This window comes from Rattus norvegicus, chromosome 14, assembly GCF_021556685.1.
Source record: "Rattus norvegicus strain SHRSP/BbbUtx chromosome 14, alternate assembly SHRSP_T2T, whole genome shotgun sequence".
NCBI classification, from domain to species: Eukaryota; Metazoa; Chordata; class Mammalia; order Rodentia; family Muridae; genus Rattus; species Rattus norvegicus.
Genome location: NC_141547.1, coordinates 22,558,711 through 22,702,889, shown reverse-complemented (window position 1 = coordinate 22,702,889; position 144,179 = coordinate 22,558,711). Strand labels below are relative to the sequence as shown.

Sequence of the window (144,179 nt, the reverse complement as noted above, 5' to 3'; positions counted from 1 at the left end):
GGGGTATCAAATTGTTCTGACTGCAAATGGATTTGTGAGGTATGGATGAAAATTCACAATTTGTGATACTTCAGTTTGGTTTGGGTTTTTTGGTATTGTTTGGTTTGGTTTGGTTTGGTTTTGATGTTTGCATGTTTATGACAGGATCTCACCACAGAATCGTAATTGGCCTGAAATTCATGATAAATTCAAACTGGCCTCAAAGTCATGGGAATTTTTATTTGTTGATTTCTACCTTGATTTCTTTGTAAAATCCCTTTGAATCCATAAACACTTGCTTCATAACAAATTATCTCAAAAATGTGTGGCATACATATAGCCACTACTGTCACTCATGTTCTTAGGAGTCACCCAGATATGCTTCTGGTCCTGGACAGAATGACTGGATGGGGAGTTGGGTATAAGGTGATCTTTCCAGGTCTAGGAGATAGCATGTTGTGGCGATTATTTGACCCCCTGTGTCTCATCATCTAACAGGCTAATCCAGATCTTTTATGCATGATATAGTCACCAGGCCCTGAGGAACAGCATGAAAGGCACGAAACCTTAGCAAGCACTTGCCAATCAGTTTCTATCTTATCCACTAACATCTTCTTGACCTAAATAAAATGAATCAACGTGACCTGAGGATTAGGGAAGTAAACAACAGAAGGAATCATTATAGAAGTAAATTATTGAGGTCATTTCTTCAACAGAAGAGTACTCTCATTGGGGATTTGGCTCAGTGGTAGAGCGCTTGCCTAGCAAGCGCAAGGCCCTGGGTTCGGTCCCCATCTCCAAAAAAAAAAAAAAAAAAAAAAAAAAAAGAAGAGTACTCTCAAGTTTTGTTTACTTAGAGATCATCAATAAACACTTGGAAGCCCAGGGAAAAAGTTCACCCAGTAAAATGTGCTTGCTACCAAATTTGGCACTATGAGTCCCATCCCTAGACCTAGAAGTAGTCAAGGACCTACTCCTTCAAGCTGTCCCCTAGCCTCCATAAGCACATCCCATGGCATTTTCATGTAATAATGTGTGCACACACAAAGGGGAATGAAATATGACTTCTAAAAGATGGAAAAGTCGATTTTCCTATAGAACAATAGTTCTCAAAAATAATGCAGTCAGGGTTAAATATATCAAAAGCTGTAAACGTGTTCTATTTTATATTTCCACTGAGTGTCTGATTAGCTTTAAATTATAGAGCATGCTGAGAAATAGGCTTGAAACAAATAGACTGATTATACCACATGTGACCTTTTGGTTGGAAGCTCTGATCTGTGGGAAAATGTTATTTTTATCACTCCAGTTGGGAAAGCGTGGCATTTCTTCTGCTGTAGTTGTTTTTCACTGAAATAAATTGTTCCTCGGTTAATTATACTTTTCAGTTTCCGAGAGAAACCCATGCATCTCAGTATCTGATTCGTTCATATCTCTGTGTCTTGCACATTCTCTTTATTTGTCAACTTTTCTTCCTCATGATATGATCTCAGAACAAAGAAATCCCTTTAAAAATGACAAAGGGGACAGAAGAATTGTCTTAGCTCAGGCCATCATAAGAGAATATCGTAGACCGAGGAGTAAAGGGGGAGGGGAGCTTAAAAATCAGAAATGTATTTTCTCACAGATCGGGAGCCTAGGAATCGAAAGACCAAGATCCTACCTAGTTTGATTTGTGGGGAGGATTGTTTTCCTCGCCTCCAGCCAGTCAATTTCTCACTCTGTGCCTACAATGGATAGAGATGGAACCACATCATATCTCTTCTTTAAAGTACCTAAAGTATATTGTGTTGTCACAGGGCAGCCCCAGAATTACAACCTCCCTCCCTGGATTCATATGCTGAGGACATCAGCTTCAATCTGACTGTTTCTGAAGATGTGGTCTATAAGGTTAGGGGTGCGATGAGGGAACCAACAGAATGCAGTCCATAGTTAGACTTTTGAAATGTGAAGAATATAAATGCTTAAATCTTTATAGACCTAACCAATTCAGGTGAGGCTGGCTTTCTCTGACTACTGTGTGGCGCTTCTTCAATTCTCCGTGCGTCATTGACTAAACACAATACAGGTGAAAGAAGCAAACGAAGTAAAAATGAGAAATATTCTCTGAGGCATGTGTGATGGGATTCACTGTTTAGTAGGCATGACCTGAAAGAGTAACTAGAAAATCTTGTCAAAAAAACATGTGAAGACTACATAGGTCTATGCTGCTTACAATGAATAAAAACACAGGTACATTCACTGAAGTATTTTCTATGAAACTTTCTGTTGCTGAAAAATTAATATAAGTGGTTTCTTTTACCCACACCGGATCCAGCATTGTCTTCATCACAGCAAAGCATCTCACCCACTTTGGTCCATCCCATATCACACTACCTATAGCTACTCTTTGACCTGGCAACAATCTCTCTACCCATCTAGTTCCCAAGGCAGGTCGCCACCATGTCAGACATACATATCCCAATTCCGTACGTAGCAGCCCAGTCTCTCTAGCCACCACACACTCTCTTGAACTCAATTAAATCGCCACATGAAAAGACACACAACACAATAACCTGTGATCCAATTGATATAATTGCCCACCTAGACACACAAAGCCCTGTACACATCCATCCCTTAAGAATATTCCTAACAACCTGTAAATGTGCAGAGAGGAATCTTAACATCAGCCTCCATGTTCTCTCAGCTGCTTCTCCTCCTCCCTCTCCGGTCTCCTCTCCTCTCTAAAACTTTTCACCAGCCTATCTTTCCTTCTCATTCAATGACAGGCCTCATTCTAACTTGTACCTGCCTCCACCTGAATAATGACAACATCCTACAAGTTCCTCCTGATTTTCTTAAAATAATTATGGTTTTACAAAAAACAAAAAAAGTGACTAAATGGCAAACATAAATTTGACTCATACACATCTTTTAAAAAATATCTTGTATTATTCAAAGTTGTTTAAAAGTCTGAAAAGTAAAGGTTTGATTTTTATAAGTAGTCGTTTCTGAACAACATAGAATACACTTAACTAAAAACGAGTAAAGACATTTTCCATTCCAATGAAGGACTATTTACAAAATTGTTATTAGCAAATATTTTAAGAATTATTCAAGTTCCTGTCTTTGTTAACCCCCTACTTTCTATGACCACAGAAGAGTCTGAGTATAGTCTTTATTTTACTATTGCTCTTGGAAGCTCTAACTTGTGGAATTTCAAAAGGTCATTGAAAACCTAAGAATAATCCATCCAATGTAAGAAAACACCAAAAGCCATTATATTCATTGACTCTATATTATCATAAAGAAATAGCTTCATTTAAACTACTTGGCAATGTAGCTTAGACAATGTGTTCTTACAGTTTCCTTTAAATGCATCCTGTCAATTTAGACCACTGTCTAGGAAGTAATATTAGTCAAAGTTGATACATGGGCACCACATACTGGATAAACAATTAGACATTATTCTCCCACAGTTCTATAGATGGGGAGCCCTAAGATCAATGTGCTGGCTCATTCGGTTCTTTGAGGACATGTTCTTAGTTCTCAGATGGCTCTCTTCTCTTTGTATGCTTGAGCCAAAGGGAAGAAGAAAGCAAGACAGGGAGTAGGATACCCCAAGCAGAAGGAACTAGGTCCCGTTGATATTACTGTGCCTCAAGATAGATTCTAGAGTAAGAAAGAAACTTGCTCACCACAGCAAAGAGAGCCAGAGGCCAGACAAAATTCACATTCATGGGGATTGTCAGACTTAACTCTGGGCGACCTGCTGAGGCATCACAGCATTCTAAGAAAAAATTAAATGACTATTTTGGACATATTGCTAAAATTCTTTTTAAAAATAATAAAGCTTAAACCTATAAACCAAATAAAATGATATTATTTTTTAATTCAACCTGATCATCTGTCTTGGGGTAGAGTGTCATTCAAATTTGATTGCAAATTTGGCCTCATTTCTACTTCACAGTATTTGGTGTTACTATTCTTGTTTATATTGTTTTCCTAGTATTCTCTCTCTCTCTCTCTCTCTCTCTCTCTCTCTCTCTCTCTCTGTCTCTCTCATTTTATCTTGGTCTTATCTAGTCTCAACTGATTTTTCTGTTTTTTTTCATTTTTAATTATGCTTTCTGATTTTATTCCTTTATCTAATATCTCTAAAACACACATAGTTTCAGCATGTTGATATGACTTTGCTATTCATAAACTAATTGTCTTTCATGGGTTTTGAATCACGCAGTGATCTTAGAACATTTAATTTCAATAACCATGCTCTTTCACAGTTTGTGTAGCACTATTACTTAAGGTTTTTTTTCTTGCTGAAGTTTCCCTTTCACAAATCAGAATGTGTTATCCCACAGTTAGCAGCTACTTGAAAATTTTATCATTAAGTTCTCAGACTTCTGACCTCTCTACTGTGGCCATTTTCTTTCTTGAAGGAGATTATATGTTCCTTTAACTAAAATCTATTTGAAATTTCATATTTTCTTCACACAAAAAGTATTTTTCTCATACTCTGAAGACAATGAATTGTTCAGTACAATATCTTGGTTAACAGATATTTTCTTTCACATTCTAACTGAATTGATATATAATATATCATATTTCTAAATTAAAGCAAAAATGATTCAAGTAGTATTACTTTGTCCACAAAATAAAATTGCTTGAATGATCAAATATACACATAGATACATGTGTGTTTCTGTGTGTGTGTGTATATATGTGTGTGTGTGTATGTATATATATATATATTTAAGAGAATGTGTACATATATAGATGAGAGATAGAGAGATAGATGATAAATGTTACAGATGATAGATAGATAGATGATAAATGTTATAGATGATAGATAGATAGATAGATAGATAGATAGATAGATAGATAGATAGATAGATATAATATGCTAGCATGGGTGTTGCTGTAATTGTTGTTCTTGAAATGTAAATACAGTCTAGTCTAGAATTCACCCAGGCTGGCCTGTGTCTGGCAGCAATTTTTCTGTTACAGTTTTCTCAGGAATGATGTACTTACAGGTGTGAACCATCAAAAACATATTTTGGTTATATTCATGTAAAAATGTATGGAATTAGTGCTATAAGGGGAAAGGGAGTATTTCAGATGATTGTAGCTTTTTCCTAAAGTTTTCAGTATATGGGTACTGTCTTAGTCAGGGTTTCTACTGCTGCCCAAATTATCATGACCTAGAAGCAAGTTGGGGAGGAGTTTATAAAACTTACACTTCTACATTGCTGTTCATCACCAAAGGAAGTCAGGACAGGAGCTCACACAAGGCAGGAACCTGGAAGCAGGACCTGATGCAGAGGCCATGGAGGGGTGCTGCTTACTGCCTTGCTTCCCCTGGCTTGCTCAGCTTGCCTTCTTACAGAACCCAGGACTACCAGCCCAGTGATGGAACCCTCCCCCATCAATCACTAATTGAGAAAATGTCTTACAGCTGGATCTCAGGGAGACATTTCCTCAACAGAGGCTCCTTTTCTGTAATAACTCCAGCTTATGTCAAGTTGACACACAAAACCCGCAGTACAGGTACTCTCCACTTTCTATTTTAGTAAACTCAGAAAATCATAAAAGTAAATGAACAGGGCTATAGCTTAAAGGTGAAGCACTTTTCTAGCAGAGAGAAGACGCCAGATTCAAGAGTTTCTCAGTACCACAAATAAGTCAGTCATCAAAAATTCACCAGGGATTTCATCAGCAAAAACACATGACATATTAGCTAATAATAAATAACCAAACAATTAATTACATGCAAAAAATCAACATTAACTCTTCTACTTTTAGAAATACACTTTCAGCTTTCTGTTTGTTAAAAATTAGAAGATGCAGATCGTCCAGATTTTATTATTTTCCCTAAATTCCGTCTATGCCTCGAAAGCATGCCCACCTGTCTACACGTCCCCACATAAGTGTTTGTCACATCAAAAAATCTCATATGCAAGAATCAACATCTTCATAATGCAATACAGGGAGTCAGTGAAGCTTTGCTTTTGAACAACCCTATGCTTGACTGTCTGACAAAGCACCGTCCACATCTCCCATCAGTTTGGATAACAAAACAAGGAATAAACCACAGGAGAACTTAACCCTGCACGTTTGCTCAGAACAAGCCGTAAAGAAAAGGTACCTATAAAAGGAAGTCTATATAACTGAATTTCATGGGAAACAAGAATATATTCTTTTTATGAGAAATTCTTGTGCCTTGTAGCCTGGTTGTGAGGCACCACCGCATTTCAACTCTCTGAATTCATTTTTCCAGGAATAAAAATAAAAAAGATGGATGGCTCTCTGAAATAACAAAATTCAAATGGCTAGCAGATTGAGCCCTGATACCTTTGCTCCTGTTTCTGAAAAATTTGCAATGCAAATACCCGTTCAAGATTCCTTTGGCTACACTAACGTTTACGCGTGTTGTGCCAAATAAAAGAGCTATTTGTGTGTGTTTAAAGGAAAGTATTCCTCCCTCTGTATGTGCACACCTGGGCTCGTGTCCCTTGAGAAGATGCCTCAACAGCTCCAGTATAACAAGACAATAACAGCAACATAATAGAGATTTATAGTGATTGTCCAGAAGTCAACAGGGGATGGCTCACACAGTAAGCGGAACCATAACAAGTGTCAGTTTTTTCAAGCAGAAAACAAAAGCAGAGCCGTTTGATGCAAGCTAATGTTTGAACCACAAAGCCACACTGAATCTGCAGGCTAATCATGGTATGCCTTCCTCCTTACATAAAAATACTGACGGGGAAAAATGCATAAAATATTAAACTGCAAACTCTACAAACCCAAATTACCTGGGAAACATTCATTTTTGTAATGAAATTACCAATGATGGAGTTTTTTATATTGCAAAAGATGCTCCTTAAGGGGATCAAACTAGGTTGCAGATGCGTTTTTCACAATAGTAAGGAAAGCATACCTCCACACTTAGAAGTCTGGTTTTGAATTTTATTCAATTAGCAGGTAAGATAGCAAATTCAATATGGCATACACTTATATCCATAGGATGGCTCTGAATGGCAGCTGCCCCCTTTGCTTGGTATAGTAACATTCCCCGTACTCCTATAATCTTTTTTTTTTAATTTATTTATTTTTATATATAAATACACTACAGCTGTCTTCAGACACACCAGAAGAGGGCATCAGATCCCATTACAGATGGTTGTGAGCCACCATGTGGTTGCTGGGATTTGAACTCAGGACCTCTGGAAGAGCAGTCAGGTGCTCTTAACCACTGAGCCATCTCTCCAGCCCCGTACTCCTATAATCTTTCTTCTCCCATTCTTTACTAATTTGTGAAGTCGTTGCTTGCCTGGCCTCTGCCAGCATCTCAGTCTGGATCTTCAATGCCAGTTGAATATTTCTTATCTCTGACTTTATCATCGAGGACTTACTTGGAGAAAAGCCTGAAAACATAGAAGATTGTAATCATTATGATGCAAGAAACCTGAAGCTTAGAAATCTTAAAATGACTACTTAGAAGTTAGGAAACTCATCAGTGATAGGGGCCCATGCCTTTAATCTCAGCCTTCAGGAGGCAAAAGCACATGGATCTTTTGAGTTCAAAGATAGTCTAGCCTACAGAGTTCCAAGACAGCCAGAGCTACACAAAGAAACCCCATCTCAAGAAAGCAAACAAAAAAGAAGAAATGTCCTTGACTTTTGCTAGTAAGGCTGGCAAAGACTTTTGCTAGTAAGATTGTCAAACTACGTCTCCTACCCTGTCTGTAAGATGTGCTGGGGAAATCCTTGGCTCAGAACTTGTGGGAATGGTCAAGCAATGACTATTCTAACCTGATATCTATCCCTACGACACAAGAGGAAACCCATGGCTGACAATGGCTGGATCACCAAGATCTGGAAGCTGGATGGCCCTATGGTAGAACCAAAGACAAATGGCAAAAACAATCGATGAAATGATTCTGAATATTCTTTTATAACCATCGATCAGTGCATAATCCAACTGTCATCAGAGAGGCTTCCTTAAAGAGCTGATGGGATCAGAGGCCAAACATTAGGCAGATCTCAGGGAACCCAGCTGAAGAGGACGAGAAAGAATAGCAGGAGCCGGAATGATTAAGGACAGCAGGAGAACATGATCCACAGAATCAACTAAACAGGACTCCTAGGCGCTCACAGAGATTGGAGTGGCAATCACGGAGCCTGAATGCTTCTGTGTCAGGTCTTCTGTATATGTGGTTCTTTAGTTGCTGTTTTTGTAGAACTCCTAATGGTAGGAATAGTGTTGATTGACTCTTTTGCCTGCTCCTTGGACCCTTTTTCTCCTACCAGGTATGACCTCCAGCCTTGCTATGAGTGTATGTGCCCAATTTTATTGAACTTGCTATGCCTGGTTCAGTTGATATCCTCGGGAGTCCTGCTCTTTTTTGAAGAGAAACAGAAGATCAGTGGATCAGGAGGGTGTTGAGAGAAGAGGGAGAAGAGTCTACAGTTGAGATATAATGTTTGAAAGAAGAATAAACTTAAAAGGAAAAGAAAGGCAAAATGCCTTTGAAGGGAAACTACAAGATAGATAAGTCAGCTTCACTCTCCTAAGATACAGAGACTGTCTTTAAAACACAATGGTATAAACAGTATAACAGGAAGTAGGCAGCCCACACTACCCTAGATTTACCCATAATAATCTCTGTTTTCTCATTGCTACAGCAACTGGGTATTATAGTGACAAAGCTCTTTCCAATTCTTGGTTTCTAGATAAATCTCAAAATAAGAGGACTCTTCTTCCTAGTCCTTCTGATCTCTAGAGGAAATATATTTAGGAAAAAAATGCATTCATGTCTACCTTCCAGTTATTTAGTAGCCCTTGAAAGTGGCAAGATATTTCTATGGGTATTTTCTAAGAAGATAAGTATATTTCCCCATCTAACACAATATAATATATTTATGGTCTAAAAGACTGTCCCCAACATGTCTGAATGCCTGAGGTGTCTATGATGAATTATAGACATTCTAAAGGTGGCTCTCTGACAACCAGGATGATGGTTATTGCTTATTGACTTTCTACTAGGGTTTCTGCTAAGCATTTCACATGCATTATCTTATTTAATTCCTGGTGCTATTTTACAAACACAGGAGTCATTCATTCCTAATTCTCCCTTCCTGATTCCTCTCAAATGTCTTTGCCAGAAAAAAGTTTAATCACTGAGTCTTAGCAATGGGGAAACACAATATTATCCTGTGAAAGGTCATCTTATAGCATAGAACAGCTAAACATAAAATGTTAGTGAGTGCTTGTGGATCCTAAAAACTCCTATCAGTCTATCCTATCACTAATCAATGTCTCACAGACTCTAGCCATCCACATTCCTGTCAATACAAACCATTTTCTTCTGGCTTTGTCTACACAAAAAATAATTGCAAAAATAATTGTAAATGCTGACTTAAAACTAAAAAAATTCTCTCATTTCTACATGTCTGTATTCATAGTCAATAATTCATGACAAGATCACTGGGGGTCATGAGGAAAGAGTTAAAAATCAATGCTTTAATGAACTTAGTGTTTCTCTCTAATGTCACTGAAAATATGAAAAGTGTAGCCTTATTTTCATTATCAAACTTTTCTCAGCAGGGTCATATAGCAAGACTTTGAGACTTTGCATCAAATGTCCTCACTCTGTTTACTGGGTTGTGTCACAGAAACACAGAAGCAGCAGCATGTAAGTGAGTGCATGCAGCTGTGCTCCAAAGGAATTTACAATCATTTAAATATTACGTCATATCATCATTTTTAATTTAATTCATATAAGTGCTAAAATTATAAATTCAATGGCCATAAAATATGAGTATGTAAGAGCTATAGTTATTCCATAACCTATAGTTTGGCAGCCCTGAAATATAAAATTGTGATCAAAACACTTACTTACTTGTCAATTTATTAATGTTAACCTACGTACAATGACTTACGTATTGCCATAATATACCCACAATGAACACATGTTATATTATTAGTGGTTTTCTAAAAGATAATAAATATTTCCTTTTGTTCAAGCTACACTTCTTTATAATTTTTAAATTCACATGTATTAGCTAGGGATCTATAATTCTAATAAAATTAGAAAATTAAATCTAAGATATTTCACTCTATTTTATTATACTAAAGATTGTGTTACTAAGAAACAGTCATAGTTCCAGGTTAGGTAAAATAATACGATTTTTACATTAGTCTGTGCAATTCATTTCTCAAAAGTGTTCAGTACTTATAGCACCCCCCAAGAAAGAAGAAAGAACCTCAGATTTTCATAAAGAGTTCAAATCATCAAGAAATGTCACAGTCCATAGTTAACTATATTTCCTGCTTTAAATAAGACTTATAATCAACTGTGTGCTATTATATGTCTCCATAATACTATAAACACTCTTCAGATTATTGGCAGATGCCTTTGTATACCAGAGAAGCTAAATTAGCTGGTATCATTTCAGTACTTTTGGGATATGCACAATCAGCAATGAGTGGTAGAAGTTTCCTATGATAAATTTCAATCAGCACCAATTTTATAATAATTAAAATTGGGGAAATGATAGATGATGTCATTGTATTTTAATTTGAAGATAAGAAGGAAGAAACTCATTGCTCTTAAACTTGTAAGAATACACCCAAACGAGGCATAGTTTAGCTGCCTTCAGTCAATTAGTGAACACTCAAATAATCTAAACATCCAATGACAAATGGTGAAACTAATTCAAAAAGACTGAGTGCTGCCTCAGACAAAGAAATGTATTTAACAGGCAGTATATATATATATATATATATATATATATATATATATATATATATACATATATGTATATATGTATATATATATACACACACACAAACACATACATACATATATATGTCGCATCCCAAAATATTCATACAAAATTGTTCCAACTTTTGCATCCATGTTTCCTTTCCAAGAGAGGTTCTGATGGGGGCATTGTCCGCACTATTGGTCCATGTAAAACTGACATCAAAATTTGTGCCTTTCTAAGACAGAATTAATTGTAAGATTTGTTCAATTTGTTCAAAAAGAAAAATAAGAGAATTCTTCGTACATAAAGATTTCCAGTGTAAATTGTTTAATTCAATAAACATAGAATAAAATTCTAAATATTTCTTTCCAAACTGTGCTCCTCAAATCCTCTAAATAACATGTTTTCTTCTCGAACACCTGCCTCAAATTATTTTTAATGACTTTTACTGAACACCATAGTATATATTTGATTACTTGTAACTGAATCTTAATAATAATAAAAAAATCAGCCTATTCTTTTCTATGTATTAGGTTCCCAACTGATGTGTGTTTTTGCACCTATGGATTTTCTTTAAGACTATCTGTAAATACATAAGGAAATAACAAAAGGCATGCATAGAAGAAGGCAATGGAATTGGTTATAACCATTAATAGTTAAGATACCAAGAGGGACTTCAAAACTCACCATTATTGAAGCTTATAGCACAGGGAGTGAATGTTTAACATGTGCCTAGATACAGGAGAAAGCAATTTGAACTTGGGTAGACCTAAATCTTCAAAGAATTAAAAAAAATAATCATTTATGTCTCTATTGAATAATTAGTCACATTTGTATTCCGTGATTCATGGAGAAGATAATATGTATTGGGATGCCAGCTTTAAAACCGTCAGTAGGGGTCAGAAGAGATGGGTAAGCTCTGCTTTCTATCCACAAAATGGTTCCATTTTGGTAACTACAGGTATGGTTACATATAAAATCTGTCTTAGCAAACCTGAGATTGTTCCTTCCTTCTCTGTAATTTTGCATTAAGGATTTTAGTTACTACAGTAAGTCTCAAGAGATACAAAACATGCCACATAAGTGTCCCTTTGCCTTTAGCCTGTCCCGTCCTAGACATCCCCCTCAGGGTAATCACCAGTTAGTATGTAGCATGCTGCAACATTTACCACACGTGTCTCTTCTGTCCCTTACAAGGTTGTAACTTTTCTGAAGAAGTGTCTAACCTCTTTCACCTGTGGATCTACTTAACAAAGTGAGATGAGAACACAGCAGGTGTCCAAAAATCTCATTTCATATTAATAAGGAAATGCATAGACTCATAGATGTGACTGTATACAATCTTGGCACGATCATCTTGTCTGTCTTTTCGCCAAACATATCCATGTGAAATACCTTCAAACAACTGGCTCTCTGTTGTATTGATAACATTAAGAAAAGTACCCAGGGGGCTGGAGAGATGGCTGAGTGGTTAAGAGAAAAATACCCAGAGGTCCTGAGTTCAAATCCCAGCAACCACATGGTGGCTCATAACCATCTGTAATGAGATCAGATGCCCTATTCTGGTGTGTGTGAAGACAGCTACAGTGTACTTACATATAATAAATAAAATAAAATTTAAAAAAAGAAAGAAAGAAGAGCACCCAGGCTAAGAGAAAATGTATTTAGAAGGAAAAGGCAGGTGGGTCATTGAGCTGGAGAAAAGAGTAACCTCCTGGTGTTGCTTGGAACCCAAACTCTTGTCAATATTATTCACTCCTATTTACTCCATGCACCTGAGCATGTGCTGAGGCTCCCTGATGACATGTTAAAGCCACGTAATAGACAACTTTCTAAATCTCAGGTGTAGATGTGATGTGTCTCTCAGAACAACGTGATTAACTTTGATGGAAACAGTGAATGTTCAACCCTGGAGCCATGTCCACTTTCCATTCCTATGAGAATATTTGGAAGAAAGGAAAAAAAGAGCCCAGGAGCCTTTTAAGCGTCCTTATTTTTCTCTGTCACATCATTAAAGGTTCAATGAATCTCCAATTAAGTCTCCCTGGCTGCTGTCACCAATTTGATTGATAGATGTCCTTGGCTCACCCTCCACAGGACATGCCAGTACAACAGGCCCCCACCTGCCATCATCAATTATCGCTCTCTTGTCATGAGTGCCCTCGCTTGTCAATTTATTTGCCACAAATCCAGTGAAGCTCTCTAATCAGGAAAAAGAAAAGAAAAAAGTCTTCTTTACTCGTAGTGGTAAGATAGGGAAAAAAAAATCATCTTAACAAACCACATACCATTTCATCTTCCAGAACAGTTTGTCTTAGGGTGTTTTAAAATCTTCTCCTTATCAGTCACCAACCTAGCTGGCAATTGGGATCCCAAGGGCTAACTTATACTTGTGTGCCTTTAACTAATTGAAAGGAAGAAGAAAAATTGGGAAGCATTGCACATAGACACACGTGTGCACATGCATGCATATGCAAGAACACATGCATGCTGGCGCTCACACACGTGCGTGCATGTACACACAGATACACATACATACATACTGCACAGACACACACACACACACACACACACACAAATAGAGAGGGGGAGGGGGAGGGGAGGGAGAGAGAGAGAGGAAAAGAGAGCTCTGAGACTTCCAGAATCCAAGAATTTTGCCAGGGTGAAAAGAGGGGGGAATTTTATATTTCATTGGGAAATTAATACTAACAAGCACTGATTAGCAGTGTTTCAGAAAGCTAACTTGATTTGGTACCTGTTGTTAATAAACCCAGCAAACATGGTAAATTTTACTTGGTTTCTATATAACCTGTTTAATGTTTAAACAAGGGATGACTGTGGTTCTCACTGACTGATTACCTATACAGGCCACTGAACTCTTCAGTCTATTGATAGAAAAGTACAGTTTCCTCCAGAGTGCTACTATCTACTCCTGCACCTGACCATGAATCACTCTGCATAAACCCTGGAGAAGCTCAGGTGCGCCCAACAGAACCTTGAGGAATACATTGATTCTATCCCGAAGCCTATTAGATAATGACCTTTGCCCTTGTAACCAAAGTGACAACAAAAATTGCCAACTCTTATGCAACTCATGTCTAAGAAAGGTGACTTGTTTTTTCTCAAAGCACCTCAGAAAGCTGTCATGTTTTTATGTGTTTGGAGGTTTTCTTTTGTTCCCCTTTTCTTTTCCCATTTGGACACAAAGGAAAGTGGGCAGGGAGGGGAGCGAACATTCCACGGGGTAAGGGAAACTACCATCTTATGCACACGGAGGTGGAGGGAGCCATGTCTCAGACATGAATGATGGTCTCCTGAGCCCATCTATCTTACCAGTTAGGGAAGGTGTTTTTTCACCCCATCTAAACACTCATTCCGAAGTGATAAATTTTGTCCGAGCAGGCATATGATGAGCAGAGGAAGAAGGGGGATGCCCTTGTCCTGCTGTTATCAGATCCCAGCAAACACAGAAGCATCTATAATGTCAACACATGTGTGTCCTAGTGCTAACTGCCCACAGAGTGTGTAGCTAATAAGCTGGGACGTATAGAACAATAGTCTACCATCGGATCGGCACGGTATGTGACAGTATTAATGTATCAGTACCTAGGCAAGAGGTTCTCTCCTCTAAAGAGCGACAATGGCTAATTAAGTCTGTCACACTTGTCTTCACCTTTCATTTTTCTATTATCGACAAAGCTGGTGACTTTTCAACATTTTAAAACATTTCTATCTTAATAGCTATTTTAAAACATCCTAATTTTAAGAAAAAGGATGTAATAAAATTACTTAGAGCTGAAACCAAATTGTGAACTTCCTTAAATATTTATTGCTGAATTTTTTTCACAGTAGCCAATATTCCAACCCGACTTGTTAAGTTATGAAATTAGGTCAGGAACAGATGACCAGAAAGTCCTTAGTGATTGCAGGCCTGACCCATAAAGCTCATATTTCATTCCTCTTGTAGAAATCTCTGGCCAACAGAGGTAAATGGATCCGTGTTTCAATCGAAGCCTAATCTAGGTAATTTAGCTGTACACTCACCAATAATAGAATTACTCAGTTCACGAAATCTCGGAAGTCAAGAAATGGAATAAAATTTTCTTATCAGAACACATTTAGGTTCCCACTCATGTATTCCAAGAATTGAGTTTCTAGTTCATATTTTAAAAATTCTAAGGTGTCTACCTTTCTGGGGGCACTCCTTGACATTTGACTGGTTTTTTGTTTTGAATATTAATAACAATATATGTCGTTGGTGATAACTGTATCATGTTGCCTATTCTTACTATATTTTAAATATTAAGGCTTCTTAACCCATGATCTTTTTTCTCTAAGTCTTTTGCTTGTAACACAAAACTAAATAATAAGTTGTAATGGTTTCATAGCTGTCAGTTATTGAAATTATTGTATAGCTATTTCCTCTGAATACAAACATTCAATCTGGAAGATGAGGAAGCTTCATTAGACCCAAAAGCAAAACAAAACTTCCAAGGATCAGAAAGTGCCTAAGATTAACATGGCCCCTCCCTAATATTATCTAAGCAGTAAAGATGGCTGTGGAGTAGAGAGGTTCGGGACTGCAGATCTGTCTAGAAGTTGTGCAGAGAGCAGCCATGCTGAGCTTTCCTGAGTCAAAACCAAGGTTGGGTGGTGAACGGGAGACGGGTGTTAGGATGAAGCCTTTCAGCTACCCAAGCGCCCATAGGTAACCCTTCACCCATTGTTCTGAAAGTGACATCCAAGAAACTCACTCTCCCAGAGGTAGATTTGTGTGGAGTCATATCTGTGGTCTGTTATTGAATTACTATTGGAGTAAATAAAAATTAGTTCATCTCATCCTTAAAAAGAGAGCCAGCTGACATAGACACAGCGATGCCACTGTTTCTCTCCCGTTAACAAGTTTGTAATCACCATGACCCTCTGTTCATCTGTGATTCCTCTGTGTTTAATATATAGTATCTTTAGTATAGTCCACAACAGAAGAGAGTGAGCTCTTCTGTAAAATTCACTGAAAATTAATAAGTAGTCTTGTAAGTGACTGTCAGGATTCTACTTAATCCACTGGTAATTCTACTCAAACCTTTTTTAACTTGCCCAGAAATTGTAGCATTTTATCTTGGCATTCCACAGAAGAATCATCTTAACATTCAAGGGCTGTCTGGCTGCCTTTTTGTTTTTGAAAAAGACCATCTATTCTTGCAAAGATACTTCAATTGTTTTAGTTACAAAAAGAAATCCTCAAGCCTTGTGTAGACAAGCAGTCTTGAACACATATGTAAGAACTAGTAACACATGAATTACCTAGACACCTTACTAAACACATATTCGTATCACTAAATCGGGACAGTATGGGAATTTTTGCATTGCTGACAAGTTCCCATGTTAGAATGACGCTGCTGGCCCGTGGAGACACTATCAGATGTGACCTACTGGAAAAACAATACAATGTCTCACTGCTTTACAGAAATCCCAGCAGCCCCTTGCTGACTTTCTAGATTGAAGTTTCACACCTTATGTTTCATCTTAATTCCAAACAAAACAGAGTAAGCATATTCTTAATGGAGCATGAAACAAAACTGTAAACATCCTTAAATATTTATTGCTGAATATTGCATAGTAGCCAGTATTCCAATCTAGTTATTAAATCATAAAATTACATCAAGGATGGATGATCATGGAGTTGTCTGGGCTTAGTAATTATGGATTGGTAAGATACACTAAGATTCCTCCAAGTGTCAGTAAAATAGTAGTTGCTAAGTCTAAAATATCCACCCCACCCCCCCAAAAAGTGCAGGTAGATTTAAATTTATCTTTTTTATTCTTTTCTCTTAAAAAAAAGTCTCTCAAATATCATTATATGCAATAATCTTCTGCAGATTTATTAAATGGGGAATTACGAAGCCCCAACCCCCAGTATGGATTTCAGAGGGAGAAGGTCACACCTCAGAACCACAATTTTATCAAAGTCTTCTGACGACTATTGCACAGTTAGTAAACAGACTGAGAAACACCACTACACAGTCATCAAACACCCTTAGGCTGCCTGGGAGTGGTGAGACAGTGAGACACATGCCTTTAATCCTAGAACTCCGGAAACAGATGCAGTTGCATTTCTGTGAGTTCAAGGCTGGACTGGTCTTCAAAGAGAGTTCCAGGCCAGCTAGAGCCACATAGTAAGACAAGGGAGAGAGAGAGAGAGAGAGAGAGAGAGAGAGAGAGAGAGAGAGAGAGAGAGAGAGAGAGAGAGAGAGGAGGAAGAAGAGGAGGAGGGAAGGAAGAAAGGCAGGAAGGCAGGAAGGAAGGAAGGAAGGAAGGAAGGAAGGAAGGAAGGAAGGAAGGAAGGAAGGAAGGAAGGAAAAACACCATCAGCTTACTGGAAAGACATTTAACATTTTTTGGCACTAAATTTTTTAATTGTCACATAATAATTTTGCATATATACGAGGTAACGTGAGAATTTAGTATCTCTGTGTGTGCACAGGTACATGTGCCCAGGTATGCACAGGTATGTACATGTGTGGAGGCCATAGGTGCCTGTGCAAACAGGTATTATTAAGCATGTGTGGAGGCCCCAGGTCCCTCTGTGTATGAATATGTATGTGTGCACAAGAGCAGGTCTGAGCATGTGTGGGGGCCAGTGGTGTTTATGTGTGCGTGTGGAGGCCGGAAGTCAGTCTTGACTGTTGCTCTGAAGCAACAAGATCTCTCACTGGGACCTGGGGCTCACTGAGCAGTCTAGACTGTCTGACCAGCAAGTTTCAGGGATCTGCCTGTCTCTGTCCCCAGCACTTGGATTGGACACACACACAAACCCACACTGGCTTTTTATTTGAGAGCTGGAGATCAAACTCAGATTCCTAGCTCATAAAACAAACATTTTCTATCTGTTTTCTCCAGGGGAATATTCAAAATCCCCTCCATTAGTTAATAATAATAATAAACACTCAGTTAATTGTTGTAAATCATTGTCATGTTACTGTGCTAAAGGACACAGCATTGTCTCTAATACACAGCTGCATCTCTATAGCCACTAACCAACGATCTACCCCCCTCTTTCTGAAAGGCATTTTAATTTGAATTGAAACTGATTCAATCACATCATTTTTGCTTTGTAAGATTTAGAACTTCATTGCCTATCCTAAGGAAATACTTAGTCCTGGAGAATTCCTTCGTTAGTGTGAGTTTTAAAAAAAATAGTCATTAATGTGCATTTAACTGCCATGGATTAGAAATATCATTCTCCTTCTTAAAGGCAGCAGGGCTGCTGGAGAGGACAATCAACACTTTATTTGGCCTAGTAACTGAGTGGTAACGGTTGTTACTGTTTTAAGCCTCAGATTTTGTTGCTGTTACAGGCAAGCTCATAAGGACAAATAAGCTGACGGCACTACAGGGCTGTTCTAAAACTCTTGCTTTAATTAGAAACCTGTAGTCAGAGTTTGCGCTGAAGGATAAACAGCATTTCTAGGCTGGATGGTTTCAACTTGTAATTTCTTCTAATTTGATTTTGGGGAGAAGTATGCACACAAAGGCTCAAATGATGCCAGTGACATCCCTCAGTTTGTCAAATGAGACCTGGGTGCAATAAACAGAGGCAATGTATATTTATGTTGTGCGACAACATTGTAAGTAAAACAGAGACATAACTGGGGACTTGGACCACAGGGAAAGTCAAGAAATAAAGTTGGGGGTAGTTGTACTATAACTACAGTAATAATTCTAACTTCCAGAACTCAATGAATAAAAAATAATCAGAAAGAATTGAAAGGAGCATTTGGACTGTGGCCCTTTTGTCCCATCTGCATGACTTTAGATACCCTAGAACCCAGGTTTTACAAAAATCCACTGATTACAACATAAAAACACAGCGCTTACTTCAAAAAAAGCTAAGACCTGCGCTACTCTGGAACCAAATAAGGAACAAGGGCCAAGGAACAGATTCAAGTTATGCCAAATTCTGTGTCCCACTATGGCAACAGTCTGATGAAGTTTTCATAGTGACAGAACAAAGTCATAAACTAAGGTGTCTTTCGAGTGTACCGGAGGAAGCATTGGGTAGACAGATTGAAGCCAGTTGAGGAAACAATCTACTATAGGCTTCAGATGTCGACTAACAACAATTCAGGAGATGTTTCCTCCTGGCTGGTAGAACCTAAGAGATTAATTAATTAAGAGATTAAGTTAATATATGACAAAGCATTCTTTCATTAGTCACATAGATGTTAGGACAAAAATAGGGATGGACAAGAAGATAAAGATACCAAGATAAATTGTAATTAAACTCTAAGCCTGCAACATTCCAGGTCCCCCATAATCTATAAAGTCCCAAACAGAATATGAACCCAAGGTACAGAGCTCAGCTATTTTGCTTTTTCCCAGTGTTAGGAATACATGTCCCAAATTTGTCCCAAATTGGGAATTTGCTCTCTCGGCCTCAGTCCCAAAATATAGACCTAAGGAGTGTGCCAGAACTTGACAGCATGTGGCCTGTAGCATGTGTAAGAAATTAGCCTTTGTTGCGCAAATCCATTGAGATGGTATTGTTGGCACGATCTGATAACAGTGATATTGGCTAATTCGGCACGCTATCCAAACAAAGTCATTTTCAGTGTCCTATTTGTACCGAACTTGCCTTCTCTTCTTGGTATTCTTCCTACGGCTAGGATTCTACTTGTTATTCATTTCCAACTGTGTTAGCTCTTATCTAGCCTTCTGCCATAACTAGTAAACCCTCCTGATCTCTCTAGACTATAATAAGTGCCCTCCAGAAAGTTCCCTAGCAACCAGGCTATCCTCCCTCCATGTATAGCATTCTGAATCGCAAATGCATGTTTGTTGGTATGAATCCCTCTTGAGGCTGCTTGCTTCATAGTTGTAGGAATCATAGGGACTGCATCTGGCATGTGTCTATTGCTCCCTCACTACAAAGTCTAGTGCCTGGTTCATAATAAACTGACAGTGTAATTTACAAAGAGGATAAATGAACAAGAAACAAGCACATACGACGAGCGCTGTGACGCTAGAAATACTAAGCATGTAGACTTCAGACTCCGAGTCCGAAACTCAATTCCTTTTTCTGTGTATTTCTATAAAACTATTTAACTTGTGGGTTTCAACGCAAATGAAAGTGGAAATCCTCTCTTGTCCAAAATAATTTAAGAGCTTCTATATTTTTATTGAAAATATTTTTCAGACGACATTTTTTATTATGTTTCCCCTCTCCCAATTTTCCCCAGGTCTTCACCTCCCTACCTTCACCTCATGTTCTTGTTCTCCCCATGACCCCTCGTAACTTTCAAAAAATAAAATTTGACATACACATAAAACAAAATCGATATACATAAGAACTTGCCAAGACTGTAGCAACATGCACAGGTTCTAGGCCAGCGGGTACCAGCACTGAGAGTGTGCAGTATAATCAAACAAGCTATTTGAAATTGATACCTGCTGGCAAAGAGACGATCAGTTTTCTTCAATACCGTGCCACTAAGCATTATCAACTACACTTCAGGGCCAGGCCCATGCCCGGGGGTAGTTAGCAAACCCAAAAGGAACTCTATGTTGTTTTGGCACTTTCTTTTTTGCCCTATTCAAATATCTGTATTTTAATGGACATTCAAGCAAACATTGGAAACCGTGAGACTGCCCGCATAGGTTGGATTATCATGAAGCCAGCCCTGTTTCTTAGCTGTAGAAACTTAACCGAGTAAGCTAAGCAATCTGTGTTTCTGTCTTCTTGTGCAGAAATGGGATTACGGGAACATTAGCTCTGTGTCCTTTTCCAGGAGTGGACTTGGCAAGACGAAACTAGAGCTGGAGCCAGTACCTTGAAGGAGACAAAGTTGCAGCTTTTAGGGACCCAACTCTTCCCTCTTAACTGTGGTTATCAGTCCTTAGGCCTCTCTGTCTGAGGGATCCTACGTTCTCTTTGCCAGCATTGTCAGACTTAGCTCTCCTGCTGACCTTAGCTGTTTTCCTTCCTGCAAATAATACAGATGATGCTATACTTCTTAATAAGCTTGCTTGGCGTAAGTCTTCAGCTTATGCAACACCCCCTGATTCCAGCTATGCCTTTTATCTCCTTTATTCTCTTGTCTCTTTCACTTCTCATCCCCAATCTCAACTGTTGGGGGATGGAGAGATGCCTCAACTATTAAGAGTATTTGCTGTTCTTTCAGAGGTCATTGGTTCATTTCCCAGCATCCAGGTAGCAGCTCACTAACTTCCTGTAATTCCAATCCCAGGTTATCCAACACTCTCTTTCTGGCCTCTGTGTTGGGTAATAGCTTCGGGTTATGAGGAATTGAGTCAGGCTGTACTGGGCAATAGTCCCTAGCCATAAAGAACAGTTTAGCCCCATGCTGATCTTTTTGTCCCTCCTATAACAATAAGCCAAGGTATGGAAAACAAACCAACCTGCTTCCAGTCAAATCACAAGAAAGGAACAGTAAATAACTTCCTGGTGGCCATCTTTGCATGCATGTATGAACGCATACCTGTCCCCCAGCCTCTCTACACATGCTCTCATTTCATCCTGTGAGAGGTTTGGAGCCCCTGGCTCCACCAATAAAGCAGACTCAGCCTACTGAGCTCAAGTCTGTCTGCTTCTCTGCCTCATTTTTCTCACCATGGGTCCTGGATACACACATGGCAGACAGACATATATGCAAATGAAACAGTCATAAAATAATTTTATATAAAATCAGATTAAATTGAATTACTGTGAGTATCTAAAAGAAAACAGATATAAAAACATTATAACATTAAAATCTATGCAAGTCCTGATACTATGTAGAAGGCGTTGTGGAAGCCGAACACAAATGTTGATTATTTCAGGTTTTGCTGAAGGTTTCCTTCGGGCTACAGGAGTTTGTCCAGGCTGACTTATATAGATCAATGTCTCTAAATTGGAGGTGACTTTGCCGCTCTGAGACATTTGACACTGTCTGGAGACACTTTGGTTGTCACAGCTGGGGGCATTCTTGGCATCTAGTGGATCCGGAAAGGATGCTGCTGATGCCGCACAGTGGGCAGATCGCTCCACCCCCAGGCCAAGAATTAACAGGTCAAAATGTCAATACCTCCAAGGTTGAAAAGCCCAGATCTACATTGATTCCTGTGCTTTCAAGGACAAATCACTGAATTCTTTTTTTCAGCTTCTTGGGTTCCATATCCATAAAAGGTAGCTAATAACACCTGGGCCTTGGTACTTTGCAAGGATGTTGTAAAGATAAATTTAGGAAGAAAGATCCCAGCTCTCGGAGGGGAAAGGGTACTATTATAACCTGAGGTGTTATTATCAAGCTGTGCCGACACTTTCGCTCTCAGGAAGCCAAATGTTCTACTTGGAAATGATAATTTCCTCTACTAAATGAGCATTTTATTTCCCAGAGGGACTCATTTTGTTCACCTTTTGCCATCATTGGATTGGGCCCATTACAGCTGTTGTTCTTCCTTTATGTGAAATTTCATAGCATGCATCAACAACGGAGCCTCTCCTGGAGGAATGTGCACTCTACAGCAACAGCCGCACACATGTAGCAGACTGTAAACAATTCGTAACCCAACTGGCCTGTATATTTATAGACACAGTCTTCAAACTCAGACGTTTCACCTCATTCAATAAATAATAATAATATTCTTATGAGTCGAGGTACGCCACAGGCGACAACGTGAGATAACAGATCAATGGAAAAGCATAACGTTCATCTGTTATCTATAAAGTGAAAGACTTAAAGGCTAATTGGAGTGGGGAAGGGAGCACGGAAGAGAACAAGGGGAAGTCAGGTAGGGAAAATAAGGAAGGAAATCATTGAGGACCACAAATTAATTCAACCCACATTAATTCAAACACCTTAAATGTGTAATTAATCAATAACTTGTGCATGAAAATTGCCCCGCTTGCAGAAAATTAAAACGGAACAGTGTTATTGTGACGAGAAGGAGCTAATGTCAGTGCGTGCGACCCCAGATGTTCAAAGCAGTTGCTTCCCGATAAAATCTGCGTTCCCAAAATCACACCCGGACAGAAAGCAATGATTCGGGAAGGATTTCCCTAGCATGCGTGTCGTGTCAGTGTTTGACAGCTGCATGGTGCCACAGAGGCAGGCACACCGTCCTGGGCGCTGAACGGAAAAGTGGGGGTGACAAGGCAGAACATGAATCGATTTATCCGATTCTGCCAGTGCCTGCCTGGGGGAATGCGTGCAGGTGAGACATCTTGCTGCGGCTTTTCCTGTGGTCAGAAGAGTTGGACGGGGTTGACAAAGAAAGAGCAGTGATGATAGTGAGTGTGGAGGAAGAGGCTAAACGTCGCCAGACTAGGGAACAGGCTCTGCATTCTACTTTCTAGTGTTGGCGAAGCTCATTTCGGATGTTGCAGGGACTAATGTGTGGCAAGGGAAACAGAAGCACTAAAGAACGAACACATGGTTTCTAATTTCCATCTCTCTAGATATTGACCCAGTCACTGGATAGCTGCATGTTGGTTTCCTCTTCTGTGAAATGAAGCTAATGGTCCTTCTATAATAGAACTATTGCAAAGACTTAAAGAGCTGGTGACTAGAAAATCTCATTATGCTGAATGTTTGGTTGCAATTCAATGAATGCATATTTATCTGTTTATAGGAAAACAATTTTTCCGTGCTTAGCATTGGCAAACTTTCTGGGAAACCTCATTTCAAATCTTCCTCACAGACTCTGAGCAGTTGAGTCTCTCTTCTATCACACTTTCCTGTGGCTTCCTCCATGACTCCATTAAAGGTACAATCCTTCACTCTGGTTGGTGGAATACCCATCTGTGGTGGATTCTGTCATTATCTTCTATCCCAGATTCCTGTCTGGGATCACCCTTTATCCATACTGAAACAAAAAAGCAGGTGGGTGTGACTGAATATTGTCAGTTGTTTACGTCAGTAATATTTTTTGACAGATCCTTCCTATATAGCTCATGCTAGTCTCATATTCTTCATCCTCCTGCCTCAGCCTCCCTGAGTACAGGCATTGCAGATTTGTACCCCTTTGTCTGACTTAGGTGCACTTTTATGTGACTTAATTACTCAGCATGGTTCAGAGAAAGATAAAAGTAAGATTCAAGATGTCCTTTCTCATCATAGATTTCTTCTGTGTATACTGCAGAATCCAAGGCTTAGGAACAGATTGGTTAGCGGTGAGAATAAGGAAAAAATTAAATTGGAGATACTGAATGAATTTAGTCTTCCCTCCCTTGACATGTGAGACAAGGGCAGCCTCGAACTCTTGATCCCCCTGCCTCAATCTGTTGAATGCTAAGTTTAAAAGCAAACACCACCATACCTAGATGACCCTTTTCTTATGAAATAGCACTTTAAATTCCTTAGTAACTTTTAGGTTTATCACCCTGAATACTGACTCACTCTCCCTACACTCACTAATTAATGGCAGCTTATTCTGCAAAGCTTTGCGAATAAATGCACTCCGAAACAAGAGAGTGCCTGTTACTTTTCCAAACAACTGAGGTCACCGCTTTTGTCCCACCAAATAAACTAAATTGCTATGTGGCATTAAAAGTCTAAGTGGCTGAATAGATGATATCCTAGCTTATCCCTGTAGACTGAAAAACACCCATCAGGACCAGCAAAGGAGTTCATCTCTATCCTCACTAGACATTTATTTTATGTTAGATTGGTTTTGTTGTTGTTGTTCTTGTTGTCATTTGAATGACAGAGAAACATCCCTCCCACCCAGCAGTGCCAGCCTGTACCAGTCTCTCGGCTGCCCACAACAGACTGTTGTTGTTTTTGATGGTTCGATTCTATTATTAGACTTCAATCTTCAGAAACCATAAAAACATATAGAAAGAATGCACTGTCAGTCTTGCATGTGGATTCTGATCAACCGCCCTGTGATAGTCTTACTTTGGAGCCTCCTTGCTTTCCTTCCTCTGTGATCAGATACAGAAAGGGACAAAAAGCAAACTCATTAGCAGCAATTAACCCCTAGACAGATCCGAAAAACCATCCCATTCGATTTTTGCCTACTGTTCGAAAGAATTCAGTCAGAATGTGTAATGCCGAAAAGGGCTAAACAGGTGACTACCAACTGATGTGAGACTGCTACAAAGAAGGACCCTCAGACTTGATCCAAGGCTTACTTCAGTTGTTTTGAAAATGCCTCCCTCATCCATTGTTAATAAAAGTGATGCTTCAGTGACTTTCCTGGATCGGCTGTCAAATGACAAGATTAAAAGGCACAGATTGCATGGTTATAAAGAAGAGTTGGTGTTTTTATCTGTCTGCCTTGTCACATTGATCATAAATGACCAAGTCATCTGTGACTAATGCTGGACAAGACAGAATCAGGGTCAGGCAGGTCCTCCCGCTATCAGGCGATGCTTAGAGTTTGTTCACCTGGCTTCACGAGAGATAACAACGGCCTCCCCTTCCAGCTTCACCCATCTTACTCACAGCAAGAAGACGGATAGGTGCTTACAAAGTTCCCAGTCCAATCAGCAGAGCCTAAGCCAAGTGGACAGATGGTGGTTTTTGCTGCAGGGGAAGCTAATGGCCACATGTGATGGTGAGCTCATCCTCTTGCCTTTCGGGAGAGGAGACAGAGATATTGAATTAGCTTTGCAAAGGATCCTCTTTCAGCTTAATCAACATTTGCAGAAGGAGAAATTAGATTGTACAGTCTGTAAATGAGGCTAGCCACCTCTACGGCCAGACGTTGCTGCTTCTGCTCACCGTAGAGAATGGAATCTATTTGTACAGCCAGGTCATGCGTGAGTGACTATTTACCAGTGATGATAGTTCACTTCCAACTCTTGGCATGTTTGCCTCTAGAAAGAAAAACAGGTCAGAAACCTAAAATTCAGACTGTAAGATCTCCCAAATTCAAGCCCAGACTAAACAAGCCTGAAGACAAAAACAGCTTCTTCATTGGCTGTCCTGGAAATTCTTGACTGTTAAGGGCTGCAGAATCTTAAAATGTGTTAGAACTGCCACATTCGTTGCCTTTATAAGCAAAGAATGCCAGTCTTGAAGCTCTACTATTGTTTAGCTCACAGCTTTACAGCAGAGTATCAATGTAAGTCCTTATGCCAAACCTGCCTTTGTTCAATTCCATGTCGTCCAATAGCTTGTTGAGGGAAATACTCAATGCTGGTTACAGGAGTTTGAATGAAGCCTAGCAAACCTGTAGTTACCTTTAGACAATGCTAAAAATAAAATTAATGACACCCAATAACAGCAGCTCTGTGTGCTTTATGAAATGATGCTTCTTCTCTGTATTAAGTGAAAAGGATTGAATCTATTTGAGGTCTCTGAAAGATTAAGTTTTCAGAAGTGAATTTTTTATTTCAAGTACATACTGCGCACAGTCAGGATTTAATAATGCATGCTGCGTGAGTGGCAGAATTGTTTGGCTCTGTTTGAGGCATATTTTATTTAAACACAATATAACTGAGTCACATGGTACTGAACCCGGATATTTACATTTTCAGGGTTCTGACTTTTAAAATGAAGAAGCATGTTTTCTTTTCTGCAGAGGGATAACCATCTTTTACTGCTGGAAATTTAAAATTTGAATCAAAATTACATCTGTATCTCTGCTTTTTAGTTGTCCGTATTTACAGATTACAGCCTGGGATGCAGGAATCCTGGACAGCACATCATGAGCAGTGTTCAGGGGACCAGTTCACCCAGCCTTCATTTTTTCCTTCAGGTCTAGCCTACTCTATTCTTTCACACCACATTCAAAGGGATGCATGCAAATGAATATTTGTACTGAAGAATATGGTTAAAAACTTAAGAGTTGTCATTGGAACAAGGAGTATATAAGTTTCTGATCCCAGAACATGTGAACTGTGCTACATAATAGGCAGAAAGGATTTTGAGGATAGGACATCATTCCAGCAATAAAAAATCCCACTTAGACTCTAGAGTATGCAATATAAATTGCACCACGGTATAAAAATGCAAGACTGTACCCATGACACTCAGAAAGTCATACCAAACTAAAGCCATACTTCATGTTTTAAATAGTCATCAAGTAAAATTAAAATTGGTACATTCAAATAAGCTAGAAAATCTTCGTCTCGTAGAATCATTTCTTTTCCAAATGTAGAGAAGGTGAAATTTTAAGAAACACTACTACATACTTTAAAAGATTAGTTTAAAACTATTAGTTAACAACATGTGTACATCAAGCCTCTGTGTTAAAGAAAATAAGTTGACTCTATTTTTACTAGGCAGATAGATTTCTGCCTTTTCATCTGTTTACTAATCACATTTGCTTATTGTTTTTCATTGTGCATGAAGGGACGTCGAAGACTGAAATATAACCTTACACCATCATTATCACATGCCATCCCACCCCTTGTTAATAATTACCATTGTCTTCACAGGAGGCTGACATTATTGAATAGCTTCAGCGCCAATAGATTGTCTTATAAAATTCCAGTAAGTTAAAAAAATAATTATTAGCATTACTGTAAAAGAGAGGACAGTGATGAAAAATATATAACTCTTATTCCACAGAAATGTTTTATGGACAGTGCTGGAGAGAAGGAGGGATTGGCATGGACCATGGAGACTTCGGATTGCTTTACAATGAAGTGAGCAGAGTACATAGAACCTACCATCCAATCTTTCCCGGGGAGACCAATTTTGATGAGAAGGGTTTACATATAGGACAGTGGTTAAAAAACGGAGACCCTTAGTATAACCACAAATAACAGGTACTAGAAATACTTGCTATAGAGAAGTCCTCGGACCTCACAGGCTCTGAGCCCAGATTGTGTCATTGCCAGAAAATCCAGACTGTTTCATAACCCATACTATTGAAAGCCTCACTTGATTGTTACCTAATTCACTCGAGCTCCTGTTTACAACACTTCCTTAAAACTCCATCCATTTGCAAACTGGTACAACCATTCTGGAAATCAGTCTGGAGGATCCTCAGAAAATTGGACATTGAACTGCCTGAGGATCCAGCTATACCTCTCTTGGGCATATACCCAAAAGATGCCCCAACATATAAAAAAGACACGTGCTCCACTATGTTCATTGCAGCCTTATTTATAATAGCCAGAAGCTGGAAAGAACCCAGATGCCCTTCAACAGAGGAATGGATACAGAAAATGTGGTACATCTACACAATGGAATATTACTCAGCTATCAAAAACAACGACTTTATGAAATTCGTAGGCAAATGGTTGGAACTGGAAAACATCATCCTGAGTGAGCTAACCCAATCACAGAAAGACATACATGGTATTCACTCATTGATAAGTGGCTATTAGCCCAAATGCTTGAATTACCCTAGATGCCTAGAACAAATGAAACTCAAGACGGATGATCAAAATGTGAAGGCTTCACTCCTTCTTTAAAAGGGGAACAAGAATACCCTTGGCAGGGAAGAGAGAGGCAAAGATTAAAACAGAGACTGAAGGAACACCCATTCAGAGTCTGCCCCACATGTGGCCCATACATATACAGCCACCCAATTAGACAAGATGGATGAAGCAAAGAAGTGCAGACCGACAGGAGCCGGATGTAGATCGCTCCTGAGAGACACAGCCAGAATACAGCAAATATAGAGGCGAATGCCAGCAGCAAACCACTGAACTGAGAATAGGTCCCCCGTTGAAGGAATCAGAGAAAGAACTGGAAGAGCTTGAAGGGGCTCGAGACCCCAAAAGTACAACGATGTCAAGCAACCAGAGCTTCCAGGGACTAAGCCACTACCTAAATACTATACATGGACTGACCCTGGACTCTGACCCCATAGTTAGCAATGAATATCCTAGTAAGAGCACCAGTGGAAGGGGAAGCCCTGGGTCCTGCTAAGACTGAACCCCCAGTGAACTAGTCTATGGGGGGAGGGCGGCAATGGGGGGAGGGTTGGGAGGGGAACATCCATAAGGAAGGGGAGGGGGGAGGGGGATGTTTGCCCGGATACCGGGAAAGGGAATAACACTCGAAATGTATATAAGAAATACTCAAGTTAATAAAAAAAAAAAAAAAAAAAAAAAAAAAAAAAAAAAACTCCATCCATATGGAGCGTCTGGAAGTTGTCAAGTTCAGCACCCGCCTTCCTGCATACCCACAATGCATCCCGAGAAGTCCACTCTAAGCTACCATTACTGAAGATTCCTAGGGAAATACCTACCTGGGCTGAGTGACCTGAACAACTTGGTTCCTGGAGCCCCTGCCAAGACCACTACACTAGTAAGTGAATTCTCTGGTCCTACTGGGGCTGGCTGATCCCATCAAGGGAAAACTTCACTGTGTTCATCCAGAAATAGTAGAGAAGCCTGACCCAATTACAGCTCAGAGACTAGCAAGCAACTTATACCAACAGCCATGCCCAGACCTACTAAAAAACCTCCCATCCTAGGAGCCGCATCCTAGCTAGTGGGATAAGCTCACAAAACCCTGAAGCATAGGCTACTGCAACAACTACAGTTATTACAGAGATTAATGATACTAATTAACTGAAGACATTCTAAGTATTAGCACAGTGCTAGCCTAGAACCAAAGCATGGCCTACTCAACCATCAACCTGAAACCTACCTCGGGAAAAAGTTGGCACAGGTTAGATGATGAATTTACAAAGTAGTCCTCCCTTAGTGCACTCTGTTGTAAAGACATTTATGACTTAATGGGAACTGCAAAATAGCACGCTTAGGACTCTCAAAGCACTGAGGAGAGAATGCCCAGCATAGCCTATAATAATTGAACAAATGGCAGAAAAAAGAAGACTTCTGCAACAGTTTAAGACAATAATACAACAATGGGACATTTCAAGGGCAAAGACAACAAAATGAGAAACATGAAAAATTCAGAGTAGAAACTATAGCTATATATAGCCTGAGTAAATACACGTTTAACATTCTCAACCCTCAACCCAAAAATATTCACTTTCCCTTTAGAAAACAGCATAATTGGAAGCGATGTTTCTTTTTTTTTTTTTTTTTTTTTTTGGTTCTTTTTTTTCGGAGCTGGGGACCGAACCCAGGGCCTTGCGCTTCCTAGGCAAGGGCTCTACCACTGAGCTAAATCCCCAACCCGGAAGCGATGTTTCTAACTCCCTTGCAATGCTAACTCCAAACAATTGGAGAGTTCTTTGACTTGATTTGTGGACCTTACATATCTAATTGACACATTAATAAGGAGACACTGAAAAAGGACTAAGGATGCTGGAAAACACAGTGACTGCAGATCCCTGTACATCACACATTACACATTGCTATATAAATTATTCCTTCTGATATTTGAGAACCCAGAATTAAATACAAAGTCCTAACAAATGGATTAAACTTGAAGTTAAAGCTTGACTGTCAGCAGGCACAGAAACCCAGAAAAACTTTACATATTGTAAGCACGAATCTTAGGTCAGCATAAGGGATATAAGGTCTTTCCTGGAGCTTGTCATACATAAAGTGTCATGTGACTCTGGCATTGACAGCATTAAGTCTACAAGCTTAAGAAAGTTAGACTTTAAGTGCAAAGAATGGCAGAGCGAGGTAACAAGGAACAAACATAGCAACTTCTTCCATGGAAACAACTGGAAATAAGCAGAGAGTGTCTTACCTGAATGCTCAAATAAAATAAACTTGAAATATATAACAGTTTAAGTTATATGTTTCTAAACATATATGATGATGGTTGACCAATTGCAGGGCTCAGACCAACCCTTTTCTATTGTGTCAAAATGTCTGGGCACCATAGTAACACATCCATGCAATGTATGCTGCATAATTGGGACTCTTCTATACAGACTGCCATTCCCAAATGATATTCAAGTACCTCCCCTAAATGTGGCTTCCAGCCACACAGGAAGGAGTAAAATCACTCACCATCTACTCATGGAAATTCATTTTCAATTATCTTAAAGTGCTTTTACCCTGTAACATCGTTTTTGACGGCAAGTGAAATCAGAATGCCGGGATTGTTTTAAAAGTGAATGTATCACTCATCAAAAGCAATTCTGATGTAATCAGCATTGACTTTCTAGGAAGACATTTTACTCATTTAAAAAACCGGCTTCATGTCCCATTGCCAACACTTCAGCAGGATACACACAATTTGAGAATGACAAAACCAGCCATCAGAAAATCTCCTTTTGAATACTTGTTCCACAGGCTGCTACTCACTGAGTTACTAAAAGGAAGGCTAAAAAGTACAATTACCATGACTTATGGAAAGAGGCTTCTGAGACCACTGAGCATGTGCTAATTTAATTAGTTCACTGAATATACGTGAATGTGTTTCTCTTTATCTGATCTTTGTCATAAAGAGACTTAATAACATTACAAAAATAGGAGTCATAAAAAATATTTGGGGAACAAAATGGAAATGAAGGATAGTATCTGCTTTCTTTTAAAGGGGGTTTTGATAAGGACACAAATACAGATTTAGAGAACTATTAAAACTCTAGCTACAAAGGAAATGAAAAACTCGCATTGTCTGTGTTCCATCACCTCCTCCGCTGCCCATCTCATAATACCCTTATTGCAACTGACATGGGGCGATGAATGCAGAAATGTCAGACAAAAAGGACCATGTAAAGATAAAAGGCTATAGGGTACAGAAAAAAATCCACAGAACAAAGGCCAGACTGCATGTTACTTTTGTTCCCGTTTTGTTTCTGAAAGCTGCCTAGGTAATAGCTAAAAGCCAGAATTCCATGGAGAGTGGAGCAATCCACAAAGGATCCTGCTGTGTCTAAAAAATTATCATACAGAAAAAGATGGATAAATCTACTACTAAAACTGTGCTCAGAGCTCCCCCCTCTTTCTATCTCTATCTACCTACCAACCAACCTATGTATCTTTCTACTTATCTATCTATCCATTTCTTTCTTTGTTTCTTTGTATCTTTGTTTCTTTCTTTCTCTCTTTCTTTCTCTCTTTCTTTCTTTCTTTCTTCCTTTCTTTCTTTCTCTAAACATCAGCCCCAAATTCACATTCTGAATAGCTTCAAAAAATGTTGAGGGAGTTTGTCAGTGAGGAGTTACCCCCAACATTTCCTATAATATCAGTGGCAAAATTGGACAACTTGAGTGTCAAGTTCAGCAGGAGCCTTCTCATGCAGAAATACAGACTGAGCTGAGTTGAGAACCATTGAGTAGCAGCAAGAAAAACTGCTTCCCTGCGTGATAGTCTCTCTCTCCTTTCCAAGAACAAAAGAAACAAACAAAGGTGTTTACTGAAATCTACCAAGAAAACCACATCCTAAATGAATTCACTCTGTCAAGGCATTACTAGTACATCCTACATACATGTCTTTTTGTCACCTGTAGGTTAAGTTTTAGTGACACCACATTTCACAGAGAAGAGTCTCCTCACTAAGGAACCCTAAACACCATGGTCACTGATTTGTAAGTTCTCTGCTCCTCACGGTTACTCAACTGAGCCAAGATACAAATGTTGACTTGCCTTCGTTCTCTCATTTTATTCCGCCTTTCACGAAAATGACCTTATCTAATTAAAATTTTCAATTATCTATATAAAAATCCCCAATACATTTAGAACATCTTTAAGAAAAAGTTTATAATTTATAATAACAAGCACAGAGTTTTCCTCAAGAGACTTATCATCCGATGTTAGTTGAACTACAGAGTCATCATCTCTGAATGATGGAGAGGATTTGAAAAGTTCTAGAGAACACCTAAAACTTAGAGAGGGAAAAAAAAGGCAAAGAGAAAATGGAATGAACCACTTGGTCAGAGTGAAAGTGAAAGTGAAATTGATAAACTCATAACCACTACTGAGTCCATCCTAGGAAAAACTCCACTGAACTTAAACATGTTCCAATGGATGTAAACCAAAACACATAGACCAGCCCCCTTATTCTTCACCAATCCTTCAAAATGCCATAATGTCATAACCAAATGAAAGCCAGGGAGAAGGAGATGGAATTTTACAGGGAAAAAAATCTGAGACTGTCTGTGTCTTATATTGATAGCAAACCACATATAATTATGGGTCTTAGTTAGTTATAAACTGAACAGATGGATAAAAATAGGTTGTAATAACTGCAAGCAAAGAACCAGACTATAAAGTCTTAGCTCACATAGGTCATTCCATTTTCTCTTTGACTTTCTGTGGTTTTTGTTTGCAGGTTATTTTTTTTTCTTTGCTTATTTGCTTTGTTTTGTTTTGTTCTCTAAATCTTTTATGTGTTCCCTGGAACCTTCCAAATCTTCTCCACTTTTCAGAGATGACTACTCTTTAGTTCAGTTAATGATGGACACTAAATATCTTGAGGAAAATTCTGCACTTGTAATTATGTGCACTTAAAAAATGGGAACAAAAAGAATTAATCACTGTAAATTTTGCTTTTAGTTCCTCAGATGGAGGGATGAGATGAGAGACATACCCAAGCTGTGTAAATGCATTGCTTTGGGCTGAGCCCAGAGCATTTCTTTCTCTTTTCTATCTATCTCTAGACCTAAGACTAGAATTTTCTAGCCTCTGTACCTTCTAGCCTTTCAAGCTGACTGATTCAGTCTGACTTTTTTCAGCTTCTCACTGAATTGTTCTGGATGACCTCATACTAATTTTGGCAAAGTCTATGGCTGAGAAACCCACATGCCCTAGGGCAGTATCTACCACTGTTGTTCGGATAAATGAGCCAGCTTCCTTGGAAATATCCATGTTTATACTGAGAGACTTGTCTGGTGCTCACAACCTTGATTGAAGAAGCTTTGTCTGCAGTTCATGTGGAGACTCCTAATTAGTCAAAGCACTAAGAGTACTCAGCCCTAAAGGAGACATCTGTATCCACCTTCTCCTAGGCAGAGGGACAGTTTCTTTTTCCTCATCGGGGCAGCCATTGATAAGCAAATAAACTAACCATGTCAAGTGTGTAACCCTAATTAAACTGAATGGGGAAAAAAATACCAAATATGCAAGTAGGAGGAAGACATATTAGGAAAAATGAGCATCAGAGGGAGTAGGAGGGACTTAAAACAGAGGTATGAGGAGCAAATATGATCATATACATTGTGTGTGTGTGTGTGTGTGTGTGTGTGTGTGTGTGTGTGTGTGTGTGTACAAACTGTCAGATGTTAAACCCGAAAAATAAATAACTAGGGAAAGTGAACAGTAAATGCAATAACTAAAACAAAATTAGTCAAGTAAAAAATTCAGAATATAAAATATGTTTTTAAAACCAAACAATAAAAAGTAATGAAAAGAAAGTCAATAAAATATTAAAAAGAGCAAAGAAAAATAATACAATAATTCTCTATTAAGATTCATTGAGAACGAAGAGAAACGAACATGTGGGCGTGAAAACCAGTGAGATTATGGGAAATGGCTCAGTCAGTGTTTGCTGTACAAGCATGAGGGCTGGGGTGTGGCTCCCCATATCTGTAAAAGCTGAACATACTTGCATGTATGTGGAATTCCAACACATGAAGGAGACAGAGAAGGCTCCCTAGCAGTTACTGGCTAACCAGTCTCAATAACAGTTGAATACCACACTGAAGGAAAGGCTCTACCCCAACACAGTGGAGAGTCTTGACAACATCAGGCCTACACACACACACACACTCACACACACACACACACACACACACACATAAATGCACATTCTAAAGCATGCACACTCAAATATGCACATGTACACACAAACACATGCACACACACTCGAACTCCTTTGGAGACGTTTCTATTTAACTGCATGCCAGTAAGTAGCAAAGCAGCATCACGAACACTTCACAGGGGACCTCGCAGGGGCAATGACACAAAATAAATAAATATTCAAATAAGAAGTCAAGATGCTATTTGAAAAATATATAACTGCATAAAAATAAAAATAGATGGCTCAAATTAAGAATGTAACAATATGAAGAATAACATCATCCAAAAATTCAGCAGTTTACCTCTAAGAAGCTTCACATGCAGTATAAATACTAGTCAAACGATTGGTAAAATCTATAGAGTATGTGAAGCAGCTTATTAAATTCACTATGGAGAAACATGTGAACATCACTTAATGGGATTTAATAGAAATTCAAAAATACCATTTAGATATAGTGATATGCCAAACACAGAATGAATGAGTGACTATATGATAACATATATATATATATATGTGTGTGTGTGTGTGTGTTATATATACACATAAATTTACTTGTATAAGTTACTGAGCTTCTTCATCCTAGACCCTTGTCTGGCTTGTGCTGTTATATTAATGAAACTGAAAATAATACAACTTATTACAGGCATTTAACAACAAATGCAAATTTTTCTAAGGTCTTGAGCTGAATTATCAGAGGACCACAATGTTGCAGTTTGCAGGTTACATGCTACTAAGACTTTGTAATATGACAGTTCCAATTTGAAATCTTTTAAATTCTTATGTAAAAATGAATTCTTAAAATATGACTATCCTAAAAGAGAAAGTCAGATGATGGAGAGCAATTCAATTAGATATTAAAATTTTACAAAGCTATAGTAATCGAGGCAATATTTTAAAAGAAAATGACATGGGATTTAGAAATAAACGTTTATACACATGTGTACAATACACATTATATTCTGCTGTGACTCACAAATATAATAATAGATAGTACAATATATTTGCGATATTAGAAAAGATTGTAGGTCTATAGGGTAGATTAGTGGAATCATTTGGGGAAGGATGACTTGGAAAAAGCTGCTAAGCCTAAACATGTGCAGGCTCGATACTCTTAACTTTAATCTCTTAGAGAAATTTTACATAGAAATATAAGGAATATATAAGTACATTGACTATAGTATTGATTTAGTCGCAAAGAATTTGAAGCATCTTCAAAATAAAACAATAGGTGAAATTAGGTGTTGCTAAGGGTTGCTAAGTGCTGAAATTTTGTATACTGTTGGTAATGGTCTTTGTTGTCAATTGAGGGATTCCTATGATATTACTAATCACACATTTCCTTCTGCATAAGCATTTCCAGAGACATCATACATATGTGGCAGCCCCTGAACGGGGAATAGTTATCTTCAGTATATGCTGGCTGAGGGTTCTGAGGGAAAAGTAGAAAGAACAGTCTAAACACATGAGAGCTGAGTTCTTCCTGAATAACTGTCTCTTGCTGCCTACACTGTAGACATCAGATCTACCTTCTTCAGCCCTCCAACTGAGCTCACATGAGTGGCTCCCCAGAGAAATTTTAGGCCTTCAGCCTCTCCCTAAGCCTTCATAACTGGTATTTCCTGAGCAGCTATCACTTTCTCCGGTTCTCCAGCATGTAGACAGAAATTGTCTTGAATCAAGTAGGCCAGTCGAACAAATCCCCCTTTACAAGCATTATGTTCTCTGTTCTCTGAAACAAGCATAGTCAGGTCTTTGAAGAAGCCTTGTGAATGAGAGGAGAATGAGAAGCTCGCCAAAATACCACAGAAAACAGCTTTGGTAACTATAAAATAAGAGTAAACTATTCATGTTTAACATTATGATATGTAGTATGATTAACACTACTGTTAACAGTTTGTTAACAGTAATGAAGAAGACCACTATGAAAATCTTGAGTGCTTGAGTAATGTTTTACCAATAAAAATGTTAAACTTAAAGATGTCAAATTCATAGTGGAGTGACATCCTGCAAGACGGAGGTGGAAAAAGGAGCCAATGATGTTAGTAGATATCAGTTCCCCATTAGCCTCCATACACAAGTAGTAAACTGAAATATTGAGAGAAGCTCTGTATTTGCAAAGACCTGTAGAACCCAACACAAGACTGTTGCCTAGACATCTGACATTTCATACTCAACCACAGTACATGTTTACTAAATTATTTTGTTGACCTTAAGAGACAGCAAGGACAGAGAATGTCTTATATTCACAATCATGAAATATTTAAAACAGTATCACATATACAAACTACCCCTCATAGGCAGAGAGGTTAAAGGACTTGCTTGAGAGCATAGAGTTGAGAGTTCGTGGAAAATAAGCCTTTGAGTTACCCATAATCGAAAGTAATTAAGATGAGGTTGAATGATTAAACTTATAGCAATATTAACAAAAGTAGAATATGCAATGCAGAATATTTAAGTGACTATATTAAACAATGAGACAAATACAGATATGATATTACAGAGGGGAAGACAGAAGTAAGTCTCTATAGAATTAAAGAAATACTGAAAATTATGAAAATAAAATGTTATCCATAGTAGGTAGCTCCATTCTCTCTCTACTATAGATGTTCTGATATCCATACTAATTCTTAAACACTAAATCCACCTCCACAGGTCTGTATTGGGGCGGGGGACTTCATTATGATAGACACATCACATTTAAATCATGACTCACAGCTTTGAGGTTACCAAGTAACTTCATTGTTCTTATTGGCAGTAATTGGCAACTACTCAGTTACCAACTATTAAGAGTTACAAAGGTCAGGATGTAGCTAATAGTGTGGTATTCTTTCTCAACTTCCCAAATATTAAGATTTATTAGTACATGACCACCATACGAGAGTGAGCAGGAGATTTAACTCTCAATGTAGGCAGCCTCTAGGATAGCATTTCCATCCTCTGGACAAAACACAGAACACTTTATTCTCACCCTCACTCTGCCCAAGGCTAAGACAGAAATGGGATGATTATTGTTCTCCTAGAAAGAGACATGTATATAACCACAGGCCAACAAAATCATTAGCCATCCATTCAATACTCGACCAATGATTGATGTGCAAAGGAAATCTTCGGTCGCCTGGGACCGTCCAAATGGCTCCTGACAGTAACAGCTTTACTGTGGTCAGTCATAGCTATCAGTGTTGCTGTATGTCCACGAGAGAGAGAGAGAGAGAGAGAGAGAGAGAGAGAGAGAGAGAGAGAGAGAGATATCCTATATGTGGGTTTGAAATATTAGTCAGCCTTATATATTTAACATGCTTTTAACATGCTCTACATGGAGTACATTAGAGTGAGAATTTAGATTTAACTTCTGTGTCCATAAAAGAATTTGATCTAACTGAACATTATTAAATTTTATTATTATTATTATTATTATTATTATTATTATTATATTGTTTATATAATGTTAAAGTGATTTTCATTTGCTTCCTTTGTTCTATTTGCCTTCTTATTTCAGTACTCTATGACCCAAATTTTAGAAAAATTGTTTGATTCTGAGAGAATATTAAACTATAAGATTCCTAGGGTATCTCCCTAAATGAATAATTCTTCTAATGTGAGAAATAATTAAATACGCTATAATTTTAGAGGTAAGAAGTAGCATCATTCATAAGAACTCTCCCTCTCTCTCTCTCTCTCTCTCTCTCTCTCTCTCTCTCTCTCTCTCTCTCTCCAAAATGACATGAAAGTAATAGAAAAATTGATGGATTCGTGGATGGCAATTTTGATGTTGCTTGGTTTGAAGTAGAAGAACTAAACATGATGGATCAGTAGGCAATACCACAGTTGTTCCTTAACTGAATGCAAGGTGTTCTCTAAAAAGAGGCATCCAGTGCATCTGGAAAGGGGAACGTGCTATTTCCTCTTAAAATCACACTGACGCAAGGACTGCGATTTAAAACTCATCTCTACCCTTTCCCCCAAAGAAGAAAATATTAGCACTTTCAGGAGACACAGAACCCAGGCATCATATCGATGTAAACACCGAGCATGAAAATTAAATGTTAGACCAAAGATTTGGAAAAAGAGCTGAAAAGTCTAAAAATAGCACTAAAAGTTGTAGAGAAATGTCTTATAAACATCAAGTAGAAACAAATTCCAGGTATTAGTGGAATTTTATATTACAATTTTTCTTTTTTCCAATATGGGAGCTATTGCAGGTAGAACAGATGTTTGGTCTTTAAAATGAACAGAGATGTTCTACAAACAAATAAGTTAATGCAGAACTCAATACTTCTTACGTTAAATACACATAAACTCAATATACTCATATATTATGAGAGGCGTTTGTAATTCTGTAATTTGCATAATGAAATCATATAATTCAAAGCATTCTGAAGCAGGCAATGAAAAGTAATTGTAAATCTCTACTATTGTCAGCCATGGCACAAATAAATGATGGAACATAAAAAAGAGAGAAGGAGTCATTCTGGCTAACTCGAGAGAAAAGAACTATTATTTCAACTCTAGTGGCACTAGTGGAGTTTCAAAAGATTGTGTTCCTTAATTGCAGTATGCAAATTAATCAGGAAATGAATGCCTATTTTTACTTTCACTTAGACTGGCTGCTTGAATCACAGGTACGCAGTAGGAGGCTGGAGTACTCCCTGCCTCACTAGTTTTCCCTATTCCAGCTGTCCTGGTTTAAATAAGATGACCCCATACTCTTAGGCATCTGAATACTAGGTCCCCAGTTGGTGTTACTTTGGTGGAAGAAATATGTCTCTGAGAGCAGGCTTTGAGGTTTCAAAAGCCATATCCTGGTTTTTTAGTTCCTTGGTCTGTGGTGTGTGTGTGTGTGTGCGTGTGTGTGTGTGTGTGTGTGTGTGTGTGTGTATGTGTGTGTATCTGTGTATGTATGTGTATGTGTGTGTATCTGTATGTGTGTGTCTGTATGTGTGTCTATTTGTGTTTCCCTCTCCCTCCTACCATTTCTCCATTTCTCCATTTCTCCATTTCTCCACCTCTCTCTCTCTCTCTCTCTCTCTCTCTCTCTCTCTCTCTCTCTCTCTCTCTCTCTCTCTCTTCCCCGCCTCTCTCTCCAAATAAACTCTTGAAAGTAACACTTTCCAATCAGTCATCAGTCTGATGCAGCTCAGTGTTCTACTCCACTCCTTTAATAGATTATTTTCTTATCTACTCATTGGCAAGTTCATACCCTTTGACCATTTAATATTCTATCATCATCTTCATTTCTTCTAAAGAATTCACTTTGATTCTAAAACATTAATCTTTTCTTGTCTTTGCTCCTAAATATTCTCTCCCAAGCATTTGCCTAGCTCCTCTGAATCCTCTATTGGCCAAAAATCTTTACGCATAAGCAAACATAGCTATTAGTCTCCTTGGAATTTAGACTTTGGGGATTCCATCTAACAGTCCTACCCCTCTGCTATATCATAGCGTATCCACTCTGTTTCCTTATCGTAGTGGTACATAACCTATAAGGAAGAGGGGGTGGAGTCTATGGTTGGAATAGTGAAATATGCAGGAGATTGGCTTTTCTCCTTGTGTAAATGCAGACTTTCCAGGGTCATATGTTAATCTGACCCTTCCTCTCACTTTCCAGTCAACATTCATCATGGACTGTACCCTGCAAAAGCCAAACTAGAGATTTCAGTGAGATACAAAGCTTGTGCAAAGGCGATGAATAGCCCGCATCCCCTTCTCTCATGCACAACCCAACTATGACTTACATTTTCAGAAATAGCTCTTAGAATATTTGTATTGATTCCTTGGACTTTCCATATATGTAGACAGTGTCTATTGACCATATTTAGTCCTAGCTCCCCCTTCAAGCTTCCTTTGGGATACCCTCAACACATTTTGTTCTCAACTTCATGTCATCTTTTTATTTAATTTTATATTTTTAGCACATTAAATCCAATCAATGCTGCCTCTGTATGTGTAGGGGTAGCGTCAACTGCTGGGGCAGGTGACCACAGCTTCTGTGAGAACAAGATGAGGGAGATGCTAGGAGATACATATTTAAGCAGAGATAGAAGAGAGATGGGGGAGTGATGGAAGTTGGCAGTGTGTTAACCATAGTTAAGTGTACATAGCAAAGCCTTATGAAAACACACTAATTCATTAGCTAATGTAAGATAGCTTTAAAGGAGTTTGAAGAGAATTATCTGCATGGGTGAACAAAAACACTCATGGAAGACACAGATGCAATACCAGGCTTAGATTATCTCCAAACAAGTTATTGATTAGGAAAGCCTCATAGGCATCCAAAAGAAAACGGACTATTGCCATTACTTTGGTTACACACCTAAACAAGATGGTAAGACCTTATAGCTGAAGACATCATACTCTTGCAAGACCAAGAGGAACCAATCTTAAACAGACCAGGAAACTCTCCCTTGCTTACTGACTTTCATAATTCTAGAAGATTCTACACAGGCACCTTCTTCTGGGTCTGTCTGGGAGACAAAAATGAAAGAAGGAAAGAAGGAAAGAAGGAAAGAAGGAAAGAAGGAAAGAAGGAAAGAAAGAAAGAAAGAAAGAAAGAAAGAAAGAAAGAAAGAAAGAAAGAAGGAAGGAAAGAAAGAAAGAGAGAGAGAGAAAGAAAGAGAAAAGAAAGACAGGAAGGAAGGAGAGAAGGAAGAAAAGAGGGAGGGAGGAGGGAGGGGGAAACAAGGTGGTAGGGGGAAATGGAAAGGAAAAGAAAGGAGACAAGAAGAGAAGAAAAAAGAACAAAAGAAAACAAAGAAAAGCAATCAGCAGATTTACTCAGGGCTGGACCTTGCATGCTACAATACTGACCTGCCAGACAGGATGTGCCTGTGTCTGTGGAACAATAATGGAAAAATTATTAACGGTGATAACCAAGAACTATATTTTATGGAATATCGGTTACCACCTTCCTAGTTCATTCCTCAAATTCGTTTGCCTTTTAAAACTTCCAACTGTCTTCATCAGAAGGGTTTCCCCTCATGAAATAGCAATTTGTCCGGCCTCTAGCTCAGGAATTCCTGAAGCCTTAAATATTTTCTGGCAGAGATGCAGCTCAAGTTGTTCCACAGGTACAACACTGCTCTCCTTGAGGTAAGTTGTAAGACTGTTTTAAAGTAACAGGGAAAAACAGTGTTCACTGTTCTTAGTTGTAAATTGGTAATCAAATCTCATGCTTAGGAAATAAAGTCATTACTGCAGGATTTAGAAAACAGAGCCTACTTCATCCACAAACAGCCCTGTCTAAGTCACTGGTGGATTTGTGTATAAGTGTGTGCATGTTTTTAAGTATGATTGATGTGGGTTTATGAGACAGAAAGCAGTATGTATATTAATAGAGACATCAGTATGACAAAAGAAAAGTTTTGGTACCATTCAGTCAAAAAAAGCCTAGATTTCATATGATTTCATTCTATTTGGGAATAATAAATCCTAGATTTTTTCATTGTTCATTCATATCTTTTTTTCTCACTATAAAATAATCTCTCTTGGGACTGTACTAAGTTCACAATTGTCAGCCAACATTCATAAAAAGATGGCTTCTAGACTTCTCACAAAGCACTTATTTCTCCTTTTAGTGAATTGGATATATTTGACAGTTTGGGGGCAACTCTAACATTTTTCACTGTATTGACACTTCATAGAAAACTCTTTTTTTAAAAAAAAATGTCATCTGCTCACCTCCCATTCTCCCTCTCACTTGGGATGGGCAGAATGGCTGATATGGATGATAAAAAGAAGGGCCAATCAACCACCAAACACCTGCTGACCTGAGGCTATTATCACCAATACTCACAAGCACATTTGTAGAGTGTGCTTCAAGAAGTGTGATCCTTGGGCACTCAAAGATATCTGGAAAGTTGTCATAAGGAAGATGTGTTCATTGATGTATCCTGACCTGAGTGTTCCTTAGGAATGCCCCCACACAGTATCCTGTATAGATGTCTAGATAACATAATTAGTATGACATTTCTCCAAACAAGTTCCATACATTGGTAACCTGTGAAACTGTTACTGACACAAATTTACAGTCAGTATAGATGAAAACTGAATACTATCAGAGTTATATATAAAACTTCCCAAAAGCCACCACTGCCACCATTTTCTTATACTGTAAACCAACATTGAATGCTAGTGCAGCTACATACAGAATCACTTAACACCTCTCTCTCTCTCTCTCTCTCTCTCTCTCTCTCTCTCTCTCTCTCTCTCTCTCTTTCCCTCTTTCTCGTTGTTTTGGTTTTTGTTGATGGAGTTCTATTTGAGCTGTAACCTGCAAGTTGTCAATGTCTTTCCTCATACAATTACCTACTACAGAAGTGCATGAAGATACAACGGAATCAGATTTATGTATTAAAGCTCGGATAGGTTTTCTTTAGTGTGGAAAGAGAACAGGTGGTGTGGTTGTTTGAGTGAGAATGGCCCCCATCAGCTCATGTATCCCAATGTTTAGTTATCAGGAAGTGGCACTGCTTTAGAAAGATTACAGTGATTAGGAGCTGTGGCCTTGTTGGAGGTAGTGTGTCCGTGGGGGTGGGGGTGGACTTTGAGACTTCAAAAGCCCATCCCAGACCCAGTCTCTTTCCCTCTCCCTTCCCCTCCCCCTTTCTTTCTCCCTCCCCTTCCCCCCTCCTTCCCTCTCCCTCTTTGATGCTTGAAGATCAGAATGTGGCTCTCACCTACTTACTGTTCCACACCAGGCTTGCTACCATGCTCTTTGCCATGATGATAATGGACTGACACTATGAGCAAGGCCCCATTAAATACTTTTTTTTAATAAGAGACGGTAATCACAGCAAAAGAACAGTGACTAAAGCAGATGAAAACAGTGTACATTGATGTATATCATCAGTACTAGGCTGTAAATTCCTTAAAGACCAGGGCCACACACTATTCATTTTCTACACACTCAGTGCCTGACCAGTGACATAAAAAGTCAATAAACTAATCTGCTAGTAACTTCAGCTAGTGGCATTAATAACAATCTCTGATTGATGGTTACTAATAAAGAGAGTTTGAGTCCCAGGAACATGTTACTTATTGTAAACTAGAAATCATGTAATTACTCACGATATTAATAAATATAATGATATTAATGAAATCATGTAATTAATTATGTGGCTCCTCCCCTTGGTATCGTTCTAATGTGAAAGAGGAAAGTTAACTGTCAAAAGCACAAGAAAATAAAATATACGACATGAAATGCAAGATATATTTAAGAGAAAAGTTGTAACAAGTATTTTCACAAGGTACTCATGTTTTCTTGTTGATTTAGTTTTAAAACAACTATGAGAGTTTCTTCATAAATTCATTGGCATTATTTACCAAAATACAATTCTGACCAGAATTAAAACTTCACAGCAATTAGTTCTGTTTTGTTGGCATTTGCAAGGTAGTGCCTTTTTAATTGCTATTAAAAATGCCAGTCACATTCAGTAAAATGTGAACGACATTGTAAATCAGATGAAACAGAAATAACATAGAACACACAGAAGACCATTCACAAATAATCAGAATAGAGTACAATATAATATACAAAAATTTCACTCCTTCACTCACCAAGGACAACCTGCAGAGTGGAATCTAGATGATAGAATACCAAATGCTCCTTTCCTATCTAAAAGATACAGAAGTATAATAGATAAGTATATGGATAGATAATAGGTAAATAGATAGATGATAAGTAATGTCCTCATAATTCCACATACCTATACAATTTATATGTAAATAGACTTAATTTATTAAATGTTATTCATTTATTTATTAAAATAAATTTTATTTATTTCCGGTATAAATATTCTAGTTCGGTGACAGTTAGGTAAGTTCAATTCAGACGACTGGTGGGGGAAAATACTAACTTGTCAATCTTTGCTGGTGAGCATTATAAAATTGTTAAAGGCAGCAACCAAGAATCCAAAATGTCTGGCTTATCTGTCTTCTAAGAAATTAGACAAAATAAATGCGTATTCTAAACAAGCAAATGATTACTAAGGAACGTCTCTCCTCTCTCTCTCTCTCTCTCTCTCTCTCTCTCTCTCTCTCTCTCTCTCTCTCTCTCTCTCTCTCTCCCCTCACTTCAGTAATTTAAAAATAAAACTAACATAGTTTTTGACAAGCAGAGAGGAAAGTCCCGGGTTAGCGCACACATGGTTGGGAAAGCAAAAGTCCTCACGTCATAAGCAATGGCTTTCTCTGTCTTCTACCTCATCTCAGAAAATTCCACCCAGAGAAATTTGGTCCAATCTGACACTTTAATATTTAGAATTCATTGGATAAATAATATTCTCTTTCCAGATACCACATAATAGTTCCTGAAAAAAATAGAGAATAGTAAATCATTTTTCAGTATATTATAGATTTATAAATTGATGTAGTCAAGGTAATGGCCTTGCCTCCTTCATAATGTTCTTATTGATATTTTTGTGCAAAAAGAGTATTTGAGGGGCTAGAGAGATGGCTCAGTAGTTAAGATCAATTATTTCTCTTGCAGAAGACCCAAGTTCCATTCTCAGCACCCATCTCATGTCTTATAACTCTCTACAACTCCAGTTCCAGGGATCCAGCCCTCTCCCGCCTCAGTGGCCACCATGGAATGCAGTGCTCTTACACACATGCAGACAAAACAATCATATACATAACATTATATTTATGTAAGTTTTAAAAACCTTTGAGATGACTCTGTTAAGATATGAATTCCATTAAGGAATACTTTGGATGGTATGTTAGCAGATTTTTTTAAGTCTAACTCTATCCTTATGTTGTAAGTTCTTTAAGATAAGAGCGTTTTTCCAGCCAGGTTTGTAAAACTCACATGTCCCTCTTTTCTTTGCCCTGGCTTTGTAGTTGTCCAGTCACAGAGCCTGACTCACTCATTACACCTTTCAGGGACTGTCCCAGTGTCTCTCTGCAATCTCACAAATCACTGAAATAAACGCCCAAGGCATCCAAATAGCTTTTACTGTATGCTGCCTAGTCTATCTGGCAGCGGCATGGAATCCTTGAGTCTACTAAGCATTGGTTGTTTTATAAAGATATTGTAGTCTGTATGCTCATGAAAGGTATGAATCCCAGAACTTAAGTCTATCCTTTCATAGGTTGGGAGTTAGGTTGAAGTATGTCTTCATAATAAAAGTGTAAGTTTGTATACTGCCATCACAATTAGGACATTAAAACGAGTACTGGCTGTGGTCCAGTTTTTCATCTTTCTATAGTTAACTGTAAATGTTTATTGAATGTCTGCTCTATTCACACTTTTCTTTATTTCTTCTTTATTGAGTTGGTTCCATGAGTAAAAGTTTTATAGGATGAAACAGAAGCTTCTGGTTGTGTCATGTGATACAGGGTCACATGGTGTCTTACTGAGGCAGACTCATGTGATGTTTTTTCTGTGGCAAGACCTGTGAGAGGACACAGGATGCTTGGAGAAAGTATAAATAGGACTCAATGGACAGTGACAGGTTGCTTGCAAAGCTAGCTGTGCCGTTCTTCAGTGGACTCGTTTCTTCGCTGATCTTCACTTCTTGAGAGAGGCAAGGCAGAGAACTCTGGGCATTTCACATGGTCTAGTCTAGTCATTCCCACTGATTTCTGAGGATTTGGCAGACGCTGTTTCTGGTGGATTGTGCTGTCACTGCTGATTTGATTCATGTTGTATCCTCACATTACTGAACTGGACTGTTGGTATCTTAAACAGAGATTAGAATTGCCCCCAAAGAACTACTTCTAAACGGGTCCGCATCCCCTTGTCTATTTTTTGTCTTTCTCCCCTACTATTAGACAGTGGACTAGAAGGGAAGTTGAAACATTTGAGAACCCTTATTAAAGTAGGTTTTGAAAAATCTAAGCCTACAGGGGGTGAGCCAAATACTTCATATCTTAACAGATTCAGCTCAAAGATTTAAAAACTTATCATGTAAGTATAACACTTTATATATGGTTGATTTGTCTGCATGTACACAAGAGCACTGCATGCCTGGGACCCATTGTTAGCAGGAAGAGGGTCCTAGGTCCCCGGAACTGCAGTTATAGAAATTTGTAAGGTGGGTGCTGGGAACCAAACTTGGGTCTTCTGCAAGAGGCAACAACTGATCTTAACCACTGAACCATTTCTCCACATAACCTTTAATTAACCAATCAGTTACTGAATTTTCTTCTACGCAGCATAAACAGACAAAAGAGATTTCTATCTCAGAACACTCTTCTTTACAGAGGAAGCATTTTTCAAAATAAATACTAAAGCAAGTTTGTTTTCTTAAGGGATAGAAAATAGCCACCAGGGTTGGGGATTTAGCTCAGTGGTAGAGCACTTGCCTAGCAAGCGCAAGGCCCTGGGTTCAGTCCCCAGCTTCGGAAAAAAGAAAAAAAAAAAAGAAAATAGCCACCAACGAATAAGTATAAACCACTTAAAAGTTACAGCAAGGTTCATAATGAAATTTACACACTCTCCTACCAGATATACCTTATCTCTCTGGGGATTTTCTTTCTGAAAATTAAAAAAGATTAATAATGGTAAAAGGGGGTAGTAAAAAACTTAAAAATTAAAAAAATAATAGTAAAAGAAAATGTATTAAAGAAAGTTACAGTATCAGGCTCACTATGTGAGCAGCTGAGAAGTTACTGGCTGTCAATGTCATTTCAGTCACATTGCGTATACACACTCTCTCTACCTTATACTGATTGGAAGGGTTTTCTAATTTCAGCCGCCAGTTAGTCTGCTCACTCAGGCATCCACCTTCCCGACGAGAGTCCTTCCTTATTCCAAGGTCACCATCCCTGCCTCCTATTTGGCTGTGAAATATCCAGGTGTTCTGGATTATTAAAACACACACACACACACACACACACACACACACACACACACACACACACACACACACAGAGAGAGAGCTTACCTGACTTGAAAAAGATTATTATTCATTCTTCATGGTGTGTTACATCCCACAATAAGGTACTTGTACGGTGAACCATTTTCATTTTTTAATTAGGATGTCCTCTGATTTCCCCTTTTGCTCTTGCAGATGGAAAAAAATTGATCAAGGAATGTTTTGTGCACTCAGAAACAATTAAAATGTGATTCTTGTAGTGCCTTTATCTAAAGGTAAGGATCTAGACTTGCTGGTTAGTTGCTAAGATTATCAAAGGCAAATTCTCACTCTAAATGTAAAATGTGCCCGGTAAACCTTATTATTCATGAAGCCAAAATGGTGAATTTTTAGGAAGGAGGTGCATTCCTTGGTTCTGGTTTTAAGTATCTAGTATCAACTTAACAGGGTGTCCATTATCAATGAGTGATTATGATAAGTGCTGCCTTGGAAGCCAGCAAATCCTAGGAAATAATTGGATTTTCTAAATCCAGACTGACTTTTGCTTTGGTTCTGGCACTTGCAACAAGAAAGGACAGCTGTCCTGGACACCCACCAAGCAAATACTATTAAGCTCATTTCCACCAACCTTTTGGCTATGATCAAGTGAAGTATCAGTTTAATCCATTCTATTTCCTCTGTCAAGAGACTTCCTCTGCCTTGCCCTGCTACTTAGAGAGGTTATGGGGTTGGATTTGGCAAGCCAGAAACATCTTTTCCATCTTGAACAGCACTGCATTTTATTTACAATCCCTGGAAATGGCGTGATAATGGTAAAGACAGTAACACCTCGGGTGGATGGCACTTCAACCCTAGGACGTCCAGGAGTGGGACTGATATTTATCTCGTTGATCCTCACCACGTGCTTGGTGAGGAAGCCATGTGGCATTATCCCCAATTTAAAAAAGATGTGAGGCTAAAGTGGGTAGTAAGCCTGGGATCACTCAGGAAGCTGCTTTGGAGGATATAATAGAGCCAAGACGTCTCAACGTCAATGTGATGCTGTGATCAAAATAAATAACACTCTGCTAAAATCGCCCTCATTGTGAGATTTTTGATAAAAACTATGAAACTGTGAAATATCACGATTTGGTAATTGCTTGAGATTGCTGAGGAAGCATAAACCAATGGGAGCAAACAATGAGGGGGAAAATTAGGGATGTGGCTGAACGCCACCCTCAAATGATCTAGAAGTGCATTTTATTTGCATGTATTTACCCTGTTTTGGATGAAGTCCCAACTGAATGGAGCAGGAGAGGTGTATCAGTAACTTATGGATTTTTTTTTCGTGCATGTCTCAAAAGAAAGCACAGACCACTCTGCACACATAAGGCCACATTTCCCCAAGCACATTGGTGCTAATTGTTCAAGCATCAAGATTCTTGCGTCTTTAAAATTGACTTGGAATGAAACATGTGCTTTTCCATATCTCGGTGTTCTAGTTCTGTTCAGCGCTGCTCTACTGTTGTTATGCACTTTTACTCATAATTAAAATTGCCTCTTGTTTATGTCTCATTTCCCCCTAATAGATTGTGTGTAAATTGAGGATAGCAGGGATGACAACCTCAAGCTCTTTGTTTCTCCCTTGTCAGTTGAGTAAAAGGCCTTCCTACCGAGCTGAATCTCCTTCCACTGCCTCCCTGGCAGTGCTGCCCAGCAATCAATCTTCCCCACACTGTGGAGACTCCAGACTCACAGCCACAAACCACCACAGCTGAGCCTCTGCCGTGCAAGACATCAGTCATAATAACCTCTGCCTTGGCTTTGTTACAGGAACCACTTCGCTTCCCATGCCTACGCTTGCATGGTGGCCCTCTACACTTACATTGTAGGATCACACACTACCACGTCACTTGCCTGGGTCACTGGGTCAACAAGCAGGTAGCCTGTATGACACAAACATAGGCACAAAGCTCAACGTGTATTTTTATTATCTCTTCCAATGTTTACTTAATCCAAATCAAGAGTAACTCACTGTGTGCTCTTCTCTCTCCCATGAATGAAGAATAAGAGAAAGAAGAGAAATGAACAACCAAGGTTTTGACAAAACCAAACATGGAGACACTACAACTCCATATACTTTAATTGTTACAATATACATAAATGTATATGTAAATATACATACCTAATATGACCTGCTCAATCCATATAATGTTCTTTGTATGTGTATTCAAGGCTAGCCATTTGATATTGGGTAACGAATCAATATGTCCCTCCCTGGGGAAGACACAATCTCAGCATTCATAAGTTCCATTAATCTTTTAATCATTAGAATTAATTTGATATTTTGGGGTTTTTTTCTTTATAAGTAGCCACTAGAAAACTTAGTGTTAAACACATAGTGTAGAGTTGATCTTTGAGTGGTGATTACAGCTCTATAACCCTACTTCTACAGTGTCCAAGCAATTACACCCATTTCACCATTTCACGCTCACCTAGATTCTTGAGGAACTGTCTTTCTCTAAAGATGCAGAAGACAATGGCTCTAGTCAAATGGTTTACTTACTATCACACAGTTCTTTTACACTTGTACCTGTTTCTCACCATCGCCCATGTTGACCGACTGATGCTGGCCGATTGATATGAATGGTCACTTCTCAGTCATCGACCCAATTACAGATGGTGGAGAGATTCAGGCAGATGATGGGCAAACACAATTTTGGTTGTCTTCAAGACAACTTCCAAATTGGGGCCAGTCAAGAACATGGCAATTACATGCTGAACATTACCATGCTCACAGAGTAACTGAAGCTTAGCACAGATACAGGCTTTAAAACCACGCAAAGCACTGGGTCCAAACCATGGACCAAAATGATGGATACAATTAGTCATTGCATGCTTTACAAGGGACTTGCCCAAGAAACTCAAAGTCCTGGGCAACCGTTCTTTCTCAGAATAATGAGAAGAATCTGAATATACATTCTGAACATGAATATCTGCTCCACTAGACAATCCTTCCATCTACTTTGGAAAAAAATAACTTTTTCTCTGAAACTATAAATGACAAGAGAAAGGCTGATAAATGACACTTCATAAATCAGACCATTCTAAAAGAAAAACTTGTCATGAAAATTCCTTGTGTAAATAATCTAATGATGTTACTGGTCAGTGTTAACAAGATCAAAAACATTCCTGGAACTTTTCCCCAACTACGAAATTTCCTGTGACTCATTGTATTTCTGCTAGAGAATGTTCTCTCTCTCTCTCTCTCTCTCTCTCTCTCTCTCTCTCTCTCTCCCCCTCCCCCGCACACACACAGACAGACACACATACACTTATTTTTCTGGCTTGTAATCTGTATTACAACAAACAAATTTCTATGGAATGAATGAATATATGAATGAAAAATCAGATTTTATACCATTGCATATAATACTACTGAATGAGATTCTCTTTAATATTGCTCTCTCTGTCCAGACCTGTACAAAGAAAAGAAAAGAACTCGGTACTTTTGAGTGCAGTAAAATCACTTCTTTCTTGAGTAATCTAGCCAGGGATATCTGGTGTTGTGCTCCCTCCCCCAGGACCCTGCTTGTAACTGTCAATTAAAATGTAAGTCAAACATAGTTAAGATGCATGTTCTCTCAAGCTATTTATATTCTCATAAGAAACTCCTGAAGTACGTAAAGATTCATGAGTCTTGGGAATGAACATTTAATGGGATGAATTTCAGACTAGGCAGTTATTTGACTGAAACGATGAACACAGAGCATACAAGATCTTCCTCAAATGGTGCCATTGTGGCTATTACCCCATTCACAATACAGAGTCGTTCCCTGGGCCCCACTTCACTATGAATTTATATAGATGTTTTAACCCTCTAATCCATTTCCTTCGTTCCTCCCATCAATGATTTTTATGATTTTTATTATACTTTTATTTATTTATTGGAAGAAAATCGCATGCCAGGAAGTCAGAGGACAAATGGGAAGTCGGTTCTTTCCTTTCACCATGTGGTTTCCTGGGATGAAACTCAGGTCATCGGGCGTGGCAGAAAGAGCCTTTTCTACTGAGCCATCTCCTAGATTCTATCAACACGATTTTGTGGTATATGCCTCGTATTTATTGCCGTGACAGACACAAGTAAACAAGTGCTCTTTGGGTGTTTGTTAAAAGCGCTATGTAAAAATAAGGACTAGTCGTGGTAGGTGAACATTGCACCCTTCAAAAGATAATGGCCAACACAGAAAACAAATGCCCAGCCCTGTCTCCTCTCTGAGAGCTTTACAAACATCCCTGACCTGAGGCTTGAATCTTTCAGCTGTCTTTGAAGCTACTGATGCTGCTTGTTTAGCTCCTGCAGCTTCCTCCAGCTGCTGTCACATCTGTCTGGGATCACAGCAAGCTTGACTGCTTTAATGTCTGTTCTGGTAACACATGCTGGAGCCTGGCACCTCAACTCTTCTCTCAGCTCAGATCCTCATCATCGCTATCCAGGCTGACCTCAGTTCTAACCAGCAGCTCTTGTGTGGACCCCTTGTAGGAGGCAGACCTCAGGCACTAGACAGCCCCGAACTACTCCCTACGGTGCTGGGAAGAGGTGATGAAATGCTAAAGTCAGTCATATTTTATCAAAGCCTTTGATCTCGGGTTTGATCTTGGCCAAGATCCATGATACGAACAGGTCTCTGCTCTCATGGCAACTGGAGCTCACTAACTTGATTGCTTTTTTCACATCAAGCCTCCTGTTGCTTATACATTAATACCACATAACACAAAGCAACAGGTCAAAGTAAAAATAGGCATTTTGTACTAGAGGGCATTTTTTTCAGTCGCCCTATTGGCTCAATCGAGAGCCCTACACATCCGTAAGCATTTTCTTTGTACTGGCCTGAAGGGCATCATTACATCATTTTTTATAGGTTCCCTTTGAGCTTAGTATACGTGTATTTTATGGAAGCCAAGGGAATAAAGAATAACTGCATGTGCACTGGCTATTAACTTCATTAAACAGCATTCAATATTATGAGGATAAATGAGTAATTGAGCCCGGTTTCAACAAGAAATTATTCCAGACGTCCATGTCTTACTACATGTCAAATAGGTCTTGTAAGACAAATGGTTTGGCTTGCAAAAGTAGTTAAAAGAGTTGTGAGGAGAGAATTCTGGAAACCTAAAAGTAGTAGAAGAGAAAATCAGACCCATTGAATGAAACTAGGAATACAAAGTTCATTCAGTACTCAGACACCTAACTTGGGTAGGAATCGTGAACTTGACTCTTCAGAAAATAGGAAAGCCATGTAAGATTGAAAGTAAGAACGGGAGTGCTGGGAAGAGAACCAATCACTTGGGTGTGGCAGGTGTGCAAAATGGAGCAGATGAACTGCTGGCAGGCAAAGGGTCGTGATGACAACAATTACTCAGGAAAAGTCTACTAGGGCAGCAGTGGAGAGTGAGAGAGAAAGCTGCAAATTTAAAGCGAAGCAATGAGACATAGCAATCTACCGGAAGAGGAAAGGACAGAGAAGTACAAAGCTACTGCAGGGGTTCACATCTGATGTCAAAGGGAAGGGCTGAAGAGGAAGCTATCAGCCCCTGGAAAAAGCTATTGAGGAGATAATTACAGTGGGAAGAACATGTACAAGGAAAACATAATCACATCTTCTCCTGACTTCAAACATCAGTCAGCCCAACCATCACCAGGCAGGCTTTAAAAAGACCAAAACTCAAGGACTCTGCAGTCTCATATACATGAGAAAAATTGTCAAAGACTAATTTAACAAATCCAAATGAACACTATTGGGGAATGGAGTCAGGCAAAAGATTAAGTTAAAGACTTTTTTGGTTTTGTGTGTTTTGGTTTCTCTTTACAGTAATAAATAAGCTATAAATAATAGCTCATTTATTTAGGAAGAGGAATGTCAGGGCGTGATAAGCAGGCCCTCTCTAAGAGCTGAGTAACCTATGATGTGATGTCAGATCAGCGACTAACCACTCACAGCCCTCCTGGTCTCCCAGTGTAACTCACTTGTCTCCTGTCTTCCTAAGTAGCATTGCTTCTCGGGCTTTACTCTTGCTGATTGCGTTTCAGACCCAGGACAAGGGACTGAGATACATATTTTACTTACCAAAGCAGACCTGGCCTCCAGGTTCTCCCAGCACCCCTCAGTCGCTACCTGGCATAATACCATGTCCTCTACCCTGACTTTTCCAGCCCATTCTCTGGGGTGCCATTCTCCCAGAGGCTCTCTCCTCTATAATACAGACATTTTGGTCTCTTTCGTCCTTTTTTGCTTCTCTCTGCATGTGCACTCTCTCTCTCATTCACATGGGACAGCTATTCCTGTCATCCACCTGGCTAGAACCAATCACTTCATCTTCACCGATCACAGCCAGCATCATTTCTGAAGGTTCCATTGCCAGGTCCTGTGAGTACTAAATATTGTGACTCACACATCCTCAAATCAAAGCTTTGTTTAAATATATCAATTCTCCTGAGCCATCAAATAAGAGCCTCAGTTAAAAACTTCCAGGAGATAGATAGGTAGATAGATAGATAGATAGATAGATAGATAGATAGATAGATAGATAGATAGATAGATAGATAGAGAAACATAGATAGATAGATAGATAGATAGATAGATAGATACATACATACATACATACATACATAGATACATACACATAGATACATAGATATAGATAGATAGATAGATAGATAGATAGATAGATAGATAGATAGAGATACATAGATAGATAGATAGATAGATAGATAGATAGATAGAGATACATAGATAGATAGATAGATAGATAGATAGATACATACATACATACATACATACATACACAGATACATAGATAGATAGATAGATACATACATACATACATACATACATACATACACAGATACATAGATAGATAGATAGATAGATAGATAGATAGATAGATAGATAGATAGATAGATAGATAGATAGTATATAACAATAGTATAAGCAGATTTGTTATTTGCTAATCAAGGACCAAAAACAGCAAATGCAGAATATTGGCCATATTTGTTCATAACATAGTAGACTTAATAAAATCAGAACTCAAAGTTGTTTTGAGTTCTCACTGACTAGATTGGAGACCAGAGGTACTTTTTTGCTTTCGCTGTTTGTTTGTGCTTCTCTGAATTGAGTTTTAATGAGACCACTCTGCCTCCTGGAAATACTTTCCCTACTTATTACACGCTCAGTGGTAAAACATGTATTCATCAGAACCACAGCTGAGATGCATTTGAGGAATATATTTAAAGACATTATTGCAGCCTTTGTTTGCAAGACTCGCACATAAAGCCTGGGCATGAGGTGGGTGTGTGCCATATCGAGAATTACTTTGTCTTTCCAGAGTTCAAATAACATCGCTGCATAATGGCCCACTTCTGTGATCTGTTCTCAGTCTCTTCGCAAGATACTGAAAATAAATAAAATCTAATTAGAACAAAAAGATCAAGCAAGACGTAGGCTCAGCATTTCAGGTCAGCGATGATTCAGCTTTATAATTATTTTAAACCTTGAGAGTAATTTGTCTTTATTTTATTATAATAACTTAGCCACTAATTATTGTCTATTGGCCATTTTCCACCTGTCTAAAATCTTATCATAAGTAAAGAGTGTTTTCTAATGAAATCTATTCTTAAATGTCTGGACTCCAAACTAAAATAATTTGAAATAGATAACATATAAAATAAAATAACATTTGAAATAGAACTATTTTATTTCATAAATGAAGCTTGAAGGTCTCAGTGGCCAACTCCCACGCACACCATGGAACAAATCAAAAATATTTTCAAAATCCTTCATGGTTTCTTTTCTGGTTTTCCTAGTGAATAGCAAACATAAAGGCATATCACCTTCACTCTAATGATCTGCCTGTCTATATCAGTCATCAAAGACTAAGAAGGACATGGTTTATGCTTACTGTATCACATGCATTACATGTGATGGGCATTTAATTTGAATTAAAGTGTGAACCTCACAATACTCTTATTTATGAAAAATTAATGATGCCACTTCAGCTAATTGTATTTTGTCTTCATCTTTGACATTAAAGGTCAAACAACCTTCCTCCACTAATCAGTGTTTATTTTCACATTTATCACAGTTCTCTAAACTGTTGATGTTACAAGCAGCAATAACTTCATAAATGACAGAAATAAATTGAAACAAGCTGAACAGCTAAGTTCAAGCCAGAGCCATCAATTCACAGCTTTTTCTAGGAGGAGGAGGAGGAGGAAGGAAGGAAGGAAGGAAGGAAGGAAGGAAGGAAGGAAGGAAGGAAGGAAGGGGGAAGAAGGAAGAAAGAAGAAGGAAGAGGAGGAAGAAGGAAGAAGGAAGAAGGAAGGAGAAGAAGAAGAAGAAGGAGGAGGAGGAGGAGGAGGAGGAGGAGGAGGAGGAGGAGGAGGAGAAGGAGAAGGAGAAGGAGAAGGAGAAGGAGAAGGAGAAGGAGAAGGAGAAGGAGAAGGAGAAGGAGAAGGAGAAGGAGAAGGAGAAGGAGAAGAAGAAGAAGAAGAAGAAGAAGAAGAAGAAGAAGAAGAAGAAGAAGAAGAAGAACTGTCATAGTTCAAACCTTTCCCATGAATAATAGGTTTTACAATAAGAATAAAATGTAATAAATGTATAGCCTCACATAAATATAGTCAGCTGATCTACATCGAAGAAGCAAAGAGAAAACAATGAAGAAAACAAATGGTTCCAGAAGAACTGGATGACCACATATAAGGAAACAAATTGTGTGTTTGTGTGTGTGTGTGTGTGTGTGTGTGTGTATGTGTATGTTACAATTTAAATTATTTACAAAAGAAAACTCAAGTAGGTCATAGACCTTCCTGTAAAAGGTTAAATTATATATTGAAAGAAAAAGTCAAGATGGCCTTCGCTACAACAATGGCATTCAAGATATATTACCAAGAGTTAACTTTCATGTAAACTTTGGATGTCTGGTGATTATATGATATAGTCTATCAGTTGAGATAAATACACCATTCAGATATAGAACGATGACAAATAAGTTCTTCGTATGTGAGGGTAGGAAAGATCTTAAAAATCCCTGGACATTTTCCTGTTTTCTTTGAGCCTACACTACTCTGAAGCTTAAGTCTTTTTGCAGCAGTAAATCTACATTTAAAAATATAAAATTAAAATATTTAAAGCATCCCTTCTTTTAATGACAGCACAAACATACACCTTTACTTCTATAATAGATAGAAATTAAAGAGCATATGGAACTGTCACTTACTCTGCATTCGATAATCCCCAGGTTTGTTGAGGATTTAGTGCAACCAGGACATTTACATGTCGCTTAAAAAACTGGGTAGCAGTATAGCCACTTTAGAAAAAGTCACATTTGTTTATAGTTTCCACAAAACAGACTAATCCCACTCTTCAAAATTAAAACATGTCTACTGTCTGTTGCCATAATGTGACCAAGCTCCTTATGTTTCCCTCATCACCAAGAACAGGAGCCAGCGCCATCTTCTCTGCTTTTCCCTTTTCTGCCATGACGGATGGTACCCTCAGAATTGTGAGACAAAATGAATCCTTCCTTCCTTATGTTGCTTCTACAAATTATTCGGTCTTGGTGGTGACAAAAAAAAAAAAAAACCTGAAAGGAAAAATGGTTTTTCAAAATGAAGAAATGGGTTTGTTGCTGTGATCTACCTGAGCCTGTGGTTTACATGTCTTTAGAACTGGTCTGCAGAAGAAATAGGGCAGATCGTGGACCTGTGACTAGAGAACTCCTAGAATACTGCAGTCATAGTTCCATTGGGCGTTCTGGTAGTAGTCCAGAAAACCCGACTGCCAATAGAAATATGGATAGTGACACAAGTTGTTAGGTTTCAGAAGAGAATAAAGGGTATGCTATTCATGCTACACTCAGGCCAAGAATCTGGCTATATATACTCTTCCTTTGTCCTCAGTTTTTAATGAGGCTAAATTTGCATGCACTAATTCACTTAGTGGAGGAAAATTAAAGTCCATACAACATTCAGCCTATGGACGGCTACTGCTTCCTGCATTTATTGAATTTCATAGTGAGAATTCAAATCAACAAGTGAAGCAAAAATTTTTGGAAAATATACAGTTTGGCAAAGAAAGAAGCAAGTTTATGCTAAGGCAGGTGCAGACAAAGGAGCTGTCATTGTTAGGGATTAGTGCAGTGAGAGGGAGTTAGAGCACTCTGAAACAGGACAATAGGCTTTGTTCCTGTGTAAGAATGCAAAACTCATTTGAAGAATTTCATTTAAAAGAGACTGCATCAAAAAGGGTGAGTGGACAGAAATGCCACACTAAGGTTCATGCTTGAACAGGACCACATGAGGAAATGCTTTTGCCAAATCCAGATGCCCAGACAATTGCAGGACCATTGCATCTGTGGGAAAAGGGTTCCAGGCTACCAGTTCAGATAGTAACAGAACTTGGTATCATCTTTATATTGTTGATTTTGATAAAATGCAATTTGTAAAACTTATAAAGATCATGGAGGTTTAAAACCAAGATTCTAGACAAAGAGTCAACGAGGCTAGACAATATGTAACAAGCAGGAAAGACCTTGAAGAGAGACTCTAAAGAACAAATGTTTCAAGGGTAGCCTACATTTTGAATGGAGAGTCAGAGAATATGGCTCGCCAACCAAGGAAATTTTCATGCACTGAGTAAGATGCCCCAATTTGGAAAACATGTTTCTGTAGGCTATAGAGTGTAGAGGTAGGACTATCCAATCCCTTCAGAACCAGATGGTACTATCATGTGTCCTAGATGCTATGCATGGAGTTGCAGCATTTGAAACTCAGTCTTAATGAATTTCTCCTTGCTATTGTGCTATTTTTATGTATTGATATCCTCTACTACTATACACTATAAGTATGAATTTGGGCGTTTGATTTCACAAATGCTCACAGTTTAAGAGTTTCCCTCGAGTCTTAGACTAAAATTTGGGCTTTTGGACAATAAGGGGACTGTGAAAAGTAGGAGAACTTTTGAAGTCATATTACATTCACTTTGCATTATGATGAGGGCCAGTTATGGTTTGAATGTGCAGTGTGCTTGATCCCAGATAATTGTAACATTAACGGGAGGTTTTAGAACCTATGACATATATACATGACATAGCTACTTGGGGCAGGTTTGAACATTATAGCCCAACCCCACCTCTGAGTCCATCCCTTTGCTTGCTGTCTAACTTCATAAGATCAGCTGCTTTGTACTCCTGCCCATGAACAAGAACCAGCCCTACCACTCCTGCCAACTAGACTGAGCCTTCTGAAATGTGAGCCAAAATAAGTCCTTCCCTAAAGTAGCTCCATTCCATACTGGTCATAGAGATGAGAAAAGCAAGAAAGAGGCAGCCTTTTGGAATATAATGAAAAGACAAGAAACTGACTGTAAAAGACCTTTCTAGGAAGATAGAAGTGTTATAGGTCTTAGTTATATGACAAGTATATAATTGTCTTCTCTCTTTTTAAAAAATGATCATGTATTGTGATTAAATGTATGAAGACACTGGGTGTAAATCACCCCTAAATGAAGCTGATAAAAAGGGTTTTGAGGTTAATTAATTTATGTGACTTAAAGACAAGCCAAGGCTACACAGTAATACCTTGTTTAAATGAATATTTAAGTATTTACTTAGAAAGGAAAATATATAGACAAAATAATATATCTAGTCTCACAGGAAAAAAAAAGCCTCAATCTACTTTTCTAGAAAGGAATAAAGCCTAAATTTTCCTAACTTAAATCAAGATCAAAGAAATAAGTATTAATCATATTTTTCCATATACATAGATTAGAAGTGGAAAAGCACAGTCCTAGTGATGGACAAAAAAGAGTGGATCTGCTACAAAAATAGCCAACTACTTTTGATGGGTGAGCAGTCAAAGAGTCAAAGAGTAAAATTAATCATTGTTTGTATGTAACTAAAGTTCTACGGTCTTACAAGGCTTATCTGAAAGCAAAGTATACAGTGAAAATGAAAATGCAGATCTCTGATGAGAATGAAATATTTATTAGTTTAATCATCACTTCATGGCATGAACTCTGTTGGCGAAGAACTGAGAAGGAGAGCTCATTACCACTGACCATCATATCAAGTCCACCAATTAACCAGGCATCTCTAAAGCACATAAAAGGAAATCCTCAGTCCACTTGTAGTTAAACGTTATTAAGGTGATAATGATGGGCATGCTAATTGTCCATAACAAGAGGAGCCCAGGACACTCTTTGTTCAGGATCCAGCATCTCATTACCCGGAATTCACAGACTTCTATAAAAAGCAGTCAGAAGAGCTGAGGGCTAATGTGATTAATTCATATGAAAAGGTCAAAAGAACTTCAAAGACAATGCACAATTAATTCTCATTAATCTAGTGTCAAAATATTCAAGCTCAGAGCTTTGCAGAAGTTGGGGCAAAAGTAGACTTTGACATATCCTAGGCATGAACCTATTTGCCCTAAGTGACACAAGGTATGATTGTGTATAGAGGTAGTGTACAGCACATAATTTAGAGAAAGAATCATAAATAATGTGCACTGGTGTGTTTATTCATCAATTTTATGCAAACACAAAGCACTTTGGTTGAAAAATGATTCAATATCTCTAAAACTGACCAATGACACGACACAATGCTGAGGTCACACATGTCCAAGAAGAAAATATTCTCCAAATAATTAAAGCATGCATTGCTTCTACCAAGGAACTAGAGTTGGATTTACAGTTCAATGATGACTAGGTGAAAAAATTTAAACAAATATAAGATAGTGTTTAATGTATGCAAGGCTAATTTACCTGAACTGGTTGGCTGACGTTGAATCCTCTTCCCTTAACCAGACTACTTGGTTGAGCCTAAGTGGGAAAGGATGCATTTAGTGGGTGGTGTAATACCCAAGGGGGGGCTTTCCTGTCTCTGAGTATAAGGGGAGAGAGTAATGGGGGTAGGAATTTGTAAGGGTGGGACTAAAAGGAGAGGAGGGATGAGGGGGCAGAACCTGGATGTAAATTTAATTGATTAATTAATTAGTTAAAGAGTTGGGTTACCATTAGGCATTGATGCTTGTTCTCTTCTGTTAAGGTCCTTGTCTTATCTTGGGCCTTGATAATGAGATACAATGTCTACTTGAAGGTTTCATACCATGTCATTACCTATTCAAATATTACAATGAATAACAGCATCTTTAAACAACAACAAAAAATCCTCCTGAAAACATGTGTGCCAAAGGATTTGGTGGAACAATATATTATTTTCTACTCTGAAGTTAGATATGCAATTGAATAATTGAGGTGTTACACACTAATTCCTAGAAAGGAATAACAGTGTGACTATTATTTTTTAGAATTTGAATGAAACAGTAGACATTCTATTTCCACATTGAGCAATCAGTTTATTCTTTCAGGTCTACTACATGTCTGGCACTGCATAGGCACTGGGGATGTTAGACTAAGGAGAAGTTGTTCTTGGCTACTTGAGAGGCCAGAAGCTATGGTGAAAGACAAGGGCTTACATTTATTTAAATGAATTCTCTGAGACATTCTCCGACTTAGGTAATTTCTCTGAATACCTGGAATAGCTCATGCAGTTAAACCTGCGAGAAATATAAAATCAATAAAATCTCTGAAGGAAACGAAAGTTGCATGATGTGATTTAATATGTGGGGTAGCTGAAAAGCATGTTAATTAATGGTCCATTTGATTGTTTTCCTGCTTTATTACAGAATAAATGCCCTTGACTGTTTATTTTCTATAGTAGGGAGTTCTTTGAAACGGATATCAGTTGTTCATTAGCATGCCTTGGAGAACAAATATTTTGAGTGAAACATTTCTACAAAAATATAATAAAAGTGATTCAAGAAATAAAAATTTTAATTGATTCCTAGTCTCTCTACAATATAGCAAAAACAAGAGGCACATCTCAGAGCCATGAGGATTTTGCTAAAGGGGATAGGAAGGTGGCAAAATTAAACAAAGCAAAAAAAATTATAATAAATCAAAATAAAATAATGACAAAGACAAGAAGGGGCTCATACAATTGTAAGCAGCTGAGAAAATTAGGTCTGATTTCAATTCACATTCAGCAACATTTACAGAGTTGTTCTATGTCCGAAGGAAATACTGAAATAAATAAGTTGCTTTGCTCCCCATGGCTGAGCAATTTTATAGGGATTTTTTTCTTCTCGTTCTAATTTCTCTAAGTCAAGATGCATAAGAATGTCCAACTTTAAATAAGCCCAGTTCTCCCCCACACATTACCAAATGGTTTGTGAGTTGCTAAGAGGCTTAAAAGAAATTAAAACATTCACAAAAGTCCTCCCTTCCTAAGTCACTCTGGCATAGGGACTGTGATTTGCTTTTGCCTTCTCAAGGCTACACCTCTCTGAGATGTTTGTGCATTTGTCTCATGAGTGGGAAGAATCTTATTGTGCCACCCACCATGCACACACTTGATAATCACTGTTAATTGCCTACAACTGAGATGAGTAGACTGTTCTCTGAGTACAGCATGGGCACTTAACTCTCTGGCACTACGGCTTCCTGTGTGCCCAGTTCCACTAATGCATCATTTGTCCTGGAAATTAAAAGTCCCAGCATCAATCACATAAACCAGACTCAGTGGGCAGACATGTTTACCTTCCTCTTCACCTTCAGAGGAGAGGCAGCAGGCAGGAACGTTTCGCCAGAGGGAGAGGAGCGTTCTTGGAAAGCCAAAAGTCTTCTCTTCCCTAGTAAGCGAAAACGGGATTCTCAGGAAGGCAAAACACTGGGGCGGAGAAGAGAGTGAGAGGCACAAACCTCACTATCACCTTTCGGTTTTTCAGAATCTCTCCCAGCATGCCACAGCACTACAGGAAAACTTAAGCACACCATCTGAAGAGTGCTGAAGTGGCAGAGTTTCTTCCTAAGTGCCCCTGAAGGCTGCCTCTGAAGTGGTCGCTATCATCCACAAGAAGACAAAAGCCCCAGGCTCCCAGAGAGTGGCTGTTGGCAGCATAAGGCCTATAACCAGTCATCACACCTACAAACCTTCTTCTAGGGTGCAGAAGGGATTCAGTCAGATGTGGTTCACATTTCTTTAGTGTCTTAGCTTATATGTCCTGCAGGAACTCTAGAAGAGGAAAGCAGTTCCTTGGAGTTTGTTTAGCTCTCTTGCTTACAGTGAATGGACCACCTTATTCTTACATCCCAAGTCTTCCTACCTTTCACCTCTCTTGATGACTCTTTATCACTCTGAAGGCCTTTTGAAAAGCTTGTTCTTGCACTGCTCAATGGCAAACTTTATCCTGAACTACCAAAATGGGTGCTAGGACTCTCATAATTGGGGTGGCAGACGCAGCTGACACTTGTAGACAATGAACAGGATCTAGATCATCGCTGAATTAAGTTACTAAGAGAAGCCATCCAGTGCTGAAATGAATTGCTCTTGCTGAAGGCAGGCCAGGATGAGAAGTCCACGATGGAGCTTAGTGATCAAACTGTTTTCACTACTTTCCTGTTGCTATAAACAAATGCCAGGCAAAATCGAGGTAATGGATGTAGTTTGGCCTACAGCTGGAAAGACACAGTGCATCATAGTAGGGAAAGCATGGCAGAAAGAGCATGTGGCAGTTGGCTATGGTATGTCCACAAGCCAGGAATCAGAGAATAGATAAGGAGCAAGCATAGGCTGTATAGACCTGCCTCCAGTGACCTATTTCTTCAAGTCAGGTTCCCCTCCTAAAGGTTCTAGAACTTTCTAAAGCAGTGCCATTGGCCGAAAAACCAAATGTTCAAACATCTGATTCTATGGAGGACATTTCCTATTCAATCCACAATACTGACTTACAGAAGTTTTGTTGAAGCTGGACTCAGCAGGCCACAGAGAGAGCCTGAGGTCAAGTTCAAGTTCAAAGAAAGTTTAAGAATTGTCTATTTCACAATGATTCACTCATTAGGATTTTCCAGTAATTTGGGAGGTTCCTAAGCCAAAATCCAGGTAGAAGGGAAGGAAATCTCACTCAAACTGGCTGCACCTTCAGCTTACAAATATGTTACTTAATTTGATAAGCTACATGTATGCATTTCTTCCTGCATTAACATCACTTGCTGTATGCCAACATTTCTATACCAAGGTCCATGTTCTTGCTTGGGACTATCTGCATTCCAAATGTGTTTCTTTCATGATCTAAGCACCATGGTCTGTACCTATCTCTCCACAACTATTCAGTTATCATTTTATATCGATTTGTAAATAGTTCTCCATTCTATTTACTCTCTGTACCTTGGACCTAAAATATTGCTGTCCCTTCTTGATGTTTTTGTTTTGTTTAGCTAATGTGAAAGTTTTATGGATCCTCCGTGTACATATCCTTCCTCTATCTCTAGGATGTGATTCTTCTGTTTTCCTGAATCAGAATATCTGAGGGCTTGGAAATTCTGGCTGCTTTTATATGGTCAGGGAGGTTATAGAAATAATAGAAATCCTTCCTAAAGTAAGAGCATGGGGTCTTAAAGTTCTTGTAGACAATAGATTTTTACAAGAGTTCTGCTTCCCCTTTTCAGCTTAAAAAATATCACTCTGGTATTTCAAAAACTGGCATTTCCAATTACATGCTAAAATACTATTGCATAATAAGATTTTTAGTTATCATAGAATATCCTCACTTTTATATTTTTATTCCTTTCATCCTCAAGATGCTAATATCTCATTCTGTTCTTTTTAACACTTCAAGCCCATTGAACTTATTCAAATAGCATTACACTACATATCTAATCCTCATCATTTTCTCAAAAACATTAGACATTTGATTCATCCATAATCATGTGTGCATGTGTGTGTGTGAGTGTGTGTGTGTGTGTGTATTCCATGCTTTCTAACCGTAATATATCATGCTCTTGATAACATCATATAAGAATGATGTTTAACTATTTTAGGTGGCAAAAAAGAGCCAGGTATCATCTTTATAAAAGACTTTCTATAAGAACACTGAAAATATATATTTTAGTACTTTGCATATATGCTACTCCTCATTCCTCTGAGATAGGCTACCCAGAACCATACTTGGAAGGATCTTGGCAAAGTTGTGGTGGCACACACCTTTGACCCCAGCACTCCAAAGGCAGAGGCAGATGAATCTCTGAATTTGAGGCCAGCCTGGTCTACAGAGTGAGTTCCTGGACGACCAGAGCCACACAATGAAACCATGTCTCAAAAAATCAAAACCAAGAAGAGGAAGAAGAAGAAGAGGAGGAGGAGGAGGTAAAAGGAGGGGGAAGAGGGAGAGGAGGGGGAGGGGAAAGGGAGGAGGAGAAGGAGAGGAAGAGGAAGAAGAGGAAGAAGAGGAAGAAGAGGAAGAAGAAGAGGAGGAGGAGGGGGAGGGGAGGAGGGGAGGGAGAGGATGGGGAGGACAGGGGGAGGGGAGGGGAGAGGAGGAGGGAGGGGAGGGGTGAGGAGGAGGGAGGGGAGGGGGGAGGAGGAGGAAAGAAGCAACAGAGGCAGAGCAGCAGCAGCTGGGAGTCTCCCCAAAGTTAACCTTAGATGACTGGCTTTATAATGCGGTGAGTACCCATCCCCCTAATCATATTACCTTCTAAAGATAAGCACACACTTGCAAAAAGTCAGTCTCCCTGGAGTTCTTTCTAGCTGTTTGGTTTTAACTCCCCGGTTTGTTTGGCTTTTTTGCTTTTATTTTTTGTTTTTTAGCCTAGGTACCAAGTTTGAGTAAAATTTTCTCAAAAATGCCTCAACTCTTCATAAACTATATTATCGAAAATAGTGTTATATAAGCATTAACCTAGATATTTAATTTTATCAAATATTTTTCCTGTTTTCCACGTTATAACCAAATAAAGAATTTTAGCCAATGTTTCCCTTGGATCCATTTTAAAGGTCACATAGGTTTCAGCCTCTCTTATAACTGTGCAGGAAATTTTATCAAAGTATTCCCAACGTCAACCAAACTTGCATTATCTTATTGTTCCAGATAGCTCTTGGTCTTAATGTAATACACCACTATGTCTTCACTGTTACTGGTTTATTAGATTTGATATATCTTATTAAAGAATGACCAATAACCCTCCTGTTTTATTATTCTCCATGTCTTGGCATTAAGGTTAAATTACTTTTTGAAATAAATTTTCTCAAATTCTCTGGTGTCTTTCTGTGGTTTTTGAATACCACTTTATTTGTAGCTGTTGCCCTTTCTTCTTGAGTGGTTTTGCTCCGCCGATCTTGCTAGGTATCTCTCATGCCAATAGTTTTCTCACTTTGATAGTTAATGGTTTTACCCATCGTCTGCCTTAGTGTTCCCTAACATCATTTACACCCCTGATTATTTTCTTTATTTTTCTTCTTTTGTTTTTTAACTAATCATCTTTGCCTGGCTTCTTGAGAAAAAAATGCATATCACATCTTTATTTCTGCTGATAGCATGAAAAACGCTCTGAGCCATAAATTTCTGCATTGCATGAATTTTGCTAGGCGATACATTATAAGCACGACAACGTGTTTTTTAATGCCTTGCATACCTTAAAGGTCAGTGACTATTTAATGTATTTCCTCCATGATTATTTGTGTTCCTAAATACTCTAAGCTCAGTGTATAAAGTAATACAACGGCAAATACTTAAGAATGTCTATCCATGACTTATTATTGCTTAAGTCAGCATTTTAAGATTGCACTGAGACTGCATTAAGTCTATGTGAAATCATAATCTGGGGTGCTTTCCCTCTACAAACTGAAAAGGTGATAATTCTATAAGTCAATCAAATTAGCATCGAACATTACCTTTCCTTTTCTCAGAGGAACCACAGATAAGATACAACGGCCCCTTCCACCTCCAAAACCCTTGGCTAACACACAATGTTCTGGTTAGCTTTCACACGGGCACTAGACACACCCCTGAGCATTTATCTGGTTGATGTCAAAGGCTTTCTCAGGCAGATTCCTAGTCCGTAAAACTGATTTTTGCTCAAAGTGTGTATTCTTTACCACAAACCAGGAAGGAAAGGGAATTTGAACTCACTTCTGAGTGAGATTTTTCCTGCTTCATTAAAGAAGTCTTCTAGAAAAAAAGAAATGCTGCGTGATGGCGATTTCCTCTTTAATTCTAAATGTGGAGATTTGATTGGCTGCATCTTATAAAACTTTCCAATTTCCAAAAAAAAAAAAAATCTTGAATTGAAAAGCTTTTCTGCAATTTACGTGGTCCCCGTAGCATAAAGACTATTTCAAATCTTTCAAACTGCTTTAAAACAGTTTCATTTTCTCTTGTCTTTCCCATTTCAGCACTTCTTAAATGAGTCCACTCTACAGAAAGGGAACACAGAGAAAAGAACATCGGAATTAGAATAGAGCAAAGACAATGAGAAAGTACGCCCAGATGTCACAGTCAAAACATTTGGAGGAACATTAGTGTCCTCAATAAATAACGCAATCCAGGAAATCAGCATAGACATTTTAGTTATTTAAAGCACATTGTCCTAATAAGTGTTCCTGGGGTGATATGGGAGGAAGGTTGTTCTCAAGATATTTTCTTCATGTGTGAACATCTATATTTCCCTTTCTTACTTATCATTTGAATGCATGTTGTTGTTGCTGCTCATTTGTTTGCTTGCTTGTAAATCAAACCTGTCAATTTAGATATCAATTATATTATAGCCTGTTGGAGTGATGCAAAGTCAATAAATCACTATACAATTTCCCACAAAAGTAAGTAAAATAAAAAAATGGTTCATTTTTATATATGATATAGATATAGATATATACTATAATGGTAATACAGGAAAAGTATGAGACACTTTAAAAAATACTTCTTTGTACTCTCCCCTAACCAACATCAATTATCCCAAAAATTTACTTGTAGAACCTCTTTAAACTGTAGCTATAACTTCATAGAAATAACATGTGCCAAGGTTATAGCTCTGTTGATAAAGCAACCATTTAGTATGCACAAGACCCTAGGTTCCAGCCCCAGTACTACATAACCTAGACTTCATTGTGCATTCTTGTCAGTCCAGCACTGGAGTATAGGCCAGAGGATCAGAAGTTCAAGGTCATCCTGAGATGTAGTAAGTTGGAAGCTGACCTAGTAGTCTACCTAACACAGTTTCAAAAAAAGAAAGAAAGTAAAGAAAAGAAAAGGAGAAATGGAGTTGGGAGAAATGTCCATATCGGACCAGGTGCAATGCTTAGTCCATCAAAAGGGTTCAGGACCTAATTTTGCACATGGGCTTTTCAAAGGGGTTTGTCATGGTTTTCTGAGACAGACAGATAGATTCCTAGATCTAGCTGACCAGACATCAGTCTATTCTAATATCACTGGGTTCTGTGAGAGATGCTATCCCAACAGCTATGCCAGAGAATGTTAGAGGAAGTCACCTGAGGTTAGCCTCTGGCCTCTAAACATGTATAAAATCACGCGCGCGCATGCGCGCGCGCACGTGCACACACACATACACACACACACACACACACACACACACGAAGTCATTCATGAAATAATTTGAACTAATTATTTCTTAGGGATGGAGTAAAATCGTGGTAGATAGATAGATAGATGATAGATAGATAGATAGATAGATAGATAGATAGATAGATAGATAGAGATAGAGATAGAGATAGAGATATAGTATTTTTTAAGCCTGCTTGTATAACGGGATTTGAAACTGCTGATTATGGCTTTGAAAGGGCTTTAAATGCTATTCTGCAACCCAACTATAAATCTGATGATCTGATGCTTGAGCCAATCCACACACTCTATCAAGTTTTCTTCCACACAACCAAAATTCCCCTTGAGAGTGAACTCATTTTCCAAGCCAATATCTCGAACCTCACAGTTCCGAAGCTGGCCTTAGGAAAACTTGTATTGTATCTTACAATTCCGAAAGAGTCCCCTCCTCTTCATATAAAATAGACTTTCAAGTCACTCGAGGAGATTCCCCTCTGAAGCACCCTTTCCAGGTCCTACATTATAACTTCCTCAGCTCCTTGGTCACTGATCGCCCTATTAACATGTAGTTTGAATCTGTTTTTAAATCCTTAAACACGTATGGTGCTTCATATCTTTAAGTCCAGCTTGTAGGAAAATAAAGCTAGAAGATTACAAGTTCAAGATCAGCCCATTCTAGTGAGAGAGATCCTGCCTCAAAATACAAACAAGCAAATAAAGAGATGCCTATAATAGATGACTTTTTCAGATGAAACCTGTAAGTTGAGATCTAAACTATATTTCTTCCTCTCCACATTCATTTCAATGAATGTATAGTACCATTTTATTAGCATTATTCTCTGTGGCAGTTATGTAACATTAAGAGCTCATATTCAACTTGATTCCTAAGTTGATTGTCCATTTTCCACAAATTGATCCTTGCTTGTGGCCTTTCATTCCAGAGAAAGAACTTAGAGAATGTTGGAAATATGTGTCCTGTTACAGTCAAGCTGCTGTAACCAATTATCAATTTTTATTTTGATTGTCACAATTTGGTAATTGTTCCTCTCTTTAATCAGAAGATCTTGAAAGTCATTCACTTCATCAACAGAAGTGTCTCAGAGGAGCAAGACAAAGACTGAGCTCTGTCATTGAAAAAAGAGCTGCTCTCTCACAGATCTAACCAATAGGATCATTGATTTAAGAGGACTGATGGGTGCCCTTTGAGCATGTTTCTTCTACCAGCATTTAATGAGTTCACATACAGTAGATTCCAATCTACTTCCATTTTTAAAAGACAGACAAAGAACTTCTTTCGAAGCTTTTGGTCCAGAAATTCTGAGTTTCCATATTATCCCCAACATCTTTTCTGTGGAAAAATAACAAGTTAGGGGACCTTATTTGGTCCACCAATCTTTAATGATTTTTTTGTAAACACCATTTTTTCCATTGACAGTATACCAAACTATCCTGTAGAGTAAATGATGACAATTATCCCAAGAAGATCAGGGACTTTTTCCTAGGTTTCTCTCAATGCATCTGACAGAACATGCTAGGTTTCATTACAGTCAAACAGGGCTAGCTATGTGAAGTGTTTTGAAAATGAATAAATAAAAAGCCTTTACTTATTTTTATCATTAAGACTATTGCCATTGAAAGGATTTTATATTATAAGTACGGTTCATCTAAGATAGACCTCATGGTTCCAGTCTCCTCCTGTCTTGAGTACGTACACTGTGACTTGTTTCTGCCTTACCGAATATAAGGTCAAGAAGCATATGCAATTACAAGTACACGCTGACATTAAGTAAAAATAGAATGCTGTTCTTGTGGAGAAAACCTCTTTTTTCCGGCTTTTGAGAAAGTGAGAAGTCATGTTGAGAAGACAAGAATGGCAAGAACTTAAAGCAGCCTCGAAGCAATGGACAGAAAGAAGTGAGACTCTTGGGCCATGGAGCCTTAGAAACCGAATGCAAACAATAACATGGGCTGGAAAGAAACCTGTCACAGCCAAGTCTCCAATGACACCGTAGGCTCCTTAAGCCTTGGAAAGATAATGAGCAAAGTCATACCTAAACTCTGAACCACAGAGACGGCATACTAACTGTGTCCAGGAAGCTTTGTACCTATGTCTGTGTTGTTGATCTGAAACTTAACTATTTAGAAAGAGGAAGAAAAGAGATGAGGAGGATAGAAAGAAGTGCCCACTAACATATAAGTAACCAGTTTTAATATAAGACTTAAAACTATAATGATGCAACTGTGTATTTATTATTGTCCTGGAACTAATGGAAAGACAGGCCAATGCCTAATTCTAGCAAAGGAACCTCCCTGGTAAGAGATCGTGATACAGATTATATGTGGATTGTAAGCTACATAAAAATTTTCTACAACTTCCTTTCAATTTTTCTGTGAAGTAAGACTACCTTAAATTAATGAAAGAGAAAAAACAAGAACAAGAACTGGAAGAGAGGCCAGACCCAGGACAAGTCATCTGGACATTTGTTTCTCCAGCAACCAGGTTCTTACATGCCTTGTCTTGGAAAATCCCTGTGATCAGACTGCAGCAGTGAAAGCAGAGGGATCTCAGGCACGTCTGGCAGTCCACTGAAGACACACGGAAGGTAATATTCCTGTTGGTATAATTTTTTCTCCAGTTCACAAAATGGATTAAGCATTATATTTAAGCAGCAGTTGGTAGAAATCATTTATTCTCTTCTTAGTAATACCACGTGGATTGAAAGTAAAGACAGATATCAAATTTAAGATTATAACCTCATACCTCCACAAGGACTGCCCAATGAATAATATACTTTAAATGAACAGAAAGGGCAGAAAAAATTCAGATTCTAAAACTGTCCTTGGAGGGTGCTTCAGGTCTGAATTATTCCCAACCAATTGTACATTCAGTGTCTGCAGTTCCCTGAAGACCACTTCTGCAAGGAGTGTTGAAGCACGCCGATCAGTATTCCACTGACAGACACACATAGCCACACTTTTTGCCATTTTTGTTCACATTTATCTTAAGAATCTTGGTCTCCTAAGGGCTATCTCTGACCTTTTGGTCTTGATTCCAGAAGCACCTTTCTTATCTGAGATTATAGATTTTGAGTGCATGCAGGTCATCCCTGCTTATCATATAATATCCTTGCCTCTGGCGTGCACCTGCCTTTCTTGTAAAACAATCTTTTCTGTACCTTCTCTTAGGTCCTTTTTACATGGCCCCAGTCTCAAATACATCCATGCCATGCATGCTAACTTCCTCTCCCTACCACAACTCCTAGCTTTGAATGGACAGTCCCGGAAAACTCCTTTCCTATCCTAAAATGAGAGCCTCAGAGTTACTGGGGCAGGGGGAATCTGTTCTATCAGTGTCTGTTGCTGAAGATACTCATTCTTCAACTAATCTTTCTGCTATCTGTTCCCCCGGCTACCCTGAAAGAGATAAGCTCTTCTGTGAACAGCCAGGGCAATCTGTGACCCCCACCCTGGCTACCGATAAGCTGAGCTATATTTCTACTAATTAAATTGGGTCCCTGCAATTGAAGAACCAATGTCTGAGCCCTAGCTACCTTCTGAACTTGTAACTGCTGATTCTCTTCAAATCTACCCAACAACTGGTCTTCAAATGAAATTTCTCCTGTAGGATTCTGTCTTCTACCTTCATCCATAAAATTATGTGCACCTCTGTGTTTGATGAAAGAAAGTCAAGTTTGTCTAAGAATATTCCAATGTGGCGTCACCTTTGCTCAGCCTTTCTAGTTGTCCTTTAACGAGCTATTTGGAAAAAAATGTTTGTCGCTCTCTTCTAATGTTAAAGGAAAGAAGAGACTTCTTTCTGCTAACCATGGCTTTACAAGTGGTTAGTTTCTTATTAAAAAGAAGTGGAGAACAGTCATAGAGAATGTATTTTAGTGTGTTCCAGGGGCTGGTCAGATGGTTCAGTGGTTAAGGGCACTGGCTGCTCTTCCAGAATACATAGGTTCGATTCCCAGCACCCACATAGCAGCTCATAAATATCTGCAATTTCAGTTCCAGGGGACCAAGTACTCTCTGCTGACTTCCACTTGGGCACACACATATTTCATAGGCATACATACAGGCAAAATGCCTACAAATGGAAGATAAAGTAAATGAACAAATACAAAATAGAGTAGCGTGTCCGGTGAAGTATATTTTTAAAACTTAAGGAAAGGTAAGAAACTCAAATAAGATGCACTTCCTTCTTTTGTGGGAGCTTCATTGTTCTTATTTTTGTTGTTTTGCTTTATTTCTTGTTGACTTGATTTAGGTTGAGCTTTTAGCTTTTGTTTCTTCATATATGTAGAGCCAGCTACATATATGTAGACCTTGCTAGTCTCAGACCCATAATCCTCCTGCCTCGGCCCCTCGAATGTTGGGATTACAGATATGTTCTACAATGCTGTATTCAGGGTTTTCATTTTAAAGAAAGTCATTGAATATGTCAGAGCTTCCTCATTTAGAACCGTGACACACTCGAAGTCTAAGTTTAGTGATAGAAAATGTCATAGGCCAACACGACAACAACAGGTGTTTTGACAGCTAGGATGCCCGTTGACCCAGCCATCTGCTGAAAATGCCATGCCACAAGTATAATCAGAACATGAGAATTTGCACCCTTCCCTCTCCTTCTCTGGCCTTCAAGTGAGCCAAAAGACACCTCCCTGGTCTCATTCCCATCCAGACAAAACCATTGCTTCTTGTTGAATGTAGAAAGCATGGGAAAAGTTGGAGATCTACGCCGTAATAGCAAACAAATCCAATTATGGAGCAGCGATTTTAATGTGCTTCCAAGATTGAAGCCGCTCACCAAACCTCAGACAGTAAAGATCCAAGGAGCGTATTTACTTATTTATGCCATCCCTCCCTCCAAATAGGATTTGAGGCAGCTCACTGAGCATGTTAATAATGTGTATTCTCAAGCCCCTAGTTATTGTGTTCTGCTGTTGGAGATATCATTACCCTGCTTGCTCTTAGGGAAAAAAATCTCACTTTTTGGCAGGTGGTTTGTTTATTTGTAGAATTTTCTGAAATTAAGAAAGAACCTTCTTGTATTCCCACAGGATACATGGAATAGAGAGGAAAAAAAAATACTCCAAATGCTGGAGTAGAACTATCCTTGGAGGAAGGGGAGGAAGAGCAGATAATTCTAGCATATGAAGGGTACTGTGAATATCAGTGGCTAGAAACAGCCAGGGGAGGTTGTGGTCTGCAAATGGGATGCAGAATTATTGAACAAGTATGCTACTGATGATGATGTAGGTCTGTTAGATTGTATTTTCTGATTTTTAAAAATTATTTATGTATGTGAATGTGAGTTAACATCAGCAACACTCCATTTTCTCCTACTGTGTGGATTTCGGGATGAACAAGTCAGGTCATCATATTTTGTGACATCTCACTGCCCTGGGCTTCCCCACCACCACCCATCCAACCCCTCGGTACTTATGACTAACACACTGTGGAGTTTAGAAACCTCTAATGTTTCAAACAAAATGTATTCAATTTTTCTGAGGTCTGGACTCAAGTCAAAGAGTATCAAAGAGGCACTCTGAGGGCTCAGTGGGCATGGGTACCATCTTGGGTATGTAATTTATAAAGTGATCGCAGATCCCTAAGAGACCTGAGCTGTGACACTATTGCTCGCCTCACATAGAGAGGAGAACTGACAGAGTAAAAGGAAGCTATGTGACAGATAAACTGAAGGCAGAACGAGCATCTTTTTTGGACTGCAAAGTTTTCCGTTTGTGATGGAGAGAAACCCCTCATACTGTGCTTAGCATTTGAGGCACAGGACTAATGCTGGTGCTTGCCCACGTGACAGCAAAGAAAGGCCCATCCGGTAGATATTGATTGAGTTTCTACTGTGTGCCAGGCATTACGAATCAACATAGGATAAATTCTAAATTTAAATTACAATTAGAATGTAAATCAGCTTTAATCTATGAAAATGAAATTAGGCCAGCAGGGAGGCCATAAAATGAACCTATTAAAATACATCCCAGAACAGGGGGAGAAGCAGGAAAAACGAGGTGAAGGGACAACGAGATAATGCAATTTTAAAACGGGCTCCCGCTCTCCTAAAATACTTTTAAGATTTTACTGCAAAATTACACAGTCATCAGGAATATGCCATTCTTAAAGAGACTTTTCTCACTTGGGTCAGTGCATAAATAATAATACGCGTTTAAAAATGTATGACTATTCATTAAACCATTGACCACTTCCAGCCTATTGAGTACATAAGTATTTTAAAAATTACTTTAATACATATTTACCCAATAGACCAGAAAAGCTCCTTTGGTACATGATGTACATTTTAAAAGCTGCCTGCATAAGAAGTTATCGGATCTGAGCCAGAGTGTGTTGCCAACTACATAATATGCATTTTAAAGAACAACCTAATTATGTGCTTACCCAAGAGAACAAAGTTAATACCAAGGGTCAATAATTACTACCTTCCCTTACTACCTTTTACTCTTTTCTGCCAAATAAACTAGAATTGGAGGAGGGAATTTGTATACGCCCTTTTATCTATGTCCTCTTGACAGCTGGGAACTGGATGTTTTCTTGCCCAGGCTTCAAAAACAAAGGCAGAAAGACAAAAAGAAGGTGGAAGAGGGGGAGAAGGAAAGAAGGAAGAAGAGAGGGGGAAAAGGGAAAGGAAGGGGGAGGGGCTGTATGGGGAAGAAAGGGTTGGAAAGTGAAAGCAAATGAAGTGGAAGTCTTTGGTTTCTTTAATGACTCAGTGGTGTCCTGTGATGTTTTTCTGGAAGCTGTCTTGTGAGTGGGCAGGTGATGCTTTGATGAAAACAGACACTTGAGAGGGCATGGGATGCTTAGAAAGAATATAAATGGGATCCTACCAACAGTGAAAGGATGTTCTTGCATTGCTATGCCATGCATCACTTCGCTGGTCTTTGTTGGTCTTCGCTTCATAGAGAGAAATACACCAGAGAACTTCTCGTGGTACTCCAGCTGATTCAGCAGAGCCTTGCTGTTTCCACTGGATCATGCCGCCATTACTGAGTCTTGCTGTTGAACTAGAACGCTGGTATCCTGGCAACAAAGAGTGGAATCGCCTCCAAAGAAAAATACTTCTAAATAAATTTACACACCTTTTTCCTATTAACCTTCTTTTCCCCCTACCTCTGGTCGGTTGGTTAAAAGGAAGGTTGAAGAATTTAAGAGCCCTAAATAAAGTAGGTCTTGAAAAGATCTAAGCCTACAAACAAAGAAGATGAAAAGGATGAAACAAGTGAGATGGAAATTAAGTTCCTGGTTCCTAGCACGTACAGCTTGCCCTTGCCTTCACTCTTCTGTTTACTAGTAGCTTAATTCTTAACCCCCAAATTCAAGAATTGTGCAATCTGCTCTGCCTCCTTTATAGAAATAGGGATAATTCCTGGAATGGTGGCATAGGCTTAGATGCTCTGCGCTAGGAGGCTGAAGTAAGAAGCCCGGATAATTTTGATGATAGCTTTTGTTTTCTACTTAACGAAATTCAGACTTATGTGGGAAACGAACCTCCCGAGCCTCTGGGCGATTATGCTGACTTCATCCGCTGATATGAGAAGACCCATCTTAACCATAGGGGGCACCATTTCCAGTGTTAAATGAAGAAAGGAAGCAGAGCTTGAACACACTAATGCATGCATTGCTCTCTTCTGACTATGGCTACAAGGTAAGGTAAAAGCTGGTGAATGCCAGGGTGGGGAGGTGGGAGGAAGTGGGTGGATGGGTCAGGGAGAACCTTCAAAGAAGCAGGGGGAGGGGGATGGAATAGGGTGTTTCTGGAGTGGAAATCAGAAAAAGGGATAACATTTGAAATATAAATAAAGAAAATATCCAATTAATAAAAAAAAAAAGACCCTGCTGTCTGTACTGTACCTTGAGCTGTGAGCTTAAATAAGCCCCTTCTCCCTTAAGTTGCTTTTCTCAGAGTATTTTATCAAAACAACAGGAAAATGAACTATGTTTATGTTCAAGACCTTGTGATACATAGGAAGACCCTGTCTCAAAAACAAAACAAAAGAAAACAACAATGAAAAATGTAAACACCTGTCCCCTTTCTTCATGGCAAGATACAGGAAGACAGGTTTTTTTTTTTTTTTTTTTGGCATGTGCACAAACCACAAAGGTCCTGATTATTTTAGCTACTGAGTCTGTCCATTAACAAGATTCCAGGGATTTCTCAGCAGAATTATCTCCTGTTCACACAAATAAAAAGTAAAAGCTGAAATTTCAGTAGGTGGATTGACTCAATAATTTCTCACAATATCAAAACCGACACGCCACCTGAGAGGAGTAACTGATAGAGCAAGAGAGTAGCTGTGACTGTCCCTCTTTAGCCGTGACTTAGCCCCTCATTCCAGGAGCTATGTATCTATCTGTTCAGCTCTAATAAACACAGTCCAGTGGGAATATCGTTTAGCCTTACGTGCCAGATGCCAGCTCCATCAGTTGCCAGCTGTGGTAATATGTCTGTGAATACAGATGCCTCCCACATGTAATACTCCGTGTTATTCTCTATCATCCCCCAACAGTGCTCGTGTGCTTAATGGTGTTGCTTATTTTATTTAAAACATTTGCTTCCCACCAATCCGACAAGACGAATTAAGATTTATTATGATTTGATCATTAATAACAGAATCAAGGGAAAACATAAGGATGCTCTAGAACCCCCTCTGCTTTCTACACATGGCAAATCCACACACTTGTGCATGCTACACGCATGCACACAGAGAGAGAAATGTATCTAACAGATAAACTAAACATACATACTAGAGGGAAGCTGAAAAGCCTCTATGTCCTTAATGTTAGTCACTTTTATAGGTTTCTGAGAAATAGGCTACTTGAGGTATAAAAACTTTTATTTTTCTTTTACTGATAACTTTAGAGCTAAAATTTTTGTTCTTATCAAATTAATTTTGAGACTGATTGGGTTACGTTAACCAAAAGAAACACATCTGATGATTTTTTCTGTCCCTGCCAAGTTGCTATTGTGACAGACTCTTATTTTCCTATATTCCCTAAAACACGTTTAATAATTACATTCTCAATTTGGAAATAGGACAACAGATAAGAGAGAACATTTAAGCATTTATCTTTTGAGTCTAGGCAAAACTTTTGCAATTCCACCCATATACCTGAAAATTTCATGATTTCACTTTCTTCTATTCTTCCTTTCTTCCCTTCTTAGTCGTATTCTGCTGTGTGTGTACAATATTTTCATCATCTGTTCATATGTTGAAGGGCATGTACAGTCTTTCTCTTCTCAGGTCACATAAATGAAGCAGCTATGAACATCACTGAGCATGTATTTGTGGAGTTAAGTATTTTGGGCATATGCTAAGAATGATAGAGCTTATAGCTGGCTCATATGCTAGGTTTTTTGGACATGTTTTGTTCTTTCCATGCTGATTTGCAAAGTGGCTGTACCACTGTGCATTCCTGCCAACAGTAAATGGGTATTCTTTCTCTACAACATGGTTTTAAAAAAATGTGGCAGTTATTTTGTTGATCTTAGCCTTTGACTTGCCTGAGATGAAATCTCAAGTTATTTTATTTTGCATTTCCTTGATTACTAAGAATGATGAACACTTTTTTATAACATTTTAACCCATCTTATTTCTTTTATGGAGAACTCTCTGTTTAGATATCTGGCCCATTTAAAAAAAAAACTTAGATTTGTGGTTTTGGTTGTTGGCTGGTTTGTTCATTCATTTGTTTGTTTGTTTGTTTGTTTGTTTGTTTGTTTAACTTGAGCTCTTTGGATACTCCTGAAGTATAGCTGGCAAAGAAAACAAAAACAATGGATTTCTTCTTCACTTGACTGATCTTTTTTCTTAGTTGTACAGAAGAGTTTTAGTTTTATGAGGTCTTGGGTGTAGATTTTGGCCTTAATTCCTTGCCTAATAGAATTCTGTTCAGAAAGTCATTTCCTATACTTATGTACCAACTGTTTCCTTTAAGCAGTTTTAGTGTTTTCAGGTTTTATATTGATGTCAGGTTCCAAATCCTCAAACATGAGTATGCAACACAGAATAACCACACACTAAAAAAGAATGAGATAAGGAAAGAAAGAAAGAAGGAAGGAAGGAAGGAAGGAAGGAAGGAAGGAAGGAAGGAAGGAAGGAAAGAAAGAGAGAGGGGGAGAAAGAAAGAAAGAAAGAAAGGGAAGAAAAAAGAAAAGAAAGAAAAAAGAAAAGAAAATGTATAAAGGGACCAATGGGGAGAATAGCAAGATAAAGGTGATAGGAAGTGGAAAATAAAATAACTGGGAGTGGGGTTCCAACTGGGAAGGAAGAAGGAGGTCAATAGAGAAGGAGGAGAAACATAGCAATCAAGTTTTTGATAAAGCCTCAAGAAATCATGTTATTTTATAATTGCCTAAAATTGTACAGAATAAATTTGTGTATGTATGTACACACACATACACATATATGATATATATATATAGAGAGAGAGATGATAGATAGATAGATAGATAGATAGATAGATAGATAGATAGATAGATGAGAGAGAGAGAGAAATGATATATAGATAGATAGATGGATAATTAAAGAAAGTTAACCCACTTGGGCTGAAAGTGCTTCTAAGACCACAGAGTAACAAAAACCCCAGTATAAGACATGAAATGCCTCCTCTAATAGGGTTCCTCGGGGTAGGTTAAGTGATTTCCAAAGCAATATTGATTATTATTGATTTAGCCTATGGTGCTTCTCAAGGTTGGGTACCACAGAAATGCTGAAATCACACACACTTAGGGAACAAGACTTGGAGAATTTGCACTGGGTCTGACCTAAAAGCTTCTTTTTTGTGGTCTGTGGGTTATGGTTCAAAAAATTCTATACAAGTTGCCAAGGGAGGGAAACAATGAAACAGTCCATGACAGCTGCAGTATCTTTGAACTACCAAAATTACCAGCCTGGCAGGATATGCATGAAGTGGCAAGGAGTGGCATACACACACCACTAGTAACTTATAGCTCTCTAAGTGAACTTAAGCACCACTCAAAGCTAGCTAGTTTTTTCAGGGCTAGTGAAATTGAGACCTAAGGGAAAATCTACTGCCATTTTGCTAGCCCAGCATAATTGCTTGCTACATTCTAAACCTTATCATTATACCCACAGATAAACATAACTGCCAGTCATCATCAAATAAGCTTCACTTTCCAGCCAATGAGGAGTACCACAGAAAACCACAACAGGACACAAGACAGAGATCAATGGATTCTGGGGAGTTTAACCTAATGAGTAAATCTACATCACAGTTCCTGCATCTATGGCTCAGGGGACATCACAGAAGATGGACCAGACAAAAGAGTTAGAACTGAAGGGGTCCCTGCAGGTTTCCAGGAGGAAGTTGACCACAAAGAATTGAAAAGAAAACCTTGATTCAAATTGACTATTTCAACATGAATCAAGACTTCTAAAGAATCTAATCTCAAGCAGTCTATGTGTTAGGACAAATTCAAACATACTAAAGTTAGAGGAAACATTTCCTGGCATAACATAATCCCCAAATAAAGTAATTATAAGACTCAGAGTATATGTCATTTCTTCTAAGGAGATGGGTTCTAGAGACAGGATGCCTGTACTAGCTTAAGGGTCTAGGAAATGGTCTGGCCTGGTCTCAGTTGTATTGATAGTTTAGTCATTTGAGCTATTAGCCATCTCTGATCCTGGTTGTGGGAACCTGGGGGATCCTTTGGCTATACAGATAACATAAGGATCATTTAGACTATTAGGTATCTCTAGTCCTAGTTGTGAAAGGTTGGGGAGACCCTGACTGTAAAGGTCATTTAGATTGGTAGTTACCTCTGGTCCTGGTTGTAGGAGCTGGATATGGCCTGACCCAACAGATAATGCAGATCATCAGCTGTTCATCACTTCCAATTCCCAGCTTTCTGGATGGAAAAAAAAAAACAAAAACAAAAACAAAACAAGTGTTTGACATCTTTCCCATTGGAAAGACAATCCTGTGTCTTAACATTCCTGGTTTCTCCAGAGAGCTGTAGGTGCGAGAACTTTCATGCTATGCTCCCAACACAGAATACTAAGAAACCTGCTGTGAAATAGTCCTTTCTAGAAACGTCTGTAAAACAAGACCAGAACAAGGGCAGTATCTATCAATGGACACAGTAATGTGAACAGGGGAAATTTAGACAAAGAACTAAAGAAAACTATTGACTACTGGGAGAATTAGCCTTCTTATTGGTTGTCCAGTGAAAGGGTGGTAAACCTTGAAACCATAGGCATACAAACAATAAAAATAGATTCAGCAAGTACTATTTATATTTTTTGTGCATACACATACAGTGTGTGTGTGTGTGTGTGTGTGTGTGTGTGTGTGTACGGTGTGTATATGTGTTGTGTGTGTATGTGTGTGCATGGTGTGTGTGTGTGTGTGTGTGTGTGTGTGTAACAAATATAAGCAAAGAAAAAGAAACTATCAACTTGAGGGGTGTATTGGGGGCAGAGAGTTCAAAAGAGGGTAACTAGAAGGGGCTGGAAGGAGGAGAGAGGGAAAGAAGATGTAATTCTAATTTTAAAACATCAAAAAACTAATAAAAGAAATGGATTGGGTTTCTGGCATAAAACAAGACTTGTAAACTAAAAACAGAAAGAAAGAAAAAACACAAGAAAAAAAAAAGGATTAGATCCGGTTATGTTGTGAGCTTGCGGAAATCCCTATGCTCACATTCAAATTCCCCTCTTGCCATCTCTGCACAGGCTAACCCATCACATAAAATAGAATGCACCTTTTAAATTTGATCAAACTGATCGGTCTGATTTTAAACGAGACTTCAAGGTAAAGAGCGGAGGAAGATGCAAAGTTCAATATCTGTCTGGCTACGGAGTCTACGGACAAATGACCTATTGACTAACTCATTGGCAATTCTCATCAATAGTTCCAAATTCCACATAACCCCAAGGGACTCTGCATCTGCCTGTTTCTGTTTTGTTTAGCACAGTAGATGGAGCAGGGTTGTGAAACTTGGTTTGCTAAGTGGTGAGTGGCTATAAAATCAACTGCTATTAAGTAGTAGAACGGTACAATAATTTGTTGGTTTGCAAATTAGTGCGATCCATCAAGGAAATTCAAATGTCATAGGATTCTGTTCAATTATGGGTACAGCCACCTGCTTCAGAGGCTCCATAAACTTCCATTCATGACTTCTAAAACTACACCTGATCTTTTTTTCTGTATAACACCTATTACCATCTATTCACTGTTTCCCATCCATATTCCCAGACTTTCTCAGAAACTGAATCAGTCAAAACCTAGTCGGGGAAGAAAGGAGAACAAAGAAAATTCTGAGTTTTTATTGGAGGCAAGGGAGTTGAAGATGACGCATACTGAGGGAATTTTCTTCCTAAGATTTCTAGAAGCACCACTTGTGCATTTCTTCCTACTGCCAGAATCTATAACACTGACAACTGGAATTGCCTTAACCATGATGGTACAATTCATCTTTCCAACCCTTTCTCTATATTTGTACACCTTTAATAATTGATTTTCTTATGAATAGATAGTATGGTAAATTTTACATGTTAGCTGCCTTGAATTGGAAGCCCCATGAAAAGGTGGGGAGAAAATAATGATACAAGAGCTGTTCAATATGTGATATAGTCAAGAAACTGTACAGGAGTTAAAGAAATTGAAAACACAAACAAAGGGAAAGAGAATTTGGGGGAGGGGTCTCCAGATTCCAAAACATTGGAGAGTTGTTAAAAACTCGACAACAAAAATTCTGGCAGTCTTAAATGAGAAGGGCTCTAGTCTGAGGATTATAACCCTGTACCATGGGTTAGGACTTAGCCAGCAAAGTGAGGGTATTAAAGGGAATGACCTCTAAGGGTCAATCCATCTAAAAAGAAAATTCTCATTACTGAAAAGGGCCTACTAGCTCCCTCCCAGTCTGGAGTTTCTTCTTTTGCACCAATTTCCCCGTGAATTTTCTCCAATTTCCAGGTCTAATCCTGGGTAAATATTTTCTCTCCTGAGACAGTCAAACTGCCTGGTAATTAATGTAGTGTAGTTGACTAATAATAAAGATGTTCACAGATAATGGTTAAATGAATGACCCTTGCCACAAGTAATAGCATTTTAAACATAAATGGATTCCCAAAGACCAAAGCATTATGAACTAAAAGATTGAAATTATAATGATGAAATGAGAGGAAGTAGATTTAATCTTTAATGCATAAGTAATAGTCTACCCTGCTCATCATAAACGTGTCCCAGATGATTTGTCTGGAGTGAGAAGTTCAAGGTAGAAAGAGCTAAAGCAAAGCCACAGTATCATCATTATTAGTGTAGCCTGAAAGCAGACTCAGCCTTAAGTGCTTTTGCAGCTAAACGCTTGGCAGCTTCAATGGGGCAGGTTACAGTCTTGTCCAATCGTCAGTGTTCTCAGCTAAAACATCTCACCGTTATTTTAAAGACTAAAGGAAACAGAATATCTGTCATGCTGTACGCATGTGACAATGCTTCCTATCATTATTAGCCTTAACTCTTTTCTGAAGAATCAGCAATGACCCCAAATCTCATGACCTGATGCTATTACTCCTCCTGAGTTAAGAGCTGTTAAAGGCTTTATTCTTCTATAAAATGAATTTACAAGGTGAGATCCCTAGTGATAAAGTAGCAACACGGTGTTTAGCCTAAAATTTTTAGTCTGATTATTTTGTAGTTGCATTTGCTCAATTAAGTGGTAGGATGCTGCTTTTCATCTTTTCTCCTCTTGGTGATTTGTACCCCCCACATCAATGACGAGAGATTTCCCTAAGTCATTAAAGTCCCCAGTTTATTCAGAAAATTGCTAAATGCTGGAAATAGATTTAATAAAATGGAAAAAGATTGAGCCTATGCTATGACTCAAATAAGAACATAAGAGAATCCAAACCAAAAACCTTCTAGATGTTTCCACTTCATTAGCCCTGGTTTAGTTATTCTATACATCATTATGATAGCACTACTTTACTGTTTTAATGTTCCATTCAAAACTATATGCTTTATTTTTAGAAGTTTTTAAAACCACATCTTTGAAGAAATACTAATTATAGGACAATGGCATCGTGAGAGTTCACTTTACCACCAAAAGTCACAAATCCCTGAAAGAATCGCAGAAATCCCTGAAAGAATTCCAGTAAAACACAATCAAACAGTTGAAGGAATTAAAAATGGAAATAGAAGCAATCAAGAAAGAACACATGGAAACAACCCTGGATATAGAAAACCAAAAGAAGAGACAAGGAGCTGTAGATACAAGCTTCACCAACAGAATACAAGAGATGGAAGAGAGAATCTCAGGAGCAGAAGATTCCATAGAAATCATTGACTCAACTGTCAAAGATAATGTAAAGCGGAAAAAGCTACTGGTCCAAAACATACAGGAAATCCAGGACTCAATGAGAAGATCAAACCTAAGGATAATAGGTATAGAAGAGAGTGAAGATTCCCAGCTCAAAGGACCAGTAAATATCTTCAACAAAATCATAGAAGAAAACTTCCCTAACCTAAAAAAAGAGATACCCATAGACATACAAGAAGCCTACAGAACTCCAAATAGATTGGACCAGAAAAAAAACACCTCCCGTCACATAATTGTCAAAACACCAAACGCACAAAATAAAGAAAGAATATTAAAAGCAGTAAGGGAAAAAGGTCAAGTAACATATAAAGGCAGACCTATCAGAATCACACCAGACTTCTCGCCAGAAACTATGAAGGCCAGAAGATCCTGGACTGATGTCATACAGACCCTAAGAGAACACAAATGCCAGCCCAGGTTACTGTATCCTGCAAAACTCTCAATTAACATAGATGGAGAAACCAAGATATTCCATGACAAAACCAAATTTACACAATATCTTTCTACAAATCCAGCACTACAAAGGATAATAAATGGTAAAGCCCAACATAAGGAGGCAAGCTATACCCTAGAAGAAGCAAGAAACTAATCGTCTTGGCAACAAAACAAAAAGAGTGAAAGCACACAATCATAACCTCACATCCAAATATGAATATAACGGGAAGCAATAATCACTATTCCTTAATATCTCTCAACATCAATGGCCTCAACTCCCCAATAAAAAGACATAGATTAACAAACTGGATACGCAACGAGGACCCTGCATTCTGCTGCCTACAGGAAACACACCTCAGAGACAAAGACAGACACTACCTCAGAGTGAAAGGCTGGAAAACAACTTTCCAAGCAAATGGTCAGAAGAAGCAAGCTGGAGTAGCCATTCTAATATCAAATAAAATCAATTCTCAACTAAAAGTCATCAAAAAAGATAAGGAAGGACACTTCATATTCATCAAAGGAAAAATCCACCAAGATGAACTCTCAATCCTAAATATCTATGCCCCAAATACAAGGGCACCTACATACGTAAAAGAAACCTTACTAAAGCTCAAAACACACATTGCACCTCACACAATAATAGTGGGAGATTTCAACACCCCACTCTCATCAATGGACACATCATGGAAACAGAAATTAAACAGTGATGTCGAAGACTAAGAGAAGTCATGAGCCAAATGGACTTAACGGATATTTATAGAACATTCTATTCTAAAGCAAAAGGATATACCTTCCTCTCAGCTCCTCATGGTACTTTCTCCAAAACTGACCATATAATTGGTCAAAAAACGGGCCTCAACAGGTACAGAAAGATAGAGATAATCCCATGCGTGCTATCGGACCACCACGGCCTAAAACTGGTCTTCAATAACAATAAGGGAAGAATGCCCACATATACGTGGAAACTGAACAATGCTCTACTCAATGATAACCTGGTCAAGGAAGAAATAAAGAAAGAAATTAAAAACTTTTTAGAATTTAATGAAAATGAAGATACAACATACTCAAACTTATGGGACACAATGAAAGCTGTGCTAAGAGGAAAACTCATAGCGCTGAGTGCCTGCAGAAAGAAACAGGAAAGAGCATGTCAGCAGCTTGACAGCACACCTAAAAGCTCTAGAACAAAAAGAAGCAAATACACCCAGGAGGAGTAGAAGGCAGGAAATAATCAAACTCAGAGCTGAAATCAACCAAGTAGAAACAAAAAGGACCATAGAAAGAATCAACAGAACCAAAAGTTGGTTCTTTGAGAAAATCAACAAGATAGATAAACCCTTAGCCAGACTAACGAGAGGACACAGGGAGTGCGTCCAAATTAACAAAATCAGAAACGAAAAGGGAGACATAACTACAGATTCAGAGGAAATTCAAAAAATCATCAGATCTTACTATAAAAACCTATATTCAACAAAACTTGAAAATCTTCAGGAAATGGACAATTTCCTAGACAGATACCAGGTATCGAAGTTAAATCAGGAACAGATAAACCAGTTAAACAACCCCATAACTCCTAAGGAAATAGAAGTAGTCATTAAAGGTCTCCGAACCAAAAAGAGCCCAGGTCCAGACGAGTTTAGTGCAGAATTCTATCAAACCTTCATAGAAGACCTCATACCAATATTATCCAAACTATTCCACAAAATTGAAACAGATGGATCACTACCGTATACCTTCTACGAAGCCACAATTACTCTTATACCTAAACCACACAAAGACACAACAGAGAAAGAGAACTTCAGACCAATTTCCCTTATGAATATCGACGCAAAAATACTCAACAAAATTCTGGCAAACCGAATCCAAGAGCACATCAAAACAATCATCCACCATGATCAAGTAGGCTTCATCCCAGGCATGCAGGGATGGTTTAATATACGGAAAACCATCAACGTGATCCATTATGTAAACAAACTGAAAGAACAAAACCACATGATCATTTCATTAGATGCTGAGAAAGCATTTGACAAAATTCAACACCCCTTCATGATAAAAGTCCTGGAAAGAATAGGAATTCAAGGCCCATATCTAAACATAGTAAAAGCCATATACAACAAACCAGTTGCTAACATTAAACTAAATGGAGAGAAACTTGAAGCAATCCCACTAAAATCAGGGACTAGACAAGGCTGCCCACTCTCTCCCTACTTATTCAATATAGTTCTTGAAGTTCTAGCCAGAGCAATCAGACAACAAAAGGAGATCAAGGGGATACAGATCGGAAAAGAAGAGGTCAAAATATCACTATTTGCAGATGACATGATAGTATATTTAAGTGATCCCAAAAGTTCCACCAGAGAACTACTAAAGCTGATAAACAACTTCAGCAAAGTGGCTGGGTATAAAATTAACTCAAATAAATCAGTTGCCTTCCTCTATACAAAAGAGAAACAAGCCGAGAAAGAAATTAGGGAAACGACACTCTTCATAATAGACCCAAATAATATAAAGTACCTCGGTGTGACTTTAACCAAGCAAGTAAAAGATCTGTACAATAATAACTTCAAGACACTGAGGAAAGAAATTGAAGAAGACCTCAGAAGATGGAAAGATCTCCCATGCTCATGGATTGGCAGGATTAATTTAGTAAAAATGGCCATTTTACCAAAAGCAATCTACAGATTCAATGCAATCCCCATCAAAATACCAATCCAATTCTTCAAAGAGTTAGACAGAACAATTTGCAAATTCATCTGGAATAACAAAAAACCCAGGATAGCTAGAGCTATCCTCAACAATAAAAGGACTTCAGGGGGAATCACTATCCCTGAACTCAAGCAGTATTACAGAGCAATAGTGATAAAAACTGCATGGTTATGGTACAGAGACAGACAGATAGACCAATGGAATAGAATTGAAGACCCAGAAATGAACCCACACACCTATGGTCACTTGATTTTTGACAAAGGAGCCAAAACCATCCAATGGAAAAAAGATAGCACTTTCAGCAAATGGTGCTGGTTCAACTGGAGGGCAACATGTAGAAGAATGCACATCGATCCATCCTTATCACCCTGTACAAAGCTTAAGTCCAAGTGGATCAAGGACCTCCACATCAAACCAGACACACTCAAACTAATAGAAGAAAAACTAGGGAAGCATCTGGAACACATGGGCACTGGAAAAAATTTCCTGAACAAAACACCAATGGCTTATGCTCTAAGATCAAGAATCGACAAATGGGATCTCATAAAACTGCAAAGCTTCTGTAAGGCAAAGGACACTGTGGTTAGGACAAAACAGCAACCAACAGATTGGGAAAAGATCTTTACCAATCCTACAACAGATAGAGGCCTTATATCCAAAATATACAAAGAACTCAAGAAGTTAGACCGCAGCGAAACAAATAACCCTATTAAAAAATGGGGTTCAGAGCTAAACAAAGAATTCACAGCTGAGGAATGCCGAATGGCTGAGAAACACCTAAAGAAATGTTCAACATCTTTAGTCATAAGGGAAGTGCAAATCAAAACAACCCTGAGATTTCACCTCACACCAGTGCGATTGGCTAAGATCAAAAACTCAGGTGACAGCAGATGCTGGCGAGGATGTGGAGAAAGAGGAACACTCCTCCATTGTTGGTGGGATTGCAGACTGGTAAAACCATTCTGGAAATCAGTCTGGAGGTTCCTCAGAAAATTGGACATTGAACTGCCTGAGGATCCAGCTATACCTCTCTTGGGCATATACCCAAAAGATGCCTCAACATATAAAAGAGACACGTGCTCCACTATGTTCATCGCAGCCTTATTTATAATAGCCAGAAACTGGAAAGAACCCAGATGCCCTTCAACAGAGGAATGGATATAGAAAATGTGGTACATCTACACAATGGAATATTACTCAGCTATCAAAAACAACGAGTTTATGAAATTCGTAGGCAAATGGTTGGAACTGGAAAATATCATCCTGAGTGAGCTAACCCAATCACAGAAAGACATACATGGTATGCACTCATTGATAAGTGGCTATTAGCCCAAATGCTTGAATTACCCTAGATCCCTAGAACAAACGAAACTCAAGACAGATGATCAAAATGTGAAGGCTTCACTCCTTCTTTAAATGAGGAAAAAGAATACCCTTGGCAGGGAAGGGAGAGGCAAAGATTAAAACAGAGACTGAAGGAACACCCATTCAGAGCCTGCCCCACATGTGGCCCATACATATACAGCCACCCAATTAGACAAGATGGATGAAGCAAAGAAGTGCAGACCGACAGGAGCCGGATGTAGATCACTCCTGAGAGACACAGCCAGAATACAGCAAATACAGAGGCGAATGCCAGCAGCAAACCACTGAACTGAGAATAGGACCCCCGTTGAAGGAATCAGAGAAAGAACTGGAAGAGCTTGAAGGGGCTCGAGACCCCAAAAGTACAACAATGTCAAGCAACCAGAGCTTCCAGGGACTAAGCCACTACCCAAAGACTATACATGGACTGACCCTGGACTCTGACCCCATAGGTAGCAATGAATATCCTAGTAAGAGCACCAGTGGAAGGGGAAGCCCTGGGTCCTGCTAAGACTGAACCCCCAGTGAACTAGACTATTGGGGGAGGGCGGCAATGGGGGGAGGGTTGGGAGGGGAACACCCGTAAGGAAGGGGAGGTGGGAGGGGAATGTTTGCCCGGAAACCGGGAAAGGGAATAACACTCGACATGTATATAAGAAATACTCAAGTTAATAAAAAAAAAAATAATGACTCCATAAACTTCACAGGCAAACTTAAAAATATCATCCTGAGTGAGGTAACCCAGTCACAAAATAACACACATGGTATGAGCTCACTGATAAGTGGATATTAGCCAAAAAGAAGCTCTGCATACCTATGATACAACTCATAAACCATATAAAACCCAAGAAGAAAGAAGATCACACCAACATGTGGATGCTACGGTCCTACTCAGAAGGGGGAAGAAAATAATCTCAGGAAGCAGAGAGAGAGGGATATGGGGGAAAGAGAGAAGAGGGAAAAGGGGGGCTTTGTTGGAGGAAGTGCATCACTGTGTGGGTGGGCTTTGAGGTCCCATGCTCAAGCTCCACATGGTGCAAAAGTGTCTCCTCCTGGGTTGCCTTTCTAGCAAGATATAGAACTCTCAGCTCCTTCAGCAACATTTCTGCCTGCTTGCTACCATGTTTCCTGCCATGATGATAAAGGACTGAACCTCTGAAACTATAAGCCAGCCCCAATTAAAAGTCTTTGAGTTGTTTTTGTCATGGCATCGCTTCACAACAATGTAAACCCTAACTAAGATAGTATGTCACCAAGTTTCAAGGCTTTAGATGATACCTATCATTTCCAAATTCATTATTCAGTCAGAACCTAGCCTGTTAACTTGCAAATTACTACTCACTGTCTCCACAGGCATGGCAAACATAGCATGCTCCAACTAAACTCCAAAACCTAACCTGCATACATGCTATGGTTGTTTAGCCTGGGTTATTTCTGGTACTTCTAACAGTAAGAGTAGGGGTGTCTCTGACTTTATCTTGAGACCCTTTTAGTTGTACTGGGTTGCCTCACCCAGTTGGGAATATGAATACTTGTGCCTAGTTTTATTGTATCATATTATGTCATATTTGGTCAATATCCCTAGGAATCTTGATCTTTCTTAAAAGGAAAAGGAAGAGGAGTGGGTCTGAGGAAGAGAGGAGGAACTGGAAGGAGTAGATGAAAGGGAAACTTCAGTCAGGATGTATTGTGTAAAAGAAAAATAAAAACATTAAAAAACAACATCATCAGATCCAGGATAGCCTAGGCTATAGAGCAAAACTACCACAAAAGAATTAAATATATATTTTTGGTTTTGAGCCTAGCCTTTAACAGCTGAGCCACATGGGATCCATCCCACATGGAGTCACCAAACCCAGTCACTATTGGGGATGCCAAGAGGTGCATGCTGACAGGAGCCTGATATAGCTATCTCTTGAGCCTAGCAAATACAGAGTCAATGCTCGCAGCCAACCACTAGACTGAGAAAGGGGTCCCCAATGGAGGAGTCAGAGAAAGGACTGAGGTAACTGAGGGGTTTACAATCCCATAGAAAGAACAACAAATCAACTAACCAGACACCCCTAAACCAACCAAAGGGTACACATGGAGCAATCCATGACTCCAGCCACATATGTAACAGAGAATGGGCCTTGTTGGGTGTCAATGTGAGGAGAGGCCCTCTGTCCTGTGAAGACTCATACAGGGTTGCCTCACCCAGCTGGGAATATGAATACTTGTGCCTAGTCTTATTGTATCATATTATGTCATATTTGGTCAATATCCCTAAGAATCTTGATCTTTCCTAAAAGGAAAAGGAATAGGAATGAATCTGAGGAAGAGAGGAGAACTGGAAGGGGAACGCCAGGGTCGGGAGGCAGGAGGGAGTTGGTAGGTTGGGTGGGGGAGCACCCTCATGGAGGCAGGGGTGGAAGGATGGGATGGGGGAGGGGGTTCTGGAGGGGAAACTGGGAAAGGGGATAACATTTGAAATGTAAGTAAAGAAAATATCCAATAAAAGAAAAGAAAAAAGAATGAAATCTATAAATATAGAACCCTCAGCTCTAACTATCACCTTCTCATGCTTTGAGTGTCTTAATAAGATCCCATTATGCACCGTGTATAAGATACCAATCCCTGTTCAGAAAGTAAGCAAGAATCTTGTCTTTATTCTCTGCCATCTCCAGTGTATAAAATAAAGCAATTTTAAAACTATTAAGTTCTTAGATATTTATGAAATAGTCAATAGAATCACAGTGGTGGGATAATAATAAACTATAATACTATGCATCGAGAAGTTTTCGTAGCTTTTTGCCTATAGCTTTATATTTATATAATTAACAAGTTTGATCTATATAGTGAACCTAAGAAATAGATTACAATATTTCCACACTTTCTAGACAACTAAATTAAAACCCAGAAATAAATGATGAGTTTTAGAACATGCTACATCAAAATATGACTCCTTAGTATGTGAGAAAATCTAATGAAGAGGGACATTCACTCCCTGCCAACACCCCTATCCCCAATACAGGCCATAAAACTCAGAAAGAGTTGTATGACCTGACGTAGGCCATGACACAGGCTGATAAAAGCAAACTGGCCTATTACCTATAAGGCCATACATATACGTATAACGAGAGGTACCAAATTTATATGGAGAGAAGAATGTATCTGCCTTTAAATACACAGGGATACAGAGCAAAGCTTGAACAGTAGACCTTGCTAAGGCCCCTCATTGTATTACCAATCCTTTTTTTTCTTTGTCCATCCCCACCTCTCCACAGCTATAACCTTTATCAAGTGACATAAACACACACAGGCTTCTTCATCCCTTCGTCTATTTTAGACAAATCTGTATGGTTTTCTCTTTAAAATATGTTTTTTGTGATGTATATCTCAACCATGAACTTAATGGTGAAAATAAAATTCTATAAATTATTGAATGCCTTCAACATTGCACTGAGTATAGTGTACACCCAAATTTCTATTTATCCTCCGCAGGATCTGTCTCTTCTGTGATAGTTAAGAGAAATAAAATCCTCTTTTGGAGATTGGGACAAGAATTGTAACTCAAATACACAATGTCTAAAAATTATTGTGGTGTGGACTTCACATGTTCATTAATAGTCTGTAATTCAAAGGTTTGGTTCATCTTACTGTAGCACCATTAAGAAATGGAGGAGCATTTGGTAGGTGAGACCCAGCTGAAGAAGGCTAGATCCTAGGTATATGTGCTGAAGAAAGTTATTACGAACACAACTCCTGCTCTCATTCCAGCCTCTGAGAAGTATACCATTGTGTTCACGATAAGTCCCCTCCCAAGATGCACTGCCTCGGACATGGTCCAAAAGCTGTGGGGCCAGGACAAGGATTGAAACTCTGAGTGGCAGTCATTCCCTTGATCTCCTGGGTTATGAGCAGACCTTACAGAAACCACAGACTGGTACAAGGCACTGTTTCTAATTGTGGCGTGTCAGTTCATGGAGGCAATGATTATGTCGTGACTGCTGAACACCTCGAGTGAAGTTTGACTCAAAAAATAGGAAAACGTCTAAATCAAATGCTCTACTACACAGTCTTCCCATCAGAGTTTTGATTGGCAGCATCATATCTTCAAAGACTTACCTGGCAGGGGAAGGACCACGATTACAACGTTGGTTTTGCCAGGGTAAGACTTATCCATTGCACACCAGGTACAATGAACCCTGGGATTTCCCCAAATGTGGGGAAAACTGCATAGTTTTGTGGTCATGGGGGACAGCGATTGTGTTCTCCCCTGATTAAAAAAAAATTAAATAAATAAAAGAGACCTTCACCACTGCACAGATGGAAATTAATCTTTTCTGTCTATGGGAAGAAATAATTTGAGCTTGCTTCTATTGTTGGCTTCTCAGCTTAGCAGTTGAATTGTGCAAGCCTGTTTCAATGACCCTGTGGTCTTAACAATGTGCACATATTTGTTTTCCAAGTCAAAGGGGGAAGGCACTAGAAGCCACTCAATATTTGCTTTATTTGTCCAAGATTCTAACCTCCTCATTTAAGCTGTGGAACTTCACTATGGAGAAATCTTTAAACCCCAGGCCTGCTGACTGGTATAAGCTCTGCATGGGTACCACAGAGGAACCAGCAATTAGGCTCCATACAGTGACTCTCGAATGAAGAGGGTAGATTGATGTCCCCATTTGTGTTCCATTGCCCCAAAATACTCTCACAGCATGAGTAGCTGTGTGAGAGCTCTACTAAATTCGTATTCAGGAAAACAAGCTAAAAGGTCAACATGCATATATATTTATAATGGCATTGGTATTTGCTAATCGATGAGGAGAATGTTTCTTCGTTTAAAGTAACTTTGCAAAATTTTCTGCTGAGAGCCTGCAGTCAGCCCTGGAAAACCCTTACAAATTGCACTTCAATATTTTCTCAGATACTTAAGACAAAGACCATTCAAACCGCTCGTCTATTGACTTTACAATTTCCATGCTAAGTTTAGGAAGCCACACCTAAGTACTAAGTTTTCATACCAATTAAGGAGGGAAAATGATCTATGGTATAACTAGTGTAAAAAAATTTAAAGAATATTTGTTTTGAAATGGATATTGTGATAGAAATTTCCCACTTTTGCAAATACTGTTTAGTTATAGAGTATGGATGAAGCATGGCAGCTTCATAGGTGACAGTAATTATCGACCACCCTTAACAAAAGCAGTTCTTTCTGCAAACACTTGTATGTAAAATTGTTCTTTACTTCCAACATCCATGTCTATAAACCTGGAACTTACGTTTCTCTTATCTGTTTAGACTTAATACATTGTTTGCCTGACTCACAAAACAGCTAGAAAAGCACATCATCATCTTCTCAGCAAACCTCTGCTTTGTCCTTTACACTACCTCAGCAGTTCTCAACATTCCTAATGATGTGACCCTTTAACATAGCTCCTCCTGTTGTGGGGACCCCCCAACCATAAAATTATTTTGGTGCTACTTCATAACTGTGATTTTGCTACTGTCATGAACCATAATGTAAATATCCGATAAACAGGGTATCTGATACACAACCCTCAAAGAAGTTTCAGCCCACAGGTTAAGAACTGCTGCACTATGTCGTCTCATAGGGCCGCTTTTCACGAATCCACATCTTACCAGCCAACTGTCTCCTATCACCAAGCACAGCGCATACACCTGATAAACATTCCAGACCATGCACTTTCTCTCACTCGCTTCACACCACTGCTGTCTGCTGCTCTCATTTCACCGCCTCTCCTTCAGCAACCCACTCTCAGAGCCCCTTTTGGAGAGTCTTTGCAAGGAGTGCATTTCCAGTTTCTTGAGTTCTCACAACATAGAATATAATCTCTTTTTTTTTTTTTTTTTTTTTGGTTCTTTTTTTCGGAGCTGGGGACCGAACCCAGGGCCTTGCGCTTCCTAGGTAAGCGCTCTACCACTGAGAATATAATCTCTTAATGTCATTAGTCAAATAATCCAAACCATACAGCCGCTTCCAGGAATGTCTTACAACCCCCAAATCTCCTCACAAACTCAGCCACTCCCTCCCCTAGCCTCAGCCTCTGCTCATTTATTTTTTCCACAAAGAGCACTCTTAGCACTCACTCTTGCCTGTTCCTTATAAACAGTTATTAGTAAATACCAGCTGGATTAAATTTGGTTTTATTCTTTCCTAATTAGGTTTTTAGTTACTTGGGGTTGTTAATGCATTTCTCGGTTTAAAATGGGGTTCAGTTTCAGAGACGAGTGCCTTGGGAAAGTATTGGTGTGGTAATGCGCAACATATTAAGTTAGCAAAGGGGAAAGAAAACAAGAATGCATGAGAAAGATTTAAAGGGGCTATCACAGCACCCAGTTAACACAAAGCTATATATAGGGAAGCTGTCTAGAGCACCAGTCCAAGATCATTAAACAAATATAACAAGAAAGTATACGGCTAACTTGCATACATCATGTGCAAAATGTGAATTGCCAGGGGTGAGGAATGGTGGACAGGATAATGAAATACAGCAGGCGACTGCTGAGTAAGGGCTAAAGAGCTCAGGAACAGTGTTGTTAAGAAACCATTGGGCCATTAGTACAACTATCCTGTCGGTGATTAAGTTCAAAAATTTGTCACTTCATAGACATTTTTGGTTTAGTTAGTAGAAGTCTCTTGCAGTGAGGAATGATGCCTTAATGCTCCGTATACAGTTGAGATGATTTTAATAATTTCAATTAATTATTCTGACTTATTTCAAGACATAGTTCCCATCTCTTAGACTGATAAAAAAATCATAATAAAACAAAAAAATTCTAAGAATTTAAGTGATTACAACAATGAGCTGTGTACATCTTAATTATGACCCTATATGGAAGCAGATGGGCAGTGTATTTAAAGGCACAGGTTGTGCTCTTAAAATTGCAGGTGCCAATCATTGACCTGACATTCGTTGGCCTTGAGCCTTTGGTATCCTTAGTGTCTTTATGGGACTCTCTTTGCTCCTATGTAAGATATTCCTAGGCCACACAGTTATTTTGTACCTTATGTAATGCAATATGTATAAATTAGTGGTTATTCAAGTTAAATTGTTAATACCAATGTGAGAGACATTTTAAGACTAACCTGGGCTTTTGAGTAAAGGTACTAACACACACACACACACACACACACACACACACACACACACAGTGGACAATATTGGAATCCATCAGGAAACTGACCACAAGAAAAAACTTCCTGCCTTTTATTTTTTTAATCTCTTCTACTTTCTAAACTAGCAGGCAAAGGTATTATCCAAAGTGACGAAGCCAGTCATCTAGGAATGTAGCCAAGTGCAGAAAACGAAGCACATGGTGTGCCATTAATCACACCATGGTTTTGCCATTAATCACACATGGGTTTGCAGAGTAGAATGCAATATTATGAATTACTCATTAACTATTAACAGCAGAATGAATTAAGGGAATTGTCCATAATATCTAACATTTTCATTACAGCATAATGCGAAATAATGTCTCTAAATTCTGCTTCTGGAACAAACCAGTGTCCAATTGTAGCATAGTTACTTTTAAAAGCAGAAATGGTTTTCACCTTTTAAAAATCAAATAAGGGTGGGAGTGCAGACTGGTAAAACCATTCTGGAAATCAGTCTGGAGGTTCCTCAGAAAATTGGACATTGAACTGCCTGAGGATCCAGCTATACCTCTCTTGGGCATATACCCAAAAGATGCCTCAACATATAAAAGAGACACGTGCTCCACTATGTTCATCGCAGCCTTATTTATAATAGCCAGAAACTGGAAAGAACCCAGATGCCCTTCAACAGAGGAATGGATACAGAAAATGTGGTACATCTACACAATGGAATATTACTCAGCTATCAAAAACAACGAGTTTATGAAATACGTAGGCAAATGGTTGGAACTGGAAAATATCATCCTGAGTGAGCTAACCCAATCACAGAAAGACATACATGGTATGCACTCATTGATAAGTGGCTATTAGCCCAAATGCTTGAATTACCCTAGATCCCTAGAACAAACGAAACTCAAGACAGATGATCAAAATGTGAAGGCTTCACTCCTTCTTTAAATGAGGAAAAAGAATACCCTTGGCAGGGAAGGGAGAGGCAAAGATTAAAACAGAGACTGAAGGAACACCCATTCAGAGCCTGCCCCACATGTGGCCCATACATATACAGCCACCCAATTAGACAAGATGGATGAAGCAAAGAAGTGCAGACCAACAGGAGCCGGATGTAGATCGCTCCTGAGAGACACAGCCAGAATACAGCAAATACAGAGGCGAATACCAGCAGCAAACCACTGAACTGAGAATAGGTCCCCCGTTGAAGGAATCAGAGAAAGAACTGGAAGAGCTTGAAGGGGCTCGAGACCCCAAAAGTACAACAATGTCAAGCAACCAGAGCTTCCAGGGACTAAGCCACTACCTAAAGACTATACATGGACTGACCCTGGACTCTGACCCCATAGGTAGCAATGAATATCCTAGTAAGAGCACCAGTGGAAGGGGAAGCCCTGGGTCCTGCTAAGACTGAACCCCCAGTGAACTAGACTATGGGGGGAGGGCGGCAATGGGGGGAGGGTTGGGAGGGGAACACCCATAAGGAAGGGGAAGGGGGAGGGGGATGTTTGTCCGGAAACGGGAAAGGGAATAACACTTGAAATGTATATAAGAAATACTCAAGTTAATAAAAAAAAAAAAGAAATACTCAAGTTAATAAAAAAAAGGAATAGACAAAATTTATAAAATTAAAAAAAAATCAAATAAGACAATGCTAATATATCCCAGACTACCCCTTAAACCTTTTTTCCTGAGTCTCATCTAAGAGATCTAAAAGTACCCTTTTAAAAACAAAAAAGATGCTTCTACAACTCCTCTAGCTATAATGAACCTAACGTGGAAACTCAATATTACGCATAATAAACAAGCGTACCAGGCCAAGCGTGATGCACATCACGGCAAAAGCCCCGTGGCATCAAAAATAATGATGGAATACCACATACTTGACTGGGGTGCAGCAGCAGCTGTCGGAGCAGCATGGTGTAAAAATGTGAGCCACAGAAAACTTGTTTAAGTGTAGTCAACAGGCCCACTGTGCTCCGAGGAGCTGTGGCGGGCGCTTCAGATAGCATCCTTAATTATTATTTAAATGAAGGCAAGGTGATTAATGATATCCTTTCTCAATTTTTAAGTACCAAACATGAAGCCAACCCCACATAAATTCCTCTACCTAGAAGACTGCGCAGCACTCTCTCATTATAATACATTTCCATAAATCACACAGGAGGGCATGGGGAAAGCAGCAGTGTCTTGCTCTAATCTTCATAGTCTCACTCTATTTTTGTATCTCTCTGATACTTAGCCTACTCTCTAAAGTCCTTCTAATTAAAAGCGACTGTCGTAAATGTTTAACGACCTAACTTATTCTTCAAAACTCAATGCAGTGTCCATAGGCTACCGCGTTGCCTAGTAAAGAGTATTTGGCAAATAAACAATTGTGTAAGAGTGGTAGGAGATAAGAAAGGAGAAAATGAAGAAAGGCAAACTATGGTTCATATCACATATACTATGTGTGATTGATATGAAAGTTCACTGAAGGACATGAGATAGCTGCTGCCACATGATTCCCCAGTGAGATATGAAAGACCCAGCTGTTCTCCAACCAGGTCAGGGACAGAGCTATAACTGAATCCCAAGTATCCTCTCTCAAGACCTCAGTGGCCCCCGGGTGGAAACTTATGCTACTCACTATCAGATCCTTTCCAACAGTCTCACTGGTTTGAGGTGGCATGAGGGGAAGACAATAGTTGTTGATTCTAATCATTTCCCTTTAATTATTGGTTTTAAATTTAAAAACATCTAAGCAAGATGCTGCTCGATGGATTCCCACCATTAGACTCTTGTACTTTAAGGAACATTCTGTGCATACAGTCTTCGTGTTCTCGGATGAGAACCACTTCTATATTTCAGTGAGGGCTTGAATTATCTGCCTGTATCCTTGGCTTCACCATTCCTCCATCCTCATAAACGTTACTCCCAACCAACATGTCTCCTTAATGTGTTGAACTCATTGGGTGACTAATGTGAGTTACAGAGTGGTAGAATAAAGTGGATACAGAAAAAAGAGACTGAGTGTCACAAGTCATTTGCCTCCGTCATTCCTAATGGCTTTTAAAACAATGAAATTATTTTTGATCAATGCATATTGAAAGTTTGTACAGTTTAGAAGCCATTTCATTTTCACATACTCTATATTTTAACATTTAACAGTGTGACAGCCACAAAAATGGCACACTGTCAAGTTGAAAATCACTTTAAAATTTCTGAGGTACTAAACTAAGTGTAGGGTAGGCCATATGCAATTATCTTCAGAATTGCAGGGCAATGTAGGACCTCAAGGACTTAGATGACAATATCATGATCATATGACCCATATAACTTTCACATTACTTTTCTTAAAGTACAAACTTTTTATGAAATGTATTTCATTCAAACCAAAAATTTGAAAATAAAGTTGTTTCTTTAGAAATAATCACAGCTTTTAATCTAATTCCTTAGTATCTAGCTGTCCACCATGATTCAAGCCTTTATTTTCCTGTGTCTTTCTTCAAACTGAAATGACCTTAGTTTCTCAATTTTTTTTTAAGAACTGGAATCACTGAGGGTCACTGGAAATGGTACAAAATGCATTGTTATAGGAAAAAGGAAGCGATACAAGGACCCTCAAGAATACTAGGAGAAGTGAATGTGATTGTTGGGGGGAGGGTGGTAATGGGGGGAGGATGAGGAGGGGAAGCCCATATAGAAGGGGAGGGGGAGGGGTTAGGGGGATGTTGGCACGGAAACCGGGAAGGGGAATAATAATCGAAAAGCAAATAAGAAATACTCAAGTTAATAAAGATAAAAAAAAAAGAATACTAGGAGAAAGACCAATGTGTCCAGATAATGAGCCAGACACATATAAAATTTTCAAAGATTAAATAAAAATATTAACATGAATAGGTCTATTAAAAATAAAAAAGAGGATCCCGGCCCGCAGCAGCTCTCTGCTCCCAGACCCGGTGAGAGAGAGACCCAACCGCCTGGTCAGGTGGGCACTCCTGAGGCTGCAGAGCGGAAGAGACCACCAACACTGCTCACCCCTGCCCACATCCCTGGCCCGAGAAGGAAACTGTATTAGGCCTCTGGGCTCCCGTGGGGGAGGGCCCAGGAGCGGCAGGACCCCTGCCTGAGACACCGCCGGACCCTGAAGGAAACAGACCGGATAAACAGTTCTCTGCACCCAAATCCCGTGGGAGGGAGAGCTAAACCTTCAGAGAGGCAGACAGGCCTGGGAAACCAGAAGAGACTGCTCCCTGCACACACATCTCGGGCGCCAGAGGAAAAAGCCAAAGACCATCTGGAACCCTGGTGCACTGAAGCTCCCGGAAGGGGCGGCACAGGTCTTCCTGGTTGCTGCCGCTGCAGAGAGCCCCTGCACAGCACCCCACGAGCAAACCTGAGCCTCGGGACCACAGGTAAGACCAAATTTTCTGCTGCAAGAAAGCTGCCTGGTGAACGCAAGACACAGGCCCACAGGAACAGCTGAAGACCTGTAGAGAGGAAAAACTACACGCCCGAAAGCAGAACACTCTGTCCCCATAACTGACTGAAAGAGAGGAAAACAGGTATACAGCACTCCTGACACACAGGCTTATAGGACAGTCTAGCCACTGTCAGAAATAGCAGAACAAAGTAACACTAGAGATAATCTGATGGCGAGAGGCAAGCGCAGGAACCCAAGCAACAGAAACCAAGACTACATGCCATCATCGGAGCCCAATTCTCCCACCAAAACAAACATGGAATATCCAAACACACCAGAAAAGCAAGATCTAGTTTCAAAATCATATTTGATCATGATGCTGGAGGACTTCAGGAAAGACCTGAACACACTTAGGGAAGCACAGGAAAACATTAATAAACAAGTAAAAGCCTACAGAGAGGAATCGCAAAAATCCCTGAAAGAATTCCAGGAAAACACAATCAAACAGTTGAAGGAATTAAAAATGGAAATAGAAGCAATCAAGAAAGAACACATGGAAACAACCCTGGATATAGAAAACCAAAAGAAGAGACAAGGAGCTGTAGATACAAGCTTCACCAACAGAATACAAGAGATGGAAGAGAGAATCTCAGGAGCAGAAGATTCCATAGAAATCATTGACTCAACTGTCAAAGATAATGTAAAGCGGAAAAAGCTACTGGTCCAAAACATACAGGAAATCCAGGACTCAATGAGAAGATCAAACCTAAGGATAATAGGTATAGAAGAGAGTGAAGACTCCCAGCTCAAAGGACCAGTAAATATCTTCAACAAAATCATAGAAGAAAACTTCCCTAACCTAAAAAAAGAGATACCCATAGACATACAGGAAGCCTACAGAACTCCAAATAGATTGGACCAGAAAAGAAACACCTCCCGTCACATAATTGTCAAAACACCAAACGCACAAAATAAAGAAAGAATATTAAAAGCAGTAAGGGAAAAAGGTCAAGTAACATATAAAGGGAGACCTATCAGAATCACACCAGACTTCTCGCCAGAAACTATGAAGGCCAGAAGATCCTGGACTGATGTTATACAGACCCTAAGAGAACACAAATGCCAGCCCAGATTACTGTATCCAGCAAAACTCTCAATTAACATTGATGGAGAAACCAAGATATTCCATGACAAAACCAAATTTACACAATATCTTTCTACAAATCCAGCACTACAAAGGATAATAAATGGTAAAGCCCAACATAAGGAGGCAAGCTATACCCTAGAAGAAGCAAGAAACTAATCGTCTTGGCAACAAAACAAAGAGAATGAAAGCACACAAACATAACCTCACATCAAATATGAATATAACGGGAAGCAATAATCACTATTCCTTAATATCTCTCAATATCAATGGCCTCAACTCCCCAATAAAAAGACATAGATTAACAAACTGGATACGCAACGAGGACCCTGCATTCTGCTGCCTACAGGAAACACACCTCAGAGACAAAGACAGACATTACCTCAGAGTGAAAGGCTGGAAAACAACTTTCCAAGCAAATGGTCAGAAGAAGCAAGCTGGAGTAGCCATTCTAATATCAAATAAAATCAATTTCCAACTAAAAGTCATCAAAAAAGATAAGGAAGGACACTTCATATTCATCAAAGGAAAAATCAACCAAGATGAACTCTCAATCCTAAATATCTATGCCCCAAATACAAGGGCACCTACATATGTAAAAGAAACCTTACTAAAGCTCAAAACACACATTGCACCTCACACAATAATAGTGGGAGATTTCAACACCCCACTCTCATCAATGGACAGATCATGGAAACAGAAGTTAAACAGTGATGTAGACAGACTAAGAGAAGTCATGAGCCAAATGGACTTAACGGATATTTATAGAACATTCTATCCTAAAGCAAAAGGATATACCTTCTTCTCAGCTCCTCATGGTACTTTCTCCAAAATTGACCATATAATTGGTCAAAAAACGGGCCTCAACAGGTACAGAAAGATAGAAATAATCCCATGCGTGCTATCGGACCACCACGGCCTAAAACTGGTCTTCAATAACAATAAGGGAAGAATGCCCACATATACGTGGAAATTGAACAATGCTCTACTCAATGATAACCTGGTCAAGGAAGAAATAAAGAAAGAAATTAAAAACTTTTTAGAATTTAATGAAAATGAAGATACAACATACCCAAACTTATGGGACACAATGAAAGCTGTGCTAAGAGGAAAACTCATAGCGCTGAGTGCCTGCAGAAAGAAACAGGAAAGAGCATATGTCAGCAGCTTGACAGCAAACCTAAAAGCTCTAGAACAAAAAGAAGCAAATACACCCAGGAGGAGTAGAAGGCAGGAAATAATCAAACTCAGAGCTGAAATCAACCAAGTAGAAACAAAAAGGACCATAGAAAGAATCAACAGAACCAAAAGTGGGTTCTTTGAGAAAATCAACAAGATAGATAAACCCTTAGCCAGACTAACGAGAGGACACAGAGAGTGTGTCCAAATTAACAAAATCAGAAATGAAAAGGGAGACATAACTACAGATTCAGAGGAAATTCAAAAAATCATCAGATCTTACTATAAAAACCTATATTCAACAAAATTTGAAAATCTTCAGGAAATGGACAATTTCCTAGACAGATACCAGGTATCGAAGTTAAATCAGGAACAGATAAACCAGTTAAACAACCCCATAACTCCTAAGGAAATAGAAGCAGTCATTAAAGGTCTCCCAACCAAAAAGAGCCCAGGTCCAGACGGGTTTAGTGCAGAATTCTATCAAACCTTCATAGAAGACCTCATACCAATATTATCCAAACTATTCCACAAAATTGAACCAGATGGAGCCCTACCGAATTCCTTCTACGAAGCCACAATTACTCTTATACCTAAACCACACAAAGACACAACAAAGAAAGAGAACTTCAGACCAATTTCCCTTATGAATATCGACGCAAAAATACTCAATAAAATTCTGGCAAACCGAATTCAAGAGCACATCAAAACAATCATCCACCAGGATCAAGTAGGCTTCATCCCAGGCATGCAGGGATGGTTTAATATACGGAAAACCATCAACGTGATCCATTATATAAACAAACTGAAAGAACAGAACCACATGATCATTTCATTAGATGCTGAGAAAGCATTTGACAAAATTCAACACCCCTTCATGATAAAAGTCCTGGAAAGAATAGGAATTCAAGGCCCATACCTAAACACAGTAAAAGCCATATACAGCAAACCTGTTGCTAACATTAAACTAAATGGAGAGAAACTTGAAGCAATCCCACTAAAATCAGGGACTAGACAAGGCTGCCCACTCTCTCCCTACTTACTCAATATAGTTCTTGAAGTTCTAGCCAGAACAATCAGACAACAAAAGGAGATCGAAGGGATACAGATCGGAAAAGAAGAGGTCAAAATATCACTATTTGCAGATGACATGATAGTATATTTAAGTGATCCCAAAAGTTCCACCAACTAACTACTAAAGCTGATAAACAACTTCAGCAAAGTGGCTGGGTATAAAATTAACTCAAATAAATCAGTTGCCTTCCTCTATACAAAAGAGAAACAAGCCGAGAAAGAAATTAGGGAAACGACACCCTTCATAATAGACCCAAATAATATAAAGTACCTCGGTGTGACTTTAACCAAGCAAGTAAAATATCTGTACAATAAGAACTTCAAGACACTGAGGAAAGAAATTGAAGAAGACCTCAGAAGATGGAAAGATCTCCCATGCTCATGGATTGGCAGGATTAATATGGTAAAAATGGCCATTTTACCAAAAGCAATCTACAGATTCAATGCAATCCCCATCAAAATACCAATCCAATTCTTCAAAGAGTTAGACAGAACAATTTGCAAATTCATCTGGAATAACAAAAAACCCAGGATAGCTAAAGCTATCCTCAACAATAAAAGGACTTCAGGGGGAATCACTATCCCTGAACTCAAGCAGTATTACAGAGCAATAGTGATAAAAACTGCATGGTATTGGTACAGAGACAGACAGATAGACCAATGGAATAGAATTGAAGACCCAGAAATGAACCCACACACCTATGGTCACTTGATTTTTGACAAAGGAGCCAAAACCATCCAATGGAAAAAAGATAGTATTTTCAGCAAATGGTGCTGGTTCAACTGGAGGGCAACATGTAGAAGAATGCAGATCGATCCATCCTTATCACCCTGTACAAAGCTTAAGTCCAAGTGGATCAAGGACCTCCACATCAAACCAGACACACTCAAACTAATAGAAGAAAACTAGGGAAGCATCTGGAACACATGGGCACTGGAAAAAATTTCCTGAACAAAACACCAATGGCTTATGCTCTAAGATCAAGAATCGACAAATGGGATCTCATAAAACTGCAAAGCTTCTGTAAGGCAAAGGACACTGTGGTTAGGACAAAACGGCAACCAACAGATTGGGAAAAGATCTTTACCAATCCTACAACAGATAGAGGCCTTATTTCCAAAATATACAAAGAACTCAAGAAGTTAGACCGCAGGGAAACAAATAACCCTATTAAAAAATGGGGTTCAGAGCTAAACAAAGAATTCACAGCTGAGGAATGCCGAATGGCTGAGAAACACCTAAAGAAATGTTCAACATCTTTAGTCATAAGGGAAATGCAAATCAAAACAACCCTGAGATTTCACCTCACACCAGTGCGATTGGCTAAGATCAAAAACTCAGGTGACAGCAGATGCTGGCGAGGATGTGGAGAAAGAGGAACACTCCTCCATTGTTGGTGGGATTGCAGACTGGTAAAACCATTCTGGAAATCAGTCTGGAGGTTCCTCAGAAAATTGGACATTGAACTGCCTGATGATCCAGCTATACCTCTCTTGGGCATATACCCAAAAGATGCCTCAACATATAAAAGAGACACGTGCTCCACTATGTTCATCGCAGCCTTATTTATAATAGCCAGAAGCTGGAAAGAACCCAGATGCCCTTCAACAGAGGAATGGATACAGAAAATGTGGTACATCTACACAATGGAATATTACTCAGCTATCAAAAACAACGAGTTTATGAAATTCGTAGGCAAATGGTTGGAACTGGAAAATATCATCCTGAGTGAGCTAACCCAATCACAGAAAGACATACATGGTATGCACTCATTGATAAGTGGCTATTAGCCCAAATGCTTGAATTACCCTAGATCCCTAGAACAAACGAAACTCAAGACGGATGATCAAAATGTGAATGCTTCACTCCTTCTTTAAACGAGGAAAAAGAATACCCTTGGCAGGGAAGGGAGAGGCAAAGATTAAAACAGAGACTGAAGGAACACCCATTCAGAGCCTGCCCCACATGTGGCCCATACATATACAGCCACCCAATTAGACAAGATGGATGAAGCAAAGAAGTGCAGACCGACAGGAGCCGGATGTAGATCGCTCCTGAGAGACACAGCCAGAATACAGCAAATATAGAGGCGAATGCCAGCAGCAAACCACTGAACTGAGAATAGGTCCCCTATTGAAGGAATCAGAGAAAGAACTGGAAGAGCTTGAAGGGGCTCGAGACCCCAAAAGTACAACAATGCCAAGCAACCAGAGCTTCCAGGGACTAAGCCACTACCTAAAGACTATACATGGACTGACCCTGGACTCTGACCCCATAGGTAGCAATGAATATCCTAGTAAGAGCACCAGTGGAAGGGGAAGCCCTGGGTCCTGCTAAGACTGAACCCCCAGTGAACTAGTCTATGGGGGGAGGGCGGCAATGGGGGGAGGGTTGGGAGGGGAACACCCATAAGGAAGGGGAGGGGGGAGGGGGATGTTTGCCCGGAAACCGGGAAAGGGAATAACACTCGAAATGTATATAAGAAATACTCAAGTTAATAAAAAAAAATAAATAAATAAAAAAAAAAATAAAAAAAAAATAAAAAAGAGAAATGTTGGTTATGAATGAGAGTATGGCAACTAAAAGACTGAATCTGAAAATAATAAAATATTCAAAATAAAGTAATATTAGCATATGATAAAATGTAGGTGCAAAAAAGAGTTAGAAAAAATAAAGACATGGAAAACGGCAATAAGAAACACGGCGAAGGCACTGGACTCATCACTGCTTTGAGCAGGAATCATCATCTCTAATCTTCTCAGGACAGTGTTTGCTGGGAGCTGTCTATCCTCACACCCAGCACAACACCAATACTTGAAAGGTCGGAGCCTTCGATCAAAGTTAGAATTATGAATGGCTCATCCTATCAGTCCTACACCATTATTCTTAAGCCAATATCCTAAAATAGTCTCCGACTTACAGTGCTCCAACTGATATCTTTTAAAAACTTGTGTGTGGGTAAGAAAGGAACACACAGTGAATATGACACGTACTCTAAAATGTATCTTTCAGTCTTTTTCCTGGTTGCTGGTGTATAGTCCTGGTCTTAGGATAGCAAAGAGTCACAGTTTTCTATCAGCTATGCCAACCTGAGGTTAAACAGCAATTGCTCTACAGCGTACCATGTTGCTAAGCTATGGTATTTAGTAAGTTTTATCAAGTAGTTTCCCTACAAAAGTTGTATTGGTTTATAACTGCATCAAAAGTCAAGGAAAAAGCTAGAATGACAGCTCATAAATTAAAAGATCTTACAGAGGACCAAGGTTCAATTCCCAACACCCACATAGTAGCCCCCAACTATCTGTTCTCCAGTTAGAGTGGATATGAAGCTCTCTTCTTGCCTCTGCAAGCACAAGGAATGTAAATGGTGCATAAACATATATGTAGTCAAAATACCTAAGCATGTTAAGAAAGAAGAAAGAGAAAAATACAGTCAAGAAATGTGTGTGTAATTTTCTAGCCATTCATATTCCCCATAGTTCATTTTCATTCTAATAATTTCTCGCCAGTTGTGAGTCATTTTCTTCTCAACAACACAGTGTTAAGCTGTTACTTGGAAAACACTGAGGCCGGGGTTGGGGATTTAGCTCAGTGGTAGAGCGCTTGCCTAGGAAGCGCAAGGCCCTGGGTTCGGTCCCCAGCTCCGAGAAAAAAAAAAAAGGCATGGGAAAACACTGAGGCCTAGGTCCTATTTGATTCAGTAGCTATCCCTGACCAACAGGCATGTCTTACTGAGCGATCTGAAAAGCAGTGGGTTCGTGTTTCAGAGTTTGGTCTCTAGATCAGTCATCATCTCTTCTCTTTGAGCGGAATCATTTAAGAATTCTGCCCTTTGATGACACTAACCTCAGGATGTTTTTTTTTCTTTTATGTCCACTGCAATCAACTTGGATGCCTTTACCATTCATGGGGAGGATCAGTTCAGCAGCCTATCAATTAATTACTCTACTCTGTCTCTTCAGTTGTCTCCTCAGTTCTTCAGCCCTACATTCTCTAGGAGAAGTACATATGTGCATCACCAGGATAGCTTCCCTCTGAAATATAGCATTCACTCATATCACTTCCTGCACATGGGATCTTATCCTCCAATTGTATCAAATCACTCATTACATTTGATACCAAATCTGTGACCTCATCAGATCCCACAGGCTTTCTATCATTCTACTTTATATTTTCTAACACAATGATTATGAAGACTGATTTAACTATAAATTTGGGTTCATTGGAAAAAATGGATCTCTCCAGTACTCACTGGACATATTAATTGTGCTTAACTTACTTCACTCTTCACAAAGGTTCCCTTTCACTCTGATATTTAAACTTGACTTGTTTTTGCCTTCCTTTTTCATAGAAATTATAAAAATCTCTTTGAATTCTCAACCACAAAACCTGCAAACCAGAAGTATCAATGTCTGTTTTTGTCTTTTCTTTGCTTCTCTGTCTTCTCTTCCCTTTAAAGTATTTTCAAAGTCTTCCAAATTTTCGGTTATTATTTATCTCTCTTAATTCATCTCTTATAGTCCAGTCAATAAAATCATCTCTCACAACACCACCAAAAACACTTTTATCATGTTTGGCAATGACTTACATGATGATAATGCCGTTATCTTATATCCATTCTCTTTTTCTCCACATCTAATAAACCATACTTTTTATCTTTGACTTCTGTTACCTCATATATTCTTAAATTTTAACTCATGTTCCTGTATGGGAAATTTCAGGAGAATTTCTAAAAACTTCTACCTCCAGTTCTTGAGCTGTCATCACACATTTAGATCTCATTATTTGTTCACTCTTCTCTTCTTATGCTGCACACTCTCCCTGAGTGATTGCATATACAAACCGTAGCCTCGACTATCTCATAGACTGTATGTTAATAATTAGCAAATGCTTATCCACAGAACAGGCATCACTCCTGGACTTCTAATAAAACTGATCTATACATTACTACAAATGTAGCTATCTCACAGCAATATCCTCTTTTTAATTAATTCTTAGAGAATTTTATACCACTTTTTGTGATACTCACCTTCTTTTCCAATGTCTTCCTGATCCATGTTTCCTTCCCTATCTCTGCCAAATGTGGTGCCCACTTTTTTTTAACCTGTCAAGTCAAATTTATGTTATCCATATACTCTGGAGTGTATGGACATCTACTTGAACATAGTTGATCTAGCAAGGGTCACATACATACAGAAAACTAATGTTTCCTTCCTCAGAAGCTCTCAATTGTCCATAGCTCCTCAGTGAGAGCTAAGACTTCATGTGCACTCTCTGTCTCTATGCTGAGATTTTGACTGGCTCAAGCTAGTAAAGAACTTGTACATGCTCTGTGAGTCCAAATGTGGAGCTTCCCTATTGTGTCTGGAAAATAGGATTTTTTTTCTTAGTTATTCACTGTCTCTGGGTCTTGCACCAGGGGCTCTTTCTACAATGGTTTGTAATGGTTCCTGATGCTTATGAGGATGAGTATAATATAGATATATCATTAAGGCTGAGCAGTCTGTAGTCTCTCACTGTGAGACCGTAAAAGGCAGATTGGTACCCTATTGAACTTAGGCTTTAAAGCCCCGGAATCCCTGAAGTGGTGGTAGGCCCTTAGCCTGATTCCCAGGTACCAGGCCACTGTCACTAGCCAAAGCCTATCATAGATTTGTGGCTATCAGTAACGCAAGGGTAACACCCCAAGCCCTTCCACATGTAGAGGACATGGCCTGTGGTCATGTAGGCTCAAGACAGATTTCCTTTTCAGTGAGGTACCTAAAGGCCTAGAGGGGTTAGCCAGTAAGTTTTCTTTCCCAGACATTCCTCCCTGCAAAAGGTATTTAACCTCAGGCCCACCCTGAGAAGTGGAGTATGGTTTTACACATCCACTTTCTGCCATGACAATAAATGTCTTAAAACCATGAACTGTCACTTTTCAACAGAGGTCTACAAAACCACCTTCTAGTCTCCGGTAGAAGGTCACTCTTCACTCCCAGCTATGACCACCACCAAGCTCAAGACACCCTGCAGCCTTCAAGCCAAGGACTCCCCCTCGGGACCAGCCACAGCTCCCCTCTTGCCCACTTCTCCCTGGGCCAGGCTAGATCCAGACCCCAGGACCCCACTATGTTCTCAGCTCTGTTCACAGCATCCAGCTTCACCTGGGTGTCTGAGAGCCTGAGAATCGGACAGCCCTGGCCTCCTTGCAAGCCCAAGGACCCCCCTGCATCAGCTCCGGAGTTCTGCGCCTCAGAATTCACTTCTCCACCCCTGGGGTGGTATCCTACATTCAGTGCCAAAAAAATTCAGAAGAGATTTGTATAAATGGAGTGGAGAGTGTTACCAATAGGAAATAGAAAGCAGAGCAAATGAAACCAAGCACCTATTAACTTCAAGACAGTAAAATGATAACAATACTAAATCTAATCACTAAATACTTCTTGAATCAGATATTAATAATAAAACATGAATGCTGAAATAGGCAAAATGTTATCATGGGTTTTAAGAATAAGAGGCTAAGGGCTGGGGATTTAGCTCAGTGGTAGAGCACTTACCTAGGAAGCGCAAGGCCCTGGGTTCGGTCCCCAGCTCCGAAAAAAAAAGAAAAAAAAAAAAGAATAAGAGGCTAAACACTCATCAATAATATATAAGTTAACCTATGGAGAAACAGCAGTCTTAGAACAGGGTATTGTTGGAAGAGTAATCAACTGAAAGGATATAGACAAGACTATTTCAACTTAGTACAAATTGAAAGAAGAGAAGACATTAATTTAAAGCAGCCTGCTGTCATTATTTTACTAATGTACTATTATTAAGGTTCTAATAAATACTAATAAGAGTGTTCAAATATCCATATCATAATGTCACCTTGATATTGGAATCATGATGTTCAGTAAGACATTGGCTAGTAGGACATTTTAAATGCTAAAAAGGCAGGAATGGGTTGAAAACCAGGAAATGTAGCACATTGGTGCATATGAACTAAGAGGAAGAGGTTAGTCAAAAAAGCTAGGGCACAGAAAACAAAAAAAGAGTTCACACAGGAAACAGCTGCCACACATTGCTAGGGTGGATCGCATTCATAATTTGCTTTTGGATATAGTAATTTAAATGGATTATGGAACAAGACTTCAGCTAAATACATGACAGGCTGATGAGAAGACATTTAGAGCCTACTAATAATAACGATAACACCCTAGGCCATGGTAAATGTCAACTTATTTTCTGCGTGTGTTCTGAAAGTATCAAGGTGAGAGATTAACTAGGGTTACCATATAAAATGCAAATGCCCCTCCAATTTGAATTTCAAATAAATAATGAACTTTAATACATTGGTGCCCCAAATAGTGCATAAAACTTGACTATAATAAAAATGTCATTGTTTATATGAAATTTAAATTTTACTTGGAATTCTATACTTTTATTTGCTGAAATCTAGCAAGCTAAAAATAAGGTATCAGTTAAAACCAAACACAAAATTAAATGCTCTGATTAAAAATAATAAACTATTAGGCCAGCTCACATCAACTAGAAGAAAGATACCCAGTGCCTGCCCTCATCATTCTAGTCTGAGAAGGCCAGAAGAAAGACACCCTAGCACCTGTTGTGGGTGCCACTATGTTGAATGAATGTGTGATGGAGTGATGGGAAAGATAGAGTACACAGTGGAAAGAGGGAAGAAAAGGCAAAGCCAAGGGTTCATACACCGTGGGAAACCATAGAACTGGAGAGTCAGCAGCAGTGGGGAGCAGGCAGATTTGAGAGAGCTATGGTGAGGTCCTGGCCCAGGCCAGGATCATGTCAACCCAAGGGTCATGTCTAGATCCATGGACCTGCTATAGCTGGGGTCTGTGCTGATGTCTGTGACCAGAGTTACCACCAAAAGCCAAGTAGATGTTGGAGGTCTAAACTGCCATCAGCGTCCATGTGGGTATCTGAATGTTATGTTGCCGCAGGTGGACTCGCTGGTCTAAGTGGACTATGCTGCTACCTGAGGCCAAGGAGGCCAATGCTGCTGCTGGGGGCCATCTCTAGGATCATGGTCCTATAATCCAGGGTCTATGTTGATGTCCCAGACCTCTGTTACTACCAAAGGTCATGCAGATGTCCCTCATCTGGGCTGCTGCCTGAAGCACAGACTTTTTTTTTCTCTTTATTAACTTGAGTATTTCTTATTTACATTTCGATTGTTATTCCCTTTCCCGGTTTCCAGGCCAACATCCCCCTAGCCCCTCCCCCTCCCCTTCTCTATGGGTGTTCCCCTCCCCATCCTCTCCCCATTACCGCCCTCCCCACAACAATCACGTTCACTGGGGGTTCAGTCTTAGCAGGACAAAGGTCTTCCCCTTCCACTGGTGCTCTTACTAAGATGTTCATTGCTACCTATGAGGTCAGAGTCCAGGGTCAGTCCATGTATAGTCTTTGGGTAGTGGCTTAGTCCCTTGAAGCTCTGGTTGGTTGGCATTGTTGTTCATATGGGGTCTCGAGCCCCTTCAAGTTCTTCCAGTCCTTTCTCTGATTCCGAAGCACAGACTTTACCCCTTACTGGTTACCACACTCTGGTGAGCTGGCTGTATTCCTTGCATGGGCATCACAGTAGGGCTGATGGTGAGGGGGCATGTCCCAAGGACATGAGCATGGGGAAGCAGACCCCGCTCCTTGTCTGCCATTGAGTGGTGTAGATGAGACAGAACTACCTCACCCCTCACTCCTGGCCACCTGCTGCAAGTGGGAGAGCTAGCCCTGAGGTCCATGAGAGGCGGAAAGCTGGCCCTGTTTCTCACCGACTGCAGCATTCTGAAGAGCAGGTCCTGTAGCTCACCTGGGCAGCACAGTAGGACTGGCCCTGGTGGCAAAGGCACAGATGAGCTAACTCTGAGGACATGAGAGCAGGAGACCTGACCTTGTGGGCACAGGGGAGCAGGAAGACTGACCACCTAAGCTATGTCCCAGCGCCAGATCGAAGGCTTTGAGTTAGCCCACCCCAACAGCTACCCCATCTGTCATCTGTGGGATCATGTGAAAGGCCAGTCCTGCACATCTAAAGCTTCAGGATGTCCATGCCACAGGGCGACAACAGGATATTCTAGAAGAGCGCTTTTAATGATCCAGTACTGATAGTGTAATAGAGGCCTTGAAATAACCAATGACTCATTGCAATGAACATTCCAAAGTGAAGATACGTGCACAGATGGGATACTGTGTGACATACTGTGACACACTACAACTTCCTTGAGAAGATTTTGTTGTTGTTGTTGTTGTTATTGTTGCTGTTTTTGTCATCGTCATTGTTGTTGCTGTTGCTGCTGCTGTTGTTTATTCTGTCTTATTTTACCTTAGGGAAGAGGTTGCAAGGGTGGAGGGCAGATATAAAGGGTGAGAAAGATGAGTGGAATTGGGATACATGAGTTGAGAATCTCAGAGAGTCAATAAAAAGTGTTTTAAAATACATTATTACTAATAATAACCTCTCTAGGACAATTAGTGCCAACACTATGTACACAGGTAATGAGCCATCCAATGGAGCATAAGAAACCTACCTTTGGCCACATCCTCAAAGAAAAGTGACTCTAGGGGCAGCCATCAACTTCCCATGGATCCACAGGAAGGGTAGTATCTCGGGAATCCCTTATATACACACCCCATGTTGGAATTCTGACTAGCTTGATCTTGGACAGGTCCTTTGAATTGATGTGTAATTCTTACTAATAATAATAATAATAATAATAATAATAATAATAATAATAAAATTTTAAAACACAAACATGAAGTTGGGGGAAAATAGGTTGGTGGTCCCTGGAGGCTGTTGGAAAGAGATAGGGTGGAGGTACATATAATCAAAACATGTTCATACATATGTGAAAATTTTAAGGAATATTATTACAACTTAGATAAGAAACTATAACAAAAATGAATAAGTAATAAATTAAATAAAATCTATTTAAAAATAAGTAAAATAAATAATAAATTATAAATTTATACTATAAATTATAATTCATTTAAGAACTTGGAAGTAGAGGAACAAAGGTTCCAATTTTAAAATCAAAATATAATAGATCTCCTTGCTATTTTTAAGTAAAACAAAATGCTTCCAAAAAACAAAGATATTAGCTTTCCAAACTAGATAACCATCAAAAGATCACTCTCCTATCCCACATTTAAAGAAACCAAGGGTCTCCTCAGACACATCCATGTGCCTCATCAAGGGATCTTAGAAGATGAAAGGGTCCTGTTTTCAAGTAAGCTAAATTGTAAAGCTGGGACAGGCAAGCTGTAATCGGCCTGCTTTGTCAGTAAAGAAAGCTTTATTGGAAAACTTACAAATCCCCAACTCTTTATTTATTGTCTTTGGGAGTCTTTGTACTGCTGTGGCAGAGATGAGTGATTACCATAAAGACCCCATGGCCCACAAAACCAACCATATCTACTACCAGGACTTCAGGGGGAAAGGCTGCTAGTCTTAAGAGTCCTCTTTGGCTGGCAGGTTTGAGCAAGATCAGGCAAGTAGATTTTCTGAAACTTCTGTCCTATACTATCAAGTAACAGTGTGAATTCTCATCAGAATGACATGAGACCAGACCTTGGCTGGACATTTAGTAGATGTTTTTGAAGCTTCATTTTTTTTATAGATTGACTTATGTATATGATTACACTGTAGCTGTCTTCTGACACACCAGAAGAGGGCATCGGATCCCATTGCACATGGTTGTGAGCCACCATGTGGTTGCTGAGAATTAAACTCAGGACCTCTGGAAGAGCAGTCAGTGCTGTAACCACTGAGCCATCTGTCCAGCCCCTTTCGAAGCTTTTTAGTGTTGTGTTTTCATGACCCCCCTTTTTGTCCCATAAAGCTTTGTTGTTTGTGTGTTTGGATTGGTTAGTTTATGGGGGTTTGGGGGGATTTTTTTTGGTTTGGTTTTTGGCTTTTTGACTCTATAGGTCTCTGGTTTATATATTATAGTTTCCAGTTTTGTGTCTTTATGAGATTTCTCTGTGTAGGGATATATGTGTCTCTGCATCTAAATATTTCTTAGGCATTTTTTTTGTTTTTTTTTTTCTGTTGTTTGTTTTGTCCTGTTCAAGTTTGCTTTTACTTTATCTTCTTTGTGATGCCTATTTGTTTTCTAACGAGAAAGAGAGAGAAGGGGTGTGAACTGGAGTGGGTGGGGAGGTGAGGAGGCCTGAGGGGAGGGAAAAGCGCAATCAAAGAGTATTACAAAAATAAAGTGTATTTTCAATTAAAAAAACAAAAAATAAGACAAAAATATTTTCTGGCTGAAGATGGTTAATTTTGATCATCTTTCTTTAAACAGTTAATAATAATAATAATAATAATAATAATAATAACAACAAAGTAAATTCTTTTTTAAATACCAGGATTTTCTTCAGACAATAAGCAATCTGGTCAAATGTATTCTCTTCCCATCTTCAGTTGGCTCTGTCTGGGGAAGATAAAATAAAGATAAGGTTTAGATAACCTTTGCAAATTAAACAGGTTTCAATAACAGCAAACATCCTGTTATATCAAATTTATATTTTAACTGTTTCATTACTTACACTTTTCTGAAATGCAACCTTAGAACTTAAAGTTATAAAGCTGTGTATAGGCTAAAAATTACTCATTAAGAAAACAAGTTTAAGAAGTCTGTTCATTAAAATGTCACAGGTAATAAAATCTGTCTTCTACCAAGTAGCACAGATGTAGATGCTTTCTAAATTTTCCTATACAATAAAAATAGATTTCTTTTTTTTCATGCAGTTATCTCAGCTTACTTTCTCATTAAAATGTAAAAGATATTGAAAGAGAACTGGTAGCTTTTAAATTCACTTCCTTAGTTAATATGGTTTTGTATCACTTCAAATTGTTTTCCTCTTTTTCTTTTATTTTTTGTGGGAATTTGGCTTAGTATCTGGACTCAAATTTGCTACATGGCCAAGAGGATGGACTGAAATTCCTGATAGTGATGCATCCATTTCCCTGGTGCTAAAATTACAGACATCCATTTCACCCACCTTTAATTTATTCTATGTAGAAAAAAAAACTAGATGAAACGTTTCTTCTTTTGGACAAAATAAATATAATCCTCAAAAGGGAAATATAAAGGGCTCAGAAGAAGGCTTGGCTGCTAGTGGGCTTGTCATTCTAGCAGAACCCACATGAAGTCAGACGCAGCCGCACTACTGGTAGTCATGTGCCTGAAGGTAGACACTGGTGGATCCCTGCAGCTCGTTGTCCGGCTAGCCCTGCCAAATCATGGCTGCGGGTCAGTGAGAGACCCTGGTTTATAAAGTGAGGGGAGGGTGAGAGAGAGACCCAACCGCCTGGTCAGGTGGGCACTCCTGAGGCTGCACAGCGGAAGAGACCACCAACACTGCTCACCCCTGCCCACATCCCTGGCCCAAGAGGAAACTGTATAAGGCCTCTGGGCTCCCGTGGGGGAGGGCCCAGGAGCGGCAGGACCCCTGTGCCTGAGAGACCGCCGGAATCTGAAAGAAACAGACCTGATAAACAGTTCTCTGCACCCAAATCCCGTGGGAGGGAGAGCTGAACCTTCAGAGAGGCAGACAAGCCTGGGAAACCAGAAGAGACTACTCTCTGCACACACATCTCGGACGCCAGAGGAAAAAGCCAAAGACCATCTGGAACCCTGGTGCACTGAAGCTCCCGGAAGGGGCAGCACAGGTCTTCCTGGTTGCTGCCGCTGCAGAGAGCCCCTGGGCAGCACCCCACGAGCGAACCTGAGCCTTGGGACCACAGGTAAGACCAAATTTTCTGCTGCAAGAAAGCTGCCTGGTGAACTCAAGACACAGGCCCACAGGAACAGCTGAAGACCTGTAGAGAGGAAAAACTACACGCCCGAAAGCAGAACACTCTGTCCCCATAACTGACTGAAAGAGAGGAAAACAGGTCTACAGCACTCCTGACACACAGGCTTATAGGACAGTCTAGCCACTGTCAGAAATAGCAGAACAAAGTAACACTAGAGATAATCTGATGGCGAGAGGCAAGCACAGGAACACAAGCAACAGAAACCAAGACTACATGGCACCATCGGAGCCCAATTCTCCCATCAAAACAAACATGGAATATCCAAACACACCAGAAAAGCAAGATCTAGTTTCAAAATCATTTTTGATCATGATGCTGGAGGACTTCAAGAAAGACGTGAAGAACTCCCTTAGAGAACAAGTAGAAGCCTACAGAGAGGAATCGCAAAAATGCCTGAAAGAATTCCAGGAAAACATAAATAAACAAGTAGAAGCCCATAGAGAGGAGACACAAAAATCCCTGAAAGAATTCCAGGAAAACATAAATAAACAAGTAGAAGCCCATAGAGAGGACACACAAAAATCCTGAAAGAATTCCAGGAAAACACAATCAAACAGTTGAAGGAATTAAAAATGGAAATAGAAGCAATCAAGAAAGAACACATGGAAACAACCCTGGATATAGAAAACCAAAAGAAGAGACAAGGAGCTGTAGATACAAGCTTCACCAACAGAATACAAGAGATGGAAGAGAGAATCTCAGGAGCAGAAGATTCCATAGAAATCATTGACTCACCTGTCAAAGATAATGTAAAGCAGAAAAAGCTACTGGTCCAAAACATACAGGAAATCCAGGACTCAATGAGAAGATCAAACCTAAGGATAATAGGTATAGAAGAGAGTGAAGACTCCCAGCTCAAAGGACCAGTAAATATCTTCAACAAAATCATAGAAGAAAACTTCCCTAACCTAAAAAAAGAGATACCCATAGACATACAAGAAGCCTACAGAACTCCAAATAGATTGGACCAGAAAAGAAACACCTCCCGCCACATAATTGTCAAAACACCAAACACACAAAATAAAGAAAGAATATTAAAAGCAGTAAGGGAAGAAGGTCAAGAAACATATAAAGGCAGACCTATCAGAATCACACAAGACTTCTCGCCAGAAACTATGAAGGCCAGAAGATCCTGGACTGATGTCAGACAGACCCTAAGAAAACACAAATGCCAACCCAGGTTACTGTATCCAGCAAAACTCTCAATTAACATTGATGGAGAAACCAAGATATTCAATGACAAAACCAAATTTACACAATATCTTTCTACAAATCCAGCACTACAAAGGATCATAAATGGTAAAGCCCAACATAAGGAGGCAAGCTATACCCTAGAAAAAGCAAGAAACTAATCGTCTTGGCAACAAAACAAAGAGAATGAAAGCACACAAACATAACCTCACATCCAAATATGAATATAATGGGAAGCAATAATCACTATTCCTTAATATCTCTCAATATCAATGGCCTCAACTCCCCAATAAAAAGACATAGATTAACAAACTGGATACGCAATGAGGACCCTGCATTCTGCTGCCTACAGGAAACACACCTCGGAGACAAACACAGACACTACCTCAGAGTGAAAGGCTGGAAAACAACTTTCCAAGCAAATGGTCAGAAGAAGCAAGCTGGAGAAGCCATTCTAATATCAAATGAAATCAATTTCCAACTAAAAGTCATCAAAAAAGATAAGGAAGGACACTTCATATTCATCAAAGGAAAAATCCACCAAGATGAACTCTCAATCCTAAATATCTATGCCCCAAATACAAGGGCACCTACATACGTAAAAGAAACCTTACTAAAGCTCAAAACACACATTGCACCTCACACAATAATAGTGGGAGATTTCAACACCCCACTCTCATCAATGGACAGATCATGGAAACAGAAATTAAACAGTGATGTCGACAGACTAAGAGAAGTCATGAGCCAAATGGACTTAACGGATATTTATAGAACATTCTATCCTAAAGCAAAAGGATATACCTTCTTCTCAGCTCCTCATGGTACTTTCTCCAAAATTGACCATATAATTGGTCAAAAAAACGGGCCTCAACAGGTACAGAAAGATAGAAATAATCCCATGCGTGCTAACAGACCACCACGGCCTAAAACTGGTCTTCAATAAACAATAAGGGAAGAATGCCCACATATACATGGAAATTAAACAATGCTCTACTCAATGATAACCTGGTCAAGGAAGAAATAAAGAAAGAAATTAAAAACGTTTTAGAATTTAATGAAAATGAAGGTACAACATACCCAAATTTATGGGACACAATGAAAGCTGTGCTAAGAGGAAAACTCATAGCGCTGAGTGCCTGCAGAAAGAAACAGGAAAGAGCATATGTCAGCAGCTTGACAGCACACCTAAAAGCTCTAGAACAAAAAGAAGCAAATACACCCAGGAGGAGTAGAAGGCGGGAAATAATCAAACTCAGAGCTGAAATCAACCAAGTAGAAACAAAAAGGACCATAGAAAGAATCAACAGAACCAAAAGTTGGTTCTTTGAGAAAATCAACAAGATAGATAAACCCTTAGCCAGACTAACGAGAGGACACAGAGAGTGCGTCCAAATTAACAAAATCAGAAATGAAAAGGGAGACATAACTACAGATTCAGAGGAAATTCAAAAAATCATCAGATCTTATTATAAAAACCTATATTCAACAAAACTTGAAAATCTTCAGGAAATGGACAATTTCCTAGACAGATACCAGGTATCGAAGTTAAATCAGGAACAGATAAACCAGTTAAACAACCCCATAACTCCTAAGGAAATAGAAGCAGTCATTAAAGGTCTCCCAACCAAAAAGAGCCCAGGTCCAGACGGGTTTAGTGCAGAATTCTATCAAACCTTCATAGAAGACCTCATACCAATATTATCCAAACTATTCCACAAAATTGAAACAGGTGGAGCACTACCGAATTCCTTCTACGAAGCCACAATTACTCTTATACCTAAACCACACAAAGACACAACAAAGAAAGAGAACTTCAGACCAATTTCCCTTATGAATATCGACGCAAAAATACTCAATAAAATTCTGGCAAACCGAATTCAAGAGCACATCAAAACAATCATCCACCAGGATCAAGTAGGCTTCATCCCAGGCATGCAGGGATGGTTTAATATACGGAAAACCATCAACGTGATCCATCATATAAACAAACTGAAAGAACAGAACCACATGATCATTTCATTAGATGCTGAGAAAGCATTTGACAAAATTCAACACCCCTTCATGATAAAAGTCCTGGAAAGAATAGGAATTCAAGGCCCATACCTAAACATAGTAAAAGCCATATACAGCAACATTGATAACATTAAACTAAATGGAGAGAAACTTGAAGCAATCCCACTAAAATCAGGGACTAGACAAGGCTGCCCACTCTCTCCCTACTTATTCAATATAGTTCTTGAAGTTCTAGCCAGAGCAATCAGACAACAAAAGGAGATCAAGGGGTTACAGATCGGAAAAGAAGAGGTCAAAATATCACCATTTGCAGATGACATGATAGTATATTTAAGTGATCCCAAAAGTTCCACCAGAGAACTACTAAAGCTGATAAACAACTTCAGCAAAGTGGCTGGGTATAAAATGAACTCAAATAAATCAGTTGCCTTCCTCTATACAAAAGAGAAACAAGCCGAGACAGAAATTAGGGAAACGACACCCTTCATAATAGACCCAAATAATATAAAGTACCTCGGTGTGACTTTAACCAAGCAAGTAAAATATCTGTACAATAAGAACTTCAAGACACTGAGGAAAGAAATTGAAGAAGACCTCAGAAGATGGAAAGATCTCCCATGCTCATGGATTGGCAGGATTAATATAGTAAAAATGGCCATTTTACCAAAAGCAATCTACAGATTCACTGCAATCCCCATCAAAATACCAATCCAATTCTTCAAAGAGTTAGACAGAACAATTTGCAAATTCATCTGGAATAACAAAAAACCCAGGATAGCTAGAGCTATCCTCAACAATAAAAGGACTTCAGGGGGAATCACTATCCCTGAACTCAAGCAGTATTACAGAGCAATAGTGATAAAAACTGCATGGTATTGGTACAGAGACAGACAGATAGACCAATGGAATAGAATTGAAGACCCAGAAATGAACCCACACACCTATGGTCACTTGATTTTTGACAAAGGAACCAAAACCATCCAATGGAAAAAAGATAGCATTTTCAGCAAATGGTGCTGGTTCAACTGGAGGGCAACATGTAGAAGAATGCAGATCAATCCATCCTTATCACCCTGTACAAAGCTTAAGTCCAAGTGGATCAAGGACCTCCACATCAAACCAGACACACTCAAACTAATAGAAGAAAAACTAGGGAAGCATCTGGAACACATGGGCACTGGAAAAAATTTCCTGAACAAAACACCAATGGCTTATGCTCTAAGATCAAGAATCAACAAATGGGATCTCATAAAATTGCAAAGCTTCTGTAAGGCAAAGGACACTGTGGTTAGGACAAAACGGCAACCAACAGATTGGGAAAAGATCTTTACCAATCCTACAACAGATAGAGGCCTTATATCCAAAATATACAAAGAACTCAAGAAGTTAGACCGCAGGGAAACAAATAACCCTATTAAAAATGGGGTTCAGAGCTAAACAAAGAATTCACAGCTGAGGAATGCCGAATGGCTGAGAAACACCTAAAGAAATGTTCATCATCTTTAGTCATAAGGGAAATGCAAATCAAAACAACCCTGAGATTTCACCTCACACCAGTGAGAATGGCTAAGATCAAAAACTCAGGTGACAGCAGATGCTGGCGAGGATGTGGAGAAAGAGGAACACTCCTCCATTGTTGGTGGGATTGCATACTGGTACAACCATCTGGAAATCAGTCTGGAGGTTCCTCAGAAAATTGGACATTGAACTGCCTGAGGATCCAGCTATACCTCTCTTGGGCATATACCCAAAAGATTCCTCAACATACAAAAGAGACACGTGCTCCACTATGTTCATCGCAGCCTTATTTATAATAGCCAGAAACTGGAAAGAACCCAGATCCCCTTCAACAGAGGAATGGATACAGAAAATGTGGTACATCTACACAATGGAATATTACTCAGCTATCAAAAACAACGAGTTTATGAAATTCGTAGGCAAATGGTTGGAACTGGAAAATATCATCCTGAGTGAGCTAACCCAATCACAGAAAGACATACATGGTATGCACCCATTGATAAGTGGCTATTAGCCCAAATGCTTGAATTACCCTAGATCCCTAGAACAAAAGAAACTCAAGACGGATGATCAAAATGTGAATGCTTCACTCCTTCTTTAAATGAGGAAAAAGAATACCCTTGGCAGGGAAGGGAGAGGCAAAGATTAAAACAGAGACTGAAGGAACACCCATTCAGAGCCTGCCCCACATGTGGCCCATACATATACAGCCACCCAATTAGACAAGATGGATGAAGCAAAGAAGTGCAGACCGACAGGAGCCGGATGTAGATCGCTCCTGAGAGACACAGCCAGAATACAGCAAATACAGAGGCGAATGCCAGCAGCAAACCACTGAACTGAGAATAGGTCCCCCGTTGAAGGAATCAGAGAAAGAACTGGAAGAGCTTGAAGGGGCTCGAGACCCCAAAAGTACAACAATGTCAAGCAACCAGAGCTTCCAGGGACTAAGCCACTACCTAAAGACTATACATGGACTGACCCTGGACTCTGACCTCATAGGTAGCAATGAATATCCTAGTAAGAGCACCAGTGGAAGGGGAAGCCCTGGGTCCTGCTAAGACTGAACCCCCAGTGGACTAGACTGGTGGGGGGAAGGCGGCAATGGGGGGAGGGTTGGGAGGGGAACACCCATAAGGAAGGGGAGGGGGGAGGGGGATGTTTGCCCGGAAACCGGGAAAGGGAATAACATTCGAAATGTATATAAGAAATACTCAAGTTAATAAAAAAAAAAGGAAAAAAAATAAAAGATTCTGGGGGCTGAAAAAAAAAAAGAAATGTATATAAGAAATACTCAAGGGGCTGGGGATTTAGCTCAGTGGTAGAGTGCTTACCTAGGAAGCGCAAGGCCCTGGGTTCGGTCCCCAGCTCCGAAAAAAAAAAAAAAAAAAAAGAAATACTCAAGTTAATAAAAAAAATAAATAAATAAAGTGAGGGGAGAAATAATGACAGTAGACATCCAGCATTGACCTCTGGTCACCACCCAAATCACCCTCACACACATATACACACTAACAAACATGTCAATCAGTAGTAGAAGCTTACATATTTTACATAAACTCATTTTAAAATGCCCCTGTAATGCCTTAATTACTATAATCCTGTGCTATGTTTTGGGGAGAGAACCGGAGAGAGATATCTTCTCTCTCTCTCTCTCTCTCTCTCTCTCTCTCTCTCTCTCTCTCTCTCTCTCTCTCTCTCTCTCTCTCTCTTTCTCTCTCCTGTCTCCCACACCCAGTTGTCCCGGAATTCACTATATACACTATATAGATCAGGCTGGCCTTGAACTCATAGAGATCCTCCTACCTCTGCCTCCTAAGGGATTAAAGGTATGCACCACCAAGGCTGGCTCATGATAAATTTTGTTTCTTTTCATTTTGTTTAATTTTGTTTTGTTTTGTTTTTAACTAGGATATATGAACACTTCAACTCCTCACTCTGCTTTGGCTATTTTATGCTCTCATTTTAAAAAAAAAAGAGTTTTACTATCAAGTTGGAGAATAATTTCAATCAAATGAGCAAAAGTTAGGTCAGGTGGGGTAACAGAGACTGAATGGTTTGAATAAATGCCCCTTAAATGCACATGTGTTTAAGGCTTTGCTGCCAGACCATTCCACTAATGAGAGACACTAGAGCCTTTGAATGGTAGGAATCTAAGGGAGGTGGTAAGGTCATATGAGCATCCTCTTAAAGGTGATATTGGGGTAATCCTGTTCTCTCACTTTCAGGCGATGAAGAGATGAGCTTCCTTCACCTTGCTCTAATGGGTATGGTAATCAGTGCCTTCTCATAGGTTCAAAGGCAGAATGCACCAAGACATCTGAACTTCGAGCATAAATAAACCCTTCCTCCTTATCTGTTGGCAGATAAGTAACAGAGAGACCCAAGAGGAAGCTGGGTGATTATCCCATTCAGAAGTAAAACTGTAACACCAGCTTGGGAGCAGAGAGAAAGGACACCTATCTTCTTGAAAGTGTCTCCCTGAGATGCAGCTTAAGTTCCACAGGGGTGGGGGAGTCAGAGAAAGGTGTGACAGAGTGACATAAGTCCAAAGACAACTTCTTTTCCAATTAAGATGTAATACACTTTTGGGAATGGATGTTTTACTATTCTCTGTGGGCCTCTACGTAATTTGAAGACTTAACATGTTGACATTTTTTACTTTTCACCAATTAAATCAATGTTTTCTAAGAAAAAAAAAGCTCTAAGTTTCTTATTTTGCCAAAACTCTTTGCTCTAATTTGTATAAACTTTTTTAAAAGTCTACTTATCAAATTACATTACAACATTACTGTGACTTGGAGCATAACTTTTTTCTCATTAAATATAGAAATAGAAATGGTCTGGTGGAGAATGGAACATAGGAACATATGTGTCCTGGTCTCCTGATTTTATCAGTTCAAGCTGCCTCTGTGTTGGAATTAGCTGGAAGAAAATGTTCAGTGAGTTTAACAGGCTATCTAAAATGCATTGATTTGCTGATCCTGTGTCTTTGTTAGACATCAATTTTCATGTTACTTTCAAAGACAGGCCAACCCGGTGAAATAGAAATGTATTATCAAATTCTAGTAATTATCAGTAGTAGGAATTCTTCCTTAGTAGAGAATGTGCCAGAAAAAGAAATTATTTTTCTTTTAGAAATTAGCTAACATATAAACACACACACACACACACACACACACACACACACACACACACACAAATCCCCATAGAATTTCTACTGCTTTACATTACACAAGTTAAAAAAAGTAAGTGATATTATAAAACCACAAATACATACAGAAATCTAATCAAAACTTTGCAACCAAAAGTAAATAAGGTTAATCCCAATTTTTCCTCTATTTCTATACACTCTTATTGTTCTAGCAAGAACTCCATCTCCTAGCTACTAGGGTATGACAGGTGTACACTCTTCCTTGTTATCTTAAACCTGCTTTATGGCTACTTTTATATAAACGTGGTACACACTCAAGTGCTTTGTATCTTTACTTACATTTCATATAAACACAGCAATTTAATCACCTGTGTAATCTTAGGCATCTTTAAGGAAATAGGTTTTAGAGTGCACTCTGAACTCACTCACATGTACGTTGTTTTCTATTCTACTTAAAAGAATTGCTGTACAAAAGAGGTACCATTTATACTTGTATAACTGAATCATTCTCCTGACCTTATAGCTTCAACCACTCTATTAGTCATTGTGACAACACTTCACAGCATTCCAGCATGAGAGATTTAAAGCAAAGACAACTGGTCTACCTAAAAGTCAAATATGATTATAGCCCTGTCCCTTGATGTTTTGACTACAGGGCAGTATGTATTGTCACTATTAATATGGAATTGGATGAGCTATTTAATGCTCTTTGTTATTTAGGTAACACAACATTAATCATATTGTGTGTTGTCTTTCTTCTACTTAAAATGAAAGTTGGAGAACAAAGATTAAAATTGAAGATTTAAAAAATCTTAAAGCCCACTTAATTTGCAGTTAAGCACCAGAGACCCATTACCTCTTAGCATTAGTTATACAAGTGTGAGATCTAACTAAGAATTTTTATGGGCATGAGGGACTAATTCTGGCGCCTCTGATGATTCCATCTTTTGTCAACTTTAGTTTAAGATTTGAAATATTGTGATGGGACAGGAGGCTATTGACTCAGGTTGAGTCTTCTTGAGAAGAATAATAAAATGTTAGGAAAAGTATGTTTGAAACTGACTGATTATAAAAAAGAAACTATAATGCCAATGGAAGACAGAAATAAAAATCATAGCACCATCTATATCAGTTTTGTCAACTGATTAATATCTATATCAACTACTAAGGGTCTGATTCATGGCAGTAGTGCTGTTAGTCATAAGGAGTGGTTGTCTTTTAGAGTTCAAATGATCTTTTTACTCATAAGTGTTATAAGGATAAAGTTCAGTATCCTTAGATACTATAATTAAAAACAATAATTTATTGACAACACTTTATATATGCTTATGTCGTGTTTAAAAACAATAGTAGTAAATGAATTATGTGCAACTTTTAATCATTTAAGGCAAACAAATATTTTGCAATTAAAATATAATTGCACCACTTTTCTCTTTTCTCTTTCTTCCCATGTTACACCCCTTCATACTCAAATTCATGATCTTTTTCTCTTTAAGTTTTTGCATAGAGATACATTTCTAACTATATAAGTACATCTTGCTTAGTCTGTTATTACACGTGTGTATGTGTTTTTAAGACTGACTGTGTAGTTTTGAATAAAGGAAAAATAGTTCATTCTTCCCTAGGGAAGACTGTTTCTCCCACTGTCAGCATTCCTTGGGGGACTATAGTTTTGCTTTTGTTTTGTTTTGTTTGGTTTGGTTTTGTTTTGTTTTTATCTAGGATCAGGGTCCTGTGAGATTTATCCTTCCTTCTTAGCATGTCTACTGGTAACAGTCTTTGTCTGGGTCTTGTTCAGGCAGTCATATTGTTGAGAATTCAATTGTATATCTTCTCTGTCATTTCTAGAAGATTCAGTCTCATAACAGAATTTTTGTTTCTCTGGCTCTTAGAATCTTTCCAGCCCATCTTACTCCCTGAGCCTTAGATACAGAAGATGTGATACAGACATATCAGTTGTGTCTGGATACCACACAATCACTTATTCTCTACATTTTTATTGGGTTTGGTTTTCTGGAATTGTATTCTTGTGCTGTCAAGAGCAGTTGCCTTGATAAGGGATTAGAGCTATATTTATCTGTGAGTATTTAGAATCTGGTAAAAAAAAATTATACACTTTTACTAAAGTAGCAGTTTTAAGTTCTCTTCCAAGAACCATGATTCATTAATCCTGGATAGTTGACTGGGTTTTTCATAGCAGACATGATTTTCTTCTTGTTGAGCAATACTTCAGAACAATTAGAGAACAATTACATCGAGGTATGGGTGAAACTATTAAATCCTTGGGGCCATTGTGACATTCTGATTATTGTTTTACAACACAGACATCATAACTCTGTAGGACTGTTGGCTGCTTACATATCTTAAATACTTGATAGCAACTTTTGGTACCATGAAAGATAGTTCTCAATGAGAGAATTTTCCAGGTCCTATGTCTAAAATGAATGGTGTCTTTGGCATTAGGAACATTAATTCTACCTCTGGGAGGCAACCAAAGGCAACTAAAACAGCTTGGTTGTCTATAGGACTTAAATGACCAACTACTTGAAAACTACATCTCAGGCCTGATGCTAGGGGTTTTTTTTTCCATTAGATACTCTGTGGCACATAAGCAGGGCATTGTAAATTCAGATAGGGGAATTTTGTTTAAATGTATATGTCATATATATTATATTATTATTCATTTACCTAAAATTACATATGATAATACACTGATTTCCATAGAGTTTGCACTGGTTTGCAATCCCAACAACAGTAAGGGTCTCCTTTTCTGCACATCTTCTCCAGAATTTATTGTTGCTTGTTTGTTTGAATACAATATTGAGAATGAATGAGGAGAGTTGACATCTCTATGAACTTTTTGGTTTCAGTGGGATTAATTCAAATTTCCCTCATCTTGAATGACATTGGCTGCAGATTTCTCATAGACAACATTTATAACCTTGAAATATGTTACCTCTAGTCCTAGCATATCTAGAATTTTTATCATTAAGGCATATTGAATGTTGTCAAGGGATTTATAGATTGGGATGATCATGTAATTTTGTTGATTTATTACATTTATTGACTAGTTTATGTTAAACCATCCCTGCATCTCTTGGATAAAGGCAATATGTTCATATTGAATATTCTTTTTCATGTGTGTCTGCATTTGCTTTGTAAGTATTTTATTCTGGATTTTAAAGCTATTTTCTCTTTTGATATTTATTTAACTGGTTTAGGCATTAGAGCAATATTGGCTTTATAGGAGTTCAGAAGTAATTCTTCTATTCATATATTTTAAAATAATTTAAAAAGGATTAGCTATAGATCTTCTTTGAAAGTCTGGTTGAATCCTGCTGTAAATCCATCTGATCCTGGAATTTTAGTCAGAAGCCTTTTTCATAAGATATATAAGTTTTAAAAATAGAAAAAGTTTATTAAGGTAAATAATACTTAAGAGATGATTCAACTGTTAATTCATGTATGGTAGAGTTTGAAGGCCTGAGAAGAAATAAGCCAGAGTTATATGTTGTAAGCTAAACAGAAGTCTAGAGACTCAAGAGTACAGAAGTCTGGGAACTCAAAACCACAGAATATGGGAAGAGACCAAAGGCCTTGCTCATGGAATCAGGAGTCAGGTGTAGGGCAAGGCCCTCCTGCCTCTACACTTTGTTCTTTCTGAACTTCTAGGACAGAAAGGTACTTACACACCCTGGGGAGGGCCATCACATTTATTCAGTCCATAGACTAAAATTTCTGTGTTTTATTAGAAGCACTGTCATAGACCATACTGCAATCCCTAAAGTAGTGTTGAATCAAATCTTTCAGAAATCCCACATTCTGGTCAAGTTAACACACAAAATTATTCATTATATTAGGTAATGAAAATACATAGGAGATAAGAATTCCCTATATCTTGCCAAATAGGAATGAATAATGTTTAGCTCAAATAATGCACAGTTCTTCATACAAGTCAATGTCCAATTGAATCAGAACTTTTTCAGATTAAATTGTAACCGATCATTTAAATAACAAATATAATAGTAAAAAGACATTTTTCTTTTTAACTTTCTTTTATTTTTATTAGATTATATTATAATTACATCATTTATCCCTTTTCTTCCCATTCCCCTGGTGCTTACCATACATACTGTTTAAACGATCATGCTCCACCATTTGGAGTGGTATTTTAGTTTTTGAAACTGATACTTTCTTGTTGTATTAGGGCTTGCATTGCTATCTTCAAAAGCTTACATTAAAAACTCAGGCACCTTGAAAATATCTTTATTTGCATTACATACTTCAGAAAAGTATTTGAAGAATGGTGGGATTTCCATTACAGAAAAATTAATCCTTTATTAGTACTAAATATTAATTATTTAAAGTCTATTTCATGTTATTTGAGAATGAAATATTTAACATATTAGGTAGCTTGTGATTTATACATTTTATACATTAAAGTAAGTTCTACTCATATATATGTTTCTAAAATGTCACCTAAATATAACTTCGTTCTCACTAACATTTTAAAATTAAAATGACTAATTTGAAAGAGATATTTTCTTTAAAAATAAATTTAAGTATATAGTATTTCTTAGAGTAAATGACTATCATCCTAGAGCTGATAAGAACGGGGAGATTTAGTGACACTCAGCCCAGCTTAAACAAAAGTTTCTGTTCTGTCCTTTCCTACGGCTTATGTCTGTGACAGCAAACATAATTAAAGCTATCACAAGAAAAATCGCTGCTTGTTCTAAATCAGTAAAACTCGAGAACCAAGAAAATAATGGAAAGATTTCTTCTTGTCCCAAGTACTGATTCCACCTTGATTTCTCCTTTCTTTCTTTGTCGTTCTTAAGAGCAGACATAAATACAAAGCAAGCATGAATCAATAGAAAATAGACTGGAGAAATAAAGAACAATGTAGGGGATTTGTCGATGTGTTTACAAGTACACAATGATCCAACAAGCATGAATGTCTCCATAGCTCTGCCTCCCTCTTCTAGTGAGCCCAACACATCTCTGTCTCACTCCACCCGACAAAGTAAAACTCAGTTAGGAAAGGTAATGTGAAGGAAGAGACAGTGAGAAAATAAGAAGACCTGGTCCTGTGTCCACTACTCATTAGTCAACAGACATCCCAAGAATGTTCTATGAAGTAATTTTGAACCAAATCCTTTCATTAACTAGTGTGCTTCCAATTTGCTTGCATAAGATTTCTTTGTGAAAAGATGCAGCTCCTTTTTAAAATTCTTTCAAATTTCTTACATATATGAAGTGTACTTTGATCCCATTCACACCCTATTGTCTTCTCTTATATCCATCTACCCTCAACAAATCCCTTTAAAAGAATTAAAAAGAACTGTCACAGTTAACTCACATGACCTTGTCACTTGCTGCTGTTCAACATAGAAGTGTTTGAGATACCTGTGGAGACTGAGGTTTTCCTGAAATGGTTTCAGCTGCTGCACGATGCCTTGGCAGCCAGTCCTTTTGAAAGAAACCCAGAAGCCATTAGTGGGGCTCTGTAGTATCTTTTAGTTCAAAGGTAAGCTATAAATGTTTTGCTTTTCAGATGGTCCAGCATAGATAGATGATAGATAGATGATAGATAGATAGATAGATAGATGATAGATAGATAGATAGATAGATAGATAGATAGATAGATAGATAGATAGATAGATGTGTGTGTGTGTGTGTGTGTGTGTGTGTGTGTGTGTGTGTGTGTATTCTGTACTTCTTTAGGTCTGAATTTTTCCAATGGAACATAAGGAAATACAATGAGGTATTTACCTTCTGTTCCCTTACGTAAAATCTGGAAGACCCATGCTGTATCGCAAATGATGGAGTTTAAAGATGAGCTCAATAAGGAAAATGTATTTTTGTGGGTTTATGACAAACCATTATCATGGTGGACAATGAGAACTTAAAACGTTTTTTATTACATAGCTGAAAGTTTGTTTAACCTGAAGAAAACAGTTATACACATGTACAAATTAAATAAAAGGAGGAAAGTGTGGATTATCTGCTGTAGTAGATCATAATCCAACACCAAGACACTTTCCTGGCTCTCCCATTGAGTCCATGATGTTCTCCTATGAAAATAGACTTCCTTACAGAACAGCAATTTCAGAAGATGCTACCTGGGCCTATGACAAATAATGACAAAAAAATCAACAACTTATTATAGGGTTTCTGAACACAGACAATATGTATTCATTGTCCAAGCCAGAAGAACAGTCAAATAGACTGACTTGGGTAATAGAACTAAATATTACCGTAAGTTTAGCCTTGTTCTAGTCTTCTCTAGTAAAACAACTTATTATGATATCTAATACCAGAATTACTTGCTCCCTCATATCATCCAATCTAGAAAAATGCCTATCTGGTTAAATTTCCCCAAAGCCCAAGCCCAAATCCTATAAGCTCTTTCTTTCTTTCTTTTTAAATTTTTATTAGATATATCTCTTTACTTACATTTCAAATGTTATTCCCCTTCCTGGTTTTCTGTCCATAGGCCTCCATCCCCTCCCCTCCCCCCCAATATGGGTATTCCCCCCATACACCCTCTTACTGCCCCCCCTATTCCCCTGCACTGGATGTCCAACCTTGGCAGGACCAAGGGCCTCTCCTTCCACTGGTGCCTCAACAAGGCTATTCTCTGCTACATATGCAGTAAGCTCTTTCTTATATTATGAATGTGATATCATATCCTGTGACTAAGTGTGTGGTTGGTCTTGCCTCTTCATCCCAATGTGCATAAAACCAAATCATTCACCACTGGTATTTTCCTGATTTTTCTGAACAATATTGATACATATATTCAGGATTCATTTTTGGAAATGCCAAGGATTATAATTATTTTTTATTTGTTTCTAACTACCCTGACATCATGCTGATCTTCAGAGTGGACAGATGAATCCAGCTGTGCTCTAAATCACCTAAGTAGTAGCTACAACCATCAACATCAGATAACTGTAATTGGTTTTTTTTTTTCTGAAACTTGCTTGTCCCAACATTTTATCTTGAAAAGTTTTAAAAGTTATGAGTAGTTAATCTTCTTTATTAAAACTTCGTAGTAGAATAAACAAATAATTAAGATTTTATTTTGACAAACATTTTCCTTAATGTTCTTTGAGAAAACTAGAAAATAATACTCTCCAGGACACTTTTTATTGTCATGACTAAAATGAGAGATGTGGGGAAAGCTAGAAATGTTTCAATGACAACGAACTTGTTCTCCAGATAAATACATATAAATGCTTATCTCAAAAGCATCCTTCTTAATTAGGGCCAAGAGAGATATGCTGGAGTAAGAGAAAGGGAATGTGACTTGAATCATAATTTGTCACCCTACATGTCCTGTTTCTTTATCTTCATTTTATACCAAAAGCAAAGCCTTGCAGCAGTAAGTACTAGGAAAGGTATATGAAACATAACTCTTGCATAGTGTGGTAATAAATATATATTAGTGCTATGGAACTGCATCAAATATGTCTGAAGTCATTGTTCCTGGATATATAGATAGATAGATATAGATGTTTGTGTGTGTGTGTGTGTGTGTGTGTGTGTGTGTGTATGTGTAGTGTTAGAAATATAAAAGTATTATATGTTTTTTAATTTTTGATACAATTCTAATTGAGTATATTTAGAGAGCTAGAAGACCAGAGACCATCATTCTTTAAAGCTAACTCTGAAGGATCTCAGGAAATCTGTGGAACAGTTGTGGTAAGGATTGAGGAACTAGGAGGGGATAGGGATTCTATAAGAAGACTAACAGAGCTTCCTGGTTGCTGCCGCCGCAGAGAGCCCTTGGGCAGCACCCCCGCAAGCAAACTTGAGCCTCAGGACCACAGGTAAGACCAACTTGTCTGCTGCAAGAGAGCTGCCTGGTGAGATCGGGACACACAGAGGCAGAGTTCATCTAGGACCAGGCACGTCCTGTGTTTGCCTGAGGTCCCACGCCCGCGGATCCCGGGCCCGCAGCAGCTCTCTGCTCCCAGACCCTGTGGGAAAGACACCTCACCGCCTGATCAGGTGGGCACTACTGAGGCTGCAGAGCGGAAGAGACCACCAACACTGCCCACCCCTGCCCACATCCCTGGCCCAAGAGGAAACTGTATAAGGCCTCTGGGCTCCCGTGGGGGAGGGCCCAGGAGCGGCAGGACCCCTGCCTGAGACACCACCGGAACCTGAGGGAAACAGACCGGATAAACAGTTCTCTGCACCCAAATCCCGTGGGAGGGAGAGCTGAACCTTCAGAGAGGCAGACAAGCCTGGGAAACCGTAAGAGACTGCTCTCTGTACATACATCTCGGACGCCAGAGGAAAACACCAAACGCCATCTGGAACCCTGGTGCACTGAAGCTCCCGGAAGGGGCAGCACCGGTCTTCCTGGTTGCTGCCGCCGCAGAGAGCCCCTGGGCAGCACCCGGAGAGCAAACTTGAGCCTCGGGACCACAGGTAAGACCAACTTGTCTGCTGCAAGAAAGCTGCCTGGTGAACTCAAGACACAGGCCCACAGGAACAGCTGAAGACCTGTAGAGAGGAAAAACTACACGCCCGAAAGCAGAACACTCTGTCCCCAGAACTGACTGAAAGAGATGAAAACAGGTCTACAGCACTCCTGACACACAGGCTTATAGGACAGTCTAGCCACTGTCAGAAATAGCAGAACAAAGTAACACTAGAGATAATCTGATGGCGAGAGGCAAGCGCAGGAACCCAAGCAACAGAAACCAAGACTACATGCCATCATCGGAGCCCAATTCTCACACCAAAACAAACATGGAATATCCAAACACACCAGAAAAGCAAGATCTAGTTTCAAAATCATATCTGATCATGATGCTGGAGGACTTCAAGAAAGACATGAACACACTTAGGGAAACGCAGGAAAACATTAATAAACAAGTAGAAGCCTACAGAGAGGAATCGAAAAATCCCTGAAAGAATTCCAGGAAAACACAATCAAACAGTTGAAGGAATTAAACATGGAAATAGAAGCAATCAAGAAAGAACACATGGAAACAACCCTGGATATAGAAAACCAAAAGAAGAGACAAGGAGCTGTAGATACAAGCCTCACCAACAGAATTCAAGAGATGGAAGAGAGAATCTCAGGAGCAGAAGATTCCATAGAAATCATTGACTCAACTGTCAAAGATAATGTAAAGCGGAAAAAGCTACTGGTCCAAAACATACAGGAAATCCAGGACTCAATGAGAAGATCAAACCTAAGGATAATAGGTATAGAAGAGAGGGAAGACTCCCAGCTCAAAGGACCAGTAAATATCTTCAACAAAATCATAGAAGAAAACTTCCCTAACCTAAAAAAAGAGATATCCATAGGCATACAAGATGCCTACAGAACTCCAAATAGATTGGACCAGAAAAGAAACACCTCCCGTCACATAATAGTCAAAACACCAAATGCACAAAATAAAGAAAGAATATTAAAAGCAGTAAGGGAAAAAGGTCAAGTAACATATAAAGGCAGACCTATCAGAATCACACCAGACTTTTCGCCAGAAACTATGAAGGCCAGAAGATCCTGGACTGATGTCAGACAGACCCTAAGAGAACACAAATGCCAGCCCAGGTTACTGTATCCTGCAAAACTCTCAATTAACATAGATGGAGAAACCAAGATATTCCATGACAAAACCAAATTTACACAATATCTTTCTACAAATCGAGCACTACAAAGGATAATAAATGGTAAAGCCCAACATAAGGAGGCAAGCTATACCCTAGAAGAAGCAAGAAACTAATCGTCTTGGCAACAAAACAAAGAGAATGAAAGCACACAAACATAACCTCACATCCAAATATGAATATAACGGGAAGCAATAACCACTATTCCTTAATATCTCTCAACATCAATGGCATCAACTCCCCAATAAAAAGACATAGATTAACAAACTGGATACGCAACGAGGACCCTGCATTCTGCTGCCTACAGGAAACACACCTCAGAGACAAAGACAGACACTACCTCAGAGTGAAAGGCTGGAAAACAACTTTCCAAGCAAATGGTCAGAAGAAGCAAGCTGGAGTAGCCATTCTAATATCAAATAAAATCAATTTTCAACTAAAAGTCATCAAAAAAGATAAGGAAGGACACTACATATTCATCAAAGGAAAAATCCACCAAGATGAACTCTCAATCCTAAATATCTATGCCCCAAATACAAGGGCACCTACATATGTAAAAGAAACCTTACTAAAGCTCAAAACACACATTGCACCTCACACAATAATAGTGGGAGATTTCAACACCCCACTCTCATCATTGGACAGATCATGGAACAGAAATTAAACAGAGGTGTAGACAGACTAAGAGAAGTCATGAGCCAAATGGACTTCACGGATATTTATAGAACATTCTATCCTAAAGCAAAAGGATATACCTTCTTCTCAGCTCCTCATGGTACTTTCTCCAAAATTGACCATATAATTGGTCAAAAAACGGGCCTCAACAGGTACAGAAAGATAGAAATAATCCCATGCGTGCTATCGGACCACCACGGCCTAAAACTGGTCTTCAATAACAATCAAGGAAGAATGTCCACATATACTTGGAAATTGAACAATGCTCTACTCAATGATAACCTGGTCAAGGAAGAAATAAAGAAAGAAATTAAAAACTTTTTAGAATTTAATGAAAATGAAGGTACAACATACCCAAACTTATGGGACACAATGAAAGCTGTGCTAAGAGGAAAACTCATAGCGCTGAGTGCCTGCAGAAAGAAACAGGAAAGAGCATATGTCAGCAGCTTGACAGCACACCTAAAAGCTCTAGAACAAAAAGAAACAAATACACCCAGGAGGAGTAGAAGGCAGGAAATAATCAAACTCAGAGCTGAAATCAACCAAGTAGAAACAAAAAGGACCATAGAAAGAATCAACAGAACCAAAAGTTGGTTCTTTGAGAAAATCAACAAGATAGATAAACCCTTAGTCAGACTAACGAGAGGACACAGAGAGTGCGTCCAAATTAACAAAATCAGAAATGAAAAGAGAGACATAACAACAGATTCAGAGGAAATTCAAAAAATCATCAGATCTTACTACAAAAACCTATATTCAACAAAACTTGAAAATCTTCAGGAAATGGACAATTTCCTAGACAGATACCAGGTATCGAAGTTAAATCAGGAACAGATAAACCAGTTAAACAACCCCATAACTCCTAAGGAAATAGAAGCAGTCATTAAAGGTCTCCCAACCAAAAAGAGCCCAGGTCCAGACGGGTTTAGTGCAGAATTCTATCAAACCTTCATAGAAGACCTCATACCAATATTATCCAAACTATTCCACAAAATTGAAACAGATGGATCACTACCGAATACCTTCTACGAAGCCACAATTACTCTTATACCTAAACCACACAAAGACACAACAAAGAAAGAGAACTTCAGACCAATTTCCCTTATGAATATCGACGCAAAAATACTCAACAAAATTCTGGCAAACCGAATCCAAGAGCACATCAAAACAATCATCCACCATGATCAAGTAGGCTTCATCCCAGGCATGCAGGGATGGTTTAATATACGGAAAACCATCAACGTGATCCATTATATAAACAAACTGAAAGAACAAAACCACATGATCATTTCATTAGATGCTGAGAAAGCATTTGACAAAATTCAACACCCCTTCATGATAAAAGTCCTGGAAAGAATAGGAATTCAAGGCCCATACCTGAACATGGTAAAAGCCATATACAGCAAACCAGTTGCTAACATTAAACTAAATGGAGAGAAACTTGAAGCAATCCCACTAAAATCAGGGACTAGACAAGGCTGCCCACTCTCTCCCTACTTATTCAATATAGTTCTTGAAGTTCTAGCCAGAGCAATCAGACAACAAAAGGATGTCAAGGGGATACAGATCGGAAAAGAAGAGGTCAAAATATCACTATTTGCAGATGACATGATAGTATATTTAAGTGATCCCAAAAGTTCCACCAGAGAACTACTAAAGCTGATAAACAACTTCAGCAAAGTGGCTGGGTATAAAATTAACTCAAATAAATCAGTTGCCTTCCTCTATACAAAAGAGAAACAAGCCGAGAAAGAAATTAGGGAAACGACACCCTTCATAATAGACCCAAATAATATAAAGTACCTCGGAGTGACTTTAACAAAGCAAGTAAAAGATCTGTACAATAAGAACTTCAAGACACTGAAGAAGGAAATTGAAGAAGACCTCAGAAGATGGAAAGATCTCCCATGCTCATGGATTGGCAGGATTAATATAGTAAAAATTGCCATTTTACCAAAAGCAATCTACAGATTCAATGCAATCCCCATCAAAATACCAATCCAATTCTTCAAAGAGTTAGACAGAACAATTTGCAAATTCATCTGGAATAACAAAAAACCCAGGATAGCTAAAACTATCCTCAACAATGAAAGGACTTCAGGGGGAATCACTATCCCTGAACTCAAGCAGTATTACAGAGCAATAGTGATAAAAACTGCATGGTATTGGTACAGAGACAGACAGATAGACCAATGGAATAGATTTGAAGACCCAGAAATGAACCCACACACCTATGGTCACTTGATTTTTGACAAAGGAGCCAAAACCATCCAATGGAAAAAAGATAGCATTTTCAGCAAATGGTGCTGGTTCAACTGGAGGTCAACATATAGAAGAATTCAGATCGATCCATGCTTATCACCCTGTACAAAGCTTAAGTCCAAGTGGATCAAGGACCTCCACATCAAACCAGACACACTCAAACTAATAGAAGAAAAACTAGGGAAGCATCTGGAACACATGGGCACTGGAAAAAATTTCCTGAACAAAACACCAATGGCTTATGCTCTAAGATCAAGAATCGACAAATGGGATCTCATAAAACTGCAAAGCTTCTGTAAGGCAAAGGACACTGTGGTTAGGACAAAACGGCAACCAACAGATTGGGAAAAGATCTTTACCAATCCTACAACAGATAGAGGCCTTATTTCCAAAATATACAAAGAACTCAAGAAGTTAGACCACAGGGAAACAAATAACCCTATTAAAAAATGGGGCTCAGAGCTAAACAAAGAATTCACAGCTGAGGAATGCCGAATGGCGGAGAAACACCTAAAGAAATGTTCAACATCTTTAGTCATAAGGGAAATGCAAATCAAAACAACCCTGAAATTTCACCTCACACCAGTGAGAATGGCTAAGATCAAAAACTCAGGGGACAACAGATGCTGGCGAGGATGTGGAGAAAGAGGAACACGCCTCCATTGTTGGTGGGATTGCAAACTGGTACAACCATTCTGGAAATCAGTCTGGAGGATCCTCAGAAAATTGGACATTGAACTGCCTGAGGATCCAGCTATACCTCTCTTGGGCATATACCCAAAAGATGCCCCAACATATAAAAAAGACACGTGCTCCACTATGTTCATTGCAGCCTTATTTATAATAGCCAGAAGCTGGAAAGAACCCAGATGCCCTTCAACAGAGGAATGGATACAGAAAATGTGGTACATCTACACAATGGAATATTACCCAGCTATCAAAAACAACGACTTTATGAAATTCGTAGGCAAATGGCTGGAACTGGAAAATATCATTCTGAGTGAGCTAACCCAAACACAGAAAGACATACATGGTATGCGCTCACTGATTAGTGGCTATTAGCCCAAATGCTTGAATTACCCTAAATGCCTAGAACAAATGAAACTCAAGACAGATGATCAAAATGTGAATGGTTCACTCCTTCTTTAAAAGGGGAACAAGAATACCCTTGGCAGGGAAGAGAGAGGCAAAGATTAAAACAGAGACTGAAGGAACACCCATTCAGAGTCTGCCCCACATGTGGCCCATGCATATACAGCCATCCAATTAGACAAGATGGATGAAGCAAAGAAGTGCAGACCGACAGGAGCCGGATGTAGATCGCTCCTGAGAGACACAGCCAGAATACAGCAAATACAGAGGCGAATGCCAGCAGCAAACCACTGAACTGAGAATAGGTCCCCCGTTGAAGGAATCAGAGAAAGAACTGGAAGAGCTTGAAGGGGCTCGAGACCCCAAAAGTACAACAATGTCAAGCAACCAGAGCTTCCAGGGACTAAGCCACTACCTAAAGACTATACATGGACTAACCCTGGACTCTGACCTCATAGGTAGCAATGAATATCCTAGTAAGAGCACCAGTGGAAGGGGAAGCCCTGGGTCCTGCTAAGACTGAACCCCCAGTGAACTAGACTGTTGGGGGGAGGGGGACAATGGGGGGAGGGTGGGGAGGGGAACACCGATAAGAAAGGGGAGGGGGGAGGGGGATGTTTGCCCGGAAACTGGGAAAGGGAATAACACTCGAAATGTATATAAGAAATACTCAAGTCAATAATAAAAAAAAAAAAAGAAAAAAGAAAAAAATTTAAAAATGAAAAAAAAAAAAAAAGAAGACTAACAGAGTCAACTAACCTGAACTCTTGGGGCTCCCAGAGGTTGAATCACCAATTAGAGTGCCTGGACCTAGTCCCCCGCACATATACATGTTGCACATGTGCAGCTTGGTCTTTATGTGGGTTCCCCAACCACTGGAATGGGGCATTACCTGACTCCGTTGTCTGCCTGTGGATCTTGTTCCCCTAACTGGGCTGTCTTGTCAGTGGGAGAGGGTAACCTAATCCTGCAGTGACTCAGGTGCCAGTGTGTATTGCTACCGAGGACCAACCTCCACCTTTTCAAAGATGAAAGGGAGGAGTGGATAGGGGTAGGAGCCATGCAATGGAGGAACTGGGAAGAGAAAGGGTACTGTGATTAGGATGTAGAGTTAAGAAATAAATTATTTAAATAGCAAGTCAAAAAAAGGAAGTACATACCATGTTTGTCTTACAGGATCTGGGTTACCTCACTCAGGATGATCCTTTCTAGTTTTCGCCTTCAAAATTTCATGATGTGTTTGTTTTTAATAGCTGAGTGATATTCCACTGTGTAAATAAACTGTTTTCTTTAGCCATCCTTCAGTTGAGGGACATGTAGATTGTTTCCAGTTTCTAGCTATTATGAATAAAGCTAAGTGATTCTGTGAGAAATCATGAAATTGATTTCCCAAGTACAAGTTGGGAATGCAAATTAGCAATCCTGAAAGTGGTGGAGGAATGTTCCCCTTGCTCCGAATTCTCCTCAGCATGAGCTGTCCTTGACGTTTTTATCTTAGCCATTCTAGTGGGTATTAGGTGAAATCTTGAGTTGTTTTGATTTGCATTTCCCTGATGACTAATGTCACTGAACATTTCTTTAAGTACTTCACAGACATTAAAGATTCCTCTGTTGAGAATTCTCTGGTTAGCTCTGTACCCCATTTTAATTGGGTTGTTTGGTTTGTTGTTAATGTCCTTTTTCTTTAAAAGAGGGGTCATGAAATTCTTATAATCTATGTTCTCAAACTATACTGTGGCTAGAAATGATTAATCAACTCATAAATTTGTATCCAGACAAGGAGGAAGCATGTTGACTGAAGACAAAATTTAATGCAGTCTACTTCTCATGCATCATGATAAAACGCAACATGATTAAATGTAAACAAGAAAATAATATTTTAACTTGAAAAAACACAAATATAAAGGCCTTTTGAGTCTAGGATCTGAAACTTGTGCTTAAATACCCAATTGCAACTCAGGAAAACAAATAAACAGTGGTTGATAATTCTATAGTGTTGTTTGGGGAAATCATTCATAACTGATATCGTAACATGAAAAGGGTGTCAGCCTTTAAACAGAATAATGTACTATAAATTGAGATACAAAGGTGTGCATATTAAGAAATACAAAAATATTAATCATAGTCCAAGAGAAATTGGAACAAAGACAGGAATGGGTAGAGCATAGGACAAGCATTCTAAATGGGCTGTAAGAAGAGAAAATGGGCCTCGTGGGCCATGCCTGAAAACTCAGAACTCACAATTTGAAATGAGATAGTCTCAAGTTCCAAGTCTGCCAACAACATAAGATCCTGTATTCAGAGAAGAGAGAGAGGAAAGATGAGAAGAAGGAAAGGAGGACCTCACCTAATGAGAGAAATTGGAAACAAAGTTATAATAAAGCACTAACACCTACTATACAGAAATCTAAAAGTTCGACAATAACATAGAGGGAATTTTAGGAGAAGACAATTCCTCAAATTTCTTGTCACCAAACCAACTGAAATAATCAAAATCTGCAGTATATATAACAAAGGAAAATGCATTTCCATGCAAATCAAAATAACCCTGAGATTCCACCTCACACCAGTCAGAATGGCTAAGATCAAAAACTCAGGTGACAGCAGATGCTGGCGAGGATGTGGAAAAAGAGGAACACTCCTCCATTGTTGGTGGGATTGCAAGCAGGTACAACCATTCTGAAAATCAGTCTAGAGTTTCTTCAGAGAATTGGACATTCTGAGGACCTAGCTATATCTCTCCTGGACATTTGCTCAAAAGATGCTCCAACATACAACAAAGACACATGCTCCACTATGTTCATAGCAGCCTTATTTATAATAGCCAGACACTGGGAAAAAACCCAGATGTCCTTCAATAGACAAATGGATACAGAAAATGTGGCATATCTACACAATAGAATACTACTCAGCTATTAAAAACAATGACTTCATGAAGTTTGCAGGCAAATGGATGGAACTAGAGAATATCATCCTGAGTGAGGTAACACAGTCACAAAAAAACTCATATGGTATGCACTCACTGATAAGTGGATATCAGGATAAAAGCTCAGATACTCATGGCAACTTACAGACCATATGAAGGTCAAGAAGAAGGAAGACCAAAGCGTGGATGCTTCAGTGTTACTTAGAAGGGAGAAAATAATCATGGGAGGTAGAGACTGGGAGGGTCTTGGAAGAGAGAGAGAGGGGGGGGGAGAGGTGGGCAGGATCAGAGGAGATGGGGGAGAAGTACAGAAGGTCAGGAAATTGAACAGAGGTGTGTAGCAATGGGGGAATAGAGAACTGGGGTAGCCACCAGAATGTCCCAGATGCCAAGATAGCAAGAGGCTCCCAGAACCCAACGGGAATGAGATTAGCTGGAATACCCAACAAAGGGGAGAGAGGATCTATATGACCATATCCAGTGGTTAGGCACAGCCCCAGTTGAGTAATGAGGCCACCCACCCTTCTCAAAAGGTTTAACCCAGAATTACTCCTGTCTAAAGGAAATACAAAGACAAAGAATGGAACAGAGACTGAAGGAAAGGCCATCCAAAGATTGCCCTACCTAAGGATTCATTCCACATGCAGAAACCAAACTCAGCCACTATTGCTAATGCCAAAAGTGGTTGCTGACAGGAGCCTGTTTCAGCTGTCTCCTGAGAGGCTCTGCCAGAGCCTGCTCAATACAGATGAGGATGCTTGCAGCCAACCATCAGACTGAGCCCAGGGACCCCAATGGAGAAGTGAAAGGAAGGACTGAAGGAGCTGAGGTGGGTTGCGATCCCATAAGAAGAACAACATCAATCACCAGAACCCCCAGAGCTCCGAGGGACTAAACCACCAATCAAAGATTACACATGGAGGGACCCATGGCTCCAACCACATATGTAGCAGAGAATGGCCTGATCTGGCATCAATGGGAGGGGAGGCCCTTGGTCCTATGAAAGCACGATTCCCCAGTGTAGGGGAATGCTAAGGTGATGAGGCAGGAGTGGATGTGGGGGGAATTGTGGGGGGAGCACCCTCACAGTAGTAGGGGGGGAAGGGAAATAGGATAGGAGGTTTGTGAAGAAGAAACCAAACCAGGAAAGGGAATAACATTTGAAATGTAAATAAAATAACCAATAAGAAAAGAACAAAAGAAAATGCATTTCCCTTTTAAAGTTTCTATCTTCAGGAATTTATCCCATGCATGAAGATTATGACACCATTTGTGAGCATGACTAATTCCTACAAAATTGTTTATAAAAAGCAAAAGTTCATAAATAATAAAAATTTTGCAGGGACCAATTGAACAAACTATGAGCCACTCGTAAACAGAATACTAGGCAAAATATAATCATGAAATTGATTCCAATACATGGAATAGCACAGATCTAAGCTTCATATGACATGTTTATTTACATTTATAAAAAAACTTAAAATACGGTTATGTATAGTGACAAGGCCATTACTACAAAGAAGGATAGAATAGAAGCAGCATTTTCTGAACATGTGTTACAGGGCAATTTTGATTTTGAAATCATATAATTGTGCTGCATACTCAAAATTAGTAAGAGAGACCTATCCTCACTGTTAATGTTACCTGGCTAGGTCTTCCTCAGTCCTAATACTCTCAAAGTCTCTCTCTTCTGCAGCCTAATGTGTTGCTATCCTGTGCAATTAAATTGTCTTACTTCTGCTGCAGTTCCTTCAATTTTTTTTTTTGAAAAACCAGTTCAAGATGTGTTCTCAGGATCTGAGAAACTTTCCTTCCGAACCAAAAGCCTCAATTCTATCAGCACCGCCATGAGTCAAAGAGCAGAAAGGCTAACCACAATCTTAAAGAAGGAGAATTTTCAACAAAGCACAAAGCAATACCATGGTACCTGTTGTTTAAATACATAACACAGAATCAAATCACTTTAAGAAAGCTCTAGCCTAAAAGATTAAAACAGAGACTGAAGGAACACCCATTCAGAGCCTGCCCCACATTTGGCCCATACATATACAGCCACCCAATTGGACTAGATGGACGAAGCAAAGAAGTGCAGACCGACAGGAGCCGGATGTAGATCGCTCCTGAGAGACACAGCCAGAATACAGCAAATACAGAGGCGAATGCCAGCAGCAAACCACTGAACTGAGAATAGGTCCCCTATTGAAGGAATCAGAGAAAGAACTGGAAGAGCTTGAAGGGGCTCGAGACCCCAAAAGTACAACAATGCCAAGCAACCAGAGCTTCCAGGGAATAAGCCACTACCTAAAGACTATACATGGACTGACCCTGGACTCTGACCCCATAGGTAGCAATGAATATCCTAGTAAGAGCACCAGTGGAAGGGGAAGCCCTGGGTCCTGCTAAGACTGAACCCCCAGTGAACTAGTCTATGGGGGGAGGGCGGCAATGGTGGGAGGGTTGGGAGGGGAACACCCATAAGGAAGGGGAGGGGGGAGGGGGATGTTTGCCCGGAAACCGGGAAAGGGAATAACACTCGAAATGTATATAAGAAATACTCAAGTTAATAAAAAAAAAAAAAAAAAGAAAGCTCTAGCCTAGACCCATGGAGAATATCAGATTGAACCACCAACCTAAGAACATATACTGGCTGAACCTAGGCCTCCCACACATGTATAGTAGATGTACACCTCGGTCTTCAGGTGGGTCTCAGACAAATAGAGCATGGCCCACCCCAAAAGATGTTGTCTGCACATGGGATTATGTTCTGGCTAAGCTGCCTTGTCTAGCCTCAGTGGGAGAGGATGCACCTAGCCTCATAGAGACTTGATGTACCAGGTAGGGGTATAACCAGAGGAGCTCTGCCAGCTCAGAGAAGGGGAAGGGGCATGGGCGAAGGATTGTGGGAGGGGTTAAATGGAAGCAGGCGATGAATGGGTAAAATAAATGGAGGGAGTGAAATTAGGTGGCAAGCCCACTGAGTATTGAATTGTCATACAATGATTTGGATCTCTGTCCTGTCAGACACTAGCCATGTGTCCTGGGAAGAATAGTTCATTCCTTCTCACCTTTGAGCTTATCTTCTTTAAAGAGGCAATGATGGATAACAATTTTTAACCAGGTCATGGAGTAGATTTAATGACCCAGTCAAGAGCCACAAGTAAAGAGAACTTGTAAACTGTAAAATCATTTAAATAAATGTAAGCATTTAGACATTACAGAAATAAAGTGAATGAATCACCATGTGCTAGAGTTGCCAAAAGATATGATATCTGAGTTAAATATTTTAAGAATTGATAACATTTGGACAATTTAAAAAGTTAATAAGATTTGATTTAAAAAGAATCAAACCAACACAAACACAAAAATAAAAGGTCATCAAGAGCAGGTTCTGGAATTCATCCCACTGACCATTGCAGCATGAGAGCCTCCTCCTAGTAAAGGATGGGTAACTAGGCAAGGGGCATTCTTTGGAATAGACAGGAAAACACCTGGACAGGGACGCAGCCCGGAGTCATCAATCTCCAGGAGGATAGGAGACTGAGCAGTTAGGATAGCATCACCTGAGCCTAGTGTGATCGCTTTTTAGTTCCACTTACTTCAATGTGAATGACAATGAACCAATGTCAACAACCAATACATCTTGATTTTTCCACCAAAACATGATTTTACAATAAAGATTAATAACACATATTTATCCATAATAAAAATTCGCAGAGAGACTGGAGACATGGTGCAGTGGGGAAGAGTACACAGTGCTCTTTCAGGGGACCTGACCAGTTCTCAGAAACCATATTAGGCAGCTTACAAGCACTTTTAACTCCATCTGGAGGTGATCTAACTGCATCTCTGGCCTTAAGGGTACCTTCATGTAAATGCACATGCCTACACAGAGACATTCATATATGCATACATAAAATGTATTTTAAAAAGGAAATGGTTCTCTAAAACTACGAGAAATATATCACTAATAAAATAGTAGAAGAAATTATTGCCATAATGCCCACAAAAAGATAAAGTGAGTAAAGACTTTACTATTCTTTCTTTTTTTTTCCATGTTCACGACTTTCTCCAATCCATAGGGGACCATTTGCCCTCAGTTTGTGTCTGACCACTGTAAGAAATCAAGAAGTGTGAAAGGTAAAAGTCCATGTGTGTTTGTTTGTATGTTTTTACTTATTCTTTGCTTCATGGAAGCCTCAATAGCATGGGCATCAATTTAAAACTCTTTAAACAACCTTGATAAGAGTCTGTGTGATAGTACCCAGAAAATAACTTTCATGATGGTTTGACTTTATGCATGTCATGTGTTTTTTTAGTCATTATTTGATAATTTCACACATGTATGTATACAAAGTGCTTTGATCATATCAACTCTCTACTTCCCTTCTAGTGCTTCTAAGGGAACCAACATCCCTCTCAACTTCATGCCCTCTTACCACAGCCCACTGACTCCGAAGAGTAACATCATCATGTATACAACTGTAGGGCTATCCATTGGAATATAGGAAGCACAACAAGGACAAAGTCCCTGAAAAAA

General features: G+C 39.0%; 1 protein-coding gene, 1 long non-coding RNA gene and 1 other non-coding gene across 6 annotated transcripts; 2 read left to right on the top strand and 1 right to left on the bottom strand.

The window, feature by feature from the left end:
• Positions 1 to 54,368: 54,368 nt before the first annotated feature.
• Positions 54,369 to 74,589, bottom strand: LOC148001284 (uncharacterized). Of its 4 annotated transcripts, none has more exons than XR_015636970.1 (6): positions 74,417 to 74,589; positions 66,126 to 66,409; positions 61,756 to 61,847; positions 60,169 to 60,273; positions 59,920 to 59,976; positions 54,369 to 54,550 (listed from the first exon to the last, which is right to left on the bottom strand). XR_015636970.1 is itself a non-coding variant. In XM_087584537.1 (5 exons), the coding sequence occupies exons 2-5, from the start codon at positions 66,235 to 66,237 to the stop codon at positions 54,488 to 54,490; spliced, it is 324 nt and encodes a 107-aa protein (XP_087440663.1). In that variant the 5' UTR covers positions 66,238 to 66,409; positions 74,417 to 74,584; the 3' UTR covers positions 54,369 to 54,487. The 4 variants fall into 4 exon arrangements, 1 of the variants encoding a protein (XP_087440663.1); XR_015636969.1 differs by lacking the exon at positions 60,169 to 60,273 and adding an exon at positions 56,375 to 56,740 and having other exon boundaries at positions 74,417 to 74,584; XM_087584537.1 differs by lacking the exon at positions 60,169 to 60,273 and having other exon boundaries at positions 74,417 to 74,584.
• Positions 74,590 to 74,629: 40 nt separating this feature from the next.
• Positions 74,630 to 79,099, top strand: LOC134481735 (uncharacterized). The gene is made up of 3 exons (XR_015636973.1): positions 74,630 to 74,808; positions 75,059 to 75,234; positions 78,686 to 79,099. It is a non-coding gene; the product is annotated as an uncharacterized LOC134481735 (long non-coding RNA).
• Positions 79,100 to 91,540: 12,441 nt separating this feature from the next.
• On the top strand, positions 91,541 to 91,702 carry LOC120096753 (U1 spliceosomal RNA). Its single transcript, XR_015637802.1, has one exon. It is a non-coding gene; the product is annotated as a U1 spliceosomal RNA (small nuclear RNA).
• Positions 91,703 to 144,179: the final 52,477 nt, after the last annotated feature.

Bases quoted from the DNA above. Each gene is read 5' to 3' on its own strand.
- LOC148001284 (XM_087584537.1), bottom strand. From the start codon at position 66,237: ATGCAGCCAATCAAATCTCCACATTTAGAATTAAAGAGGAAATCGCCA. The intron at 59,977-61,755 runs GTAAACATGTCT...TTTCCCACTTAG, and splicing joins CTCTGAAGGTGAAGAGGAAG to GCTCAACCAAGTAGTCTGGT. The intron at 54,551-59,919 runs GTAAATTAGCCT...ATTTATTTTCAG, and splicing joins ACGTCAGCCAACCAGTTCAG to TATCTTGCGAAGAGACTGAG.